The sequence below is a fragment of the Pelophylax lessonae genome (assembly GCF_965119305.1).
Source record: "Pelophylax lessonae genome assembly, chromosome: 8".
Classification (NCBI taxonomy): domain Eukaryota; kingdom Metazoa; phylum Chordata; class Amphibia; order Anura; family Ranidae; genus Pelophylax; species Pelophylax lessonae.
The window spans coordinates 80,906,463-81,013,897 of NC_138775.1; the positions used below are offsets into that span (position 1 = coordinate 80,906,463).

A 107,435-nucleotide genomic window follows, 5' to 3' on the forward strand; every position below is an offset into this window, starting at 1 on the left:
CACGAAGTTCTTCTTGAGGTAAGTGATGCTTCAGGCGCTGAGCCCCCCTTTAAATAGCTCCCAGGCAGGCTCAAAGGCGGGAAGAAAACAAGAATAAACTAGTTTAAGTTCTACTCTTCCTAGCTACAGAATAAGCCCCACTGTGATTGGGGCTTATTCTGACCATACGCTGGCTTCCCCACCTAAATCTGCCTAGAAACCCCTGTACTGGCTAAAAGGATGCCTATATTTTAAAACAGCCTGTCGCCATCCCATCTAGAAAAAGGGGCTCATTTGAACCCCTTTTTCTTTACATTCTTTTACTTGAAATGTACATGTCTACCCGTTTTTATAGTTCATATGTCATTGCACTGTGATTTTGATTTTGTTCTTTTGTTCATGCTGTATGAGTATTTGACAAAAGAACCTTTTTTTTATGATTTAAAAAAATTATCTCTTAATATATATATATATATATATATGATAGGTGATAGGTGGTGCGCTATATCAATAGATTGTGTATATTTACAAACAATAAACAATAAATAAATGCAACCTCAAAATATAAACAAAATGTATTGGTGCAAAATATATGGTGTATAAGTCTCAAGACTGCCAATAGTAAAACCACCGACAGTAGTGTATTGGTGACAGGTGATGATTAATTCAAATAGGTGACTTGAAATTCCCTCCACCTGCTGGAATTCCTCCTTACCGGACGGAATAGAGTAAGTGCTTTTCTATTGCAAAAATGTACGATCCCGGTGCTCAAATCAAAACAGAGTGCTCCCCACCGTGCATACACAAGAGCTTGTCAGGCCTCTTACCGGATAAATAAGGATGCTATGCACTGCTCACTGCTCTCAGATCCAAACGATGCTAGCAGCCACAAATGGATGTAGAAGTCATGCACCGCTCTACTGTTCTCGGTCGAGTATGTCTCTATATCCAAACAGTGCTCATAGCCACTTGTTATGAGTGATTAAGAGGATCGTTTCATTCCAGCATCACATGTAAAAGAATAACTGCTAATGGTGCATTACCCTTGATATTGCTTTATTGAAATACAAGATTGCACTTACATGTATGAGGGATGAACTTCACAAAAAGATTACAAAGCGTTGAGGGATTCCTATGTTTAGCCTGGGTCCGGCTGTAAACCCCTGTACTGGCTAAAAGGATGCCTATATTTTAAAACAGCCTGTCGCCATCCCATCTAGAAAAAGGGGCTCATTTGAACCCCTTTTTCTTTACATTCTTTTACTTGAAATGTACATGTCTACCCGTTTTTATAGTTCATATGTCATTGCACTGTGATTTTGATTTTGTTCTTTTGTTCATGCTGTATGAGTATTTGACAAAAGAACCTTTTTTTTATGATTTAAAAAAATTATCTCTTAATATATATATATACAGTGGGTACGGAAAGTATTCAGACCCCCTTAAATTTTTCACTCTTTGTTATATTGCAGCCATTTGCTAAAATCATTTAAGTTCATTCTTCTTCCTCATGAATGTACACATAGCACCCCATACTGACAGAAAAACACAGAATTGTTGACATTGTTGCAGATTTATTAAAAAAGAAAAACTGAAATATCACATGGTCCTAAGTATTCAGACCCTTTGCTCAGTATTTAGTAGAAGCCCCCTTTTGATCTAATACAGCCAGGAGTCTTTTTGGGAAAGAGGCAACAAGTCTTTCACACCTGGATTTGGGGATCCTCTGCCATTCCTCCTTGCAGATCCTCTCCAGTTCTGTCAGGTTGGATGGTAAACGTTGGTGGACAGCCATTTTTAGGTCTCTCCCGAGATGCTCAATTGGGTTTAAGTCAGGGCTCTGGCTGGGCCATTCAAGAACAGTCACGGAGTTGTTGTGAAGCCACTCCTTCATTATTTTAGCTGTGTGCTTAGGGTCATTGTCTTGTTGGAAGGTAAACCTTCGGCCCAGTCTGAGGTCCAGAGCACTCTGGAGAAGGTTTTTGTCCAGGATATCTCTGTACTGGGCCGCATTCATCTTTCCCTCGATTGCAACCAGTCGTCCTGTCCCTGCAGCTGAAAAACACCCCCACAGCATGATGCTGCCACCACCATGCTTCACTGTCGGGACTGTATTGGACAGGTGATGAGCAGTGCCTGGTTTTCTCCACACATACCGCTTAGAATTAAGGCCAAAAAGTTCTATTTTGGTCTCATCAGACCAGAGAATCTTATTTCTCACCATCTTGGAGTCCTTCAGGTGTTTTTTTTAGCAAACTCCATGCGGGCTTTCATGTGTCTTACACTGAGGAGAGGCTTCCGTCGGGCCACTCTGCCATAAAGCTCCGACTGGTGGAGGGCTGCAGTGATGGTTGACTTTCTACAACTTTCTCCCATCTCCTGACTGCATCTCTGGAGCTCAGCCACAGTGATCTTTGGGTTCTTCTTTACCTCTCTCACCAAGGCTCTTCTCCCCCGATAGCTCAGTTTGGCCGGACGGCCAGCTCTAGGAAGGGTACTGGTCGTCCCAAACCTCTTCCATTTGAGGATTATGGAGGCCACTGTGCTCTTAGGAACCTTAAGTGCAGCAGAAATCTTTTTGTAACCTTGGCCAGATCTGTGCATTGCCACAATTCTGTCTCTGAGCTCTTCAGGCAGTTCCTTTGACCTCATGATTCTCATTTGCTCTGACATGCATTGTGATCTGGAAGGTCTTATATAGACAGGTGTGTGGCTTTCCTAATCAAGTCCAATCAGTATAATCAAACACAGCTGGACTCAAATGAAGGTGTAGAACCATCTCAAGGATGATCAGAAGAAATGGAAAGCACCTGAGTTAAATATATGAGTGTCACAGCAAAGGGTCTGAATACTTAGGACCATGTGATATTTCAGTTTTTCTTTTTTAATAAATCTGCAACAATGTCAACAATTCTGTGTTTTTCTGTCAGTATGGGGTGCTATGTGTACATTCATGAGGAAGAAGAATGAACTTAAATGATTTTAGCAAATGGCTGCAATATAACAAAGAGTGAAAAATGTAAGGGGGTCTGAATACTTTCCGTACCCACTGTATATATATATATATATATATATATATATACATACAGTGCCTTGAGAAATTATTCGGCCCCCTGAACTTTGCGACCTTTTGCCACATTTCAGGCTTCAAACATAAAGATATAAAACTGTAATTTTTTATGACGAATCAACAACAAGTGGGACACAATCATGAAGTGGAACGAAATTTATTGGATATTTCAAACTTTGTTAACAAATAAAAAACTGAAAAATTGGGCGTGCAAAATTATTCAGCCCCTTTACTTTCAGTGCAGCAAACTCTCTCCAGAAGTTCAGTGAGGATCTCTGAATGATCCAATGTTGACCTAAATGACTAATGATAAATAGAATCCACCTGTGTGTAATCAAGTCTCCGTATGAATGCACCTGCACTGTGATAGTCTCAGAGGTACGTTTAAAGTGCAGAGAGCATCATGAAGAACAATGAACACTCCAGGCAGGTCCGAGATACTGTTGTGGAGAAGTTTAAAGCCGGATTTGGATACAAAATGATTTTCCAAGCTTTAAACATCCCAAGGAGCACTGTGCAAGCGATAATATTGAAATGGAAGGAGTATCAGACCACTGCAAATCTACGAAGACCCGGCCGTCCCTCTAAACTTTCAGCTCATACAAGGAGAAGACTGATCAGAGATGCAGCCAAGAGGCCCATGATCACTCTGGATGAACTGCAGAGATCTACAGCTGAGGTGGGAGACTCTGTCCATAGGACAACAATCAGTCGTATACTGCACAAATCTGGCTTTTATGGAAGAGTGGCAAGAAGCCATTTATTAAAGATATCCATAAAAAGTGTCGTTTAAAGTTTGCCACAAGCCAAACATGTGGAAGAAGGTGCTCTGGTCAGATGAAACCAAAATCAAACTTTTTGGCAACAATGCAAAACTTTATGTTTGGCGTAAAAAGCAACACATCGCATCACCCTGAACACACCATCCCCACTGTCAAACATGGTGGTGGCAGCATCATGGTTCGGGCCTGCTTTTCTTCAGCAAGGACAGGGAAGATGGTTAAAATTGATGGGAAGATGGATGGAGCAAAATACAGGACCATTCTGGAAGAAAACCTGGTAGAGTCTGCAAAAGACCTGAGACTGGAACAGAGATTTGTCTTCCAACGAGACAATGATCCAAAACATAAAGCAAAATCTACAATAGAATGGTTCACAAGTAAACATATCCAGGTGTTAGAATGGCCAAGTCAAAGTCCAGACCTGAATCCAATCGAGAATATGTGGAAAGAACTGAAAACTGCTGTTCACAAACGCTCTCCATCCAACCTCACTGAGCTCGAGCTGTTTTGCAAGGAGGAATGGGCAAAAATTTCAGTCTCTCGATGTGCAAAACTGATAGAGACATACCTCAAGCGACTTACAGCTGTAATCGCAGCAAAAGGTGGCACTATAAAGTATTAACTTAAGGGGGCTGAATAATTTTGCACGCCCAATTTTTCAGTTTTTTATTTGTTAAAAAAGTTTGAAATATCCAATAAATTTCGTTCCACTTCATGATTGTTTTCCACTAGTTGTTGATTCTTCACAAAAAATTACAGTTTATATCTTTGTTTGAAGCCTGAAATGTGGCAAAAGGTCGCAAAGTTAAGGGGGCCGAATACTTTTGCAAGGCACTGTATATATATATATATATATATATATATATATATATATTTTTTTTTTTTTTTTTTTCATTCTGGTATGTACACATACAGGAATTTCTAACTATGACATCAGTCCCATTTACACAGATGGACATGGGCGGATGGTTTGCTGCATTGAAACTTGGCTAAAATCACCTCTGGCCACAGGTGCAGTCTGCTCCCATGGTTATAAACTAAAGCCCCGTACACACGTACTGATCGTCGGCCAAACGATCGGCCGTCTTTTGTCCAGGGCTGTCATGTCTGTTGAAAACTGCAAAAGACTGCACACGAATTTTGTCAGCCAACAACAGCCGACTGCAGAAGTGATGTCATGTGATGGTTAACTTTCCTTGTCTTTTTTCTTTTCTGAGCATGCCCAGTCTTGCTAATCTGCTGTCTGTCGGCCGAAATCTGTACTGACTGGCGAACAATCGGCCGTTCTGGTGTTGGCCAACAAGAATTTTAATGCCTGCACACCCGATTCTGTTCGGCTGAAAATGCGCTGTCGGCTGTCGGAAGCATCATACTAACAAGCCTACAATCGGCCGATCGGTCGTCGGCCGAATATTTACGGCCGACAATCGGTACGTGTGTACGGGGCTTAACTGACCAATTATCTGTGGCCAGTTTGTGTGTGGCTAGGAATGCCACATGCGTCATCCATAGAAGCATACTGGATGTGTTCAGGGTCGTTCACAGGCAATATTTGCATGTAACTGTTCAGATGAGCAGTTACATGTGAACAGTGGGGGCCCTGGCCATTGATTTATGTAAAGTACAAATCTAACAGCCGTGCTCATGACATGCAGTGTCTAGCTTCTGCCTGCAAGAATCCACTGATTCTCACTGGCAGCTGCCCCTGGCTACTGGTCGGTGGCGGAGCCAGAGGGCTAGCTGGGGTGGCAATTGCCACCCCAGACTAAGTCCTTGCCACCCCTGTTGCCACCCCGCTGAAAACATTACACTCATAGGTAGGGCTGAACGATAGAGCGTCCAGGTCCCCCATATAGATCCCCCCTTACAGCAGGCCAGGGTGAGGTGAGGTCCCCCATATAGATCCCCCCTTACAGCAGGCCAGGGTGAGGTGAGGTCCCCCATATAGATCCCCCCTTACAGCAGGCCAGAGAGGTGAGGTCCCATATAGATCCCCCCTTACAGCAGGCCAGGGTGAGGTGAGGTCCCCCATTAAGATCCCCCCTTACAGCAGGCCAGGGTGAGGTGAGGTTCTGTCCCCCATATAGATCTCCCCCCCTTACAGCAGGCCAGGGTGAGGTTCTGTCCCCCATATAGATCCCCCCCTTACAGTAGACCAGGGTGAGGTGAGGTCCTGTCCCCCATATAGATCTCCCCCCATACAGTAGGCCAGGGTGAGGTGAGGTCCCCCATTAAGATCCCCGCTTACAGCAGGCCAGGGTGAGGTGAGGTTCTGTCCCCCATATAGATCTCCCCCCTTACAGCAGGCCAGGGTGAGGTTCTGTCCCCCATATAGATCCCCCCCTTACAGTAGACCAGGGTGAGGTGAGGTCCTGTCCCCCATATAGATCTCCCCCCATACAGTAGGCCAGGGTAAGGTGAGGTCCCCGGACCTCACCTCACCCTTGCCTGCTGTAAGGGGGATCTATATGGGGGACAGGACCTCACCTCACCCTGGCATGCTGTAAGGGGGATCTATAGGGATCTATATGGGGGACGGGACCTCACCTTACCCTGGCCTACTGTACGGGGGAGGTCTATATGGGGGACATGTTGCTGCTACACTTTTCATTGGTTAAGCTGACACGCAGCTCCTTCGTGCTCCAAACGGCTCCAAAACAAAACATAACGCGGCAGCACACACAGGAGACTTATTTTTAGTGCAATTGAACACTTTGTATATTGACCCCCCAAAATAATACCTTGCCACCCCTTTGCCACCCCTGTTTTAAAAGTCTAGCTCCGCCACTGCTACTGGTGTGAATGTAGTTTAAGGCCCGTTTTACACCTATGTGTTTCTTGGTGCTTTTTGCAGAAATGCACTACAATCCATATAACATGGCTTCTTATGGGACACAATAATTGAATATATCTTAATCAGCGCAATTCAATATCCTAAATTTTATATATATATATATATATATGATAAAACATATATATTATGATTATATAATAAGAATGTGAATTGATTGCTGCCAGTACTCTGCAAGTGTTTTCACCTCACTTTCAACAATATAAATATAAAATGAATACAGCGCAATCATCTATTTGAAAATGGTGATCCGTGTGCACAAAAAATCGCTACACATGTGAAAATAATTATATAACGTGAATCATCTGTGACAAATTGTGGCTGAATCACAGAAAAACAAAAGTGAAATCATCATAAAACATTCATATATACAATGTATCTATCCAAAAGTAAACATAAAAAAAACCTCTGTGTGTAGTAATCAACTGAGAAACAAGTGCTCAAATAATCCACCACCAGTAATCGCTAGCAGCTCGCCTCCAATTTTGACTCCTGTTTTACCAGGGGCGTCAAAGTACGCTGTTCCCCCTTATAAAACAGGAGTCAAAATTGGAGGTTAGACTTGTGATCATTTCAGAGAGAAGAACAGGCAGCTGTGTTTACAACAGCTAACCGTCCTTCTCTGTCAGCGGGGAGCGATCGCGGGTGCCCGGCGGCAATCGCGGCCGCCAGTCCCGTGCATCGGCATCCCTGCTGCCTAGTGGGGGCGGGAGCTTGCCCCCCAGCACCACTCCCACGATCGACGTACCCCTACGTAGTTTTGCGCAGCCGAGCCAGCCTGCCACAGCAAATACTGTAGCTGCTGACTTTTAAAATATTAGAACTTACCTGTCCAGGGTTCCCGCGATGTCGGCACCTGAAGCTGATTTTCGTATCGGCTCTCGGGTGCTGCCGCCGCCATTCAGGGTAAGGGAACCCGGCAGTGAAGCCTTTTGGCTTCACAGCTGGTTCCCTACTGCGCATGTGCAAAGTGTGGTGCGCTTTGTAATTGGCCCGGCAGCGGAGGAAATAGGAGGGGGCCGAACTTCCAAGGGACAGCGCCGCATCGCTGTCTCCCGAAAGTGGGGAAGGGTACCTGTCAAAAACAGGTACCCGTTCCCCCCTCCCCCTTGAAAGGTTCCAAATGTGGCACCAGAGGGGGGAGGAAGCATATAAGCAGAAGTTTCCTATTTTGAGTGAAACTCCGCTTTAAGTTTTGCTCAGGTATGCTTTTGTGCAGCAGTTTTATTTAAAATCACTGCTTTTAGGGATTTGATATACACTTTATCTCAGATCAGATTTTCCCAGACAAATAAATGAGTTTAGTCAGCTAAATAGGAGACCTGAGCCCCCTCTCTATCCAGCAATGTCCATGAGTGCTTCAGCCATCCGGGACTTTCTCTCCTGGTTGACTGAGACACAGTAGTGACCCCATTGGCTCCTGCTGCTGTCAATCAAACTCAGTTAGCCAATCAGGAGAAGGGGGAGGGGGCAAACTGCAGCACTGTGTCTGAATGGACACACGGAGCTGCAGCTCAGCTCGGGTGCCCCCATAGAAAGCTGCTTGCTGTGGGGGCACTCGACAGGAGGGAGGGGCCAGGAGCTCCAGCCAGGGACCTGAGAAGAGGATTTGGGCGGCTTTTGCAAAACCACTGCACAGAGCAGGTAAGTATATTATGTTTGTTATTTTAATAGAAAAAAATAATTTACAATCACTTTAACAATCGTGCCTTTTGCTGGAAGCATCTTCTATTTGCTTTGTGTTTGTGTGCAAAAGAAAACCCACTACACCCCTTTTTGTTAACCACATGCTAGTGCCATTTAAATAATAATGTGGGCTCTGCTGGGCTTGATCTGAATACATACAGTAAGTAAAGAAGAAACTATCAGGAAGAGTATCTGTTACAGCCTGAGGCTGTCATTGCTCAAATTCCTAAAGCATGGCCAGCCTGTGCAGGGTCACACAGTGGCATCCCAGAAGTAGCATTGGGTTCAGGAGTTGGGTAATAGCAGCCACTAACATCGGATGGGAGCATTAGCTGTGCCAGCTATCTGACATCCTGACATGTTCCCTGGGATCCTATAGTGCACACACACTTCTTGTGCCAAGTCTGATATACAATTGTAGGGCTAAACTATCTGAGCAACTTTTAATTGGTATTAAACCTAAAACCAAAAATTTAACCTATTGCAGATTACCAATCATTAGATGTGGTGACTGCATTCATTTTCTTTTTTAGGCTTTTCCCCCTCTATTTTCACCTGGTGATCTGGCCTGTAACACTCCCTATATTAGACTGTCCCCCACACTGGATGAAGGAGCACAGCAGGACAGCAGCATTGTCAGGGAAAGGTAGTGTTAAATGCACTAGAAAATTGAAGACAAACTCCAACTTATGCTGGCCATACACTAGCCGAAATGTCACTTTTTGATCGAGCACTTCCACTTCTACTCAAGTCACTTTTTGATCGAGCACTTGTACTTTTACTCAAGTATGGGTTTCGAGTACTTTATACAACTCTGCCGAAATATCGGACAAACTCATTTTAGAAAAATATAAACTCAGCCGTGAGAGCAGACGATCGTGCCATCATGTCATGACCGAAAATCGAAAGATAAATTGTTCAATGGACATAAATGAATTCAGTTTGTCACATATACCTAGTGCAAACAGGTCGGCCGAGAAACACATTAACCTTTCAATTTATCATTTGTTTATCGTTCGGCCGGCAGATTTTCAAAACTGTTCCTTCGATTTTTCGGCTCTGAAAAGTTGAAAACTATTTTCTATTTGTGCCCATTAACTGGACGGAAAATGGACGATCGGACTAAATGACAGTTTTTTAAAAGATTTTTCGGCAAGTGTATGGCCAGCATAACACTTTATAATCAGTTACAGCAAACAGTTTTTTTTTGGTATAAACGTTTTTACATTAAAAAAAAGCTGATCATTGTAAGCACCTCGAACAGTGTTGAATGGTTAGACCCATCCCTGTAAACTGAGACATCTGGAAGAAAGCTTCTTTTGTGGATCACCAGATGAAAATAGAAAAAAGAAATTCTAAAAAAGAAAGCAAATGCAGCTACCGGTATCACTTCTAAGAATTGGAAAACTGCAATTAAAATACATGTTTGAATTTGGGTTTAATAATTATATTAATAATAATATTGAATAGTTTAATAATAATATTGCTTTAGTGCCGGTTCACACGAATGCGATGTGAGACAGCCATTGCATGTGATTTGCACTGCACTGCTGTGCAAATCACATGCGATCTCTGTGCGATGCGAATTCAGCCATACAGATTGCATAGCTGAATTTGCATCGCATTCGGACCAAAGTCGCACAAGACCCTTTTTTTGGTCCGCACCAGAATGGGATCTCATGGGTGTTCACACCTATGCGATCTGATTCCTGTCCAAACTGACAGTTCGTACTGAGATATGCAAACTAATCTGGGGGTGACGTTAACTGTGCGCATATGTGTGAACCGACACTTAATCTCTTGCTGCTGAGCAATAAAATTTGATAATACCAATTGCCTCAAATGCAAATCTTGAAATCAATATAATACAAATGAAGCAAGTACTAACAAGTGGTCAATTGATCTTTAGGAAGAGATTACATTTACCTGTGTAGTTAGGTTAAAGACATTCACAATAAAAAAGTAATTTTGGGGGGGATTAACAAGAGTGGCGCAGGCATATTGCGTGTGCCATCCTTCTAAATTGAGAAAATGGAGCAGATTCTATGCCGTGTCTGCATCAGAACAGGACGGGACCTTTTCATGTTCATTACATACCTTATTTAACCACTTGCCGTCTGAGTACCGTAGTACTACGTCGTTATCGTCTGACGACGTAGTACTACGTTGTCAGACACTCCCCTTTCTCGGCGGCTGTATTCAGTCACAGCGGGAGTCGGGCCAGGGGAGGAGCAGCGGTGATCGCCGCTGCTCTTCCCCGATCGTCGGGGATCTAGTGTGGAGATCCGCCTGCTTGTGTAAACACAAGCGGGCGGATCTCCCAAGTGACAGGCAGGGTTCAGCATAGCTGAACCCTGCGATCTGTCCTTGTGTCACTCAGTCACCTCCCCCCCCCACACATCAGTAAGCACCAGGCATACATTAACCCCTCCCTCTCCAATAAAATTAACCCCTTCCCTGCCAGTGTCATTTTTACAGTAACAGTGCATATATATAGCACTGATTACTGCAGTAATGTCACTGGTACCCCCAAAAGTGTCAAAAATGTCAGTCAAGGGTCCGATCTGTCCGCCGCAATGTCGCAGTCTCGCAAAAAAAATCGCAGATCGCCGCCATTACGCGTTAAAAAAAAACACCAAAAATGACAGAAATCTTTCCCTTTGTTAGTAAACGCAATAACTTTTGCGCAAACCAATCAAAATACGCTTATTGTGATTTTTTTTTACCAAACATAGGTAGCAGAAAACAAATTGGCCAAAAATGTAAAAAAATTTTGATTTTTACATTTTTCTGGGGAGAATTTCATATAAAAAATGTGAAAAATATTGTTGTTTTTTCAAAATTTACGCTCTTTTTTTGTTTATAGCGCAAAAAGTAAAAATCGCACAGGTGATCAAATACCACCAAAAGAAAGCTCTGTTTGTGGGAAAAAAGGACGTAAATTTCGTTTGGGTATGGCGTCGCACGACCGTGCAATTGTCAGTTAAAGTCGCACAGCGCCAAATGGCAAAAAGTGGCCCAGACGTAAGACAGCAAAATCCTCTAGTGGTAAAGTGGTTAAGACCCAGCAATGTAATTACTGGGACTTTGTGCTTCTCTATGTAATGCAGGCAGATTATGGGAGCCCATAAGTAGAGATGAGAACTGCCTCCATACTCCTCTCAAGAGCCCTCAGCCCTGATTACTCTTGGAGGCATAGTTTACACTTTCCATTAGATGTGGTATAAACAGGCGATTGAGCCTTGTTTTTTACCGCCTTCATAGCTGCAAAGACAGCCATATGGTGGTATACACAGGCAACAATGATCCCTCCCCCAAATTGCATTTAAGTGAATAGGACCGTGCTGCTTCCACGTGCGAGTTACACAATTGAAGTGTAGTGGTGCGGGCTTTTAAGGGTTAAAACAGGCAGTGAGAAGGGGCAACTTAATGGATTGTTTTTAGAAGGGTTAGGGCTAGTGTAAGAAGCAGTTATGCAAATATATATGTGCCTTAACCACTTGCCTTCTGTGCACTTAAACCCCCTTCCCATCCAGACCAATTTATAGCTTTCAGCGCTGTCACACTTTGAATGACAATTGCTACACTGTACCCATATGAAATTTTTATCATTTTTTTCACACAAATAGAGCTTTCTTTTGGTGGTATTTAATCACCTCTGGGGTTTTTTATTTTTTACAAAAAAAAAAGAAAAAAGACAGAAAATTTTGAAAAAAAAAAAGTTTTTCTTATTTTCTGCGAGTAAATTTTGAAAATAAATAAATTTTTCTCCTTCACTGATGTGCGCTGATGAGGCAGCACTGATGGGCACTGATAGACTGAACTGATGGGCACTGATGAGGTGGCACTTATGGGCACTGATGAGGTGGCACTTATGGGCACTGATGAGGAGATACTAATATGCCGCACTGATAGGCGGCACTGATAGGCGGCACTGCTGGGCACTGAGGTGGCACTGAGAGGTGGCACTGCTGGGCACTGAGAGGCGGCACTGACGGGCTGCACTGACGGGCGGCACTGATAGGCACTGGCGGATGGCACTGATGGACACTGATGAGCACTGATGGGCGGCACTGATGAGCACTGATGGGCAGCACCATCAGTGCCCACACTCAGTGCCCATAGTGCTGCCAGTCAGTGCTCATCAGTGCCTAGATGAGCAGGGACTGACTGGCAGCACTATGGGTACTGATTGTGGGCACTGATGGGGGCACTGATGGCGGGCACTGTGGGCACTGATGGTGGGCACTTTGTGTATGTTTTTTTACCTTGTGTAATCAGGGCACTGGTGATCAGTGCCATGATTACATTCTTCTGTGTCCCCGGCGGCTGATCGGCTCTCCTCCTTCCTCACACTGCAGTCTCTGTGTGAGGAAGGAGCGCTGGCGATGAGAGATGATCTCATATGTTTACATTTGCACAAGAAAGCCCGCAAACAGTTTGCTGAAGACAAACAGACTAAGTACAAGGATTACTGGAACCATGTCCTGTGGTCTGATGAGACCAAAATAAACTTATTTGGCTTAGATGGTGTCAAGTGTGTGTGGTGGCAACCAGGTGAGGAGTACAAAGACAAGTGTGTCTTGCCTACAGTCAAGCATGGTGATGGGAGTGTCATGGTCTGGGGCTGCATGAGTGCCGCTGGCATTGGGGAGCTACAGTTCATTGAGGGAACCATGAATGCCAACATGTACTGTGAAATACTGAAGCAGAGTATGATCCCCTCCCTTCAGGGACTGTGCCGCAGGGTAGCATTCCAACATGATAACGACCCCAAACACACCTCCAAGACAACCACTGCATTGCTAAAGAAGATGAGGGTAAAGGTGATAGATTGGCCAAGCATGTCTCCAGACCTAAACCCTATTGAGAATCTGTGGGGCATCCTCAAATGGAAGGTGGAGGAGCGCAAGGTCTCTAACATCCACCAGTTCCGTCATGTCGTCGTGGAGGAGTGGAAGAGGACTCCAGTGGCAACCTGTGAAGCTCTGGTGAACTCCATACCCAAGAGGGTTAAGGCAGTGCGGGAAAATAATGGTGGCCACACAAAATATTGACACTGTGGGCCCAATTTGCACATTTTCATTTAGGGGTGTACTCACTTTTGTTGCCAGCGGTTTAGACATTAATGGCTGTGTGTTGAGTTATTTTGAGGGGACAGCAAATTTACACTGTTATACAATCTGTACACTCACTACTTTACATTGTAGCAAAAGTGTCATTTCTTCAGTGTTATCACATGAAAAGTCTTAATAAAATGTTTACAAAAAATGTGAGGGGTGTACTCACTTTTGTGAGATACTGTACATGTACACAGTATATATTTTACAACATAACTATGGATATGACTCCTGTTCAGACGGTTTATCTGATGCCTGAATGCTGAGATTGCCATCTACAGTCGGCTCACTGACATGCTTTCATGCTTTTATATCAGAAAGTACTGTAAAGCTATGAATAGTATTGGGAAATCCTGCAGTGTTATTTTAAAATAGGCAAAACAGATGTACAGACCTGAAAATTAAATTGTACATATGTAGTTCATGTGGAGTGGTCCCGTGAGTGCCACATCCCGGATATAAGACCTGAAAATTAAAAGCAGATACCACAAACTGGTTCCTAGGGCCCATTCACATATTGTGCTTCAATTCACAAATCATTGTGTGTTTTTTTGTGCAGTACGGCATCCCTTTGACTGTTAGGAGACAATTAAAGTGGTATTAAATGTAATACATTGCGGCTTACTAATTCTTAGATGTGGTGGCTGCATTTGTTTTATTTTTTAGACTTTTCTCCTTTTTTTCGCCTGGTGATCAGGCCAGTAATGGTGGCCATACACAGTTCAATAAATTATCAATTTATTTTATGATCGATCTCTCTTGATAGGAATAATTGATCTAATTATAGCTCCTTGTAGGCCTTTTTAGCCTACAAGGAGAGAGCCTAGGAGATTAAAGTAGCGAAGTTTTACCAGAATTGGGTCACTAAGACTCCGTTTACACTATTGCGACTTGTTGTGCGACTTGACACACAGCAAGTCAAAAGCCATTCATTTCAATTTGGCCCGTTCTAACTGCTGCGACTTCAGTCGCCGCGACTTGAAAAGTAGTTTGTGCACTACTTTTGGGCCGACTTCAGTGCGACTTCCTTCTATAATGAGGGACAAGTCGCACTGAAAGCCGCAAACAATTTACACTACAAAGTCGCGCTAGAAGTAGCACGACTTCGTAGCCGCGATAGTGGAAACGGAGCCTAAAAGGAAAACTAACCGCTTGCCGACCGCCGCAAGTAGATATACTGCGGTGGTCAGCCCCTCACAGGCAAAGTGACGTATATATACGTCACTAGCCTGTGAGGCTCTGGGGAGCGAGCGCACGCCGGTGGCGGTGCGCTCCCGCGCGGTCACGGACCCCCCCGCGCGTGTGACCGGCGGACCCGATGTCCGCCGCTCACTCTGCGATCGTCGGGGGAGAGGGAGAAAGTCAGGCGGCTTGTGTAAACAAGCTGCCTGTCATTCCCCCCTGTGTAGAAACACTGATCATACGGTTCTACTATGTAGGACCGTTGATCAGTGTTCCTACAGCTCAAGCCACAGCCAATCACAGTTAGAATCACGCCCCTAGGGACACACACAGCCCCTCCCTCTCAAATAAAGTTAACCCCTTCACTGCCAGTGTAATTTTACAGTAACAGTGCATATGTATAGCACTGATTACTGTAGAAATGTCACTGGTAACCCCAAAAGTGTCAAAAATGTCAGTCAAGGGTCCGGTCTGTCCGCCCCAATGTCGCAGTACCGCAAAAAAAAATCGCAGATCACCGCCATTACGCGTTAAAAAAAAAACAACAAAAATGACAAAAATCTTTCCCTTTGTTAGTAAACGCGATAACTTTTGCGCAAACAAATCAAAATACGCTTTTTGCGATTTTTTTTTTTTACCAAACATAGGTAGCAGAAAACAAATTGGCCGAAAATGTTAAAAAATTTTGATTTTTACTTTTTTTTTGGGGGGGGAATTTCATATAAAAAAAATGTGAAAAATATTGTTATTTTTGCAAAATTGACGCTCATTTTTTGTTTAAAGCGCGTGATCCAAAAATCGCACAGGTGATCAAATACCACCAAAAGAAAGCTCTGTTTGTGGGAAAAAAAAGGATGTCAAATTCATTTAGGTACAGCGTCGCACGACCGCGCAATTGTCCGTTAAATTCATGCAGTGCCGAATCGCAAAATACCCCCTGGTCTTTTAGCAGCCAAATCCTCCAGGGCTTAAGTGGTTAAGTCCTGAGTATTAATTGGCTCCCGTTTCCAAGATACAACTTCAGGTCAAAATTGCATCCAAATTACAAGGGGGATGTGCGAATATGCTCCATAACTTTTCTGCAAAATGTGATATAGCAATGATAATGGTGCCACACCAATCATTATAAATGTAACTTTTTTTTGATACCAATAACATAACTTTCCATTTATTCATTGGTTTTTCATGTAACATTTTCATGCTTGGGACTGCAAAAGGCATGGACTTTTCCTTCTTGTTTAGCTAATGACGCAGATAAGTTGCACAAATAATCAGGGCCGTCTTACGTCAAGGGCGCGCTGGGCAGTTGCCCGGGGGCACCACTTGCATGGGGGGGTCCCACCTGTCCAGCGACCCAGCCCCAGCCAAGTATTAGTCCCATCTCCCTGTCGGCTCTGTGCTGCTGTCAGGCCACTTGGGCTGTGGAGGGAGAGCCCACAACTGCAGGAATGCCTGTCCGCCTCCACGGAAACAGGCACACACAGGACATTCGAGTCTGACTCCCGTTCATGTGTGTGTGTTCACCAGATGCAGCCGCCGAACTTGGAAGCTGTCATTAGCCTGGCACTGCTGTCAGGCTAATCGGGCCACAGAGAGGTGCCCACAGTAGCAGGAGTGCCTGCCTGCTTCCAAGGTCCGCCGGGAGACAGGCACATACAAGGACAGCCGCAGTGCAAGCTGCAAGGGCAGGGGCAATGCTTAAAAGCCTAAAGTGGAAGCCAGCATGGCAGAAAGGAAAGAAAGACAGAAAGGGTAAGTTCTAACTATTTTTTACGTGCAGAAATGAATATTGTCTTTGCTCAGAAAGCCAAAACCTCTGCATGTCACTTTCATTTTCTATACAATTGATGCCCAAATTAATAAGTATATCAGTGGATTTTATTTTTTCCGCTTTTTAAAAAAAAATATTTATAAATTTTTTTTTGTTGCCTTGTTTTTTTTAATTATTTTCTAATTTGTTTAAAAAAATTGCTTTTTTAAATAATTCTTTATTTATTAATTTAATGTTTAAACACTGATTTTGTTGAAGGTACCAATAAATATAGCCTTATTGATAATTTGCACTTTTATTCTCCTGGGTGATTGTGTAGGCAGGGCCTCAGTGCACTGCATTGCCCGGGGGCCTATAATGCTCTTAAGATGGCACTGCATGTAATGCAACAATAATGGGACCCAACTCTTGTCCTGATCCCCTAATTTGTGTCCACATTATAGGTGGTATGCCTTTTTACCAATGCGCCATACTGCACTTTTGAGATGCAAACAGGCCCTGGACAAGGGGTTGGCAGGAGGGGAGGGTCCCCTGGGCACTGTGATATATTGTGAGGTGTAGGGTACCACAAAGAGATTGAGAGGGGAGACGATTTTTGTTGGGAGGAGGAGCTTGGAGGGCAGCATGGGGTAGGAATTGCTCTAGGAGGGGAATTTTAGGGTGGATGTGCTAAGAGTGGTGATTCAGGGGTGATTTGTGTTGGTAGGGGGATGGGAGAAGAGGATTGGTGCTAGGAGGGTCGATTTTGGGGGGTGTGTGCTAGAAGATCTGATATGGTAGACGGGGGAGGGGATTTGTGCTAGGAAGAGATTTTTTTTTTTTTGGGAGGGGGGGGGGGGATTTGTGATAGTAGGGATGATTGGGAGGTGTTATTGCTAGGAGGAGGATTTGAAGTAGGGGGGAGAATGTATACTCAGACGGGAAATTTGAAGGGTGGAAGATTTGTACTAGGAGAGGTGATTTTTTTGGGGGGAGGTATTTGTGTTGGGGGGTGGAGGGGGCAGAGATTTGTGCTGGGAGGGGGGATTTCAGCAGGTGGAGGATTTGTACTGTGAGGAGGGAGAATTTATGCTTAGGGGGGTAATCATCCAATTTTTTTTGGGGGCTGACGCATAATACTCATACATCTTGGGGGGAGGGCGGAGTTTCTCATGTTCGTCCTGGGCTCTAGGTGACCTTGCCCTGGCAATGGATGCAAATGTATCCTCGGCACAAATTTAGCAGAAGTTATCTGCGTTGTTTACACAGTTTCGAGGCATCTTTTGAGGGAAAATATCACGCAACTGTTCCTTGGAAATGTTAGGCAATGAAACTTTCACAAGTCACCAGATGTAACTGTATGATGCGTAGATCTGACCAAGACAAATGTACCTTGCAATAAAAGAACAATTATCTTGAAAAATTTAGCCAACCAGCACCTTTATCACCTGTTTTCTAATTCATCTAAATATGTAAAATATCAAAATATGTAAGAATTTCTACATTTTATCTTGGAGGTCGGAAATTTCCCGAAATTTGTAAACCAGTGTAGTTGACAACTAGCTTGATCCATATGCCACACACACAGGAGTGGATTTTAATTAATCAATAGTTAAGATACAATCAATAATTATGATCGTAATACATCGATTGCATGTCTGGTTCTATCATGTAATCTCGTAATCTGATTGACATATGATTGTATTCATGAACAAATTATCTGAGTGTTGTCAATTGATGCAAAACAGTTGATAATTTTCCACACTGACTGATCTTTATGCAGCGTTTTTCACACCTGTGTGAATGTGAAACCTTAGGCAGCCCATAGATTAGTCTTTTTTTTTTTTTTGTCAACCAGTAAGTTGAACATAAAAAATAATGACCGATTTCCCCATCCACACATTTAACCACTTGCCGACCGCCGCAAGTAAATATACTGCGGCGGTCAGCCCCTCCTGGGCAAAGTGACGTACCGGTACGTCACTCGCCCACGAGCCAATAGGGGGCGCGCGCCGCCGGAGGCGCGCTCCCGCCCCCCGCTCATTCCCTGACGTCCCCGCGCGAGTGACCGGAGGCTCCGATGTCCGCCGGTCACTAGCGATCTCCCGCTGGAGAGGGAGAAAGGCAGGCGGCTAATGTAAACAAAGCCGCCTGTCATTCTCCCTGGTGTAACTGCAGAGACTATACGATTCTGCTATGTAGGATCGTATGTCTCTGTGGTTACATCACAAGCCACGCCCCTTGACAGTTAGAATCACGACCCTAGGGACACACTTAACCCCTTGATCACTAATAAAGTTAACCCCTTCCCTGCCAGTGTCATTTTTACAGTAACAGTGCATATGTTTAGCACTGATTACTGTAGTAATGTCACTGGTACCCCCAAAAGTGTCAAAAATGTCAGTCAGGGGTCCGATCTGTTCGCCGCAATGTCGCAGTCCCGCAAAAAAAATCGCAGATCGCAGCCATTACTAGTTAAAAAAAAAAACAATAAAAATGACACAAATCTTTCCCGTAGTTAGTAAATGCAATAACTTTTGCGCAAACCCATCAAAATCTGCTTATTGCGATTTTTTTTTTTTACCAAGAATATGTAGCAGAAAACAAATTGGCCTAAAATGTTAAAAAAATTTTGATTTTTAAATTTTTTTTCGTTGAGAATTTCATATAAAAAAATGTGAAAAATATTGTTATTTTTTCAAAATTGTCGCTGTATTTTTTGTTTATAGCGCAAAAAGTAAAAATCGCACAGGTGATCAAATACCACCAAAAGAAAGCTCTGTTTGTGGGAAAAAAGGACGTCAATTTAATTTAGGTACAGCATCGCACAACCGCGCAATTGTCCGTTAAAGTCACGCAGTGCAGAATCGCAAAATAGGCCCTGGTCTTTGAGCAGCCAAATCCTCTGGGGCTTAAAGCGGAGTTCCGGCCTCGGGGGTCAATTTGAGCTAAAAATACCCCCGGGACAGTCAGGGCTAGTACGATCCATAATGGATAGCCTCTGAACTGTCCCGGGTCGCACTTACCTGTAAGAAGAAATACTTACCTTGAAAATTTCTTCTCCAGCGCTGCCATCTCAGGTGTGGGCAGCTGAAGCCGCAGCGTCCCTCTTCGTGTCCTTTTCCCTGACGTCGGAGTCCCACAATGCACTGCACCGGCCCCGCTCGTCACTTCCGGTGCAGGCGTGGCATCCCTGCACAGCTTCTGGGCATGCACCGGAAATGACGAGCGGGGCCGGTGCAGGTGCATTGATTCCTGGGAGCGATGACGTTCAGCTTCCAGGAATCATCGTAAACCGGAAAGTGACGGTGCGGGCCGCAGAGGGAGGAAGTGGAAGGAAGGTGAGTATATTTTCTTCTATAACAAGGTAAGTGACCAAAAAAAAAAAAAAAACACCTTACATTGTATTCTGACAGTGGGGAAACTACCCTGTCATCAGAATAAACTGATCAGCACTGCTGGGGATAGCTGGTTGTACAACCCCTGGCAAAAAGTATGAAATCACCACTCTTGGAAAATATTCATTAAATTCTGTAGGAAAAAAAATAAATGAAAATCTCAGACATGCCTCAAAACTATTTTCATTTAACATTCCAACCTTCTGGCTTTAAAAAAGAAATAAAACGGTAGTTAATTGCAACTGTTTTTGCAGATCAAGCAGAGGAAAAATATGGAATCACCCAATTCTGAGCAAAATATTATGGAATCACCATGTACTTTGCAGTTCTAAAACAAACCTCTGCATCTGATTACATCTGCTAATTAGTCTGCAGTTAAAAGAGAGTGCATCATGAGTCCAAGACGAGAGATGTCAGTTGAAACAAAGGAGAGGATTATAAAACTTCTTCAACGGAATGTTGCAAAAGATGTTGGTTGTTCACAGTCAGCTGTGTCTAAAATCTGGACCAAGTACAAATGAATTGGAAAGGTTGTTAAAGGAAAGCGTACTGTTAGACCAAAGAAGACATCAAAGCGTCAAGATAGAAAACTTAAAGCAATATGCCTTGGAAACACAAAATTTTTTTTTAAGGGTTCCTTCAAGACCCAAAAAATAATTTAAGGGTTCCTCTGGGCTAAAAAGGTTGAGATTCACTGCTTTAGAGAATTCAAGCTGTTATAAAAGCCAGAGGTGGTGCAACAAAGTACTAATGGTGTGCTGTAGTGTTTTTTTTCATGATTCCATAATATTTTCCTCAGAATGGTTCCATATTTTTTTTCCTCTGCTTGATTTTGCAATTGACTACAGTTTTCTTCCTTTTTTTTAAAGTGTTTCTTAAAGCCAGAAGGTTTGAATGCTAAATGAATGATGGTGCACATGAATCAAAATTTGGCTGGTACCTGCTTAGACAGCCTGCGTTTCAATCCATATATGGCCAGGCCTAAATCTGCTAGTAGATGCAAGCAAAAACAAGGAAGAAAGCCGCTCAGGTGCAAGTTCAGCACTCGGTGCAGGTCAGATCCGCCATCCAAGCATGTAGACATCCAAAAGAGAGAGACCGCACTCAAAGATGTTAAATGAAAATCCTTAGGACTCCTTTATTCTCCATAAATCCAACAGACAGCAGACAGACAGTGCAATACACGAACAGACGTGTCGGGTTGACGCGTTTCACGATAAAAATCGCTTATTCATAACCACACACGTCTGTTCGTGTATTGCACTGTCTGTCTGCTGTCTGTTGGATTTATGGAGAATAAAGGAGTCCTAAGGATTTTCATTTAACATCTTTGAGTGCGGTCTCTCTCTTTTGGATGTCTAAATCTGCTAGTAGATCCAATGCTCCCCTTCCCCAGACAATGCCGCTGTCGAAAGGTGTCTCTGTTGCTCCTTCATCCAGAGCGGAGACATTCTAAAGCCTCGTACACACGAGTTGAAATTCGGCCGGGAATTTTCGTCCGACGACCGATCTGCTGATTTTCAGCTTGTTAGTATGGTGCTCTCGGCAACCGACTCCGACTTTTCGGCCGAAAAAATTCTGGTATGCATGCTATAAAATTTTTGTCCACCGTCAAAACACGTCCGATTTTTGTGCAGTCAGTACAGATTTCGACAGGGAAAATTCTTATGAGCAAGACTGGGCATGCTCAGAGAAGAAAGAACACAAAGAAAGGAATCCAACACATGACATCACTTCTGAAGTAGAATTCTGTCGGTCGACAAAATTCGTGTGCAGTCTAGGCACATTCCAACCAGCAAAACACCACTCTGGACAAAAGACGGACGACCGGTCGGCGGAAATTCGTTGCGTGGGTACTAGGCTTAAGACAGGAAGTGTGTCACTGGTCAGATCACTGGGTGAGAATAAAGGGGAGGGAAAAAATGTAAAAAGGAAAACGAATGCAGTCACCAGATTTAAAGCTTTCTAACCTGCAGTATACTTATTTTTTGCTTTGTGATCTAAAACGCTTTACCAACCATTAACACAAAAAAAAACTGAAATAGAAAAACTGGCCAATGTGTACTGCAGCCAGTCTGACAGAAGCCAGCAAAAGTTCAGCTGGCTTTTGTCAAAGGGGCATGACCAAAAATGGTCTGCCTATCGGTGCTTTCAGCTGACCAGAGTGCTTTGGAGGGAGGCGTCCCCCTGTCAGAACACAATAGCACAGCAGGGGAAATTGCTGTACTAACATTGGATTGTTAGTACAGCGGCTCCGACCTGAGCTGTTAAGTTTTTTTTTTTGTGCAGCCCTTCTGGGTAGAACGAGAAAATTAGCAGTGTGTACCAGGCTATAGGGTGACACTTCTGATGAATGGCTTCACAGTGCACCATCATTCATGTGTTCCTGTACTGAGCTGGGCCCTTTAAACTTGAAGTTTAGTGACGTTTTTTATTTCCGGTCACATACCTTACCTGTGATGAAGTGTATCCTACATCCTGCCTGCTTAGGTTTCCTCTATGAACCTTCTCCTCTGTCATGTCTGCTTCTCCAGCACTGAGGGGCTCTAACATTCCAGTACATTGAAGAAGGTCCATACAGGTGTCTGCCCCTTTATGTCCTCTCCTCCAATAACAGGGGTCCTTACATTGTGTTCAAAGGTTGTAGCCCCCTCTCTGAAAGGGGAAGGGGGGGATCCTGTCATTCATCCACTCTTCATTCATCCACCAAATATGTCACATGCTGTGAACACAATGCAAAGACCTCTGTCAACAGAGATGAGCAGAGACATAATACCTTCCATAATGTACTGCAATGTCAGGTCCAGTCACACATAATACAATCTGGGTGTACCTCATTGTGTGATCAGATCTGTAAACATTCAGATGGTATACAGTTCCAGTCACAACATAATACAATGTGATTGTATACAGATCTGATCACACATAATACAATCTGACCACACTATGAAATACAATCTGATTGTATTATGTGTGATCAGATCTGTACACAATCAGATTGCATACGGTTTCAGTCACAGCATGATACAATCAGATTGTATACAGATCGGATGACACTGAGATACACTCTGACAGTGTGGAGTGTGTGTGATGAATATATTGGCCATGCTCTCTCTTTAGTTCTAGCAGAATGCTCACACTTGTATTATTATGATAGTTTTGTCTTTCTACACAGTGAGATGTGGATCGTGTGGTTGTAGATGGGTCAGTGTGGTGAAGGGTAGGTACGGAGGTAGGTAGGTGTGTGGAGTGTAGGATAGGAGACATGAAGATGATGATGAATGGAGGTGACGTGGATGAGATGATCGGTAGGATGGGGATATGTAGGGAGGTTGGTGTGTAAGAAAGGACACATGGAGATGATGATGAATGGAGGGTGAGGCCCCTTTCACACAGGCGGACCGTTCAGATCCGCCTGTCCGTTTTTTTGGCGGATCTGAACGGATGCCCCCATGCATCCCTATGGGGCATCGGATGTCAGTGGAGACATGTCTGCTTACATCCGATCCATCAAATCTGGACGGATGGAAACCCTATTTTCCATCCGTCCAGCGGATCGGATGAGAACGGACTGACAGTCCGTTCCCATCCAATTCCCCCATAGAGATGCATGGGGAACTGACAGCTGTGTCTCCGCACACAGCACGGAGAACAGCTGTCATCTTCCTGCTCAGCGGGGGATCGGCGGATTGGTCCCCCGCTGAGATAAACGGAGTCCGTCCGACGGACGGATGGTGTGATTGTGAAAGAGCCCTAATGTGGACTATAGTAGGTGAGATGACTGGTAGGTATGTGAATAGGAAGGATAGGACACATGGAGATGATGATGAATGGAGGTGACGTAGATGAGATGATCGGTAGGTAGGATGGAGGTAGGTAGGTGGGTGGGATAGGAAACATGGAGACAATGATGAATGGAGGTGATGTGGATGGGATGTTCAGTAGGGTATGGAGGTAGGTAGGATGGAGGTAGGTGGGTGGGTTAGGAAACATAGAGATGATGATGAATGGATATTACGTGGATGAGATGATCTGTAGGGTATGAAGGGGGGGAGGTAGGTAGGTGGGTGGGATAGGACACATGGAGATGATGATGAATGGAGGTGACATGGATGAGATGATCGGTAGGGTATGTAGGGAGGTAGGTAGGATGGAGGTAGGTGGGTAGGATAGAACACATGGAGATGATGATGAATGGAGGTGACGTGGATGAGATGATCGGTAGGGTATGTAGGGAGGTAGGATGAAGGTAGGTGGGTGGGATAGGACACATGGAGATGATGAATGGAGGTGACGTGGATGAGATGATCGGTAGGGTATGTAGGGAGGTAGGTAGGATGGAGGTAGGTGGGTGGGATAGGACACATGGAGATGATGATGATGAATGGAGGTGATGTAGATGAGATGATCTGTGGGTAGGATGGAGGTAGGTGGGTGGGATGGGAGGTAGGGTATGTAGGGAGGTAGGTAGGATGGAGGTAGGTGGGTGGGATAGGACACATGGAGATGATGATGATGAATGGAGGTGACGTGGATGAGATGATCGGTAGGGTATGTAGGGAGGTAGGTAGGATGGAGGTAGGTGGGTGGGATAGGACACATGGAGATGATGATGATGAATGGAGGTGATGTAGATGAGATGATCTGTGGGTAGGATGGAGGTAGGTGGGTGGGATGGGAGGTAGGGTATGTAGGGAGGTAGGTAGGATGAAGGTAGGTGGGTGGGATAGGACATATGGAGAGGATAATGAATGGAGGTGACGTGGATGAGATGATCGGTAGATCTCTGGCGAAGTGTGATCAGCAGATAATCTTGGTGAATATGAATGACACGTAGGGGGAGGGGAAGGTGACACTGGAATCGTGTACTGGGATATACTGGTCAGACTGGTGTTTTTGTCTTTACCGGAAGCTGCCTGTCTGGGGGCTGGGAGGGGGCGGGATCTGGTTGTGGCCCCTGATTGGCTGTGCAGGAAGCCGCCGGTCTGTGAGTGGCCGGGTGTCCCCGCACAGCTGAGATATATCCCCGGGAGCGGAGCAGAACGGACAGAACGGTGAGGAAGGATGAGGGGGATGTGGTCTGTATACCGGGGGCTCCGGCTGTGTGGGACACGAAGGACGGTGAGGAGAGACCCCCGGGCTGGAATGTGTACGGCCTCCGATGAACAGCAGGTAATCCCCCATAGGGGCTGTGTGTGGGGGAGGGGGCACACTGAGGGGCCCCAAACAAGGGCAGTGCTGTAATAATGACTCCTCACACTGAACACTCGGGTCTGTATGCGAGGATTTCATTCTATAATTATTTACTTCCAAGTAGAACTGAAGGCAAAACTTCCTTCATTGTGAATGAAATGAGAGAGGGACCCAGCAGTGTCCCATTGGGGACATTTCACTTCCTGTCCCAAAGACACAACAGGAAGTGATAGAATCTCTGGTGTCCCCATTGGAAGATTTCCCTTCCCTTACTAATATGACAGCAACCTGAAATTTTGAATTTACTTTCAGTAATCGCTGTAAACAGGACAAGGATGAATCTTCCTAATGGGGACACAGCAATGAAAGCCGACAGGGGTCCTAACCCCTCCCCCGCTCCAAAATGACACAAAAATTGTCTTCAGTTCTACTTTACAGCAAAATGATCATTAGATGAGATTGTGTTCTATCTGTATAATGGAGACACCCTGTCACTGTACATCTGATCATCAGGGGGCATTCTCTATTATCTGTCATCACCCTACACATCCAGGGCAAGGTTCCCACTTCTGGGGTGACAATAACCCTTGTCAGTGATCTGTCCCCTCCCCCGATCCCTGATATGTGGAGGGATCCACTGATCCAGCCAGGGGACACTGGACCTGTAGCTGTTTAGGGACCAGAAATTACTGTTTATAAGTCAGGCAAGGTAACCTCATGTCACAATATGTTTATGTCAAGACAGGTGCTTATATGTCAGAACATGTATTTTATATGTCAGTATAGGAGATAGATGTATAGCGATGTGTGTGTGTGTGTGTATAATGTGTTATATATATATATATATATTATATTTTTTTTTCCCCTTTTTCCTGAGACAGGTGTGTATACATCATGACATGTATTTATATGTCAGAAAATAAAAAAAAATAAAAAAAATATAATATAATATATATATATATATATATATATATATTATATAATTATATAATCCTTTTTTTTTTTTTTTTTGACATAAGCGCCTATTCTGACATATGATGTATACACACCTGTCTGTCTCAGGAAAAAAAGAAATTATAATCTCTCTATCCCAACATAGGTGATTATATGTCACGACATGTATTTCTATGTCGGGATAGGTGCTCTATAGTTGGGTCGTGTGTTTATACATTGGGAATAGGTGTTTCTGGACATCTATAGAAACAACTAAACCCTCTCCATGTGAAGCACTGCTAAACAAAGCCGGGCAGACACTGTTGATTGGGTTATAAAACCTGTGACATCACAAGTCTGTGTACACAGCACTGCCAATTGAGTGAAGCGGATACCATTGGAAGGACTGAGTGGTATTCCACCTCCTTCACACAGCACTGTCATAGTTTATAGACCTTTAGAGGACATTTGTAAACTCATGCATACAATGATGTTTCATACTGTCAGCTAAGCTCAGGGTTTACCAATGTCTGTTTGTGGTCAGTTTAGCTGTGTTTAGCGAAAACAGAATTCTTTGTGTCCTGGATCTGATTATAAACACCAAATGCAGCTACGCTCAGGTTTATTTTCTTTGCGGGAACATCTATACACGGGACTAAGTGATCTGGGAAGTTGGTGGCCTCATTCACACAGAATATTATTGCCAGCAGCAGCAAGATTCCAATGTACTCCTGCAGCCGGGTTCCCAGGTGGATGCAGATAAATGCAGCTGCTCAGCCTGATAGAGGTCACTGCTGGTGTTTGGGAATGATCACACCTGGAGAGTGATTACCTGCAGTTGGGGACAGAGGATTGCTCCCGGTCATGATGGTTTGTATCTGTCCCTTAGGCTGGCCATACACTATACAATTTTCTTGTTCAACTTTCCTTTAGATTTACCAAAACCATGTAATATAGGGTCAAACCTAAACACTTTCAATTTGTATGCAGTCAGGCAGGCCCTTGCACTACTTAGTTTAAGGTAAATCTAAAGGAAATTGAATAAGAAAATTGTATAGTGTATGGCCAGCCTAAGTACAGGTAGTCCCTGTCATTGCTTTGTACAGGCTCAGTGTCCACAACTATGCCATAGGAATACATTGGATTCATGACTGCGGCTGGCAATAAAAACCTTTGTGAATGAGGCCGGAACTCCCAGATAACTTCACTCCCACGTTTAGTTTATCTAAATGAAAGAGAAGTATGCCTGCAGCTTCAACAAACAAAAGCATGAAATCTTGTGATGTTTGTACAGCTCTTATTGATTTGCAGAATGCCAGGCAGACAGGGTTTGGTAAATAACAACATATTGATGTGTGGAGTTAATTATCCTATATATTGGAGGGAGAAGCGTAATATGGAAATCTATAGCTGACAAAAGATGGATACATTTCTGTATTGCATGTTTGGTTAGAGGGCCGGTTCACATTATGGCGAGTGTGGCGATCGCATGTAATTCGGAGCGCACTGCTCTTTCATTACATGCGATTGGCTGTGCGGTGCGAATTCAGCCATACACTTTGTATGGCTGAATTCGCACTGTATCCGCATCAAACTCGCACAGGACCCTTTTTTTCAGCCGCATCAGGATCGGATTGCACAGTGGTTCACACTAGTGCGATCCAATCCTGTGCGAACTGTCAGATCGCACTGCGATATGCGATCAAACTAGGGGTGTCGTTAACATTTAATTGACACCCCCTGCGTATCGCATATGGCAGTGTGAACTGCCAGATGTGCGTTTGCAATGCGGGAACCGGCTGCGAATTCGCAGCCTTCCCGCATCGCACAAGTGTGAACCGGGACAGAATTGGAATAGTCTAGTCTTAGAATATTCTCTATTCTAGTCTTGGAATACCCTAGTGCCGCTTCACATTGGTGCAATGCGGGAACCCTGGGCAGTTTACCCTCAAAAGGTTTTAGAAAAGCATGGTGAACCTCACCCTAAATGTGGACAGTCATGGATTAATAAAAATATAAAATGTATGGATACTCAGTTCACACTGGCGTGCTGCATGAATCCTGCGAATCCACTGCGGGTTCCCGCATGGCACCCAACTTGCAGGCAGTTCACACTGCTATATGCAAACTGCTGAGTGTCAATAGAAAGTTAACGACACCCCCAGATTAGTTCCCATATCACAGTGCAAACTGTCAATTCAGACAGGAATCGGATCGCATAGGCGTGAACACCAATGTGATCCAATGGTGCAGACCAAAAAAAGGTCTTGTGTGATTTTGGTCCAGATGTGATGCAAATTCAGAAAGAACAATCTGTATTGCTGACTTTGCATTGCACAGATATCGCATGTGATTTGCAGTGCGGTGCGAATCACATGCAATGTCTGACTTTGCTATAGTGTAAACTGGCACTTAAGATGAGATAATTAGGCACCCATTGGAACCAAAGAAATGTGAGATAAAGATGTTAGAGAGGAGAGCGGTTTACTGCTTACATCCAAAATTCTCAAACTGGTAGTTGTCATTGGAGAGCATTATTGGTCAACTGTCAGCAAAACTGAACTAATTCATCCTATTCTTTAGGCCTCGGGCACACTGGCTGTGGCTGTAAAAAAAACTGTCCATGCACACGCACACAGGTGTATCTGAAGAGGGGCAGGGAGTTTATGGGCAGAAAAACAATCACCAACGTGTTCAGGAGAGAAACTCCTGGATAGAAAAAAACAAAAGGCTAAATGAATGTTACTGCATTGTAATGGAAAGAATAAACTATTGTTCTGTCCAATTGAACACATTCGTGTTTAAATGCACACAAACATGCGTGCAATATGTGGCTTTAGGCTCCGTTCACATGTAGGCGTTTTTGGGGAGTTTTTCTGCTTTAGGATCAGCTCTCAAAACGCCCAACAAGACAAATCCTATTCATTTCAGTGGCCCCTGTTCACATCTGAGCATTTTGACGCTGTATACAAAACGCCCAACGCTCAAAAAAGTACATGAGCTTCTTTTTGGGCAGATTACAGGCGTTTTCCATTGGTCTCTATTCAAACTAAAAACGCCTGCACAAAAAACGCCTGTAAATCGCGGTAAAAAACGCGCAAAAACGCTACGCTCAGGTGTGAATGTAGCCTAACTGCCTTTTTATTATTTATTTAAAAAAAAAAAATATAATATATTTTTTTTTTATATAAAAAATATTTATTTTCCCCTGCCGGGAGTAAAGGCGTTTACAGAGGCTCAGACAGTCAGTGTGCATGTGGCCGAAGAAGACTGCGTTTTGTACTAAGGTTGCAATAATAAGTAGTGGTCACAGTAAAACCTGTCTTAGAAAGGCAGGATGTGAAAGTTTAAATCGGATCGGTTGTTGTGGGAAGCAGTAAATACACAAAACTAACCAAATACTTAATATGTCAGAATTGCTGATAAATGTATGTTTGCCACAAGTGTGTTGTCATGTACACCTATTTGATTTTTGTCTTTTGTGTTTTTTTATTTTTTTTTCTAATTCTTTTAGATGATCGCACGTCAAAAAATCTTTGGCTTTTATGGATGTACACCTGTGTGCAGCATTGCAGGATGTGTAAATCCATAGTGCTGCTGACCTGGATGAAAACTATTGTGCATTTTTCTTTTTCTTAAAACCTAGTTTGCAGGGAGGGATCTATAAATAGGATGCTTGATCTGAAAAAGTCCCATCTTGTATGACATGAGCGGAGGTCTGGTAAAGGCTTTGACAGCAGAGAGTGAGCTCCTGCATACCATGGCTATAGCTGCTTTCTAAAGGTGTCCATAGACATTAGGATCAATGTGTGATTTATGGTGTGGAAGCTCCTTGCAGGCACTACAGATGGCAGTTGGAGATATTAGAAAACCTTGTCTGGCTGATAAAGCAGCTATGAAGGGGACTAAAGTGCCCATCCCCCCCCACGGCACCATACAACTAATCATCCACCAAATTTCCACATCTATAGTAACTATGGTAAGGGATGTACTGTTTGTATAAATGCCTGAGGGCAATCCAACTGTTCCAGTATGTGTAGTGTCTGTAACTTCGATTCCTAATAATGCTAACTATATGCTGCACAATATTGTGTAAGGCCGGACGCATACTTGAAGAATTTAGTTAGCAAATATTCACTATTTTGTTTGGTTTTTCTAATCCATTAGTGAGGTCAATACATTATTTTTTTTTTTTTTTTTTTATTCTTTTGTCCTATATTCTACATGTGAGCTTTAATGAAAAATCTTTCCTGCATGCACTGCGGTGACATCTGGATGTGTGGACTGTAATTGGCTGTGATGCCAGCAGTTTGTATGGGGCCCCTGTGCAGGTCGGCTCTCCTATACACCTGGCACACATGGCACATTGGTTTATTGGCATGTCACTGATGGCCAGTCTATCTGATGCCTCTCTGCTCATTGTAATCATCAGGAGGAAGCAGCAGATAGGTTTGTTGTTTTAGCAAGTTCTAAGTAAATAACTGTACAATCTGCATGTGGTAACAATAGATACTGCAAATATTATGAAGATAAGAATGTAAAGCCTGCAGGTTAATGATAAACCTCATTCTGCATTTTGGGAGTGGATTGCTCTCCCATTATATTGATCAGCGGAAGGTATCTATGTTATGTGGGGTTCTGAATTCAGCCCTATTGAGATCAGCATTATATAGTACTGTGCAGATTATAATGTAATCTTTACATCCACTGTATAGAAACACAACTTTCAGTGCTCTAGAATAGATCAGGGTTTCTTAACATTTTTAGTCCCGGTTCACCTTTGTGCGATGACAGACATTGCATGTAATTCAGAGCGCATGAAAGGAAGAGAAGAGAGAGAGACACAAACATCTAATGCTCTCCGTTTTTATAAAGATTTAATGGGAATTAGCATAAAACTTACAGAATGCAGCACTACAAGCTGTGTGGGCTATGGGCGCATATCTCCTCACACTCGGAGTAGGCTGCCGACTTCCTGGTTGCTGTGGACGTCTCCGCCCCCTATACGCGTTGCGTCACCGGTAAGGGCCACTTGACTTCTTCAGTAGGGGTCACTTTGTATTGACGCCCCCCAGCAATTCGCATATGGCAGTGTAAACTGCCTGCGATTATCATGCGATGCGGGAACCCGCAATGAATTCGCAGGGTTCCTGCATCGCATATATGTAAACTGGCGATTACAGTCAAGACGCCCTTTAAATTGTGCCCAATCTTGACCCCCTTCTAAAATGTAAAAAAAAACGAATATGTTTACATAATCCAGCAGTATCCACACATGTAGAACACCCAACTTTGGAGGTGAATAATTCTTTCAAAGCACACTGGTAGTGACTTGTATTCCATTGTTTCTCTCCCTCACTCAGCTAAAATGACCTCCGGGGCTGATGGAGAGGGGCAGTGGAGGAAAAACAAGGATGCTGTGGAGGTGTCCATGTCCTCTTTATTAACTGATGAAAACATTGGTTGTTAGGTTGCCGGCGGCTGGAAGGTTGTAATGGTACACAATGAAAACCTGTGTGTAATTAAGACAGGCTTGGTCCACTCAATGGCTTGTTTACAATTTGGGGGCATTTTGCCAAGGCACCCTGAAGAAACTGAAAGGCACTTTAGGTTGTCTGGGCACCCTGGTTTGGGATTAGATTGTAGGAAAGGTTCATTAACATTTTAATAAAATTGCATAGAACACAAAGGGGGGGGGGGGGGGGGGCTGTTCTTTTCTGAATGAGGGAAAACCACTGTTGCATGCATTAGTGTAAACAGAGCGTGTATTAAAGCCCATCCGACATTACTATTAATAGATGGGACAGTGGAGTGTGTTAGAATCTGCAGACAGTCACTATGGGCATCTCACCAAGCCGTGGCTTTTTCCAGTAAACACTGTAATGCTTAATGTACATGGGTAGAAAAAAACCCCACTACTTTTAGGACTTTTTTGCCCTTTAAAGAGCAATCTGCGATGGACTGCATTTCAGAGGGTGCTTGAAGGGCAGTGAGGAGACAATGGGTTGCCTCCTCACTGCCTGTTTTTACCCCTAAAAGCCAACACCACCATTCTGCAACCCTATAAATTGCACTTGGTTGCAGCAGGGCCCAATTCACTAGAGTGTTCAATGGCACATACTGTCCTATTGGGTCCTAAAGCACACGACTTAGAAAAAGGGTCCTGTACTACTTCGGGGCGACCTCGGAGCGACTTGCATAGACTTCCATTATGTGAAGTCCATGCAAGTCGCTCCGAAGTCGTGGTGCACGGTAATGCACAAGTCGCCCCGAAGTAGTAAGGAGTCGTGTCGCCTCAGTGTGAACCGGCTCTTAGTGTTGTCACATGAAAGATATAACAAAATATTTTACAAAAATGTGAGGGGTGTACTGACTTTAGTGAGATACTAGATGTATGTATTCTTTTAAATCTAACCATCCATTACGATAATGATGGCAGGAGTAGAACACTTTAACGTGTTGGTGACAGAATGGTGGTTGTACGTGACTATAAAACCAAGTAATTTCCCATAATCGCACGGTATATTACAATCTCCTGTGACATATTAAAAGTCACTTTAAGATGCCAGGGATCTTTTCCTCTATTTACATCAGTAGAAAAGAATCCAGAAACCAAGGTGCCAGGTCAAATATACTATCCATGTGCAGGAACATAACTCTTTTCCCATCTATTTATATACACTGGATTGGGACCTCTGTCATGATTTTAGCCTGAAGTCCCAGGAAGGGCGACTCTTGCGTGATGAATTTGACCCTGGGGGTCACGTTCTTGTTTACTCTGCCGAAAACATTTTAAGTTTTCTCTAATTAAATGGTTAACAGGTGGAAATATTGCTAGAAGACAAACACACTGGTCGTGGGGTGTTTTTTTTTTTTTTGGCATGTAATTATCTTGGGGGGGGGGGGACCCTTGTGCCATTTTTAAACGGATGTCTACTAGAGATGGTGTAACTTCTCAAGCAGTTATAAATAATAAAGGTAAACCCTGTTTGGGAACTGAGTAAAGCTAAATTGGGTGAGCAGTGGGAAAAGCTTCATCCTAATCCCATCAGGGATTCCTGACTTCTTCTAAAGCCCCGTACACGCGCAACGATTATTGGCCGACCAATCGTTGGTTGGAATGTGCCTAGACTGCACACGAATTTTCCCGCACGACAAAATTCTACTTCAGAAGTGATGTCATGTGTTGGTTTGCTTTCTTTGTGTTCTTTCTTCACTGAGCATGCCCAGTCTTGCTCATTAGATTTTTCCCTGTTGAAATCTGTACTGACTGCACGAAAATCGGCCGTGTTTTGACGGCAGACAAAAATTATATAGCATGCACACCAGATATTTTTTTCGGCCGAAAAGTCGCAGTCGGTTGTCAGAAGCATCATACTAACAAGCCGAAAATCGGCAGATCGGTCGTTAGACGAAAATTCCCTGCCAATTTTCGACGCGTGTGTACGAGGCTTTAGACTCAGCCAGCAGACGATATTGTTACTTTAAGGCTCTATTCACAGTTCTGTAACTTGTAGTTTAGTGTTCAAATTTACATGACAAGTCACACCCCACATTTCACATTCAATGACCGTGTTATAAATGCAGCAGTTGCACATCTGTAGCCTTTATCCATTATTATTGGGCAAAGCCAAAGTCCCACCCATCCAAAGTTGCGTCAACTTTGCACCCCCAAAGTCACGGGACTTTGGAGCCATACAAGTGTGAATGGAGCCATAAACTATGTTCATATTAGCCATGGTAAAATGCAGCTCTTTACTGTGTGGTGCCAGTTGGGTAGGGCACTGAGCAATGCGTTTTTCAGCACATCACTTTCGCATCACACCTCACACTTGTATTATTGTGAATGGGAAGCATGGAAAACAGTTGCTTTCTGTGGGTCTAAGCCAGGGGTCTTCAAACTTTGGCCCTCCAGTTGTTCAGGAACTACAATTCCCATCATGCCTAGTCATGTCTGTGAATGTCAGAGTTTTACACTGCCTCATGGGATGTGTAGTTCCGCAACAGCTGGAGGGCCGTAGTTTGAGGATCCCTGGTCTAAGCAATTTCCTGTGTTTATCCAATGCCTTAAAGCGGAGTTCCGGCCTCGGGGGTCAATTTGAGTGAAAAATACCCCTGGGACAGTCGGGGCTAGTACATTCCATAATAGCCTCTGAACTGTCCCGGGTCACACTTGCCTGTAAGAAGAAATACTTGCCTTGAAAATTTCTTCTCCAGCGCTGCCATCTCAGGTGTGGGCAGCTGAAGCCGCAGCGTCCCTCTTCGTGTCCTCTTCCGTGACGTCTGAGTCCCACAATGCACTGCACCGGCCGCGCTCGTCACCGATGCAGGCACGGCATCGTTACACAGCTTCTGGGCATTGACTCCTGGGTGCGATGACGTTCAGCTCCCAGGAGTCATCGCAGACCGGAAGTGACGCCGCGGCCGCAGAGGGAGGAAGTGGAAGGAAGGTGAATATATTTTCTTCTATAATAAGGTAAGTGACCAAAAAAAAAAAATAGGCTGTATCCATTTCTTTTTCAGGTTCCCCTTAGCAAGCGGATGGCCCAAAATCGATTTTATCGATTTTTGTGGCTGGAACTCTGCTTTAAATGCAGGTCAGTGCAAATGGGAAAACATGGCTCAGTCACACTACCAGGTTAATTCACTAAAACTAGAGTGCAAAATCTGGTGCAGCTCTGCATAGAAACCAATCCGCTTCCAGGTTTTATTTGTCAAAGCTTAATTGAAGAAGCTGATTGGCCACCATGCTGAGCTGCACCAGATTTTGTGCTCTCCAGTTTTAGTAAATAGACCCCTCTGTGCCTTGTTCACACTATAATGCTGTGTACATGTGCAACGCACTAAGCTGCAATATGTATGCATTTTTTTACAATCCACATGTTAACACAGGTCATTACAGCACAGCTGAAGTACTGAAGTGAAAAGGGTTTTGTTTTTATTTTGAGTTTCCCAGGGAACTGGGAATGATGTAAAAGGACATAAGACCGCAAAATGCTTGTCAACAGATGAACATTTAGACCTGGTTTACACTGGTGCGATGCGGGCAACCCTACAATTCAGTGCCAGTTCCTGCATCGCACCTTATTCGCACACTGAGATCTGCGAACCTATGGGGGTGTCAATGTAAAGTTAATGACACCCCCAGATTGGGTCACAGATTGCAGTGCGAACTGTCAAATGGTGCAGGAATCGTATTGCATAGGTGTGAATGCCCATGCGTTCCGATTCCAGTGTGGGCCAAAAAAGGTCCTGCACCATTTTGCCGTGAATGCAATGCGATTTCAGCCATACAGTTTTCGCACCACACAGACGTAATGGGATCTGCACAGCAATGTGGTGCGAATCGCATGTTATGTCTGTGATCGCAAATTTTATTTTTTGTTGTTATTTTCAGTGCAGTTGTGTAGTGTGACTTTGCTGCGACATGGTTGCATTTGTGCATAATGAGAATGGGCACTATTTTATGAGATTTACTTTGTCATGCGATTCTGTGCGACAAATCACATCCGAAATTATACTTGTGTGAACCAGCATAAAAATGCATTCCAACGCATATAAATGTTTTGTGCATAAAAATTCATGCAAATGCGCATTACTGCACATTAATTTTTAGTATGTTGTAATGCATTTTTATGTGCAGTATGGTGTGAAAGGACTAAGGCGATGTGCACACTAGCCAACTGGTAAAACGCGGCTTTTTACAGTGCAGGCTGGTTCAGTGTTGGCCCCAGCAGAGAGCAATGTGGAAAATTGCCGGGTGACTGGAAACCATGGGAATGAGCCCTTCGTGAAACTCCGCCAAATAGGGATAGGACTAATCATCACGCACAAACCGATTCAACAGAGTGTAGTCAGGTCATGTTTGTTGTGAATTATATTTTTTTGAACAAAATGATATATTTGACAGCTTGTACACAGCACCTAGTAATATAAGTCCATGCCAAGAGGGAGAGCCTGGTGTACCTGCCAGACTGGAACCAGTTAGAATCTGGATTCTTGTTGGTTTTTAGCAGGCTGCAGCTGGCTGATCTGACCACGTAGTTCCATTGCTAATCTTTATTGCTAAGGCTGTAGCCATCCTTTGTGGAGAGCAAACACGGTACTCTCATGGACTCTTCAACTCAACTCAATATTTCAACTCAAACTAGTTGAAATAAGTTTAGCTTATCTTGTAAATATTATTTTGGCATTAGTTCTGAAGGGTAGCTGATAGCTCTGTATAGTGAATAATTGTGCAAAGAAATTATAAAGTTAACATTAATAGTAAATCTTTGGAAGAAAATTTACCTTTCAGCCCCTTTCTGTCTGTTTTTTCATCCCTGGGTTTTGAAGAGGAACCGACCAGAATACGCTCAAAAATATTAAAGGAACACTTAGAAAACACATCAGATCTCAGTGGGGAAAAATACGCTGGATGTTTATACTGATATGAACTGGGTAATGTGTTAGAAACTAAAGGATGACACATCGTTTGATGAAAATTGTCAACCTAGAGAGGGCTGAATTCAAAGGTCCCCGTCCCCCCCCCTCAAAAATTGGAGGGGGGCGCAGCCTTTTTTTTTTTTTTTTTTTTTTTTTTTTTTTTTTAGCAGACATATATTGGCCTATACTTTCACTTTTAAAAAATATGAGCAATCTGGTCCAGTTGTTGTGTTTTTTTTTTTTTTTTTTTTTTTTTTTTTTTTTTTTTTTTTTTGCATTCTGTCTATTTCTCTTTGTTAGATGATGCTCAAGATGTGCATATGAGGAAAACGGGCTGTATTAGTTTTTCTTGAAGTATTGCAGGTTAGGCTACATATAGACCTTAGAAGCCCTGTTTTTTTATTTGTTTTTTTTTCTCTATCTAATTAACCTATCTCTGTTTCAAAAAAAAAAAAAAAAAAAAAATATATATATATATATATATATAATATTTTTTTTTTAATTCATTTTTTTAAATTTTTTTTATTTGGTGTTCTTGCACTTGACTAAAACTAAAAGAAGAGCTGAGAACTGAAAACAATGGAAAGGAGGTTTTGTGTTTATAGCTTCATGCAGCTGACTTCCTGTTTGTAATCTCATGGACAGACTGCACAATCCCTCTACTCCCACCTAAAAATACCCAATGACATCAAACAATAGTTTGAATAAAGCTAAACCTAAAATGGTAAAGTTAAGAATCTTTAAGTTTCTTGCAGATTTGGAGCTTCCCTGTGCGTGCAATTAAATGCTGTTAACGGCTTACTTCGTATTTGCTAGGGTTGTGTTATGGAAAGCAGCTTTGTCTTTTAATACCACATAAACGATCATTTACTTAAAACACAAATTGTCTTATGCATGCTATACATTTATGGTGGTGATTTTAGTTTTAAAAAAAAAATGTATATCTTTTTGGGTTTTAAAAAAATCAGCTATATAATGTGGGATTCATAGACCTTTGGGGTCTGGAAGATTGTGAAATCTAAAGCTGCCACCCCCCCCAGTTATCAATCAGGGCAAACCGCTGACTGATACCATTGGCCTACTCCTCTCCTAAGCTGGCTATACGCAGGCAGTTTTGGTTTAGCCCAGGGGTCTCCAAACTTTATCATCTTTCAAACTTTAGAGGGGTCAGACTGTGGCCAGTAGGAGTAGAACACGTTTTTTGGCAGTAACCATGCCCCATTGTTGGCGACAGTGGGAGGAAAAGGGTCCCCATCGTTGGTGATGGTGGGAGGAATAGTGTCCCAAGGGCTGGATAAAACAAGCCAATCACTGCGGTTTGGAGCCTACTGGTTTAGCCAGTGGGCTGGCTGGGCAGGAAGATTCCTCTATCCACACTAAAACATTTTAAGAAATATAAAATGCAGGTGTTGCAAGGGATTTGGGGAAGGTTAGAACTGCCCTGACTGGGCTGGCTCCATCTTGCCTCCCTTTCCATGCCCCAATTAAGTAGCACCCGTGACTAAATTCTTCTGTCTAAAGGAGAACCTGGAACCAAATATTTTTGGATTTGATTTGTAATGTGTGCCCAGTCATATACTAGTGTCACGGACAGATCATACAGAAAGCAAATCTAGCTTTGCTTGAATTGCCTCACTTTGATCTGCACAACATCTCCAAGTAGTAAAACAAAATCTCCTGCGCTCGAGTGATGTCTGATGGAGTGAAAAGAGGTGCACTACAAACTCAGATGTTGAAAGAGCTGTTGAATCGGTCTTGCTGCCCCCTTCAGGATCAAGGGCATACAGAACCAACTGGTAGAAAAGACAAAAAAGAAAAAAGAGGGGCGCACCGACCTAGTGCACTACCATAAAACCATTTATTTAAAATATTAAAAAGTGTACAAAGTACACAGTCTTGTGAGTACTTTGTACACTTTTTAATATTTTAAATAAATGGTTTTATGGTAGTGCACTAGGTCGGTGCGCCCCTCTTTTTTTTTTTTTCTTTTTTGTCTTTTCTGCACAACATCTCATCTGACCTGGGATGTGTCACACCCGGACATCTCTTCTAATTGCACTTTAGAAAAGGGAACAGTTGGTGGTTTTACAATCTCCTTTATGAAAACCAGCCTGTGTACTTATAGGCAGCCACAGGCAAACTTCCAAGTTGAAAGAAATTAGTTTATAATTTTTAAAGGTTTTATTCTGCCTTCACTACTTTTTGAGTTGCTGACATACAATTAGATGTATATTGTTGTATTGTGTCAGGACAACCTCCATATGTTCCATGTTTGTTCCCGGTGGGTGACCCACTAAATGGTAAAGTAAGGATGATGATTATAGTCCTTGTGGATGCTCCTTTGAAAACAAGTCTTTGCCCATACAACCAATTGTGCAGGCAATATGTCTGGGCAATGGCTGGTGTTGGCACTTCAATCATCACCACACCATGGTTGATATGGTGTCAGGATGATTGACGTGCATTATTTCTATTGCATTGCAATATAAAATGGAATGGTTCAACTTGCCATAATGCCACCGGATGCGGCTTGGTACTTGATTGGTGGCGGCACTGGTCCACTGAGCCAGTGCTGTATTTTGGCCTAGGGCGGCACTTTGTAGGGGGGCAGCAAAAAAGCCACCACCTGAGACCCTTTTGGCCACTGGTTGCTAGAGCCGCCTCTCCCACCTCCTTTCTCTCACCTCTCTCACACCCCCCCTCTCTTTCTCTCTTCCCCCTCTCTCTCACTCCCTCTCTCTCCCTCACCCACCCCTTCTCTCTCTCTCTCTCCCACCCTCTCTTACCCCCCCCTCTCGTGAGATCTCAGGGGTTCATGCTGGGACTTGGAGTCCTTCAATTTTGGACGGAGTCACATCCCTTAAAAAGGAAGGAGTCGGGCAAATTTACATAGGAGTCGGAGGGGGGGGGGGGGGCGCCCAATTTTAGTCTTGCCTAGGGCAGAACAAAACCAAAATACACCATTGCACTGAGCACAGAGGCAGACCTCGGTGCAATGGTGGGTTCCTAGTGAGGGCGGAATAGCGGTGATGCAGGGCTGGTGGTAAGAGATGTCCTCTCTGCTCAGACAGTGCAGCTCTTGCGGCCCGGCTGCAAACAGTCAATCTAAAGAAGCTAAAACTAAATACAGGTAGAGGAAGTCTCCTGATAATGATGGCACCAACATAGAGATTTGTGTGGGGAACAACTACCTAAAGAGTAAGGTTGTTTTTTTTTTTTTAAAGGTATTTTAAAAGAGTAAGGTTGTTAATTGTTGCAGATAATAGGACTATAGTGTAAAGTGCATCTATAACGAAAACCATTTTGTCTTCATCTCATTAGGGAGAATTTCCTTTACTTTTTTGATAGAAGCTATGACAGGACGTCAAAGGAAATCATTCCATGGTGATCGGGAAACCCTCTCTTAGCAGTCACCAGTGAAGATTCCAATTCCAGTGACCACTATAGCATTTTTGGTTTCCCATCGCCTTGTGAACCAAAGATTAAGGTTCCTAGCACAGATGGGGTGAATCTCCCCCAGTAGGGGCATATACAGCAACAAAATGGTAGAGATTCTTCCTTCACACCACTCCATCTAAAACATTTCTGGTTTAATCGTATTCCCTCCAGCCTGAAGCAACAGATTGCGTTCCAATTAAGCTTTTTCAAAACCGCATTCCATCAAGACGTAAGCCTTTCGCACGCATCTAAATGTGTAATGTTGCCCACGCATACTGTATGCATCTTTTGTCTGTTTTCATTGTATGATGCCTCATAGAGGTACTCCAGATTGTATGGATGAATTTGCATTGCGTTCAGACCAAAGTAGTGCAGGACCCTTTTTTTGGTCCGCACCAGAATCTGATTTGATTCCTGTATGAATTGTCAGTTTGCACTGCGATATGCAAACTGATCTGGGGGTGTCATTAACTTTGTATTGACACTCCCAGCAGTTTTAACTGCCTGTGTGATGCGGGAACCCACAGTAGACAGACTCACAGGGTTCCCGCATCACACCAGTGTGAACCAGAGTATCTTATCTTTTTTCTTTTTTTTTTTTTTCAGGACTGTACCCATTTTTTGGGTGAGGTTCACCATGCTTTTCTAAAACCTTTTCAGGTTAAACTACCCAGGCGATTTTAGCAGTGTGGTAGCTTTAGGGCCCTTTCACACGGCCGCTCCGCCTGTCCGCAAATCATCCTATTTTTTTGCGGATGATTTACGGACATAATGTAAGTCAATGGCATTGCGAATGTCAGCGGAATACCATCCGATTTTCTTCCTTCCAGTTCTGTTCCGTTTTATGGAACGGAACAGAACCCTATTTTTCCTCCGTTCAAAAAACGGAAAGGAAGGAAAATTGGATGTCAGCGGTGTCATCCTCTCTCTCTCAGAGGGTATATCCTCTCTCTCTCTGCTACAGGATTTTCTGTCTAGTCAGGAGTAAGGACCTAAGTTCCTTGCTGGGATCTTCGGTCCTGGCAAGATTTTTTTTAGATAAATCCTTTTTAGTTAGCTTTTTTTCTCCAGTTGTTCCTGTGAGATCTTCAAGCAATTATGCCGGATCTGGGCGACGGGCTGGATGTTGAGATCCAGTGGTCACCCCAGCCGGCCTACAAGCGCGTGCAGATTCCAGCTCCGCGCTGGGTCGGCCGCGACACATTCAAACAATTATGCTGGAGCTGGGCGACGGGCTGGATGTTGAGATCCAGTGGTCACCCCAGCCGGCTTATGAACGCGTGCAGGCCCTAGCTCCGCGCTGGGTCGGCCGCGACATAGTCCCACTGGTCGGGGACTGACCCTGCGAGTTTAACGTCTCGCTAAGACGCCTACGACCAGTCGGAAACTGAGTCATGGCGTCCGTATTGGTCGACAGCCCCCCCACCTAGGTGGAGAGGGGTTCTGTTAGGAGTGGGTGCCCGCTGGTTCCGGTATGGTGAGTAGAATGTTCCCCCTCCCCCACTGTCGGGTTTTGGGATGGATACGGGCCCCTCTGTGGATGGTCGGACCCTCTTGATTTTAGGGTTCCCCCTCTATCCTATGACATGTTTCACAGATCTCCCTCTTGATAGTGTGATTTGGTGAATAAGAGATACACTCCAGGAGGCTTGGTTTGGGAGCTGACTATCTAATAGTCACTGTAAAGAACTGGCGCTGTAAGAGGCATGACTGGGGTCAAGGATGGAGACAGGGGCTGGCGTTACTAGTAGTCATGTAAAAGGGTGATATAATACAAGCACCTACCCAATGCATAGTGATGCAGCTACAGGGACTACCGCCATCCTCTCGCAGGTCGCACGGCACAAGCCGCTGCTATCCTCTCGCAGGCCGCACTATTCAGGCCGCCGCCATCCTCCAGCAGGCTGCATGAGATCCACAGGCTGCCGCCCTCCTGCCGCAGGCCGCACGGATCCCGCAGGCCGCCGCCATCCTCCCGCAGGACCACACGAGATCCGCAGGCCGCCGCCCTCCTGCCGCAGACCGCCCGGATCCCACAGGCCGCATGATTTAGCCACCATGTTTTCGTCAGGCCGTCCGCAGGTCACGCAGGCCGCCATTTTGGTGTAGCCTGGTGTCTCCTGCATGGGGGCGGCCATGTTTGATATGCTCGAGGAGTAGCAGTGGGAGCGCCGGAAGGCGTGTAAAGGGGCGGAGCCGCCTCCTTTACCCGGGAAAACTATTCACAAGACACAAGACTATTCTCTCTCACTCTCACTCTCACTCTCACTCTCACTCTCACTCTCACTCTCTCTCTCTCTCTCACACTCTCTCTCACTCTCACATACATACATACATACATACATACATACATACATACATACATACATACATACATACATACATACATACATACATTTTACATATATAAAAAAAAAAAAAGAGAAAATGTTTTCTTTTGCAAATTTTTGTTTGCTGGCAAGTGTTCCTGGATTAGTCATGGACCCTGCCACACATGTATCCCCACCTGATCCCCTCGAGGTGGCCGCAGGACCCCCCAGTTCTCCACTTACTATTGATGCATTGTTAGCGGTTTTGGAGTCTTTTGTATCCCAGGTGGAGGTGGCCTGTCAGGGACGGGACGCAAAGAAGCGACCCCCGCCTACCCCTATTTCATCTGACACTTCAGATACAGATTCTGAGCCTGTCGCTGCAGGTCCCTCGTCTGGGGCTTGTGTCTCGGGTACGGTCTCCTCAGACAGTGAGGAGGACGTTTCTGCCTCCGCCATAGCACAAGAAGAAGCGTTGGTGGATGCACTAATTTTGTCTGTCCGGGAAACCTTAAGACTTGAGGTTACACCGGCAGAGGTAGCTGATACTGAAATTCCTTTTGGTACTAATAAACCTACCAAAACGGCGAGGGTGTTTCCCTTGCCCAAATGTTTTGGTAATATAATTAAAGAGGAATGGGGTCGACCAAAACGAACCCCTGGTATTTCCAAACGCATTACTAGGCGTTATCCGTTTGAGGAATCCCTCCTTAAAAAATGGACAGTACCACCATTGGTGGATTCACCGATTTCCAGACTAAATAAAGCTACTGTTATCCCATTGGAGGACGCTCCGTCCTTTAGGGATCCGGTGGATCGTAAGGTGGAAGCCGTGTCCCGCTCCCATCTTTTCCCTGATTGGGTCAGCTTTTAGGCCAGTGATTGCAATTGGTTTGGTTTCACAAACATTGACAGAATGGACCAAGTTGTTACGCCGGGACTTAGAGGGGAGAAGCATCCCCCCGGCAGTATCAGACCTGCTGGAGCAGGGTCCTGGGTCTGATGGTGGCTTCCTTCGAGGCAGTACCATTTGCCCAGTCCCATACCCGAATCCTTCAAAAGGAGATTCTTCTCAAATGGAACCGGAATCCCGATTCCCTGGACAATCGGATACGACTGAGCGAGCGGACCAGGGAGTCTCTGGTCTGGTGGCTTCGGTCTCCGATGCTCAGCCAGGGGAAGTCATTTCTTCCAATATACTGGACGATTGTCACCACGGATGCCAGTCTATCCGGGTGGGGAGGAATTCTCGGCAAATTATCTGCTCAGGGGCTTTGGTCCCTGGAAGAGTCCAGGTTACCTATAAATGTATTGGAACTGAGAGCGATCAGACTTTGTCTGATTCATTGGACCGAGCAGCTCCGGGGCAGCCCGGTGTGGATCCATTCGGACAATGCCACAGCAGTGGCTTACGTCAATCACCAGGGGGGCACCAAGAGTGTCCTGGCGGCCATAGAAGTGGCCAGCATTCTTCGTTGGGCGGAACGGATTGTTCCAGCTCTCTCCGCGGTATTCATTCCGGGGGTGGAGAATTGTCAGGCAGATTATCTCAGCTGTCAAATTCTGGATCAAGGGGAATGGTCTCTTCATCCAGAGGTATTCCACCAACTGTGCCTTTGTTGGGGCACCCCGAATGTGGATCTGTTGGCATCTCGGCTCAACAGGAAAGTGCGGAGGTTTGTGGCTCGCTCCCGCAATCCTCTAGCAGACGCCGCAGACGCACTGGTTGCCCCGTGGGGGCAGTATCGGCTATTGTATGGCTTCCCTCCTCTCAAGTTGCTGCCGAAACTTCTTCGCAGGATAGAGGTGGAGGGAATCCCAGTTATCCTGGTAACTCCAGACTGGCCTCGTCGGGCTTGGTACGCCGACCTGGTCAGGCTGGTCGCAGACGTTCCTTGGCGACTTCCTCTCAGGGAGGATCTGCTGTCGCAGGGACTGATCTTCCATCCTGCTTTATGATCGCTGGCTTTAACGGCCTGGCTATTGAGACCCAGGTGCTGAAGGACAAGGGGTTGTCAACTTCAGTTATTCCTACTCTAATTAAAGCAAGGAAAGCTACTTCCAGAAAAGTCTATCATCGCACATGGAAGTCTTGTATCGCGTGGTGTGAATCCCTTGGGTTCCCTCCAGGTTGTTACTTGGTGGCCCGAATATTGGCCTTTCTGCAAAAGGGGGTTGAGCAGAAACTGTCCTTGAGCACCATCAAGGGTCAGGTTTCAGCGTTAGCAATCTTCTTTCAGAAGCCTCTGGCTACTCATTCCTTGATGCGGAGTTTCATCCAGGGATTGCGGCACCTGGCTCCGCCGGTGCGCGCACCCTTACCGCCCTGGGATCTTAATTTGGTGCTGTCGGTTCTTCAGAAACCTCCCTTTGAAAATATCAGGGAGATCCCCTTGCCTACTTTATCCCAGAAAGTGGCCTTCTTGGTGGCTATCACTTCTGCACGCAGGGTGTCAGAACTGGCCGCATTATCCTGTCGTTCCCCATATCTGGTGGTTCATAGGGATAAGGTTTTTCTTCGTCCGAATCCATCCTTCCTTCCTAAGGTGGTTTTTAGAGTTTCATTTGAATGAGGACATTGTATTGCCTTCCCTGTGTCCTAAGCCCAGTCATCCTCGGGAATTTGCGTTGCATTCCTTGGATGTGGTTCGGGCAATCAGGGTATACTTGAATACTACGGATTCATTTCGTAAGACGGATTCACTTTTTGTGATCACGGATGGCCCTAAGAAGAGGTTGCCTGCATCTGCCGCGACTATCTCCAAATGGATCAGCCAGACGGTGGTACAGGCTTATTCTATTAAGGGTCGGGAGCCCTTCCGTTCCCTGTTAAGGCGCACTTCATTCGTGCGCTTAGTGCTTCATGGGCCTTTCGCCATCAGGCGTCAGTGCTTCAGGTTTGCAAGGCGGCTACATGGTCGTCGGTGCATACCTTTGCAAAATTTTATAAAGTTGATGTGATGGCATCGGCGGATGCCTCTTTTGGCCGCAAGGTTCTGCAGGCCGCTATTTGAGGAGACCGGTGGTCTACCTCGAGGGTTTTTTTCTGTTGGGTTTTCAGTTGAGTCTCATCCTTTTGTCGGATGAGCCTTTAAGACTTCTAGTTGGCACCGGTTGGGCCTTCTGGATTGGATTTTGATTTCCGTTATCCCACCCCTCATTTGTGGCACTGCTTTGGGATGTCCCAATTTGATATTAATCAAAGAGGACTGCGTCTGTCAATGAGCGACAGAGAAAAATGGATTTTTGTAAGAACTTACCGTAAAATCCTTTTCTCTTAAGCTCATTGACAGACGCAGTACCCGCCCCTCTATTTTTGAGTTGGGTTGGGTTAAATTCTCTGACACTGCTTTGTGACATAACTGACATCCTGTAGCAGAGAGAGAGAGAGGATATACCCTCTGGGACTGCCCCTAAGGTGTGGCCAGAACGTTTTCTTCTGCCTAGTGTCCTACTCCTGTAGAGGGCAGTATAACCCAATTTGATATTAATCAAAGAGGACTGCGTCTGTCGATGAGCTTAAGAGAAAAGGATTTTACGGTAAGTTCTTACAAAAATCCATTTTTTTGGTTAAAATATAAAAGATGAGGTTGCATCAGGTAAATGGATGCAAAACATACCATGTCCTAAAATTAAGTGTGCCCGTTTTGCTTGCCTTAACTTTGGTGCCCAAAAATCACCACAGGTTATGCTTTAACCTCCCTGGAGGTATGATTCTTTTGGATTTTAGGTGCTGAAAGCGGTACCATTACTTTGCATGTAATTCTTGTGAATGAGCAGCCCAAATCAACTGTATACATTTAATAATAATAAATATATATATATATATATATATATATATATATATATATATATATATATATAATTAATGTATACAGTTGGTTTGGGCTGCCCATTCACAAGAATTACGTGTATGTGTGTGTGTATATGTATGTATGTGTGTGTATATATATATAATATATATAGTGTGTGTGTGTACAGTAAAACTGCAGGAAAGGGCACTGGGTGGGGGGCAATGTAATGTGAATTTTTTTTTATTTTGAATGGTATCAGTGTGTTTTTTACATTTGAATTTGCCGCCGGTTCCACCCCCCTGCGAACGTCACGTCGCCGGAGACGGAAGCCGGGGCTCGCAGACGATCGGGAGGAAGATCCGCCGCCGCATACCGCACGCATACTTCGCTGGATCCCGGAGAAAAGGTAAGTAAAACCTCTACCAGGATCCAGCGATCTTCCTAGCGCTACCCCGAGTGTGGCTCCGGGTTACTGCTTTTGGCTCTAAAATCTAACCCCGAGTCACGCTCGGGAATACCGCTAGGAAGGTTAAAAGCCTTTACAGCTCATCAATTTAGAGTTGACTAGGAGCTCTTGTGCTAGAATTATTGTTCTCCCTCTGACGTTCGTGATGATGTCACACGTGGTGTTTTACATAGGCGTAGTACCTCCAAGGAGCTAAACTTGGTATAAATAAGTGAAATTCATTAAAGCCATGTTTTATCCCAGAAGGCATAAAATTCCTTAAAAGCTTTTTAAAAAGCTAGTCATGATGATTTTCTCTTTTGCGGTTTTATAATACTGAAATATAATCTGCTTTCTTTTCCCTTGTTTGCTTCCCATAATTAACTATTTCCATTTTGATTACAAACCTTACTTTAGACCCAGTGATGTCGTCTCTGTGCTTCTTTATGCAGTGGAGGCTAATCATTGGTGAGAAGGGTGGGCCAGCAAGGTGATAGCTTCCTGAAAACTTAACAACACTCTGCTTCAATGCTCTCTGCCAAGAGGCAAGCAAATATACAAATGTCTTGATGTGGTTGCAGGAAAGAAAATCACTCAATTTCTCCAACACAATCAGTGTTGATGGGAACATCCCTCCTGTGGAGCCATTGTGTCATTCTGGGCTGGGGGTGCAGGCAGCTGTCCCTGCTGAGAGAACACCCAGTGTTAATTGCTAGCAGGTATAGCCGCTGGCAATAATTGCATGTAAATATCCTACATGGTGGTTGTGCCCAAGTTGGTTACTGGATCGACTTGGGTACATTCAGCTTGCCCATAGAGAGTTTGAATCTCGGCCAGTTCTTGCTGAACCAGGCGAGATTCAAACCATCAATGGCCTGCTTTAATATAGAGAAGTGTGTGTTCTAGGTAAAGTCTGCATGCAGACTGCCTAAATGTAATGCTAAGCCTTCATGATTGAAGGTCTGCATGGAAGGACCAGGCCTAAGACGAGTCAGACTGAGGTGGAAAGGTTTAGATCAGCCAATTGTCACTAGGATTCCTCCAGAGGTTGCTAGGTGTTCTTGAGCTGTGGCTGGTAGACTTCCCATCTGATGATATGTTCATTTTTCCTTTTTGGAATAGGCCACTTGGCAGAGCCAGCGGAAAGACACCATTAATCCTTTTCGGCTTTCTAAAAGGGCGGCACTTTGGCCTTTTTTTCACTGACCCCTGACAAATTGCTTTCGGCAGGGGTCCTTAAGAATTGAAAATTTAAACATCTTGCATCTAGAATTAGAAAAGGATGTACAATAATTTTATATGTTGAGGTATAAGTTTACAATAGATAATAGAATATATAGAAACTATCCCAAAATGGGGTGAGAGAGGAGGAAAGGAGGGGGGACACACTTGCACAACCAGCAACTGTGTTGGGAGAAATACACCTCTTCTCATGCTGCGGGGAGGTAAAGGGTTCATTAGGTTGTCATATTATGCAATATGGATGAAGATAAATTTACTGGAAAGCTACATGTTCAGAGCCCATACACGTTTAGGCGTTGTCATGATACACAATTGTGAATGGGCCCAAGGAGTTACCTCATTCTCGTTTTTTTATTTTTTCCTGCTTAGAGGACTGCCAGTTCTTGCCAAAACGTATCATTAGTTGTGTCCTTTTTGGAAGGCATTGTATTTCGCAGAATATGTAGCTTGGCCTTTGTCTTGTCATGTCTCCATTGGGTGTATTGAACTTGTTCACTTTACATAATAGTTTTGCACTCTCTTAACCTGAAGGAGTCCTATATCTTTTTGAAGCGCACACTACTGTAGTGGGGTACTCAGATTAAAGCTGGCCATAGCCCCTCAAATTTCAGTTGATTCCTTCTAAATTGATTGAAATTTGAGTCATGAGAGGCTCTGTTTGCATCACCCAGCTTGACAAAAATTGAAGCTGGGTGGAAAATTGTAATTTTGAGCAGTGACTGCATTCAATCAGATACAGTCACTGTCTGGGTATTCGGGCAGCTGTGGCTCTCCGAATGATAGCTGGCTGTAGAGATGCCTCCCTTCCGTGAGGTTCAGCGTGGGTGGGAACTAATTAGGAGAAATCTCCAGGATGTATGACTAGCCTAGCAGTATGTACAATGTCCACAGTATCTCAAGAAGACAGTGGGGTTGTCTAAGGGTCCATTCACACTAGCGCGACTTGTCAGGCGACTTGGTCGCCTGACAAGTCACGGTCGGTCGCCTGCCATTGATTAGCACAGGACCCGTTCTAATAGGAGCGACACAAGTCGCTCCGACTTAGAAAAAGGGTCCTGTACTACTTTGGGGCGACCTGGACGCAACTTGCATTGACTTCAATTATATGAAGTCCGTGCATGTCGCGCCGAGGTCGCGGTGCAGGCTGTGATGTGAACATCCAGTTGCACCAAACGATTTATACATAAACTATTCCAAACTTATCCGTGCTAAGAATGAACAGTTCATGAATTTCATTAATTGGTTCAGTCTCCAACTCTCCAACCTTGCTGGTCCTTATGGTGGTAGTGAGATGCAATATTTTATATTTTCATAGCCAGTGAATTGTGCAGCCACATGCAGTGTGCCCAGTGTCGCCACTCGTCCTGTCCCAGACCACCAATTATGTTTGTGACCGGTTATATAGAGGTCTGCAGGAGACCAAAAAACTGGTCCTTTCCGGTCCACCAATCTCCTTTATAGAATCATTAACAAAAAATCGTAATGCCCGAAAAACACTTTCGATTTGTGGATGATAAATGACCCTTTTTATGGATATCTTTAAGAAATGGCTGTCTTCTTGCCACTCTTCCATAAAGGCCAGATTTGTGCAGTATACGACTGATTGTTGTCCTATGGACAGAGTCTCCCACCTCAGCTGTAGATCTCTGCAGTTCAACCAGAGTGATCATGGGTCTCTTGGCTGCATCTCTGATCAGTCTTCTTGTATGAGCTGAAAGTTTAGAGGGACAGCCAGGTCTTCGTAGATTTGCAGTGGTCTGATATTCCTTCCATTTCAATATTATCGCTTGCACAGTGCTCCTTGGGATGTTTAAAGCTTGGGAAATCTTTTTGTATCCAAATCCGGCTTTAAACTTCTCCACAACAGTATCTTGGACCTGCCTGGTGTGTTCCTTGTTCTTCATGATGCTCTCTTCGCTTTAAACGGACCTCTGAGACTATCACAGTGCAGGTGCATTTATACGGAGACTTGATTACACACAGGTGGATTCTATTTATCATCGTTAGTCATTTAGGTCAACATTGGATCATTCAGAGATCCTCACTGCCCAATTTTTCAGTTTTTTATTTGTTAACAAAGTTTGAAATATCCAATAAATTTCGTTCCACTTCATGATTGTGGCCCACTTGTTGTTGATTCTTCAAAAAAAATTAGTTTTATATCTTTGTTTGAAGCCTGAAATGTGGCAAAAGGTCGAAAAGTTCAAGGGGGCCGAATACTTTCGCAATGCACTGTACATGTTAGGGAGAACATTGAACTATCATATATTGACTTTTCCCATTGTCCATTAGTAATTTCTGTTGAAGGGGAAACTTGAAGGTTACTTGCTATAGTCCTCTTGACTCTGCAGCCTTCTTGTTTCCTGAAACTTTGATTGCATTGGACAGAGGTAGTCAAATGTTCATGAAAATGTCAGTCTTGAAACGAAATATTCATAGCTGGAGATGAAAAAAATGCAAATGGTTCATTGAAATCTGGTACTTTGTAGGATAGGAGACCAAATGCAGACTGATCTGCTTTCTGAGATCTTTAAAACTGAGCCTCGGTGTGGCCATATCGCATGAAGATGATGGCTGGCTCTTAAGCTCAGTTTGACATTGTATTCTGACAGCCGATGTCCCTTCGACCACCGCAAATCTGTAGGCCGTCTCCCGTCGGGAGTATATTGAGTCTTCAAAATTTATACAGCAGTGTTCAAGGACTGATTCTTTGTGTAGCTAACTAGCTATCTGAATGGAAACATGGATATTCTGGAGAATACAAGCAATGAGAAGCATTGCCCTTCTTTTTTTTTTTTTTTTTTTTAAAGCTCTTCAATCTTTTCTTGTACTGGATAAAATCTGCTTGCAATGCTGATTTGATCTTGCGGATTTGGCTTTGAGGAAGGGTTTTTATAGAGTGAAGGAGGGGGGGGGGGGATGTTTTGCCTTGAGAGCTGCTGCTGAATATCAATGTCTAGCTTGTAACTTAGGTTTACAAAATCATTTGTGATGCCAATAGACCCTCTAAGACAGAATAGTATATGGTTTTGGCAGTAAATTTGCAATTCTCATACTTTTGGCTCTGTATTTCAAAGAGGATAATGTATTCTTTTATGTGGGTTCTACACTTTTGTGGTTCGTGTGCATAAATATTTGGTTAGTAATGTCCATTCAGATTAATCCATAATACTTTATTTATTTTGGTTTTTCTTTCTTCCAGCCTACCTTCGGACTTTTGTTTGACATTGATGGAGTGCTTGTCAGAGGGAAAACCCCGATTCCTGCCGCAAGAAAAGCCTTCCAGAAACTGGTGAATACCCATGGCCAGTTCTTGGTGCCAGTCGTCTTTGTCACAAATGCTGGAAACTGCCTTCGTCAGACCAAAGCTGACCAGCTATCCAATATACTTGGAGTACCAGTAAGTATATTTACACCCCCCCCCCCCCACCCACAAACTTGGTCTAAAGTTTTGTAAGCTTCCAGCAACTTTTTTCTCTCTATGAGACCGATTGTGGTGCTTTATTCTAGTTCTGCATTCTATTGGCACAAGGCAGTAGTAATCTACTGTATACTTTCCCACTAGACTCTTGTCAAACACAAGGCACACGGCCAGATTTCGGGCCCACTGGGCTATTTCATGTGGCCCTCACACCCAGGGATTTTTTTTTTTTTCAGCTAGAATGTGGTGGAACTCTGTTCTGCCACCTGTCTCTCACCCTCCACCCACCACTTATTGCCCCTTTTATGATCTTCGCACTGTTGGCCACACCCACCGTTCGATGTGGGGGTGATGGTTAAGTTGCTGTACTTAATCTTAGGGGAAAAAAGCCCTGGATACATTTTTAGTCTTAGAGATGCAACTGGCCCTTTGAGGGCAACCCTAATGTTAATGCGGGCTGCGATTTAAATGTTTTTGACACCCCTGTCCTAGAACTTTCACCAAACTGGAGTAAACCATGCAATATGTTGTCATTGTAAAAACCCACCTTGTTTTTTCTGGTTATTCTATGTGTGGAATTGTTCACACACAGAAGGGTCATTTGTTTTCCATGTGTGTAAACATTCTATAGGAACAAAGTTCAGTTTATGGTGCAGTAAAATGTCTTTTTCTTATCTATGCAAGTTATGCAGGAAGGGCAGGTTTAAGGGCTGATTCACACTGGTGTGATGACAGACAACGCATGTGATTCGCACCGCATTGCTGTGCAGATCACATGCAATGTCTGTGTAATGCGAATTCCGCCATACAAACTGTGGCTGAATTTTCATCCCATTCGGACCAAACTCGTGCAGGACCCCCTTTTTTTTTTTTTTTTGTCTGTCTCAGATGGAATTCAGCAATTGCACCCCCCAGGTACTCCTCTATATTCATGTCTTACAGTGGTCATATAAATGGTGGAGCTGTCTGCAAAGGGAACTCTTTTCTGTAATATTCAGACACAATATAATTCCAAAATACCCTTAGGCAAAGAATTTCTGCTGCTGTGCTGAGTGCCATTCATTTTAAATGGCACCCCAATAAACTAAAGAAACTAACTTGTTCTGTAGAACTTTCAGAATTTAAACAATGCATTTTTAATGTTTCTCTGTGGTCAGAAATGTCCATAGGTTTGTAAGCCTGTATGTGATCAGGAGGGCGCTCTTGTTGCTCTGAGACCTAAATCTGTATACAGTGCTTTGCAAAGGTATTCAACCCCCCCTTGACCATTTACCGGTTTTGTTACATTACAGCCTTAAGTTCAATGTTTTGTTAATCTGAATTTTTATGTGATGGATCAGAACACAATAGTCTAAGATGAAGTGAAATGAGAAAAATATATACATAAAACTATTTTTTAGAAATAGAAAAAAGGAAATTGGCATGTGCGTATGTGTTCACCCCCTTTGTTATGAAGCCCATAAAAAGCTCTGGTGCGACCAATTACCTTCAGAAGTCACATAATTAGTGAAATGATGTCCACCTGTGTGCAATCTAAGTGTCACATGATCGGTCATTACATATACACACCTTTTTTGAAAGGCCCCAGAGGCTGCAACACCTAAGCAAAAGGCACCACTAACCAAGCACTGTCATGAAGACCAAGGAACTCTCCAAGCAAGTAAGGGACAATGTTGTTAAGTACAAGTCAGGGTTAGTATAAAAAAAAAAAAATCCAAATCTTTGATGATCCCCAGGAGCACCATCAAATCTATCATAACCAAATAGAACATGGCACAACAGCAAACCTGCCAAGAGACGGCCGCCCACCAAAACTCAGACCAGGCAAGGAGGGCAATAATCATAGAGGCAGCACAGAGACCTAAGGTAACCCTGGAGAAGCTGCAGAATTCCACAGCAGAGACTCGAGTATCTGTACATAGGACGACAATAAGACGTATGCTCCATAGAATGGGGTTTATGGCAGAGTGACCAGAAGAAAGCCATTACTTTCAGCAAAAAAACAAAATGGCACGTTTTTTGAGTTTGTGAAAAGGCATGTGGGAGACTCTCAAAATGTATGGAGGAAGGTGTTCTGGTCTGATGAGATTAAAATTAAAATTTAAACTTTTTGGCCATCAAAGAAAACGCTATGTCTGTCACGAACCTAACACATCACATCACCCAAAGAACACCATCCCCACAGTGAAACATGGTGGTTGCATGATGCTGGTGAGGATGTTTTTCAGTAGCTGGGAAACTGGTCAGAGTTGAGGGAAAGTAAATGGTGGAAAATACAGAGATCTATTCTTGAGCAAAACCTGTACCACTCTGTGTGTGATTTGAGGCTAGGACGGAGGTTCACCTTCCAGCAGGACAATGACCCCAAACGCACTGCTAAAGCAACACTTGCGTGGTTTAAGGGGAAACATGTAAATGTGTTGGATGGCCTAGTCAAAGCCCAGACCTCAATCCAATAGAAAATCTGTGGTCAGATTTAATTGCTGTTCACAAACGCAAACCATCCAACTTGAAGGAGCTGGAGCAGTTTTGCAAGGAGGAATGGGAAAAAATCCCAGTGGTAAGATGTGGCAAGTTCATAGAGACGTATCCAAAGCGACTTGGAGTTGTGATTGCCTCAAAAGGTGGCTCTACAAAGTATTGACTTTAGGAGGGTGAATAGTTATGCACATTGACTTTTTCTGTTATTTTTTGTCCTATTTGTTTGCATCACAATAAAAAAATAGACATCTTCAAAGTTGTGGGCGTGTTCTGTAAATTAAATGATGCAAATCCTCAAACAATCCAGGTTGTGAGGCAACAAAACATGAAAAATGCTAAGGGGGTGAATACTTTGGCAAGGCACTGTATTTATCCCGATATGCTATTAACGTGTTTTTTTTTCCTTCTATTTCACCAGATCTCACAGGACCAAGTGATGATGTCACACAGTCCACTGCGTATCTTCAGACAGTATCACAATAAGTGCGTCTTGGTATCTGGACAAGGCCCAGTTCTAGATATAGCAAAATAGTATCCTTTCTATGACCTTGCTCGCTACCATGTCTGATGATATTTCTCAGTTTTATCTTTTGTAAAAATGAGAGGCTCAAGTAGACTTTTTTTTTTTTTTTTTCTTGTGACGGCAAGAGATGTCTGCCTGGAAGCCTTCCACAGTCTGCCATTCAACTTGTTTGAAAGAAAATGAGAACAGCAGAGCAGCAAATGTGTGCTCATTTTTTTTTTTAGCTTGGGGTGTATTTGATCCTTGAAGGTCTCTAGCACACAGGAATAAAAAATGTGGCTCTTTATACTGATCTGAAATGAGCTGCATTGATGTCTACGGAACCATGCACACAGCCAGGAGCGAACTGACCATTTGGGCACTGCCCGGGGGCCTCATGCAGTGTTGTCAACTGTCTCTAAATACTGAAGCTGTCTTCCCACTGTAGCTTTAAGAGTCTCTCGCGTCCTGACCCCTGCTTTTCACCTGTGTGCGAACACTGTTGCGTACAGAGCAGACACTGCCAGAATGGAACTGGCTGCTGTCTGGACCAGGAGTCTAGACCCCCCCCCCCCCCCCCCCCGTCATGATCGTTCATCTTTAGTCTGCTGCCCTTTACTGATGATAGGACAGCTGTAACAGTCACCACATTCCCAGGATGAGGCACAGGAACAAGTCTTTTTCAGGTGGGGAGGGAAGGGGGTACCTTTTTTACATGAAGACAAGCAGCCTGTAAGCCTTAAAGTATATCAATCACATGGTGAGTGCACACCCCACCACCACCACATCTGTTGCACTTTCCTATCCAGTCTGTGCCTATCGCACTGGAGGCTGCACGCTTGTGTGCTATTTTCATTTCTTCCTGGGATCCTTATGTAGGAATCTGGAGACTTTTTTTCACTTTTTGGGAAGCAGTATACTCCTTTCTGATTGCTGATTATAATGCTATCCCCTTTGTTTTAGTGTTTTGCCAATGAGCCAAGTGATGCTAAAAGTTTTTATTTTTTTCTTTTAATTAAAAACATATATTTACCTGCTGACCGTCTCCTGTAGCATGTCTGCAGTCTGACCGTCTCCTGCGGTAGGTCAGCACCTAAATAAATAATATGCACATCCTTTTGCTGTCAGGGGCTGCAGTTGAGCCCCCCAAAATCTCATAAATTAACCATCACAGCAATGTACACACCCAAGCAGCTGCTCTGTTCATTTAGAGGTAGTTGGCCAAGAGGCAGTTCTTTTTAGCCACTCTTGGACCCCTTTTACATTGGCTGTCCCATCAGGTCAGCCTGCCAGTTTTTCAGGCGGGCCTGATCGGACATTGCATTCTCCCCTATGGAGCGGCGGATGTCCGCTGTGACATGTCCATTGATATCCGCCGCTATCTGATCCTGTCCGCAGGGGGGGAGGGGGGCCATGATCTCCCATTGCCTGGGGGCCCCATGAGTTGTCAGTCTGCCCCTGCACACAGCTGAGTAAAGATCAGTAATACAATGAGTATAGAGCCGTAAAACAAAAATAGAAAATTTTACAACTGAGTGCATTAATTTATGTGCATGCTTACACATCTATAAACATGTTTACGCATGAACTACAAGTCCCAGCCCAGATCCCAAATGTGTATATTACAACACTGGCAATAAAGCTGAATTTTACTTCTCTATACTCTTCTGCACCTTTATACGCCTATACTCAACATTATTCAGATTTTTAGTGTTTGTCGGTTTTTATTTTTTTTTTTTTTTCGTTACTCTGGGACCTCCTGTCAACAAGTTCCTGAGTAAACCTTCCCTATATTATGACGCCCGTGTGCCCAGGTACCTTGTAAAATTTGACCAGTGGTGAATTATGTAGTTGTATAGCCAGTCCATAAACCTTCCATATTGGGTATTCTGTATGTTTTGCACTCAGTAACGGTCTGTGATTATTACATCATTCCTTGTTATTTCATCTTTTACCATTCGTTTCTTTGTTCGAGTAGTACACGGAGTTTGTAAATACAGATATCTTATGTTCTCAGTCACACATTACTGAGGGTTCAAGAGGCAAGTTCAAGATTTTATAACTTGGTAAATAATTAAACAAATAAATGACAAGTGAATCCTGTTAACGCAGAATAGGCGGGTACATGCCCAAGGCAGTAAATGTGTTTTCGTAATCTAAAAGGAAATGCCAGGTCTAATAAGTATTTCCATTAGATTGTCCCTTTTATTGCAAAAATAGCAGCACTGTAACTGGTTCATTTGTGTGGGGTGTAGTGTGTTTTTTTTTTTTTTTTTTGTCACAAATGAAATGAGATGTGCACATCACTGTACAGCATTGTCCTTCTGCCTTAACCCCTTCCCACCGAGGTAATGCAAATATGCGGCCTCGGCTTCTAGGGGGCTGTACTTGGGTGATTGGAAACGAGAAATGGACAGAGTGCGCACCAGCCTAGTGCATTATCCTTGGTAAAAAGATTTTATTTTATTTAAGAAAGGTACTCCCAAATGCTTGATACAGGCATATCGCATTTAAGTGGCTATAGTGCCCACAGCATCACACCATGGATGAAGAAGTCCACTGAAATTGGGTGACGCATTTCGAGGTCCTAAAAAGGTGTAATGTATATCAGCGCAACTAAATAAAGTATTGAAGTATCAAAAAATATTGTGGCTGCAATATCAAAGTGGTGAATAACTACACATAAAATCAATAAATATATAAAGCGATATCGCGCTACAATAAAGTGCTAATAACAAAAAATTGCTGTTCTATTCGAACAGCAAAAAATGCTGTGCAGTGAAAATAACAAAAGTTGCTGTGCAAAGGTGCAATAATTAAAAGGGTTGAGGAAATTACTGAATATATCAACAAATCAATCAACCTAAAACTTGTGTGTCCATATGACTCCTTAGCATGAACACTAAAATAACATGTCAAAATTATTATTATTATTATACAGGATTTATATAGCGCCAACAGTTTGCGCAGCGCTTTACAATGGGAGGGAAGACAATACAGTTACAATACAATTCAAAACAGGAGGAACTAGAGGGCCCTGCTCGTTAGAGCTTAAAATCGGCTTAATCGCATCAATTGAAAAGATAAATCAAAAGTGCAAGGTGCTAGTCCATTAAAGTGATTTCATGTGTATAAACAGTCTCTAAGGTGCCAAAATAAGTGCAGCTGCTACAATGGATCATTCAGGTGCTCATGATCCCACCACCAGTGATGGATGGCCTCTCACCTTATAATTTGACCAGTGTTTCACCACTAGGTCAAAAACGGCTTTATAGTATCCCCAGACAAATGGGTAGACTCGATCCTCTCATTAGGTCCTGAGTGCTCCCTGGTTGCTGCACAGATAATTAGGGTGGCTCTGTCCTTACTGTATTTCCCCAGTCTCCGTCATAAAACAGGAATAAATGGAAAACAAATCTAGTGCTCTCTGTATATAAGGTATTTATTAAATAATCCAAATATTAACTCACATTTGTAGGCACATAAGCTGTGCGGGCTGGATAGGCATTGACTCTGTTTAGGAGACGCAGGAGAAGTTGTGTCCTGTAGCTGGATCTCGCCCGTGGTGTCTCTGCCCCCCAGATGCATATCGTCTGTTGCTGATGGGCTTGTGACTTCCTCAGTAGGGGTCCGAGGTCCTGCCTCTTCGTCACAGCCACTCCAATGTGATATGCTTGTGAGCATTTGTGAGTACCTTTCTTATATAAAATAAAATATATCTTTTTACCAAGGATCATGCACTAGGCCGGTGCGCCCCCTGTCCATTTCTCTTTTTCAGTTGCTCAGACATCCCTAGTCTTGTGATGGCAGCAAGGGGGCATTTATCCGATTCAGCCTGGACGGAGATCCTAGAGTATAAAGCCTTTGGGGCTGACCTTCAAGCACAGGAGAATTGTGTGGAGTTTCTTTCAATGTACTGGGGTGATGCCTGCAGCTAGAAGCATCAGCCCGGTACTATTATTTTATTTTTTGAGCCCACGTTTGGCCTTTTTGTAATAAAAACTGTTGCGGCTCGGCTGATTATTACAAGCAGCGAGAGGGGGACATTGAGGGGATACACACACACACACACACACACACACACACACACTTCCTGAGGCCCTAAAGGTGCCTTATTAAAAAAAAAAAAGAATTAAATTCAAAACAACCAAACTTGGTGTTTTGATTGCTTTTAAGTGCAAAGGAGGGATTTGGGGACCTATAAAACCCAGATCCCTCCATAAATAGTACCTGTCTCTGCCTTTTATTGCCCGTTCACATACGAGCGACGCTACTTCGCACCGCGACCTCCGAGGTCGCGGTGCGAGCAGTGCGCCGCGACCTCCGAGGTCGCGGTGCGAGCAGTGCGCCGCGACCTCGGAGCGGCCGCCACGGACTTCATAACATTAAAGTCTATGGTGGTCGCCTCCTGGTCGCCCCAAAGAAGCTCCGGACCCTTTTTCTAAGTCGGAGCGACTTGTGTCGCTCCTATTAGAACGGGTCCGCAGCTTCCCTATGGGAGGCGACCTGTGAGGCAACCAGGTCGCCTCACAGGTTGCCCTAGTGTGAACCGGGACTTACTGTCACAAGGGATGTTTACACTCCTTGTGACAACAATAAAAGTGAAAATAAATAAAATGTAAAGGGACAGTGAATAAACAAAATGAATAGGAAGGGGGAAAAAAAAAAGTAAAGCGCTCTGCTTGCGTGCAGAAGAGCCCGCACACGAAAATGGTGTTTGAACCACACATGTGCGATCGTTTCAACGAGAGCACAATGATGGCAAAAGGCCACCTCTGGAACTCTAAATGGGTAACCAGTAATTTTTTTTTTTTTTTTAAGCGTCACCCATGGAGATTTTTAGGTAACCTAGTTTTGCACACACTCGTGGAATGAGGACCATTTTAAAGCATGACATGTTAGGTCTCTATTTACTTGGCGTAACATTATCTTTCACACTAAACAAAAAAATTGGGCTAACCTTATTGTGGAGGTGGTGTGTGTGTTTTATTTATGAAAGTGTATTTCTTCCAAAAAAAATTGCATTTCAAGGACCGCTGCGCAAATACCATGTGACATGAAATATTGCAAGGACCGCCATTTTATTCTCTAGGATGTATGTGATGTATGTGTGTTATATGTATGTGTGTGTGTGTGTGTGTGTTGTGTCTAAGTAATTTTCTAGCAAAAAATACAAATTTTAACTTGTAAGCAACAAATGGCAGAAAAAGGCTTGGGCATGCAGGGGTTAATCTAATGTTCCACATTATGCAAAGTATATGCAAGTCTCACTTATTTTATTTGCAGTATAGCTATCTTGCTGCAGGTTACACATGTAATTTGGGACAACCTATTGCTGCAGATACTAGGTACCATTCACTGTGACTCTGTGGGGTCTCTTTTCAAAAATTGTTGCCAGGCATCCCCAGTATTTAACTTTTTTTTTGCTTTACCAGTGAATAACACTCCCGTCCTGTCCCATCCCACAGTGCAATGGGGGATCCATTCAACAGGTTGCTAAGGCCACAACATAGATTGTGGGATAGCGGTGGTCCTCTGCATTAACTTTTGCAAAAAATTTACAAAGGGTGATTGATTTTATCTTATTTTTTATTTATTTTTTTTGTTTCGGGTGTTTGGGCTACTGAAATATAGCACTGATTTTATTTATAACTAAATGTAAAACTGCAGTCAGTATTGCTCAACTTTTTTTTTTTACTTGGTGGGCAGAAGTAAAAGCCATGTTTTGCGTTTAGAAGCAAAAACCAAAATTTATTTTGTATTGGCCTGTGTCATTTTTTATTATTTTTTTTCCCTTAACTAAGAAAACAGTTTAGGGTTTTCGAATCCTATTACGGTTGACTCTGTGTGTGAATCCTATCCATTTCTTGATATGGTGGACCACAAGCGAAGACCTAAAATTTTGGTAGGTATAATCTTAATATTTTATGTAGTTTGCTAGGTTGGAAAATAATGCAGGTTCAGCTTTTTCAAAATTCCAACAGTTTTCACCTGCTTGAAGTGTATAGAAGTCTTAACATGTGCTCTCTACCTGCACTGCAATGTTATGAAATCGAAGTGTTCCAAGCCAGTGATCTCTAAGCTGTGGCCCTTTGTTTACTTTTATCCAGCCAATGGGTCACTAATATTGGGGAACCATTCGTCCCACTGACAGGGCACTATTCCCTCACCTACTGGGCACAGGCACTGTTATATATATAACACTTTTTTTTTTTCCTCCCCACGGTCAACCAAACCTGAGGCTAGGCTTTTTTTACTCCCCACTTACCGATCCAGCCCCTCTGAAGTCTGGAGGACAGTAAACTGACCTTTTTGTTTAGATCGCTTAGAGCAGGGGGCTCAAAATTATCACTGAGAATTACAGAATGCCCCCCCTAAATTATAATAATGGGGGTGGTCCTAGAGTGACAACAGTGCTCCTTCATAGCTAGTACAGTGACCAAGCGTTGTCATCCTCCTCGGACAACACTCCCCCAACTGTGCTGTTAAATTTTTTTTTAATTTTTTTTGCTTCATTAAAAAGCACATTAAATACTGGCTAGACTGGAGTACTATGATGATTTTGTTAAACCAGTTTAATAAGAGTCTTTGCTCATTTTGTGTATTGTGACCTGTGTAATGGTTCATATTCAATGCCGTGTTCTGTCCTGTGTCACTGTGACACACTGATAGCACTAGCTGGAGGGACAAATCTGCAAACCGCTTTAACTATCCTAACTAGTGACCTTTACTTTAGCTCTTGAAGCAACTTATTTAAAAAAGTTAGTGCAAAACATGCCCTTGCTTTCTACCTCGTACAGATGAGTTACTTTTTAGGCTAGCGACTTTAAAGATTTGCCCAGATAAGTGAAGATTGCACATCATGGATTCTAATGGGACACAATGTTCCAGTTCTCCTTAGCACTTAGCAGACCAAATCTTTGATATGTATTAGAACTAATAATCTTTGATATTTAAAGTAAAAGCTAAAGAAGGTATAAATGCTTGCTAGAAATAAAAAAAATCCCTGTTGCGTGCAGTTTTTTTTTTTTTTTTTTTTTTTTTTGTGCTTTTACTGTTTTGGGGCAGCTGTGGTAACTCTTGGTGGATGACCTCAGTGCAAACTGGAGGTTTGCTGTTTTTTTTTTTCTTTTGCAAGCCCCCCCCCCCCCCCTTACCTTCCTTCCTCATCACAAGTTGCTTAAAAAGCCATGGCTGAATTCACTGTGCATTCCTGCAGAGGTGCAATCTTGACCTACTATGAGAATTTATTGCAACTTGTTGCTTGAGTGCATTTTCATGGGGTACCCAGCTATCCTGTAACATGAGCATACCTCTTGGAGGCATGAAAAGCCACAGCCCCCCTCCTTCATTTTTGTTTTCTCCTGAATGATCGGTTTGCTTACAAATAGTGCTTTAAAGCCCATGTGTTTTAGGGGTCGGGGGTTTGCAAAACAAGCTATTTGGGTGGCAACTACTAATTTTATATTCAAGTGCCTTTAACTTTTTCGTTTTCAATTTATTTTTATTTTTTTACAGCCATCCACTGCTGTGGACATGCCGAGAATAGATGGTAATTATCATTTTGCTCACGTTTGCTACAGCAAAGTGGGGGTGTGGTGTGTTTTGTGTCTCTTCCCCTGCACCTCCTATACACCTCTACACAGCACAGAATATTGTGGTTGAGTTTGCAGGAAATAAGAACATAGTGAAAGATCTTTGCATTACCATTCATGCTTGGATCCTCCCGAGTGTGTAGGCGTACAGTGGGGAAAGGGAGAGCAGACTGGCTTACTTTTGGGGAGGGAAAGTGGTGTTTAGAAATTTCTTCATTTCATAAATCTTTAAAAGAAATGTATTTAATCTATCCTCTCTATTTCCTGGTATCTATTTCTTGGTATTTTTTAATTCTTGTTTTTTTTTTTCTCTTCTTCCACAACTCTATTTTCATATCCTTCCAGCCAGAATATTGTTTTTAGGCCTCGTTCACATGAGCATTTGGCAGCTTATGTGTTCTAAAAAAATTACTTTTGCGTTTTTAGGAAGAAGTGACCTATGCGCATGCGTGGGTAAACCCTGATTACCTGAGCACAGCTGTGTACAGCCCTTCAGTTGTCTTGGTGTCTGTACACGGCACATGCGGCGCACTGGGGATTTTATGCCTCTGCACACAGGAGCTGCTGAGTGTCTGGGAGAATGAGGAATTATGTTCAAATGTTGAAATGCTCATCAGAAGGGTTTTCATACCTTCAGTTGACTTTAAAATTTGAATTTTGGTTCACTTGAATAGTGACTGTTATAAGATGGCAATGCAACCCAATTCAAAGGACAACATAGCTGGCAAATGTGACCATAGAGAGCCAATCTGGCAGTAAGCAATCAAGGTTATAGATTAAGCTGGAGAGCCAAAAGCCAGAAAGTAGTGGTCTTGTAGTCACTGCTATAAACTGCTGCTATTCTTGTTTTACAGCTGTGATTCTGTTTGGGGAACCTATCCGATGGGAAACAAATCTTCAGATAATTATTGATGTATTGCTGACAGGGGGTTATCCTGCAAGCCCCCATCGGCCCACCAGTTACCCTCATATTCCATTGCTGGCATGTAATATGGATTTGATGTGGATGGCGGAGGCTCGCTCACCACGGTAGGCACAACCTTTTGTGATGTGTGTGATCTCGAGAGCGCAACAAGTGTCAAAGGAGCTTCCACAGATGAGCCAAGGAGGATGCTATAATAACTTTATTGCTGCAACATTTTGGGGAGTCACAGCCTGCCTCTCCCTCACGACAACAAACCAAATACACAACTCCCATTAATGACCCCCTAAGGGACCACCACCCCCCCCCCCAAACTAGAAATTCTCTATTCTAACATACTGCATGCCACCACAAGTGGCAACTGTATCCACAATTATGAGAGTTCTTAAAGGGTATTGTATAGGGATGCACCGATCCGATATTTGGATCGGATATCGGCGCCGATATGACCATTATAGCTGGATCGGGGGATCAGTGACATTGGCCGATCCGGTTTTTGCTTAGTAACGGCTCAGCCATCCCTTACTTGGTGCAGTAGTAGTATGGGATGGGAGCCGCTACTTCCTGTAGTCCCGGCTCACAGGCGGAGTGATATCAGATGCACTCTGCCTGTGAATGGAGGAGCCGTACACATGAAGCAGTGGCTTTGCTCTGTACTGCAGCCGCTTGCTTTGTGTGTAGCTCTGGATCGGTTCCGGTATCAGTGATTTCACAACGCCAGATATCGGTATCGGGTCCAAAAAAGTTGGATCGGTGCATCCCTAGTATTGTAGATACCCTATGAAATTCTGTCAGGGCGCAGCACCCAAGTTTTATTGCTTGTGCAGATTCATGTACTTGTCAGAGGCAAGTACATGAATCTGTTCATTTCTGCAGCATCCACACTAGACGCACTTTCCTCAGTGCCCTCACTCCTGTCCTACTTTTACTAGGGGTTGGCAGAGCCTAATGGGGAACGAGGGGTCTGCTTTTTGACAGCACACAACAGTGGGTGGATCCATAGCCGATATTCAGTCCAAAGCACTTTTTTTAAATACGCCCACTGTTGTGTGCCACCAAGCAAAAGTAAAGCAGACTTTATGGGTATCCAGTCTTTGTTTCTCATCAGGCTTCGTCCACCCAATGACAAGTTATTTCCCAAATATGGCATTGCAATATTTTGGGTAGTGACATCAGCTTTTGTTTACAAAGGACTCTCCCAGCCGACAGCTAAATGGGACTGGGGATACAGTCCTGTGCAGGAAACTGTCACATACGTGACAGCTTCTCAGCTGATGCACAGCTCACTGTGTGGCCATACCTCCTGTATGCCAGCTCAAAGTTGGTCTTCGTTAACACCAGTTTCTTAATCTGAGAACTGGCCAGTAATTTTAATTTGCCACTGCCAAAGCGACAGATTCTTAAAAGTGGTCATCGTAAGAACTACCTGAATTTACTATGGGTCAGTAATGGTATTGGCTCTGATGCAAATGCCACCATCTTGCTCAGTGAAGTGCAGGCACCTTGCTGTACCTACAAATACATGTAGTTGTCTTTGCGTTACTTTGCCTGGATTTGGCTTTGCGTCCTTACATCAGGCTGTATACAGCCCTCTATCCAAGCTGGGATCAAAGGTTAAATTAACCTTTTTGAAAAAATAAAAGCACATTTGTTCAATTATTCATATTTTTGTTTTTTGTAGGGGTGTGTGTGTGTGTACAGTAAACCCCCGTTATATCACGGTTCAGTTTTTGCGGTCCCGGTATATTGCGTTTTTTTTTCTGTTAGACCTATTAATATTATTTTACTAATTAAATAATTGTTCATTAAATATTTTTGTGTTTTCCATTGCTCTTGCTCTGTCTCTCTCAGTATCTTTTATGTGTTTAAATGTGTTTCTATTGTTTTTAAAAGTGTGTTTAAAGACCTTAAAATGCTTGTGAAAGTTATAAACATGCCTAGGGAGTATTTCTATTTAGCGGATTTCCACTTCACGGGTGGGTCTGGAACGTAACCCCTGTGTTGAAGGGGGGTTTACTGTGTGTGTGTGTGTATATGTATGTATGTGTGTGTGTATATACATATATAATATAATTTTTTTTGAGCCTGTAAAGCATTGCACCAGCGATCAGTTTGGGTGCGGCTGCAGCAATGGGAACATGTAAGCTCCGTCCTAAAAACGGGTGGAAGGTGAACTTGTCCTTTAAGCTTCACACTATGGCTAAATCATTGAAATGTCAACAACTGAAGAGCCTATGGTGAAAATGGCATGGGGTAGGGTTTAATGTTAACCTGGAGTGAGAAAAAAGCCCCGTGTACAGCCCCTACAGCAGGGTCCTTAGACAAGTTTTTAGAGCTTTGCAGGTGCATCAAGGTGCCTTCAACCTAACCAGTAGTACAGTACGATATATGCAATTTGCCTGAAAGGTGCAGTTTGTGTTAAAAGGATGTTTTTATAAGGGGGGGGGAAATATTTATGAAGTTAGAAAACTTGCAAATCTAATGCAGAAAATCTGAATAATCAAACTAAAGGTTTGTAGTGATCCAAGCATCACAAACTACCACAACTTTTAAATCGCAGTTTAAAATCTTGTTATATAAACTTTGTATGAATGGTCAGAATTCAAATACAAGAGGAATTTATTCTTAGCATTGTGAATGAAATGCAGTATCCTAGTATGGTAAAAATTGAATAATTAAAGCTGAAGTTTAGGCATTTTATTGCATAGTTGCATTGGTCCAGCTTGGACTATTTTAGCTATGAATATTACATTCCTGACCGATCCAAAGCTTCTATGGAGTAGGGCTGGGGATCAGACAAACCAGTATAACTATACAACCTCTAGTGGGAAGGGAATTCACCTTAACCCCAGTATGGTTACACTGTATGTGTTCATGAAGAAACTGCTCCCTCTAGTGTCCCATTGAGGTACATCAGCCTGCAGCTGGAAACCAGTGCTTTTATTTTTATTATTTTTTTGCAACCAAATGGCCAAATTTATGGATTTGTTTTTTTTTTTTTTTTTTTTTTTTACAGGTTTGGTCATGGAATATTTATGGTTTGTCTTGAAAGCATTTATAAGAAGATTACAGGAAAGGAGCTGAAGTATGAGGTTTTAATGGGCAAGCCAAGTGAAGTCACTTACCACTATGCAGAATACCTCATCCGGACCAAAGCAGCAGAGATGCAGTGGAATAAGCCTGTCCAAACACTCTATGCTGTTGGGTAATACTCTTTTTTATAGCCATTGTAGGTGCAGTAATGGGTTGGAAATATGTACACACAAGGTCTGATTTTTGTTTGTCATTTTTAGATATTTTTTAATGGGACTTTCATCCAATGCAATTTTTGTTTTTTTGTTTAGGCCTCATTCACATGGTCATAATACGCCTGTGAAAATGCTACTGATCATTGGGCAAGGAACAAAAGTTCCTGCGTAAATGATCAGTATACGAGTTTGTTTTTTATTTATTTTTTCTGTTTAAAAAAAAAAAAAAATGCTCCCTCCTATACAGATGTATGGAATACATCTGACAATAAGTACCTGACAATAAGTATCTTATTGTCAGGTAAAACCTGAAAAATCCCTGCATTCACATTTAATACAGAAAGTGACCCTTTTTACCTTTAAAAATGCAAATCCTAATCCTATCGACCAGCCATAACTGTGCTATTAATGTGCTAGTGCTGCCATGGTAATCGGGAGAGAATATAAACCTTAAAGAAAACCTATGCTCTGAGAAATGCAGGGATGGCCATTCACGACTGCCTCCAAAAAAAAATCTAGTTGTCTGATCTTCCAAGTCACTGACCTGGAACAAGCACGCAACAAGTAGAGTAAGAATGAAATTGAAAGTCTGGGTCAGTACATTAGAATTATGAATTGGAAAGCATGATAGCCAGGAAACTAGCGCCTTTTTTTTTTTTTTTTTTTTTTTTTTTTTGTGTAGGGAAGGGAAACCAATTCAGGAAATCTGTTTAAAAATTGAATATTCTCAGTTGAGTGCTGTCCTTGTTCCCCTCCGCCACCCCCATTAGTCGATTTTTAATCCTTTCCTGTACAATTTACACTGCAGGAAATGAGGGAGAACACAGACCCTATGTGGCAAAGGCTGCAACCTTTTCCAACCTGGTTTGCAACCCAAAGCAAAAACTATTTCAATGGCATAAACAACAACTTACCCTAGCGCCATCGCACTGTGAGGAGATAAAGAGCTAAGTGTCGGTGCTCAGGCTGAACGTCCAAACCAAATGTAATATGAATAAAGCCGACACACACGAAAAAGGCTTCTTCCAAGTAAAATTCTTCCAGCATGGATAGCGGTGACATGACAAATGCTGACGCGTTTTGTCTTTACGCCTTCATCATTGCTATGATGAAGGCATAAAGCCGAAACGCGTCAGAATTTGTCATGTCACCGCTATCCATGCTGGAATGAAGAATTTTACTTGGAAGAAGCCTTTTTCGTGTGTCGGCTTTATTCATATTACAAAGCAAAAACTGGCTGTATTTTAAACCTAATTACTAAAATAATTTGCATTTTCTCTATCCATCGACAGGCGCAGCCTCATCTCCATGAGCTGAGTGGGTTTATGCTCCTCCCATCAGGAGTAGTCTAGGCAGGAAAATTTGAATACACACGCCCAGGGGAATGTCCTTCCAGGCATAAACCCCCCCCCCACTGCACAATCCAGCACATCAGTTTTTCTGCCTAGAGAAGGCGTAGACCTAGGTTTCCTGCTGAGACTCCAGTCTCCTTCTTTTTTTTATTTTTAGACTATTTTCTTTTATTTCTCTTTACTCCTTTGCTAGCTAGTGTTCAGGAAAATATTTCCTGGTGATCTACAAGCAACGATGCTGGCTGGGGCTTCATACTGGATAATCTAGATCCTTATGGTCCCCCCCCCCCCCCCACATCTGGCCTACAAGCGTGAGCAGGTTATATTTCCGACCTAGGCCTAGCCCCTACGGTGCCCCCTTGTCCGGAGGGGGACGAACCTGCGAGGGGATGCCTCACCGGGACACAACGACCTGGAACGCCCTGAGTCGCACCCTACCAATCGGATGGCAGCACCCCCACTTCGGGTGGAAGGCAGTCTGCCCGGAGTGGAGCCCATCCGGTCCATGGTATGGTGGGTAAATGTGCCCCCCTTGCCCCTGTTGGCCTTGGGGGGGGGGGGGGGTGATGTGGGCCCTCCCCTGGGGATAATGGGATTTGTGCCTCCCAATGGATCCTCCTGGTCTGCCCGGTCTGTGTCTCCTTCCCTGTCACTGCGGGGGCTGTGTGTCTGGAGTGCTCTAGCGCTCGAGGTGGGGGGGGGTTTGACATGGTACCTTGGGGTTGCTGGTCCCTGTTGTGGTTCCTGAGGCCTTCATGTGTTGGTCCCTAACCACATGGTGCGCCGTGTCTTGGGTATGGGCTATGAATTTTTTTTCCCCATAGACTTGTATAGGGCAGCCATTTTCCCTGCAGCTTCCTATGTTTTGAATCCATCTTTGTGTAGCTATACTTGGCAGTGTATCCCTATCAGGCGACATCACTTCCTGTGTGGACATTTCCTTCTGCTGAGCTGAGGTCACGTCCTGCTTCTCTCTCCATGCTGTGGAAGATTCAGGAGGCTGTGTGTCTTGGGTGGTAAAGTATTGAGGTTCCCAGCGGGCATATCTGTGCATTTTCTGCTATCAGTTTGATTTAAAGGGGCTCCCTGCAGACCGCTGCGATCGGTGGTGGATACTGCGATCGGCGTTCCTAAAGCTGCAGTACTCCATTTTTGTGCAATTTGAACTATGGATTTCCAAACTGGACTTTGACCCTCAGACCCACTATGCGACTCCGGGACAGTCCGGTTCGCAGTCCCTGGCTGCGATTTCAGCTGCCCTGAAAAGCCTGGCGACTAAAATTGATTTAGTCATGAAAAAGGTTGATGGCTGTAAACGGCCGCTGCCTTCTCCATCTGTGGAGGTGTCCTCTGATTCAGAGGCTGATGTGGTTGCTCCGAATGCTCCCCTTCCTGAGGGGTTGCCATCCTCCCAGTCAGATGGTGAAGAGGACCTGTCTTCAGCTGCAGCGTGGGAACGCGCTTTGGTGGAAGCCCAGATTATTTCAGTGCGGGATACTTTAAAATTGGGTGATGTGCCCACGCCGGCAGGGACGCGGGTGGCTTTTTGCTCCCAGAAGTCTCCAAAAGCTGACCGGGTTTTCCCTTGTCCCGATACTTTTCACGATATTGTGAATGAGCAATGGTGGCGCATTAAGCACAAGTTAGTGGTGCCAAAACTATTTAGACGCCGGTATCCTTTTGCTGAAAAGGTTTCCAACTGTTGGATGGTCCCACCTAAAGTGGACCATCCTGTTACAAGAGTAGATTTTTTTAATCTTGAGCCTGTGGAGGATTCCCCAGTTTTTACGGATCCAGTGAACAGGCGGGTGAAATCCCTTTCCCACCCACCATCTTCACGTGCTGGCGGGTTCCATTTTAAAACCGTTTTTTGCGTCTGTGCTGGTCTCTGACGGTGACAGAATGGATTAGGGGTTTGCAGGTGTCTTTGGACCGAAGACTGTTCCTGAGACTATTCCTCCCGAAGAGCTGGAACTGTTGAACCAGGTGATCCAGGCTCTGGTGTTCTGTGTGATGCGCCTATGGCTGCGGCTCCTCTGGTGGCCAGGGTCTCGGCCGTGGGCATTGTTTTTAGGATGCATGGTCTGGTTAAAGAGCTGGTCGGCTGACCTAGCTTCTAAAAAAAGCCTTAGCTAATCTCCCCTTTCTGGGAGACAGATTGTTGAACAAGGGCCTGACTGGTGGGAAGAGTACTCTTGTTCCTCAATCCTCCAAGGGTAAGACACCCCGTCCTAAGCGGGGTCCCATCTTTTCTGTTCATAAAAGTTTTTTGGTGCCTCCAGGGTGCAAGAAAACTTCTGGAGGTGCTAAGAAACCCTGGGGCATGTCCAAGGTCAGTCCAGTGTGGCAGACAAGTCCTCTTCAGCATGAAGGGGCGCCCTCGCTAGGCTCAGGTGTGAGGGGGACGTCTGCGCTTCTTTCAGGAGCCCTGGACTTCCTTCATTTAGGACTATTGGGTTCGCAAACTGGTTTGTTCCGGGTACAAGATCGAATTCTGGTCCCGGCCAGGGGACAGGTTTTTTTCAGTCAAATCTTCATCTGTCTCCGGAGCGTTTGTAGGATCTGCGAGAGGCTGTGCGAGATCTCCTGGCTCAAGGGGTGATTGTGCCAGTTCCCCAACAGGAACGCTCTCAAGGTTTCTATTCAAACCTGCTCACCGTGCCCAGAAAGGAGAGCAAGGTGCGTCCAATCCTGGACCTCAAGGCTCTGAACCGCTGTGTGGAGTCCATTCGGTCGGTGGTGGCATCAAATCAGGGGGGATTTTCTGGCTTGCATCGATCTCAAAGATGCGTATCTCCACGTCCCCATATTGGAGGGACATAAGCGATTGCTTCCTGGTGGCAGAGGAGCACTTTCAATTTGTGGCATTACCCTTTGGTCTCGCATCGGCTCCCAGAGTTTTTTTTAACCAAGGTCCTAGCCCCTGTGCTGGCCTTGTTGCATCGATGAGATCTCTCCATTGTGGGGTATCTGGACGATCTCCTATTGCGAGCAGTTTCCCATTTGGATCTGCTGGAAAACATCTCCATCACAATTCGGACCCTTCAGGACTCTTGTGGACGATCAATGTCACTAAATCTGCCCTGACTCTGTCTGTGCGGGTCACCTATCTGTGGCTGATCCTCGACTCTGCTCTGGAGAGGGTCTTCCTTCCCTTGGACAAGCTTCAGAAGTTGCAAAGGGCGGTCCAATTGCTGATGGAGTCCAATCAGTCCTCCTTGCGGGCTTGCATGAGGGCCCTGGGTCTGATGTTCTCAACTTTCAAAGCAGTCCCGTTTGCTCAGTCTCACACGAGACAGCTGCAGAAAGAGATTCTGACAAAATGGAACAGAGATCCTTGGTCCTTAGACCTGAAGATTCGGTTGAGCCATCTCACAAAGTCGGCTCTTGGTGGCTCCAGTCACCTGTCCTGTGCCATGGCAAGTCCTTCCTGCCGGTATTTTGGACGGTGTTCACCACGGACACCAACCTATCAGGCTGGGGTGGAGTGCTGGGGAAGCTCTGTGCTCAGGGGACTTGGGAGTTGGAAGAGTGTTCCTTGCTGATCAATATTCTGGAGCTGAGAGCGATTAAGCTTTGCCTGTTTCACTGGACGAGTCGGCTACACGACTTTCTGGTTTGGGTCAAGTCGGACAATGCCACGGCCGTGGCTTACATCAATCATCAAGGGGGCACCAGGAGTGCCCTGGCGGCCAAGGAGGTGGCCGAGATTCTGGTATGGGCGGGACACAATGTTCCGGCTCTTCAGTCCACATCCCGTTTTGTGGAGACTTGGCAAGCGGATTACCTGAGAAGTCAGGTGTTGGCTTAGGGGAGTGGTCCCTGCATCTGGAGGTTTTTCCATCTCTTGTGTGTCCAGTAGGGGACCCCGGCCGTGGATCTGTTTGCGTCTCGCCTCAACAGGAAAGTTCAGAGGTTTGTGGCCAGGTCTCGGGATCCTCTTGCTGACGTGGGGGCGATGGAGGGCATTCTGGTGGCACCAGACTGGCCTCAGGTCTTGGTAAGCAGAGCTGGTAAAAATGGTCGTGGATCCTCCATGATGTCTTCCTTTGCGGGAAGATGTGCTATCTCAGGGACTGATCTTCCATCCTGCTTTACGGTCGCTGGCTTTAACAGCCTGGCTTTTGAAAGCAAGGTGTTGAGGGATAGAGGTCTTTCTGATTCGGTGATTCCTACCCTTTTGAACTCCAGGAAGTTGACATCTAGGAAGATCTATCATGGTACGTGGAAATCATACATTCCTTAGTGTGAATCGCTGCAGCTGCACCCTCATTTGTTTTCTATAGCTGGGGTTTGGCCTTTTTACAAAAATGGGTTGAGCAGTGCTTGGCATTGGGTACTATCAAGGGCCAGGTTTCAACCTTGGCTATTTACTTCCAACGTCCATTGGCTACTCATGGTTTGACTCACACCTTCGTTCAGGGGATGCGTCCTCTGGCCACTCCGAGAAGATCCCCCCCCCCCTTTACCGCCATAGGATCTTAATCTGTTTTTGTTCTTCAAAAGCCTCCTTTTGAGAATATTATGGAGATTTCTCTGCTTTCCTTGTCGCAGAAGGTTGCCTCCCTAGTGGCTATCGCTTCTGCCCACAGAGTCTCTGAGTTGGCGGCGTTGTCCGGTCGTTCCCCTTATTTGGTGGTCCACAGGGATAAAGTGGTCCTCCGACCTAATCCGTCCTTTCTTCCTAAGGTGGTGTCGGATTTTCACCTGAATGCAGGCGTGTTGCCTTCCTTCTGTCCTAAGCCTAAATATCCCAAAGAAGATGCCTTTCACTCTCTCGATGTGGTTTGGGCGATGAGGGTTTATCTGACGGTTACTGAGTCCTTCAGGAAGTCGGATTCTTTGTCCTTCCGGACGGTCCTCGCAAAGGTTTGGCTGCGTCGCTGCTACCATTTTGAGATGGATCAGGCAGACGGTTGTTTAGGCTTATTCAATCAAAGGGTCTGGTTCCTCCTTTCCCTGTGAAGGCGCATTCTACAAGAGCGCTGAGTGCCTTTTGGGCTTTTTCACCATCAGGCCTCTGTTACAAGTAAGTTTGTAAGGCAGCGACTTGGTCGTCTGTGCACACCTTTACCAAATTTACAAGGTGGATTTGTTGGCTTCTTCGGATGCCTCCTTTTTGCCGCAAGGTTTTGTAGGCTGCTGTTTCATAAGAGAATGTTTGTTTGTTTGTACTTCTCTTCAGGGTCTTTTATCTGGGTGAGCTTATTTTGTTTGGTTGAGCTCCATGTGTTGCAGAGTGCGATCACTGGGTGCAGCGGAGTCCATTCAGATCAGACATTGTGGAGTAAACAGGACCTGGCTTCTTTTTTGGAACATAACACAGAGAGCAAAATATCACCTCATTGTAATAAGAACAACAGACAGGAAGAAGTAACCAACAAGTACAGTGCAGTGTACAGGAAATACACATCATAGAAAATGCATAGCATATCACTTAGCATTAGCGACATCTACTGTCCTATTTGTGAACTGCAGTTTATCGGATAAGCTATAAGCTGTTGTATCTCCAACACCCCTTCTCAACAGCTAAGGCTTAGTCTATTAAACCCATCTTCTTTGTAAGCCTTGAGTGTCTTTCAGCGGTCAGAGGCTTTGTAAGGATATCTGCTGTCATATCCTCGGTTGGACAATAAAGTAACTCAAGAAGACCTTGCTCTTGAAGATCCCTAAGAAAGTGGAACTTCACATCAATGTGCTTGGTTCTTGAATTAACTCCTTCCGTGCGCGCAAGTGCGAGGCATCCTTGATTGTCCTCATAGATTTCTGTTGGTCCCAACTGTGGTAGACCCAAATCTATTAATAGCTGTCTCAGCCATATAACTTCTTGGCTTGCCTGCGCGGCAGCAACATATTCTGCTTCAGTAGAGGACAGTGAAACAGAGTTGCTTTTTACTAGTCCAACTGATGGCACCTCCTGACAGAAAAAATAAGTATCCAGTGGTAGATTTCCTGTCGCTGGTGTCTCCTGCCCAGTCAGTATCCACATATCCTGTTAAGGTGCTTTCATCGCTTGCTGGTAACTTTAACTTGTAGTGCGAAGTCCCTTTAAGGTAGCGAATGATTCGCTTTACAGCATTCCAGTCCTTTTGACTTGGCATTGAAACCTTTCTGCATAGGATTCCAACAGTTGCTGCAATGTCCGGCCTTGTAGCAGTGGTAAGATACAGCAATTTCCCTATTGCCTTCCTGTATTGAGTATTAGTAGGTAATGGGTTATCTTGGCAATTTATCTCCTTTAGGTAGTTGGTTTCCATAGGAGACTTTACTGGTTTGGCGTCTTCCATTCCAAATGTTTCAATTATTTCTTGTATTTTGTGTCTTTGGTTCAGAAGAAAGCTGCCATCTTCCTCTCTATCGATCTGGGTGCCGAGGTAATTCTTTATGTTGCCAAGATCTTTGGTGTTGAAGTTCTGATTTAGTTTTTCTAGTATTTCTGCTTCATTGCCTTCTTGCTCAAAGCAAATCAGGATATCATCCACATAAATAAGCATACAGACCCATCTGTTTGCCAATTTCTTTGTGTACAAGCAGGGGTCTGCTTTACTCCTCAGAAAGTTTTGATGTGTAAGCACTTCATTTATTTTTATATTCCACGCTCTGGCTGCTTGCTTTAGTCCATATATACTCCTGCGAAGTTTGCAAACTAGGTCTGGCCTTTGTTCATCTTTGAACCCAGGTGGCTGTTCCATGTAAATTTCTTCCGTTAGCTCGCCATGTAGAAGCGCGGTTTTCACATCAAAATGTTTCACTTGCATTTTCCTTGTGACGGCTACTGTCAGTAAAGTCCGTATTGTAGTGTGCTTGACTACTGGTGCAAATGTCTCGTCATAGTCCTCTCCATATTTTTGAGAAAAGCCCTTGGCTACTAGCCTTGCTTTGTATCGCTCAATTGTGCCATCTGCATTGTATTTCACTTTAAAAGTCCATTTACAGCCTATGGCTTTCCTTCCGGGTGGTAGTTCTGTAAGTGTCCATGTTTTTTGTGTCATGCATGGATTTTATCTCTTCATCAGCAGCCTTTATCCATTTACTTGCTTCTTGTTCTGAAAGCTGAGATATGTCTTCCCAGGTTGCAGGTTCATTGATACTGGCAGTACTTGCTTTGTATGAGAGACGTACAGGTGGTTTACCTTTGTTTTCTCTTGTTGAACGTCTCGGTTTTGTGTCTGAGCCTTCTTGTGTCTGCTCTTCAGTACTGGTAGAGTCTGCACTCACTTCAACTGTTTGTTCAGAAGTTAGAGAGATGGGCTGGTCAATGTCAGTTTTCCCTTCCATTCTTGCTTCTACTGTTGTCATTACATTGTCTCTTAAATCTTCAACAAAAGTTATGCTGTTGCTAATGGTAACCTTGTCTGTTTTGGTATCAAGGATTCTGTAACCTTTGACATTGTCACTGTATCCAACAAAGATACCTTCAAATGCTCTGTTTTGGAGTTTGGTGCGTTTTTCTTCAGGTATGTAGATGAATGCTTTGCATCCAAAAACTCTTGGTGTTTTACATTTGGCTTCTCATTGTGCCAAAGTTCATATGGAGTTTTCTCTATTGTTCTGGAAAGAAGTCTGTTCTGCAAATATGTAGCTGCCATAGCTGCTTCACCCCAGTATTTTTGTGGTAGTCCAGAGTCTGTCAGCATATATCTGATCATTTGAGTCAGAGTTCTGTTCTTTTTCAGCTACTCCATTTTGTTCTGGTGTATATGGGACTGTCTTTTGATGATCTATTCCATTCTGTTTTAAGTACTCCTGTATCTTATATCCTGTGAATTCACCTCCATTGTCACTCCGAAGTATGAGAGGCTTCCTCTGAAACCTGTTACTGGTCTTTTTTATATAGTCTTGTAATTTGTCAAAAACTTCACTCTTGTGTTGCATTAGGTAGGTGACTGTGTATCTTGAATAGTCATCTATGAAAGTCACTATGTACCTTTTGCCTCCAGGTGTAGGTGGGTTTAGGGGACCACATACGTCACTGTGAACTAAGTCAAGTGGTCTTGAAGCTCTCTTCTGACTGACTTTAGGAAGTGTTGCTCTTGTAGCTTTGGATTTAATGCAACATTCACACTTAACAGTAACTAGACAAGGGGATATTGTTAGATCCCTTGTCAGATTCTCCTCTGTAGTTCCTGTATGCATTCTGGGTGTCTGTGACCTAGACGTCTGTGCCATATATGTATACAGTCATTGTGCTTGTGTGTACATAGTCTCACCTTTTCCTTCACTGTGTCGAGGTGATATAGGTGATCATCCAGCTTGGCACTTGCTACTGTCTGGTTGCCATTTAGGATTGAACACTTGTCCCCTTGGAATTTTACAGTGAGTCCTCTGGCTGTTAGACGCTTCACAGATAAAAGTCCTCCTTCTAGATTAGGAACATAAAGCATATCTTTCACTGGTATGGCTAGATTGTGTCCCGCATCATCAGGGCATACAAGGGTTCCATGCCCATATCCTTCTGCATGTATTTTGCTTCCATCTGCAAGATAAATAATTTCTTTGTTGTTCAGATCAAGTTCTGTGAAAAAAACTTCTATCACTCGTCATGTGACTGGTTGCCCCCGAATCGATGCACCAGCCTTGACATTTATTGTTGCCTGTCGCTTTAAATGTGGCATTCCAGTTTCCTTCCCATGGATCATTGATTGTGGCTTTGACCTTTTGTTTAGCATAAGACGGATGCTCTCTTCTTTGCTCTGCTTTCCATATAGTACAGTCTTTCTTTGTGTCCCTGTTTATGACATCTGAAACACACACTGGTCTCTTTTCTGTGTAACCTTGCGTCTGTAGCTTTAAGAGCGGTTCTGGTGTCGGTTTCTGTGGAGTCATGCACTAATTCTTTTCTTCTCTGATACTCATCTATAAGCCTGGTTTTTACAAATGATAGTGTCAGATCTGTCTCAGGACGTGTCTCCAGTGCATTGATCAGTGCAGTATATGTTTCGGGCAAACTGCATAACAACATGGCTGCAGCGTGGCTGTCTGTTATATTGTCCCCGATTTGATCTGAGTTGTGCAATCACTTCCAGCATTGCATTTATATGCGCCTGCATGTCCTGTTCTCTGCTAAGTCTCATTTTGTAAAGTTTCCGCAGTAGAGTTTCCGCAGTAGAAACAGCTTGCTGTTTAAACTGGATCTTTCATGCAGTCTTCTTAGGACATCCCACATGCCTTTAGCTGTGTCCTCATGGCTTATATGGCTGATCATCCTCCACTAGTAAGCTTATGGTGGCCCGTGCCTGTCTGTTTTTCTTGTCCCAGTCCTGATTATTGTCCTGTGGCCTCTCTGTAGTGGTAATCTCCCACAAGTCATCTCTAGATAATAGCATTTCCACTTTAAACTTCCATAGCTGATAATTGTCATTGTTCAGCTTGGCCACTGAGAGTTTAAGTTCTGAGTTTCCGGCCATTTTTCCCTCCTTTTATATATAAACAGTCTTACTTGTCTATAGGAGATGTCACTGGAAACCTTCCTTATGTCGATCTCCGCATCAGTCACACTGTCTCCCGTTCAAGGCTTTGTTCTGCCTGGGCTGCACCTGGTCATAAGACTTTATTCCGGATCCTGGGCCCATAACCTGTTGCAGAGTGCGATCACTGGGTGCAGCGGAGTCCATTCAGATCAGACATTGTGGAGTAAACGGGAACTGGCTTCTTTTATTGGAACATAACACAGAGGGCAAAATATATCGCCTCATTGTAATAAGAACAACAGACAGGAAGAAGTAACCAACAAGTGCAGTGTACAGGAAATACACATCATAGAAAATGCATAGCATATCACTTAGCATTAGCGACATCTACTGTCCTATTTGTGAACTGCAGTTTATCGGATCCGCTATAAGCTGTTGTATCTCCAACACCATGTTGCCCGGTTGGCTACGTTTTTAGCCTTTTGGAGTTAACGTTACTGTCTGGTTGGGTTTTCCCATCCCTCGTGCCTATACTGCTTTGGGGCGTCCCACTCCGCGTCTGTCGATTGGACGATAGAGAAAATAAGATTTTTATAAGATCTTACCGTAAAATCTTTTTCTCTAAAGTCCATTGACAGACGCAGCACCCGCCCCTCTGTTTTAGGGTTGGTTCGGTTGTCTTCACTGCTTTTAAACGAAAACTGATGTGCTTAGTTGTGCAGTGGGGGTTTATGCCTGGAGGGACAGCCTCCTGGGCGTGTATATTCATATTTTCCTGCCTTGACTTCTTCTGCTGACGGGAGGAGCATAAACCCATTAAGCTCATGGAAATGAGGCTGAGTCTGTCGATTTGGATATCGGAGAGAAAAATTTTACGGTAAGATCTTACAAAAATCTTTTTTTTAAAGCCCCATGTTTACCTGCTCTTCTCAAAAGTACAGCTGTGCTATTGCAGTCAGTCTACATCTCTGGGTAATGTATGCCCTGTTTCTCATTTTACAGGGATAACCTAATGACCGATATCTATGGTGCTAATCACTACAACCGCTACCTTCAAGAGAGAAATTCTAGGAAAGGCTCAAAGACTCTTGTGCAGGCCGGTTCTGGAGCCCGAGTTGCAACGGTTTCTCAGGATGTGGAGGCAACATGGGAAAGTGAGCTGTCTTGTCCCAGTGCCGCTCACTGTAAGTCTGTTCTGGTTTGCACTGGAATCTACAACCCTCACGCTGAAGTGCCTGCTGACCCCACACAGTCAGTTACTGAAACAGTATTTCATGGTCACCGGGATTTCAGGATTGATCCAGCTTTGGTAGAACCTGGCCATGTTGTTCCTGATGTGAATGCTGCAGTTGACCTGATCTTCCAACTAGAAAAGTTTTTGCCAACCAGTGATAACGGGACAAGCTAGAGCTTTTTATATAATATATATATGTAAAACACTATCAGGATATTCTCCTCTAACCTCAAACACATTTTTTGATGTTCATTAGTTTTACTGCACTTTACTGTTCGCCCTTTTTTTTTTTTTTATTTTCTCAATTTTAATTCTATGATCTTTAAGGCCTATAAAATGTGTGCTTTTAACATTTTCAAATGATCTATCCTATATTTATATTTTTCATTTGAAATTTTTATTCCCCCCCCCCCCCCCAAAACCAAAGTAGCTTCCCTCCTTTTTCTTGTGGGGGTTTGTGACTTTTTTTCATATTTTTGTTTAGAACACATTTTTTTCTTTTTTTATTTGACTGTGTTTTTATTCACAAATTGCTCACCTGGTGCCTATTAACTAATCCATAGTCCCCTTTGTACCGTCAAAGGTGGTATTTAAATATTTTCTCATTAAAATAAGCTATTGTTCCCCCTGCTCCTTTTGATAACCATTTGTTTTTGGTATAAAGGGCCGTACACACTTGACGAAAATCGGACTAAATATCCTCCGATTTTTCTCTGTCTTCTCAGCATTCATTACCGTTTTTAGTCGACAGTGCATAAATGTTCATGAAATTTCTCGTCCGATTTTTTTTTTTTTTTTTCTTTTTTTGGCACATTTGTTCCTAGACTTCTTGGTTGTCAGCAACTTCAGATCATGCGCGGTCTTTCGTATCCGATTTTTCACGGACGTACTGCATACACATTAAACGAAAATCGGTCGTCTGGGGACAGACAAAAAAATTTGTGTTTGTCCCTCTGGTTTTTTTTTTTTTTTGTTGAAAATGTGGGCATCGGCTGCTGAAAGTTGTGTACACACTAGGCGAAAATCGGACGATTTCACATCGGGCGGGAATTTTCGGCAGATTTTCTACTAGTGTGTACCCTGCTTAAGTTTTAGGCTGTTATCTAGACTTCACTATCACAGGAGTCTGTGATCTGGAACAAGAATAGAGTACAGAAGTTTAGATGCCACTGGCTGCATGCTCGTTTCAGGTCTGTGACTCTAGATGCTGAAATGTGGATGACTGCAACTTTAAAAAATGGTTATCAATGGCAGTTCCCAGTTTTTCATTTTTTTTTTTCTTCAGAATTTAACATTATAAATGGTAGCAGAAAGCACTGAACATTTATCCTGGTTGAAGAAAGAACTGCTGCAACACACGGTGGTGACTTGGCCATTTCTAAGCATTTTGTTATGCAATCTCTGCTGAAGGAGAGGGTCAGCCTGTCTGATGCTCTTCAGCAGAGGTTACATGATCACAAACCCAGGTGGCTTTAGTCATGTGAACACCTGAAATGGTTTCTTTGAGTGGTGGTTCTGCAGCCAGGCTTGGCATTCTGTGCCTTTTTCTTACTGTTTGATATCTAAGTTTAGAGGTACATGACCATTTTATTAAGAGATTACACCACTGCTGGAATTTGGTAGCATCTTTTAGAGATCATTTGCACATGACTGGAACATTTCGGTCATGAGGAATTAATCGCTGCTACTTGTGCAGCTTGGTTATCATTTGCTACTGCGTGACTTTAGAAGTACTGAACATCTTCTGTGTAGCTTTAGCCTAATGAGGTGACTGCCAGCAATGGTTAAATCTCAGTAGCAAAAGACCTGGTCACCTTGCTCCTTCTGGGAAAAGTGATAGTGTCTCTGCCAAAGGCCCTTACACCCCCCCGCCATTACTTTATTATTATTATTTTTTTTTACCAGCAACTTCTTGACACTCTTTCCTACTCTGTAAATGGCACTGAAAAGACCTGAGCTAATGACTTGGGGCTCTTTCACACGGTCCGCCTCCGTAGGCGGATCCGTGCTGTTCAGCGGGGATCGATCCGCGATCCCCGCTGAGCCGGCAGATGACAGCTCCGTCTCCGCTTGCAGTGCAGAGAGGGAGGTGTCACAGCCCCAGCTGCTCTCTATGGGGAATCGGATGGGAGCGGACCACCTGTCTGCTCTCATCCGATCCCCAGGACGGATGGAAAATAGGGTTTCCATCCGTCCGGATTTCACGGACAGGATCGGATGCGGATGGCAGCGGGTGTCAGCGAACATGTCACCGCTGACATCCGCTGCTCCATAGGGCTGAATGGGGCATCCGATCAGATCCGCCTAAAAAAACTGACAGGCGGATCTGATCGGACCGCCCGTGTGAAAGAGCCCTTAGGGAAACAGATGAATAGGGGTAGATTTAATAGAGCTGGAGCACTTGGCTACCATGCACAGCTGCACCAGTTTCTATCAGCTTCTAACCTCAGCTTGTTCAATTAAGCTTTGACAACAAAACCTGAAAGCTGCTTGATTTCTATGCAGAAGTAAGCCTGATTTTTGCACTCTAGCTTTAGTAAATAAACCCCCCATGTGACCATGCTCAGGTGTAGTGATTGGCTACTAGATCCAAGCATTATTATAGGGGAGGTCACATGCTCCCACATTACTGTAAATGCTGGGTGTTACCAGCTGCGACAGAGGAATGAGCAGTAGGGGAGTGCTGGCAAGCAGGATCTAAGGGGTTTGGTTGGGGAAGGGGGGGGGGGGGTGATTTGCAGGGACATTGTCACTCTGGCTAGGGTGACGGGTTTTACACAATGCCTGTATAGCAAGCAGGGAAGTAAGGTGCCTTTTTTATTTAAAAAAAAAAAAAAGAAAAAACGTTTTAAAAAGTTAATGCAACCACACTCTTATCAGTTTTGTAGCCAGGTTTCAGAAGTAGGATGTGGTTGCTTTGTGCATCACACAAATACTATTTATCACATATAGACTGTAACAGGTGACATCTATGATAAACATCAGGTCAGGTCAGGTTCAGAATGGTGGCTGTTCTCTACCAGCAGAGGAAAGGGGGCCACAGTAAGCCGATTCTTAATGCATTTTTTTTCTTTTTTTAACACACTTTGGGGAAAATTAAAAGGGTTGCTGGGGGCTTCCTTGCTTGGATATGACCACCACATACATGAGGAGGGCCCAGAATGTTTTCTGGGGGGGGGGGGGGGGGGCTTCCTTGCTTAGCTATGACCACATACATGAAGAGGGCCCAGAATGTTTGGTTCAGGTTATGTTCTGGGGTATCAAACTGTGATCCAAGGCAAAAAAATCTTTGCAACTAAGTTTCAGTGCAATATTGCGAAATATGCATATCTTTTTATATTTCTTCAGAACATTTCCACTGTTTTTCTAAGGGGCATTTTAAACTGTATTGCAACCAGTTCGGTTTTTTTTTTTTTTCTTTCTACTATTTTATGCTAAATGGGCACCATCTGCCCAGGTTGTGACTTGAAATGTTTTATTGTAACTGCATTTGTCTTGTGTGTGTATATAATTGTCTGCCATTTTGGTGTACACCATATGGAGCTCATATTGCTCTTTATTTATAAGTCTGTTACAAATTATCTTCTCCTTACTGTTTTATTAAATGTTACTTACAGCACGGTTGTTGGTGATTTGTCTTATTTTAAAAAGGAGTCTGATGTGAGACCATGCAAGACTTTTTATGTAAAAAAAAAAAAAAAAACAGGCTTCCTTTACAACCAACTGAGTGTATACTGTATTCAACGTGATTCCTGCTAATTGTAATAGCAGAAAAGTAACTCATTTTAAATGCAGTTGCTATGAGCAACACCTGCTCTACATTCTCTCCATTAAAAAAAGCTGCTCTGTCAGACACAGACCATATGCTCTACACAGGGTAAAACAAAGGGACTTGATTGACACATTTGTAATTAAAAAATCTGCTCTGTATAAATGCTTACTTTTGTTAGCAGGTAAACACCATACAACTCTTGTTTTTACCAATAAGATCTTTCCATAGTAAGTGATCTTAATCCGATTCACACCTGCACTGGAAAATGGAAGTTAAACTAGAATGCCAGATAAATCCATTTATTTTTGATTACGATAGGGGTAAAAGCTTTTTGTACTTTCTTAAACCCAATCAACAAATGTTCCCTCACTTAAATTATAATTAAAGGCACTTTTTTAGTTTTGGATAGAGCAGAGAGGGAGTAGTACCCCTGTCAGGTTTGTATTGTGGTCTGTATCCATATTGGGGAGACTCACCTTCTTAGTCCTGTTATCGCCAACAAAAAAAATCCCACATTTTTGAGTGCACACCAGAACCGAAATAAAGGGAAAATCTTCCAGTGGGAGACATTTAGTTCTAATGACTACCAGGGATTTCCTCACTCCCTTTCTCTATACAAAATGGGGGTAAAATATAGTGAGTTTGTTTAGCTTCAGACTGCTAACCCTGTTGAATTGGGTGAAATTTGAGCGGTGCGTGGCTAAGTTAAAAAATGGAAGGAGCCAAACTGTGTCTGCATCCTACCAGATGCAGTCATTGTTCAGGGATTCAGGCAACCATAGGTGCTACCCGTCTAATTACAGCAGCAAGTAGGGGAGATCAAGTGAGAACTCTGCTACCATAGATGAGGTTGCTAAACCTTTTTTTTTTTTTTTCCCTAACCCCCACCTGCCCCCTGTTTCCTTGCAATTACTACAATCACCCCTCTGGCTCCATCCTACACTCTAACTCACATCTTCAGTCTCTCCCTATCTTCTGGCATTTTCTCTCTAAAACATGCACTAGTTGCTCCCATACATAAAAGCCCTCTTCGGATCCCAACAAGCTACACCCCATCTCCTTTCTCCCCTTTTCCTCAACTCCTTGAAAGCCTGGTCTACAGCTGTCTGAGCTACAACCTCACTGAGAATCGCTTTTTTGATCTCCTTCAGTCTTGATTTGGCCCCCAACACTCCACAAACTGCTCTCTGAAAACTCTCAAATGAAAATTCTCAAACTATTAACCAACAGCTAAAACCAATAGTCACTATGCTGTACTCCTACTCCTGGATCTTTCTGCTGCCTTTGATATAATTTAACCACCCACTCCTTTTGGTCTCCATGATTGTACTCCTTCATTGGTTCTCTTCCTTCTTATCCTAATGCACCTTCAGTGTCTTATACAATTCTACTTCTTCCTCTTCTCCTGTCCTCCAAGGTTCTATTCTTTAACCTCTCCTATTCTCATACATCCAGTAGTCACCCCAGCCGGCCTACGAGCGCAGGCAGACCATAGCTCCGCGCTGGGTCAGCCGCGACATATTCAAGTAAGTATGCTGGAACTGGGCGACGGGCTGGATGTTGAGATCCAGTGGTCACCCCAGTTCAGCCTACGAGCGCGTGCAGACCATAGCTCCGCGCTGGGTCGGCCGCGACATAGTCCCACTGGACGGGGACTGACCCTGCGAGTTAAAACACTCGCTTGAACGACAATGACCAGCAGAGTCACGGCGTCCGTATTGGTCGACAGCCCCCCACCTCGGTGGAGAGGGGTTCTGTTAAGAGAGGGTGCCTGTTAGTTCCGGTATGGTGAGTAGATGTTCCCCCTTTCCCCTGTGGGGTTTTTGGGATATGGGCCCCTCTGTGTATGGTCGGACCTTTTTTGGACATTAAGGTTCCACCTCTAGCCTATGACATATGCACATATCTCCCTGGGAGACTGTGATTTGGTTTGAGAGCTGACGCTCCAGCAGGCTTGGTTTGGGAGCTGACACTCCAGCAAACTTGGTACCCCAGTAAAACTTGGTTTGGGAGCTGATACTCCAGCAAACTTGGTTTGGGAGCTGACACTCCAGCAAACTTGGTACCCCAGTAAAACTTGGTTTGGGAGCTGATACTCCAGCAAACTTGAGTTAGGAGCTGACACTCCAGCAAAACTTGGTTTGGGAGCTGACACTCCAGTAGACTTGGTTTGGGAGCTGACACTCCAGCAAACTTGGTACTCCAGCAAAACTTGATTTGGGAGCTGACACTCCAGCAAACTTGGTTTGGGAGCTGACACTCTAGGGGAGCTGACACTCTAGCAGCCTTGGTTTCCCCAGCAGGCTTGGTCCCCACGGAAGCCTGGTTCAATTGACTACATTGAAATAGAACAGACTGGCATTTAAGTAGGAGGCAAGCACCTACCTTATATTAAGGGATATAGAAGCTATCGCCATCCTCCCCGCAGGCCGCACTTACAGGCCGCCGCCAGCCTTTCTTAGCCGTTTGCAGGCCGCTGCTGTCCTCCGGCTGTAGACCGCATTAGATCGGCAGTCCGCCGCCATTTTGCTGTAGACCGCATGTTAGACTTTAGTGTCTACATAGGCCGCCCGCAGGTCACGCAGGCTGCCATTTTGCCGTAGCCTGGTGTCTCCTGCATGGGGGCGGCCATGTTTGATGTCCAGCTTACCTCGAGGAGTAGCTGGGAGCGCCGGAAGGCGTACAAAGGGGGCGGAGCCACTTCCTTTTACCCGGGAAAGCGAATACAGGACTTCCCAGTCTGCATAGGACTACGCTGACAGCAGTTTGAAAAGAAACTTCTCTGCATCAGGTGGTGAGCCCTTGGGGTCTCTCTCTCTCTCTGTGGGGGTCCAAAAGCAGGTACGCTGAGGGCGCTATTGCGCTGGGGGATTACAGCTAAAAAAAAAAAAGAGATTTTTTATTTTTCAAATTTTTCACTGGCAAGTGTCCTGGATTAGCATGGACCCTGCCACACATGTATCTCCACCTGATCCCCTCGAGGTGGCTGCAGGACCCTCCAGTTCCCCACTTACTATTGATGCATTATCAGCAGTTTTAGAGTCTTTTGTATCCCGGGTGGAAGTGGCCTGTCAGGGACAGGGCGCAAGGAAGCGAGCCCCGCCTACCCCCATTTCATCTGAAACTTCAGATTCAGAGTCTGAGCCTGTCACTGCAGGTGCAGGTACCTCATCTGGGGTTTGTATCTCGGGTACTGTCTCTTCAGACAGTGAGGAGGATGTTTCGGCATCTACCATAGCCCGAGAGGAAGCGTTGGTGAACGCACTAATTGTATCTGTCCGAGAAACCTTAGGACTGCAGGTTACACCGTCAGAAGTAGCTGAGTCTGAGATCCCTTTTGGTACTAATAAACGGACCAAAATGGCGAAAGTATTTCCCTTGCCCAAATGTTTCGGTAATGTAGTTCAAGGAAGAATGGGGTCATCCAAAACGAACCCCTGCTATTTCCAAACGCATTATTAGGCGTTATCCGTTCGAGGAATCCCTCCTCAAGAAATGGACAGTACCACCTGTGGTGGATTCACCAATTTCCAGATTGAATAAAGCGACGGTTATCCCATTGGAGGACGCTCCGTCCTTTAAGGATCCAGTGGATCGCAAGGTGGAAGCTGTGTCTCGCGCCAATTTTTCCCTGATTGGGTCAGCTTTCAGACCAGTAATTGCTATTGGTCTGGTTTCACAAACTGCGACAGAATGGACCAAGTGGTTACGCCGGGACTTAGAGGGGAGAGACATCCCCCAGGCGGTATCAGATCTGCTGGAACAGAGGATACAAGGGCTACAGTTTGTCTGTGACGCTGCTCTAGACGCCACTCCATTGTTGGGGCGGGCTTCAATTTCAGCAGTGGTCCTCAGGCGTACACTGTGGCTAAAGTGTTGGTCAGCGGACCAAGGTTCCAAGAAAGCTTTGGCTAATCTCCCCTTTCAGGGGGAGCGCCTATTTGGGGCTAACTTAGATGAGATTATCAAGGATCTCACTGGAGGCAAGAGCACTTTTTTGCCACAAAGTACCAAGGGTAAAGGACCTCGTCAGAGACGGGGGCCTTCCTTTTCCGCTCATAAGAAATTTTTTCGCCCCACGGGCGACAAAGCAAAGCCCTCCAAAACTCCGTCAGGAGGTTTCAAGGGGCGTTGGTCGGGCAAACAAAAGTCCGGCTCCTCCAGACCTGAAAATAAGACTACTAAAGCCTGACGGTGCGCCCCCACCCATAGCTGGCATAGGGGGACGTCTTCGCCGGTTTCCGGATTCATGGCTTTCCAGAATCCCGGACAAGTGGGTCTGCGAAGTCATACGATCAGGTTACAAGATCGAGTTTCAATCTCTCCCACCGGTGCGATTCTTCCCTTCCAACATCCGACTATCCCCAGATCGCCTAGAAGCTCTGCGGGGGGGCGGTCACGGATTTAATGCAACAAGGAGTGGTGGTCCACGTTCCTTGGACAGAGCGTTTTCAGGGGTTTTATTCAAACCTATTCACAATACCCAGGGCAAGGTGCGTCCAATTCTGGACTTAAGAGCACTCAATCTTTTTGTCAAGATACAAAAATTCAAGATGGAGTCTATTCGCACAGTAGCGGCCTCCCTGCATCAGGGGGATTGTCTAGCGTCCATAGACATCAAGGATGCTTATCTTCACATTCCCATTTACGCAGGACATCAGCGTTTCCTGCGTTTTTCCGTAGAGGAGAACCATTATCAGTTTGTGGCGTTACCCTTTGGTCTCGCCTCGGCTCCCCGGGTCTTCACAAAGGTTTTGGCCCCAGTGTTGGCGCTGTTGCGACAGCGAGGCATATCGATTCTAGGTTACCTAGACTATCTTCTGCTCCGGGCGGAGTCTCCGCAGACTCTGTTACTAAACTTAGAGATCACTATGATCTCTTTGCAAGAGTTCGGGTGGCTGGTGAACCTGCAGAAGTCTTCTCTGCTTCCCACCAGGAGGCTCGAATATCTGGGTCTAAGTTTAGACACATCCAGGGCAAAAGTGTTTCTCCCTGCGGAGAAACTCCAGAAGATTCAATCAACGATTCAGTTGTACTATCTGACAACTGGCCTTCCCTTCGGACTTGCATGAGAGTCCTGGGTTTGATGGTGGCTTCTTTAGAAGCAGTATTATTTGCCCAGTCCCATACCAGAATCCTTCAAAAAGAAATTCTTCTCAAATGGAATCGGAATCCAGATTACATGGACAATCGATCCGACTGAGCGAGCGGACCAGGAAGTCTCTGGTCTGGTGGCTTCGGTCTCCGATGCTCAGCAGGGGAAGTCATGTCTTCCGATAGATTGGACGATTTTCACCACGGATGTCAGTCTATCCGGGTGGGGAGGAATTCTCGGCAAAGTATCCGCTCAGGGGCTTTGGTCCCTGGAAGAGTCCAGGTTACCGATTAAATGTATTGGAACTGAGAGCGATCAGACTTTATCTGATTCACTGGACCGAGCAGCTCCAGGGCAGCCCGGTTCGGATCCAGTCGGACAACGCCACGGCTGTGGCTTACGTCAATCACCAAGGGGGCACCAAGAGTGTCCTGGCGGCCATAGAGTGACCAGCATTCTTCATTGGGCGGAACGATTGTTCCAGCTCTCTCCGCGGTATTCATTCCGGGGGTGGAAAATTGGCAGGCAGATTATCTCAGCCGTCAGATTCTGGATCAAGGGGAATGATCTCTTCATCCAGAGGTATTCCACCAACTGTGCCTCCGTTGGGGCACCCCGAATGGGATCTGTTGGCATCTCGGCTCAACAGGAAAGTGCGGAGGTTTGTGGCTCGCTCCCGCGATCCTCTAGCAGACACGCTGATCGCCCCGTGGGGCAGTATCAGCTACTGTATGCCTTCCCTCCTCTCAAGTTGCTGCCGAAGCTTCTTCGCAGGATAGAGGTGGAGAGAACCCCAGTTACCCTGGTATTTCCGGATGGGCCTAGTCGGGCCTGGTACGCCGACCTGGTCAGGCAGGTCGCAGACGTTCCTTGGCGACTTCCTCTCAGGGAGGATCTGCTGTCACAGGGACCGATCTTCCATCCTGCTTTACGATCGCTGGCTTAACAGCTTGGCGGTTGAGAGCCAGGTGCTGAAGGACAAGAGATTGTCAGCTTCAGTTATTCCTACTCTAATTAAAGCGAGGAAAGTGACTTCCAGAAAGATCTATCATCGCACATGGAAGTCTTATATCGCGTGGTGTGAATCTCTTGGGTTTCCTCCACGTTCTTATTCGGTGAACCGAATCTTGGCTTTTCTGCAACAGGGGGTTGAGCAGAAGCTGGCCTTGAGTGCTATCAAGGGTCAGGTTTCAGCATTAGCAATCTTCTTTCAGAAGCTTTTGGCTACTCATTCCTTGGTGCGGAATTTCATCCAGGGGGTGCGACACCTGGCTCCGCCAGTGCGCGCGCCTTTACCACCCTGGGATCTTAATTTGGTGCTGTCGGTTCTTCAGAAACCTCCCTTTGAAAATATCAGGGAGATTCCCTTGCTTACTTTATACCAGAAGGTGGCCTTCTTGGTGGCTATCACTTCTGCACGCAGGGTGTCAGAACTGGCTGCATTATCCTGTTGTTCCCTATATCTGGTGGTTCATAGGGATAAGGTTGTTCTTCGTCCGAATCCATCCTTCCTTCCTAAGGTGGTTTCAGAGTTTCATTTGAATAAGGACATTGTATTGTCTTCCCTGTGTCCTAAGCCCAGTCATCCTCGAGAATTCGCGTTGCATTCCTTGGATGTAGTTCGGGTGATCAGGGTATATTTGAATACTACGGATTCATTTCGTAAGACGGATTCACTGTTGTGATCACGGATGGCCCTAAGAAGGGGTTGCCTGTTTCTGCCGCGACCATCTCTAGATGGATCAGACAGACGGTGGTATAGGCTTATTCTATTTAAGGGTCGGGATCCCCCGTTCCCTGTTAAGGCGCACTCTACTCGGGCGCTTAGTGCTTTCTGGGCCTTCCGCCATCAGGCGTCAGTGGTTCAGGTTTTTAAGGCGACTACTTGGTCGTCGGTTCATACCTTTACAAAATTGTATAAGGTTGATGTGCTGGCATCGTTGGATGCCTCTTTTGGCCGCAAGGTTCCTGCAGGCCGCTGTTTGAGGAGACTGTTGGTCTACCTCGAGGGTTTGTTGGGTAGGTCTCATCTGTTTGCTCGATGAGTCCCTTGATACTTCTGGTTGGCTCCGGTTGGGCCTTCTGGATTTTGATTCTGTTCCCACCCCTCATTTGTGGCACTGCTTTGGGACTTCCCAATTTGATATTAATGAAGAGGACTACGTCTGTCAATGAGCGACAGAGAAAAATTGATTTTTGTAAGATCTTACCGTAAAATCCTTTTCTCTTAGCTCATTGACAGACGTAGTACCCGCCCCTCTATCATGGAGTTGGGTTGGGTTAAATTCTCTGACACTGCTTTGTGACAGAACTGATTTCCTGTAGCAGACAGGAAGAGGATATACCCTCTGGGACTGCCCCTAAGGTGGAGCCAGAACGTTTTCCTTCTGCCTAGTCCTACTCCTGTAGAGGGCAGTATAACCCAATTTGATATTAATCAAGAGGACTACGTCTGTCAATGAGCTAAGAGAAAAGGATTTTACGGTAAGATCTTACAAAAATCCATTTTTTCATTTCTCCCAAGACCTGCTCTCTAGCCCCGTTGTCACCTCCTCCCATGCTCCCATCCAGGACTTCTCCAGAGCCTCTCCCATCCTCTGGAATGCCCTACCCCAATCTGTCCAACTATCTTATGTGCACTTTTTTTTTTTTAGGTGATCCATTAAAACATTCTCTTCAGCAAAGCCTGTCCTGTCTCCACCTAATAAATGTACTTTATTTGCTCCATCTGCTTATCCCTCACTGTTATTTGCTCCATCTGCTTATCCCTCACTGTTATTACCTGTCCTATCACTTGACCCTCCCTCTTTAGATTGTAAGCTCTAACAAGTAGGGCCCTCTGATTCCTCAAGTAGGGCCCTCTGATTCCTCCTGTATTGTAACTGTACTGTCTGCCTATATGTTGTAAAGCACTGCAAAAACTGTTGGCGCTATATAAAATCCTGTATAATGCATTGAAATGTGTATGGCTAGCATTAATCCTCAACAGGAAACTAAAGACAATCCTACATTTAGCATCTGTCATTGAGACAGGTGTCTGTATATCCAGACCTATTTATCAGCAGAAGCCTGTAGCCATGCTATGAGTAAGGCTGTATTAGCTGAAAAAAATGTCTGCATTGATCCTGTGTATAGGATGTAGCCAAATAAAGGATACTGAGTTGAGTTGCTGGCTAAATTTCTGCTTTGAATGTTTGTATAGGGGGAGTGGGAATCCCCCAAGCCTGAGCGCTGAATCTCCTCAAGTATTTCTCAATTGTGCGGTTGAGCTTGTGTATCTTTTGCATTTAGCAGAGGAGTAAAATCTGGCATTTCTTAATTTTCTGCCCCGGTGACAACTGTAAAATGTAGGATAGAGTACCATAAAAATCTGACATTCTATGCCTTCTCCCACTGTGTCCAAACATGTTGCCAAATGTCAGCCCTATACACAATGTGTAGCGCATTGCTGGCTGCCCTATATGCAACAATCAAGGAAAAGAAGTTTGAAGTATATTTTGGAGTTTTGCCACAAGTGTGACTGCATCTCCATAAAAGCAACAGAAATCTCTCCATATATAAAAAAAAAAAAAAGACAGTTTGTCACTACAAATCACCATTGGAACACTTTTGTCTCTGACAATGCAAAATGTTGGATCTTTCTTCACCTTCAGTCACACTGACAGTAGTTGGGGAAATTCACACCTCTATTTTCTAATGGTGACACAGACAACAAGGAAAACCCTAAGGTTTGGTAATCTTTCCCTACTCTACCAAAAATGTTGTTGGCTTTAGATACACAAGTCTTTTTACCAATGTAACTGTGCTTTTATAGTTTTAAACTGCTCACATTTGTATAGCTCAAGGAACTGCTGCATCTCATTTCTCAGGGTGGATTTCAGACTGTGACAATTGAGCTTGTACTCTGCATTGCATATGATGGGGGGGCCAGAGCATTGTCCACCTGTAACAAGTGTCTTTGCAAGGACCTTCATGGCAGAATCACCAACATATTTTTTTCAATAAATGGTGCAGATTTAAAAACAACGTGAAAGTAAATTTCAGGGATTGTGTTTGAAAGTCGTATGAAACCTAAGCCAGACATTTATTATGGTACAGCTTACAAATTATTAGATGTGATGGCTGAGTTAATTTTTCTTAGACTTTATTTCCTTTATTTTTACCTGGTGATCTGGCCAGCAAGTCTGTTTCTTTCAAAAGCCTAAGCATTCCACTGACAAGGGTGCTTACACTGGTCAGTTTTTTTTTTATGTTAAACCTTTATCCCAACAGGAACAAGACTGTAACTGTAATTTTTAACCATTTGCCCTCTGGAAGATTTAACCCCCCCAGCTAATTTTTTGCGATACGGCACTGCATTACTTTAACTGACAATTGCGCGATTGTGCTGCACTGTACCCAAATAAAATGTGTCCCCCCCCCACACACACAAATAGAGCTTTCTTTTGGTGGTATTTTAATCATCTCTGTGGTTTTTATCTTTTGCACTATAAACAAAAAGCTGACAATTATGAAAAAAAAATGTTTCTCTGTCGCTCATTGACAGACGCAGACTTCTTGATTAATATCAGTAGGATATACTGCCCCCTACAGGAGTAGGACACTAGGCAGGAAAAAAGTTCTGGCCACACCTTATGGGCAGTCCCTGGGGGTATATCCTCTCTCCCTGCTACAGGATGTCAGTTTTTTTCTGCCTAGTCAGGAGTAAGGACCTAAGTTCCTTGCTGGGATCTCTGGTCCTGGCAAGCTTTTTTAGATCAATCTTTTTTAGTTAGCTTTTTTTCTCCAGTTTGTTCCTGTGAGATCTTCAAGCAATTATGCTGGATCTGGGCGACGGGCTGGATGTTGAGATCCGGTGGTCACCCCAGCCGGCCTACGAGCATGTGCAGGCCCTAGCTCCGCGCTGGGTCGGCCGCGACATAGTCCCACTGGACGGGGACTGGCCCCGCGAGTTAAACGTCTCGCCAGGTCGCCTATGACCAGTCGGAATCTGAGTCGCGGCGTCCGTATTGGCCGACAGCCCCTCCCACCTCAGTGGAGAGGGGTTCTGTCAGGAGTTGGTGCCCGCCTGTTCCAGTATGGTGAGTAGAATGTTCCCCCTCTCCCCCTGACGGGTTTTGGGGTGGACGCGGGCCCCTCCCCGGGATGGTCGGAACCCTCATGATTCCGTGTTCCCCTCTGTCCTATTACGCACCCCCACCTATCTGCCCCCCTCACTAGTGGGTACAGGCCACATATGGAGGCGGTGGGGGGGGGGGCGCCACCGGTGTTACCCTAAAAACGATCAGGGGGGGTTAATACCTGTGCTTTCAGGCCCACTTATGATCGATCCGTAGGGTAGGCTCACGGGGGTCCCCTGTTGACACTGCGGACCGCACGAGGCCGCCATTTTGTTGTAGCCTGCATGTCCTCGGCATGGTGGCGGCCATCTTGGTACACCCAGCTCGTCCTGCTTGAGAGCTGAGCACCTGTAGTAATCACCAAGGGCGTGTAAGGGGGCGGAGCCCCTCCCTAGACCCGGGAAAATCACTCCACAAAGACTTCCTGTCAGATAGCGCTGAGAGCAGTCCTGGTTTGAACTTTGGTGCATCAAGTGGTGAGCCTTTTGGGGGCCTCTCTCTCTGCGGGGGTCTCGAGCACGTGACCGTTGGGGGGATTCTTTTAAAAAAAAAAAAATTTTGGACCGCACATGAGTCCCCATCTGATCCCCTCGAGGTGGCCGCAGGGCCCTCCGATTCTCCACTCACCATTGATTCGCTTTCAGCGGTCCTGGAGTCATTTGTGTCCCGGGTGGAGGTGGCCTGTCAGGGACGGAGGGCTAAAAAACGACCCCCGCCCACCCTGTCTCGTCCGATACCTCAAACTCTGATCCTGAGCCGGTCGCTGCTGCCGTGGGTTCCTCCTTTAACCACTTGCCGACTGCGCACAGTATATTTACTGCGGCAGTCGGCCCCGGCCAGGCAGAGTGACGTAGGTCTACGTCGCTACTTCCTGCCGGTCCTGTGCGCGCTCCCGCGCGTGCCCGCCGACACCGATGGCTCGATTGGGTTCAGAACCGATCAGTCATCAGGTCCAGGCCAATCATTTTTGGTCTGGACCTGTTGATCGGTCCTGCCCAATCAGATCTCCCTCTAAGCCTGTGAAATGTAAACACAGGCTTAGAGGAGATGTGCCCTCCCCCCACAACGGTCTTTTTGGATCCAGCGTGAGAGGAGAGCACATCTTACTGTGAGTACTGCACCAAGCACACCCACACACAGTTAGATAGGCACATTTCACCCCCGATCGCCCCCCCGATTAACCCCTACAGCACCTGACACAACACACACTATATACAGCATATAGCATATACCTATATACCTGTATAAGTGTGATTTGTGAACAGGTGTAACACTTGCGACCCCCCCTTTTCCACTTGAATTACCCCCCACCCCCCCCTAATAAAGATTTGAGCCCCTGATCTCCCCTGACCCCCCCCTGATCACCGCTAGTTAACCCCTACACCCTCTGTCACATCAGCACTAATACAAACGCAATATACGGTGTTATTGTATTTTTGTATTAGTGTGATTGTGATCAGAATTAGCGCAGGCGACTAAGTTTCTGTCCCAAGAAGGTTTAGGGTCCCCGCCACCCGCCCAATAAAGATTTAAGCCCCTGACCCCCCCCTGATCACCCCTACACCCCCTGCCATAACACACACCGTATACAGTATATAGCATTTTGCTATATACCCGTATAAGTGTGATTTGTGGTCAGGTCTAGCGCTTGCGACCCCCCTTTTTCCACTTGAATTACCCACCACCCCCCCCTAATAAAGATTTAAGCCCCTGATCTCCCCTGACCCCCCCCTGATCACCGCTAGTTAACCCCTACACCCTCTGTCACATCAGCACTAATACAAACGTAATATACAGTGTTTTTGTATTTTTGTATTAGTGTGATTGTGATCAGAATTAGCGCAGGCGACTAAGTTTGTGTCCCAAGGAGGTTTAGGGTCCCCGCCACCCGCCCAATAAAGATTTAATCCCCTGATCCCCCCCTGATCACCCCTACACCCCCTGCCATAACACACACTGTATACAGTATATAGCATTTTCTATATACCTGTATAAGTGTGACTTGTGACCAGGTTTAGCGCTTGCCACCGTTCCTTTTATCCTTAGGATACCCGCCAGCCCCTTCCAATAAAGATTTAAACCCCTGATCCCCCCCTGATCACATCCCGTTAACCCCTACACCCTCTGTCACATTAGCACTAATACACACATAATATACTGTTTTTACTGTATTTTGTATTGGTGTCATTGTGACTTGAGGTTGCGCTAGCTAGCTAGTTTCTTTCCCAAAGGAGGTTTAGGGTCCCCGCCACCCCCCCCAGATCCCCAGCGCATAGTTTAGAAGTAACCCCTTGATTGCCACACACGCACGCACGCACGCACGCACGCACCTACACTTCCCTTTCTAGTATAGTGTTTGAACAGATCAATATCTGATCTGATCAGAACTATACTAGCGCCCCCATAGTTTAGGGTTCCCAAAACGCGGTGTTTGCACGATCAGTACTGATTCCGGCCAGCACCTGCGTTTAACCCTTTCACCCAGGCAAGTGTAGTAATCAATAGATTACTGTCACTTGCAAAAAAACACAAGACACAAAACCGCTGTGTTAGCAGAGTCAGGCCTGATCCCTGCTAGCATTAGCAGTTTTTTTTGTAGCGCTTGAAATAATCTTCGACAACCAGGTGCTTTTATTACCTGTGAGTCGCATCACTGTACGAGTAAATTTAGTTGCCAAAATGACCAAACGTTCGTACAGGGATGAAGAGCTTCTCAGTTATATGCTGACCGAGTCATCTGATAGCGAAGGGGAAGCTACAATGACCGAATTAGTGTCAGTATATGAACCTGATGACGGCAGCGGCTCCCTGACAGATAGCTCCGACGACAGATGGGTCCCTGTTAGACCCAGGCGTACCCGACCCCATTCTGAAGTTGTTGAGATGCAGGAATCGCAGGGTGCTCGTATGGAGCAGAGTGTGGGTACTAGTGCCGCTCATTTTTCTGGCGACCTGGCAAGCGCCAGCGGCCTAGTACAACCTGGACCTAGTACAACCAGCACTGCAGTAAGACCTGGTGACGTGGCGAGTCCCCTAAGTGCAGTTGAAGCTGGTGCGGTGGCTAGCACAAGTAGTGGCCCGCAGCCACCGCGTATTCGTAGACAGGCCCGTAGAGCCCATAGTGCCCTCCCTGATGCGCTGGCATATCCTAATTGGCAACCCACCGATACTACAGCGCCAGTACTTCCCCCATTCACCGCCCAACCTGGAATCCACGTGGAGACAGCTGGTTTTACGCCCCTAAACTTTTATGAGCTGTTCTTCACGGAAGATCTTTACAGATCGATTGTGGATCAATCAAATTTGTATGCACAACAGTTCATCGCCGCCAACCCAAATTCACACCTTGCCAGACAATTCGGCTGGAAACCTATAACGGTTTCCGAATTTAAGATCTTTCTGGGCCTTTCCCTCCACATGGGCATAACTAAACAGAGTGAATTGCGGCTATATTGGTCCACTAGCCCAGTTCACCATATGCGCATGTACTCTGCCTCCATGTCCAGGGGGAGATACGAGCAAATTCTGCGATTCATGCATTTCAGCGACAATGAAATCTGTCGTCCTCGGGGAGACCCTGAATACGATCGGCTCCACAAAATTCGGCCCCTCATAGACCACTTCAATCAGCGGTTTGCAGCCTTGTTTACCCCCGAACAAGTTGTCTGCGTTGACGAGTCCCTGATTAAATTTACTGGCCGCCTTGCTATGAAACAGTACCTCCCCAGCAAGCGTGCCAAGTACGGGGTCAAACTGTATAAATTGTGTGACAGGGCCACAGGCTATACAGTTAGTTTCCGGGTCTATGAGGGAAAAGATAGCTGTGTGGAGCCCCCCAACTGCCCAGACTACATAGGGAGCAGCGGTAAGATCGTTTGGGACTTGGTGTCACCCTTATCCGGAAAGGGGTACCATTTGTACGTGGACAACTTTTATACAAGCGTGCCACTATTTAGTCACCTTCTCGATTTACAAATTGGCGCATGTGGCACCGTGCGACCTAATCGCCGGGGCTTCCCCCAACGGCTTGTAAATTCCCGTCTTAGTCGGGGGGCGAGAGCCTGCTTGAAAACGGACAAATTGCTTGCGGTGAAGTGGAAGGATACACGGGATGTTTATGTTCTGTCCTCCCTTCACGCAGACACGACGATCCAAATCACTACGGCAACTGGCGTTGTGGAGAAACCCCTCTGTGTCCACGAATATAACCTTAACATGGGAGGGGTGGACCTTAACGACCAGCTTTTGGCGCCGTATTTAGTTGCCCGTAAAGCCAGACGCTGGTACAAAAAAGTGTCTGTTTACCTTTACCAATTGGCTATGCTGAACGCCTTTGTCCTATACAGGGCGTCAGGACGAACTGGATCTTTCCGGGAATTCCAGGAAGAGATCATCCTTGCCTACCTGTACCCAGGAGGCATGCCTGCCCAACTTCCCCTTCCAGATGCAGTGAGCCGGCTGCATGAGAGGCATTTTCCTTATGTCCTCCCGAGTACCCCTACCCAAAGATACCCCCAAAAAAGATGTCGTGTCTGTAGCAGGCGCGGATTTAGGCGTGACACCCGTTATTATTGTCCCAAATGTCCTGACCAACCTGGTCTCTGCATCGGGGAATGTTTCGAGCGCTACCATACACTAGTGGAGTATTAGCGTAGGGTACAGCACGACACAGTGTAGGGCACATAAACACAGGGTCTCGAAAGATGTTGGATGTCCATCGACATTTTGAGAGACCCAAGCTGGAAGAGAAGATCGCAGAAGATCGCAGTCCCAAATCAAGAAACAGTTAGAAAAATAAAAGGATCCAAAAACTGTTGTGTCAGTAATTTTATATGTCCTTCTCCTTCCTACTGTACTTTTTTCAATGTCCTTAGTTTGTTTTTTCATTCTTTTGTGACCTGTTTCTCTTGCAGGTCCCTCGTCGGCTACCACGCATTGATTTTATATATTCTGACACAAACAGCGTTTGCGCTCAGCATATATGGATACCTTTGCTGATAGCAGCTGTGGTGATTTTCTGATTTCAGCACTGCAGTTAAAATCCTATTTTGGTATACGTGGATAGCGCCGTGTATACCCATCATTAAATTCAGTGGGTGGTTGTTTGGGCGGTTAATGATGAGAATCCAAAAACTTTTGTTGTGTCAGTCATTTTATATGTCCTACTCTTCCTACTGTACTTTTTTTTAATGTCCTTTGTTTTTTCATTCTTTTGTGACCTGTTTCTCTTGCAGGTCCCTCGTCGGCTACCACGCATTGATTTTATATATTCTGACACAAACAGTGTTTGCGCTCAGCATATATGGATACCTTTGCTGATAGCAGCTGTGGTGATTTTCTGATTTCAGCACTGCAGTTAAAATCCTATTTTGGTATACGTGGATAGCGCCGTGTATACCCATCATTAAATTCAGTGGGTGGTTGTTTGGGCGGTTAATGATGAGAATCCAAAAACTTTTGTTGTGTCAGTCATTTTATATGTCCTACTCTTCCTACTGTACTTTTTTTTAATGTCCTTTGTTTTTTCATTCTTTTGTGACCTGTTTCTCTAGCAGGTACTCGTCGGCTACCACGCATTGATTTTATATATTCTGACACAAACAGTGTTTGCGCTCAGCATATATGGATACCTTTGCTGATAGCAGCTGTGGTGATTTTCTGATTTCAGCACTGCAGTTAAAATCCTATTTTGGTATACGTGGATAGTGTCGTGTATACCCATCATTAAATTCAGTGGGTGGTTGTTTGGGCGGTTAATGATGAGTAATACTACGCATTATTCCTGTGCTGATTTCTGATAGGTTCTCTTTTTTTCCGTTCAGCCCACAGGCTGCATGAAAAAAAAAAAAACCTATATGCCAAACAAGGACCAGCAATGTACTGGTACGTTGCTGGACTTTGAGTGGTTATACCAGGATGATGCCTGCAGATTTAGGCATCATCTTGGTATCGTTTTTTACAGCCAGCGGTCGGCTTACATGTAAAAGCAATCCTAGCAGGTAATTGGCCGCTAGACTGCTTTTACATGCAGTGGGAGGGGCCTCCCCCCCCCCACCGCCGCCTTCCGCAGCCTTCCGTGGTTTTTCTCGGGCTCTCCTGTCCCACCGGTTAACCCGAGAGTGCAGCCGGTGGTTCAATTGTCTAACCATAGAGCTAATTGGAGATGAGAATGGCTCCAATCATCTCTATGGCCTAAGATGCCGGAGGCTACGAGCATTTCATGACTTCTGTTTCGCCAGAAATAAGCAGGGCCATTGGGAAATTGGGAAAGTATTTTATCACACCAATTTTGGTGTGGTCAGATGCGTTAAGGTCAGAGGAGAGATCTAGAGTCTAAAAGACCCCAATTTTTTTAAAAAAGAGTACCTGTCACCACAGATTGCTATCATGGGGGATATTTAAATTCACTGTGATAACAATAAAAATGATTTAAAAAAAAAAAAATGAAAGGAAAGGTGTCAAAATAACATAAAAAAGCAAAAGAAAAAAGAAAAAAAAAAAAAAAAAATTGAGCCCCCCCCCTTTCCCCCGGTGCTTGCGCGCAATGGCGCACACAAGCGGTGGTCTAGTGTCATATGTAAACCGCAATTGCAGCATGCATGTGAGGTATCGCCGCGATCGCCAGATCGAGTGCAGTAATTCTTGCAGTAGACCTCCTCTGTAAGTCTAACGTGGTAACCTGTAGAGACTTTTAAAGGTTTTTAAAAATGTACGTATGTTTTTGCCGCTGCGCAGGCATGCGCAATTTTTAAAGCATGTCATGTTAGGTGTCTATGAACTCGGCATAAGATCATCTTTTAAATTTTACCAAAAAAATTGGAATTATATAGTGTATTTGTGCAATAAATTAAAAAAAAATGTATTTTTTTCACAAAAATTGCGTTTGGAAAATCTGTGCGCAAATACCGTGTGACAAAAAAATTTGCAACATCCACCATTTTATTCTATAGGGCCTCTGCTTTAAAAAAATATATAATGTTTGGGGGTTCAAAGTAATTTTCTAGTAAAAAAAAAATATTTTTTCATGTAAACAAAAAGGCACAGAAAAGGCTTGATTTTCAAGTGGTTAGAAGAGTGGGTGATGTGTGGCTAAGATTGAGCATAAAATGCCGGGACAGTTCAAACACCCCCCAAATGACCCCTTTTTGAAAAGTAGACACCCAAAGCTTTTTTCTGAGAGGCATGGTGAGTCCATGGAGTATTTTATATTTTGCCACAAGTTTCGGGAAAATTATTATTATTTTTTTTGTTGTTGTTTTTTTACAGAAAGTTGTCACTAAATGATATATTGCTCATGCATGCCATGGGAATATGTGAAATGACACCCCAAAATACATTCTTTTGCTTCTCCTGAGTACAGGGATACCCCATGTGTGAGACTTTTTGGGAGCCTAGCTGTGTACGCGACCCCGACAACCAGTCCACATCTTCAGGTTTTCTAATGGCGTAAATTGCTGATTTTACCCCTGACTACCTGTCAGAGTTTCAGAGGCCCTGAAATTTCAAGATAGCACAAAACCCCCCCAAATGACCCCATTTTGCAAAGTAGACACTCCAAGCTACTGGCTGAGAAGCATGGTGAGTCCATGGAATAGTTTATATTTTGCCACAAGTTTCGGGAAAAAAATTTTTTTTTATTTTTTTATTTTTTTTTACACAAAGTTGTCAGTAAATGATATATTGCTCACACATGCCATGGGTTTATGTGAAATGACACCCCAAAATACATTCTGCTGCTTCTCCTGAGTACAATGATACCCCATGTGTGAGACTTTTTGCCAGTCTAGCCGCGTACAGGACCCGGAAAACCAATGCGCACCTTTTGGCTTTCCAAGGGCGTAAATTGTTGATCTCACTCCTTACTACCTATCACACTTTTGAAGTCCATAAAAAGCCAAGATGGCACAAAACCCCCCCAAATTACCCCATTTTGCAAAGTAGACACTCCAATCTATTTGCTGAGAGGCATGGTGAGTATTTTGCAGCTCTAATTTTTTTTGGAAAATGAAGAAAAAACAGAAAAATGCATTTTTTTTCCTCTTTTTTCAATTTCCAAAGCTTTGTGACAAAAAGTGAGATCTGCAAAATACTCAACATGCCTCTCTGCAAATAGCTCAGGTTGTCTACTTTCCGAAAAGGGGTCATTTGGGGGGGGGTTGTGCTGTCTTGGCATTTCATGGCCTCCAAAACTGTGATAGGTAGTCAGGAGTGAAATCAACAATTTACGCCCTTGGAAAGCCTGAAAGTGGAGGTTGGTTTTCGGGGTCCTGTACTCGGCTAGACGGCAAAAAAGTCTCACACATGGGGTATCCCTGTACTCAGGAGAAGCAGCAGAATGTATTTTGGGGTGTCATTTCACATATACCCATGGCATGTGTGAGCAATATATCATTTACTGACAACTTTGTGTAAAAAAAACAAAAAAAAAATAATAATAATATATTTCCCGGAACTTGTGGCAAAATATAAAATATTCCATGGACTCACCATGCCTCTCAGCAAATAGCTTGGGGTGTCTACTTTCCAAAATGGGGTCATTTGGGGGGGTTTTGTGCTATCTTGGAATTTTAGGGCCTCCGAAACTGTGATAGGTAGTCAGGAGTGAAATCAACAATTTACGCCCTTGGAAAGCCTGAAAGTGGAGGTTGGTTTTCGGGGTCCTGTACTCGGCTAGACGGCAAAAAAGTCTCACACATGGGGTATCCCTGTACTCAGGAGAAGCAGCAGAATGTATTTTGGGGTGTCATTTCACATATACCCATGGCATGTGTGAGCAATATATCATTTACTGACAACTTTGTGTAAAAAAAACAAAAAAAAAATAATAATAATATATTTCCCGGAACTTGTTGCAAAATATAAAATATTCCATGGACTCACCATGCCTCTCAGCAAATAGCTTGGGGTGTCTACTTTCCAAAATGGGGTCATTTGGGGGGGTTTTGTGCTATCTTGGAATTTTAGGGCCTCCGAAACTGTGATAGGTAGTCAGGAGTGAAATCAACAATTTACGCCCTTGGAAAGCCTGAAAGTGGAGGTTGGTTTTCGGGGTCCTGTACTCGGCTAGACTGCAAAAAAGTCTCACACATGGGGTATCCCTGTACTCAGGAGAAGCAGCAGAATGTATTTTGGGGTGTCAGTTCACATATACCCATGGCATGTGTGAGCAATATATCATTTACTGACAACTTTGTGTAAAAAAAACAAAAAAAAAATAATAATAATATATTTCCCGGAACTTGTGGCAAAATATAAAATATTCCATGGACTCACCATGCCTCTCAGCAAATAGCTTGGGGTGTCTACTTTCCAAAATGGGGTCATTTGGGGGGGTTTTGTGCTATCTTGGAATTTTAGGGCCTCCGAAACTGTGATAGGTAGTCAGGAGTGAAATCAACAATTTACGCCCTTGGAAAGCCTGAAAGTGGAGGTTGGTTTTCGGGGTCCTGTACTCGGCTAGACTGCAAAAAAGTCTCACACATGGGGTATCCCTGTACTCAGGAGAAGCAGCAGAATGTATTTTGGGGTGTCAGTTCACATATACCCATGACATGTGTGAGCAATATATCATTTACTGACAACTTTGTGTAAAAAAAAAAAAAATATATATATATATATATATTTCCCGGAACTTGTGGCAAAATATAAAATATTCCATGGACTCACCATGCCTCTCAGCAAATAGCTTGGGGTGTCTACTTTCCAAAATGGGGTCATTTGGGGGGGTTTTGTGCTATCTTGGAATTTTAGGGCCTGCGAAACTGTGACAGGTAGTGCAGAGATGACATGAACAATTTACGCCATTAGAAAACCTGAGAGTGTTGATTGGCTTTTGCGGTCCTGTACACAGCTAGGCTCCCAAAAAGTCTCACACATGGGGTATCCCCATACTCAGGAGAAGCAGCAGAATGTATTTTGGGGTGTCATTCCACATATACACATGTCATGTGTGAGAAATTTATCTTTTAGTGACAACGTTGTGTAAAAAAAAAAAATTAAAAAAAAAAATTGTAATTTTCACAAAACTTGTGGCAAAATATAAAATATTCCATGGACTCACCATGCCTCTCAGCAAACAGCTTGGGGTGTCTACTTTCCAAAATGGGGTCATTTGGGGGGGTTTTGTGGTATCTTGACATTTCAGGGCCTCCTAAACCGTTAGAGGTAGTGAGAAAATGCAATGAAAAATGTACGCCCTTTGAAATTCTGATGGTGGTGATTTGTTTTTGGGGACCCCTACACAGCTAGGCTCCCAAAAAGTCCCACATATGTGGTATCCCTGTACTCAGGAGAAGCAGCAGAATATATTTTGGGGTGTAATTACACATATACCCATGGCATGTGTGAGCAATATATCATTTCAATGACAACTTTGTGTAAAAAAAAAAAAAAAATTTTTTTTAGTCATTTTTCAAACACCTGTGACAAAAAAATGAAATATTCAATGAGCTCAACATGCCTGTCAGGACATTCCTTAGGATGTCTACTTTCCAAAAAGTGGTAGTTTGGGGGGGTTTTGTACTGCCCCGCCATTTTAGCACTTCATGAAATGAGATTGGCAGTCAGAAATTAAAGCTGCGTAAATTTCACTATTTACACCATAGTTTGTAGACGCTATAACTTTTGCGCAAACCAATAAAAATACGCTCATTGATTTTTTTTTTGTCAAAGACATGTAGCTAAATATATTTTGGCAAAAAAAAATGACATAAATTGAGTATATTGGATATTTTTTAAAAGACAAAGTTGAAAATGTCATTTTTTTGCAAAATTTTCGCTCTTTTTTTATTAATATCGCAAAAAATAAAAAGCGCAGAGGCGATCAAATACCACCAAAAGAAAGCTCTGTTTGTGAGAAAAAAAGGACGTAAATTTCGTTTAGGTACAGCATTGCATGACCGAGCAATTATCAGTTAAAGTCACGAAGTGCCAAGTTGAAAAAAGGGGTCTGGTCTTTAAGCTGCAAAATCCTCCGGTGGGAAAGTGGTTAAGGTTGATGTCCCGCGTTCCTCTGACAGTGAGGATGATCTTCCTGCCTCTGCCATAGCGCAGGACAAAGCACTGGTGGACGCACTGATTATGTCAGTCCGGGAGACCCTAAAACTGGAGGTTGCACCAGTGGAGGCAGTTCAGACGGAAGTTGGCTTTGGCACTCGCAAGCCCTCCAAGGTGGAAAAGGTGTTTCCCTTTCCCAAATGCTTTGATGGTATTATTAAAGACGAGTGGGCTCATCCAAAACGACCCCCTGGGATGCCTAAACGGATTACTAGGCGCTACCCGTTTGAAGAGTCCCTCCTTAAAAAATGGACGCTGCCACTGGTGGTGGATCCGCCGGTTTCCAGACTAATAAAGCCACAGTTATCCCGGTGGAGGATTCCCCGTCCTTTCGGGATCCAGTTGACCGTATGGCGGAATCTGTGTCCCGTTCCATATTCTCCCTGGCAGGATCGGCCCTAAGGCCAGTGTTTACCATTGCTCTCACAGACATTGACGGAATGGGCCAAGCTATTACGCCATGACCTGGAGGGGAGAAGTCTCCCTACTGCCGTGCCGGGTTTGCTGGAGCAAATAGTGCAGGGACTACAATTTGTTTGTGACGCCGCACTGGACGCTGTTCCATTGCTGGGACGTGTGTCAACCTCGGCGGTTGTCCTCCGGCGCATGCTATGGTTAAAGTGCTGGTCGGTGGATCAGGCTTCCAAAAAAGCCTTGACTGATCTCCCTTTTCAGGGGGATCGCCTGTTTGGTGCTACCTTGGATGAGATTATTAAGGATCTCACTGGGGGCAAGAGCACCTTTCTACCACAGGCTAATAAAGGTAAGGAACCTCGTCGTAGACAGGGACCTTCCTTTACAGCTCACAAGAAGTTTTTTCGCTCTTCCGGGGCGGGCGATAAGGCAAAGTCCTCCAAAGCCCCCCCCCCCGGGGGGTTTTAAGAGACCCTGGTCTGGTAAGCAAAAATCCGGTCCTTCCAGACCTGAGGATAAGACCGCTTCAGCCTGAAGGTGCGCCCCCACCCAGATCAAGGGTGGGGGAGTGTCTTCGCTGGTTCCCGGACCCGTGGCTCTACAGTATTCAAGACAAATGGGTTCACGAGGTCATACGGTCGGAACACAAGATCGAGTTGCGATCGTTTCTACCGGTGCGGTCCTTCCCTTCCAATATGCGACTGTCCCCGAATCGCCTAATGGCTCTGTTGGGGGCAGTGCAGCACTGGATGTAAAGGGCGCCCATAGAGGGTGCCCATCTTCACGTTCCCATTTACGCAGGACACCATCGGTTTCTGCGCTTTGCGGTGGGAGCGGACTATTATCAGTTTGTGGCGTTACCCTTTGGTCTCGCCTCTGCTTTCCGGGTCTTCACAAAAGTTTGGGCCCCAGTCCTGGCGTTGTTGCGGCAGCGGGGCATATCTGTCCTGGGCTACCTGGACGACCTCCTCTTCTGTGCGGAGTCTCCGCAGGCTCAGTGTCCTACGTGGACTCTCCAAAAGGAGATTCTTCTCAAATGGAACTGGAATTCCGATTCCCTGGACAATCGGCTCCGGCTGAGCGAGCGGACCAGGTAGTTTCTGGTTTGGGGGCCTCGGTCTCCGATGCTCAGTCAGGGGAAGCCCTTTTTTCCGAAAGTATCCAGGTTATCGATAAATGTGTTGGAACTGAAAGCGATCAGGTTTTGCCTGGTTCACCGGACCGAGCATCTTCAGGGCTGCTCGGTTCGGATTCAGTCGGACAATGCCACGGCCGTGGCCTATGTCAATCATCAAGGGGACACCAAGAGTGTTCTGGCGGCCGTGGAAGTGGCCGGCAGGTTTTGGGCGGAACAGTTTGTTCCGGCTCTTTCTGCAGTTTACGTTCTGGGTGTGGAAAATTGACAGGCGGACTTTCTCAGCCGTCAGACCCTGGATCAAGGGGAATGGCCTCTTCAGACAGAGGTGTTTCACCAGTTGTGCCTTCATTGGGGCACCCCGGACGTGGATCTGTTGGCATCTCGGCGCAACAGAAAGGTGCAGAGGGTTGTAGCCCGCGCCCGCGATCCTCTGGCGGACGCCGCAGATGCACTGAATACTCTGTGGGGGCAGTACCAGCTGCTGTATGCCTTTCCTCCTCTCAAGTTGTCCTCGAAACTTCTTCACAGGATAGAGGCGGAGGGAATTCCAGTCATCCTTGTGACTCTGGATTGGCCTCATCGGGCCTGATATGCTGTCGTGGTCAGGCTGGTCGCAGACGCTCCTTGGCGACTTCCTCTCAGGGAGGATCTGCCGTCTCAGGGACAGATCGTCCATCCTGCTTTACGATCGCTGGCTTTGACGGCTTGGCTGTTAAGAGCCAGGTGCTGAAGGACAGGGGTTTGTCTGCTTCAGTTATCCCTACTCTGATTAAAGCAAGGAAAGCGACTTCCAGAAAGGTCTATCATCGCACATGGAAGTCTTATATCATATGGTGTGAATCCCTTGGGTTTCCTCCACGTTCTTACTCGGTGGCTCGGATATTGGCTTTTCTGCAACGGGGGGTTGAACAGAAACTGGCCTTGAGCACTATCAAGGGTCAGGTCTCAGCATTGGCAATCTTCTTCCAGAGGCCACTGGCTACTCATTCCTTGGTGCGGAGTTTCATCCAGGGGGTGCGGCACCTGGCTCCTCCGGTGCGCACGCCCTTGCCGCCCTGGGATCTTAATTTGGTGTTGTCGGTTCTCCAGAAACCTCCCTTTGAAAATATTAGGGAGATTCCCTTGCTTACCTTATCCCAAAAGGTGGCCTTTTTGGTGGCTATCACTTCGGCACGCAGGGTGTCGGAACTGGCCGCGTTGTCCTGTCGTTCCCCATATCTGGTGGTTCATAGGGATAAGGTGGTTCTTCGTCCGAATCCATCCATCCTTCCTTCCTAAGGTGGTTTCCGATTTTCATTTGAATGAGGATATTGTATTGCCTTCCCTGTGTCCTAAGCCCAGTCATCCTCGGGAGTTTGCATTAATTCCTTGGATGTGGTTCGGGCGATCAGGGTGTACTTGGCTACTACTGACTTTTCGTAAGGCTGATTCACTTTTTGTGATCACGGATGGCCCTAGAAAGGGGTTGCCTGCGTCTGCCGCGACTATCTCCAGATGGATCAGACAGACGGTGGTGCAGGCTTATTTTATTAAGGGTCGGGTTCCTCCGTTCCCTATTAAGGCACACTCTACTCGGGCTCTTAGTGCTTCCTGGGCCTTCCGCCATCAGGCGTCGGTGCTTCAGGTTTGCAAGGCGGCTACCTGGTCGTTGGTTCATACCTTTACAAAATGTTATAAAGTTGATGTGCTGGCATCGGCGGATGCCTCTTTTGGCCGCAAGGTTCTGCAGGCCGCTGTTTGAGGGGACCGTTGGTCTACCTCGGGGGTTTTGGTTTTTTCAGTTGGGTCTCATCCTTTTGTTCGATGAGTACTTGATGCTTCTGGTTGGCTCCGGTTGGACCTTCTGGATTGGATTTTATTTCTGTTATCCCACCCCACATTTGTGGCACTGCTTTGGGACGTCCCTACTGATATTAATCAAGAAGTCTGCGTCTGTCAATGAGCGACAGAGAAAACTGGATTTTTGACTTACCGTAAAATCCTTTTCTCTTAAGCTCATTGACAGACGCAGGACCCGCCCCTCTATTTTTGAGTTGGTTTGAATTCTCTGACACTGCTTTGTTACATAACTGACATCCTGTAGCAGGGAGAGAGAGGATATACCCCCTGGGACTGCCCATAAGGTATGGCCAGAACTTTTTTCCTGCCTAGTGTCCTACTCCTGTAGGGGGCAGTATATCCCTACTGATATTAATCAAGAAGTCTGCGTCTGTGAATGAGCTTAAGAGAAAAGAATTTTACGGTAAGTCAAAAATCCAGTTTCTCTTACGTCCTCCGACAGTCGCCGCCTCTTCATATTCGTCACATATGGGGTATTAGACTTTGCTCCGAAGGAGTAGCTAGGCAACAGAATATGTTAACATTAAAGCTTTTAACATATCCCACCCTCAAGGGGTGGTCCCCTCAGTCAATACCCTCCTACTTCCTGCAACCATATCTCAGTTTTCAATGTCTAGCTTGTCAGGAGTGGCTGGCTCTCTCTGTGCTGGGGCTTTGTGCCCCAGACTCTTTCTTCTTTTTTGATTTTTTGTTTGAGTTTTCTCTCTACCTTTACTTAGCTGTTCTTTTTGTCAGCGTTAGTTAGTTCTTCGGATGAAGAGGATCATGCGGGCTGGGTCTCGGGCTGATCCCCCTGGTCGCAGGTCGTGGGTCAGTGGCTTCCCAGCCTGCCATCGAGCGTTCAGCCAGGTAACGCTCCTGGCACAGTGAACGACCCATCCCTGTTCGGTGCAGGGATGATTGGTGAGGTGGCTACCTCACTGGACGCTGTGCGGTTTCTTAACCCCCATTCTGTGTGTCTTGTATGCGACTCTCCCTGCCTCATGTGCAGCGGCTTGTTCGCCTGTGCGGGTCCCCCACGCCATTGTGAGGTAAGTGTATCTATGTGGGGACCTGTCTGTCTGGGGGGGTGTCAGTCTGGGACTGTGTAACCTGCCTCTGTTCACACTGTTTGTCTCCCTATCACTCGGCTGCATGCTGTGGGCTGCAAGGGGGGGGGGAGCTGTGTGACACTGTGTGTCAGCCTTGTCAGTGTGAGAAGCTGTGTGCTGTGGGGCATGTTTTTGGGCATGTTTGGGCA

General features: G+C 44.7%; 1 protein-coding gene across 1 annotated transcript; it reads left to right on the forward strand.

The window, feature by feature from the left end:
* The first annotated feature begins 24,881 nt into the window (after positions 1-24,881).
* LOC309562437 (haloacid dehalogenase-like hydrolase domain-containing 5) lies at positions 24,882-78,072 on the forward strand. Its single transcript, XM_082266653.1, has 8 exons — positions 24,882-24,990; positions 50,800-50,997; positions 53,918-54,030; positions 59,813-59,906; positions 61,520-61,553; positions 62,451-62,625; positions 65,535-65,723; positions 77,531-78,072. The coding sequence occupies exons 1-8, from the start codon at positions 24,883-24,885 to the stop codon at positions 77,934-77,936; spliced, it is 1,317 nt and encodes a 438-aa protein (XP_082122779.1). The 5' UTR covers position 24,882; the 3' UTR covers positions 77,937-78,072.
* The last annotated feature ends 29,363 nt before the right edge of the window (positions 78,073-107,435 follow it).

Bases quoted from the DNA above. Each gene is read 5' to 3' on its own strand.
- LOC309562437 (XM_082266653.1), top strand. From the start codon at position 24,883: ATGAGGGGGATGTGGTCTGTATACCGGGGGCTCCGGCTGTGTGGGACA. The intron at 54,031-59,812 runs GTATCCTTTCTA...CTAAGAAAACAG, and splicing joins GTTCTAGATATAGCAAAATA to TTTAGGGTTTTCGAATCCTA. The intron at 59,907-61,519 runs GTAGGTATAATC...ATTTTTTTACAG, and splicing joins AGCGAAGACCTAAAATTTTG to CCATCCACTGCTGTGGACAT.